The sequence below is a fragment of the Salvelinus namaycush genome, chromosome 4 (assembly GCF_016432855.1).
Source record: "Salvelinus namaycush isolate Seneca chromosome 4, SaNama_1.0, whole genome shotgun sequence".
In the NCBI taxonomy this organism is placed as follows: Eukaryota; Metazoa; Chordata; class Actinopteri; order Salmoniformes; family Salmonidae; genus Salvelinus; species Salvelinus namaycush.
In genome coordinates, this window is record NC_052310.1 from 17227914 (window position 1) to 17345331 (window position 117418).

Below are 117418 nucleotides of genomic sequence, written 5' to 3' on the forward strand. Positions count from 1 at the left end.
TTAGCTGTCCTGAGTCTGCACAACTCTGCCAGGACCTAGGATCAAGAGAGACACTTAAGTGTTTTAGTACTATATCTCTTGACACAATGATGAAAATAATCATGGCCTCTAAACCTTCAAGTTGCATACTGGATCCTATTCCAACTAAACTACTGAAAGAGCTGCTTCATGTGCTTGGCCCTCCTATGTTGAACATAATAAACGGCTCTCTATCCACCGGATGTGTACCAAACTCACTAAAAGTGGCAGTAATAAAGCCTCTCTTGAAAAAGCCAAACCTTGACCCAGAAAATATAAAAAACTATCGGCCTATATCGAATCTTCCATTCCTCTCAAAAATTTTAGAAAAAGCTGTTGCGCAGCAACTCACTGCCTTCCTGAAGACAAACAATGTATACGAAATGCTTCAGTCTGGTTTTAGACCCCATCATAGCACTGAGACTGCACTTGTGAAGGTGGTAAATGACCTTTTAATGGCGTCAGACCGAGGCTTTGCATCTGTCCTCGTGCTACTAGACCTTAGTGCTGCCTTTGATACCATCGATCACCACATTCTTTTGGAGAGACTGGAAACCCAAATTGGTCTACACGGACAAGTTCTGGCCTGGTTTAGATCTTATCTGTCGGAAAGATATCAGTTTGTCTCTGTGAATGGTTTGTCCTCTGACAAATCAACTGTACATTTCGGTGTTCCCCAAGGTTCCGTTTTAGGACCACTATTGTTTTCACTATATATTTTACCTCTTGGGGATGTCATTCGAAAACATAATGTTAACTTTCACTGCTATGCGGATGACACACAGCTGTACATTTCAATGAAACATGGTGAAGCCCCAAAATTGCCCTCGCTAGAAGCCTGTGTTTCAGACATAAGGAAGTGGATGGCTGAAAACGTTCAACTTTTAAACTCGGACAAAACAGAGATGCTTGTTCTAGGTCCCAAGAAACAAAGAGATCTTCTGTTAAATCTGACAATTAATCTTGATGGTTGTAAAGTCGTCTCAAATAAAACTGTGAAGGACCTCGGCGTTACTCTGGACCCTGATTTCTCTTTTGATGAACATATCAAGACTGTTTCAAGGACAGCTTTTTTCCATCTACGTAACATTGCAAAAATCTGAAATTTTCTGTCCAAAAATGATGCAGAAAAATGAATCCATGCTTTTGTTACTTCTAGGTTAGACTACTGCAATGCTCTACTTTCCGGCTTCCCGGATAAAGCACTAAATAAACTTCAGTTAGTGCTAAATACGGCTGCTAGAATCCTGACTAGAACCAAGAAATTTGATCATATTACTCCAGTGCTAGCTTCCCTACACTGGCTTCCTGTTAAGGCAAGGGCTGATTTCAAGGTTTTACTGTTAACCTATAAAGCGTTACATGGGCTTGCTCCTGCCTATCTTTCCGAGTTGGTCCTGCCATACATACCTACACGTACGCTACGGTCACAAGACGCAGGTCTCCTAATTGTCCCTAGAATTTCTAAGCAAACAGCTGGAGGCAGGGCTTTCTCCTATAGATCTCAATTTTTATGGAATGGTCTGCCTACCCATGTGAGAGACGCAGACTCAGTCTCAATCTTTAAGTCTTTACTGAAGACTTATCTCTTCAGTAGGTCATATGATTGAGTGTAGTCTGGCCCAGGAGTGTGAAGGTGAACGGAAAGGCCCTGGAGCAACGAACCGCCCTTGCTGTCTCTGCCTGGCCAGTTCCCCTCTCTCCACTGGGATTCTCTGCCTCTAACCCTATTACAGGGGCTGAGTCACTGGCTTACTGGTGCTCTTTCATGCCGTCCCTAGGAGGGGTGCGTCACTTGAGTGGGTTGAGTTACTGACGTGATCTTCCTGTCTGGGTTGGCGCCCCCCCTTAGTTTGTGCTGTGGTGGAGATCTTTGTGGGCTATACTCGGCCTTGTCTCAGGATTGTAAGTTGGTGGTTGAAGATATCCCTCTAGTGGTGCGGGGGCTGTGCTTTGGCAAAGTGGGTGGGGTTATATCCTTCCTGTTTGGCCCTGTCCGGGGGTATCATCGGATGGGGCCACAGTGTCTCCTGACCCCTCCTGTCTCAGCCTCCAGTATTTATGCTGCTGTAGTTTATGTGTTGGGGGGCTAGGGTCAGTTGGTTATATCTGGAGTACTTCTCCTGTCTTATCCGGTGTCCTGTGTGAATTTAAGTATGCTCTCTCTAATTCTCTCCTTCTCTCTTTCTTTCTCTCTCTCGGAGGACCTGGGCCCTAGGACCATGCATCAGGACTACCGGACATGATGACTCCTTGCTGTCCCCAGTCCACCTGGCCTTGCTGCTGTTCCAGTGTCAACTGTTCTGCCTGCGGCTATGGAACCCTGACCTGTCCACCGGACGTGCTACCTTTCCCAGACCTGCTGTTTTCAACTCTCTAGAGACCGCAGGAGCGGTAGAGATACTCTTAATGATCGGCTATGAAAAGCCAACTGACATTTACTCCTGATTATTATTTGACCATGCTGGTCATTTATGAACATTTGAACATCTTGGCCATATTCTGTTATAATCTCCACCCGGCACAGCCAGAAGAGGACTGGCCACCCTTCATAGCCTGGTTCCTCTCTAGGTTTCTTCCTAGGTTTTGGCCTTTCTAGGGAGTTTTTCCTAGCCACCGTGCTTCTACACCTGCATTGCTTGCTGTTTGGGGTTTTAGGCTGGGTTTCTGTACAGCACTTCGAGATATTAGCTGATGTACGAAGGGCTATATAAAATAAACTTGATTTGATTTGTTAAGGAATAATTAATTGTATTCAGTTAAGAGATAGTAATGACCATTTGAAAAATCGGTCAAATGCTGGAGCTAAAGGTCAGCATACAGGGGATTTGTCTCCGCCAACATTTGTCGATGTCAACAGGATGTAATAGACTTTTGTCTGTCTCACCCAGGGGGTCTCAAAGTGAAGTCCAAGGTACTGCATGCGGTCGGTCAGCAGACAGATCTCAACATTTATTTTTAATAATATATTTTTTTATATATATATTTTTTTTAATGAATATTACTAACAATAGATTAAACACATTTTGGACAAGGGATCTGTGGAATAAGTTTAGGGGCTGTAAAACAATACAATGTATTATTATTAATCTACAATTTATGTTTTTAACCCAGGGCAACATGGGCCTGGGAGGCAAAGCAATTATAGTTCATGATTGCTTCCATGAGCTTTGCAACACCAAAGAGTGGTAGTCATTTTACTAAAAGTGGAACACTTGATATTGTCGTCCATCACAGAAAGGCAATAGATTTTGTCTGATGGTCAACCAGAGAGGCTGAGGAGATGTGTTTTCAATGTGGTGACTAAAATTGACAGTAAATAGCTTTTCGCCTCCTGTAAATTTCTGAGAAGTACAACATCATTTTAAAAATTCATTGTGAAAGTGTAACGGGTGTCCTCCTCCTCTTCGGAAGAAGAGGAGGAGTAGGGATTGAACCAAAGCGCAGCGTGGAATGTGGACATAATGAAGTTTATTAAAGTAAAGACGAAAACCGAAAACACTTCAACAAACTACAAAATAACAAACGAACGTAGACAGACCTGAACTATGAGAACTTACATATAACACGAAGAACGCACGAACAGGTACAGACTACAACAAACGAACGAACAAACCGAAACAGTCCCGTGTGGTGCAACATACACAGACACGGAAGACAATCACCCACAAACAAACAGTGTTAACAGCCTACCTTTATATGGTTCTCAATCAGAGGAAACGTCAAACACCTGTCCCTGATTGAGAACCATATAAGGCTAATTGCACCTGACCTAAACATAGAAACACAAAACATAGAATGCCCACCCCAACTCACGCCCTGACCAACTAAACACATACAAAATTAACAGAAAACGGGTCAGGAACGTGACAGAACCCCCCCCTCAAGGTGCAAACTCCGGACGCACCACCAAAAGTCTAGGGGAGGGTCTGGGTGGGCATCTGTCCACGGTGGCGGCTCAGGCTCTGGGCGTGGTCCCCATCCCACCATAGTCAAACCCCGCTTTTGTAGCCTCCTCCCAATGACCACCCTCCAAATTAAACCCACCGGACTAAGGGGCAGCACCGGACTAAGGGGCAGCACCGGAATGAGGGGCAACACCAGAATGAGGGGCAACACCAGAATGAGGGGCAACACCAGAATGAGGGGCAACACCGGATTGGATGGCGGATCCTGGCTGGCTGGCTCTGGCGGATCCTGGCTGGCTGCCTCTGGCGGATCCTGGCTGGATGACGGCTCTGGCGGATCCTGGCTGGATGACGGCTCTGGCGGATCCTGGCTGGATGACGGCTCTGGCGGATCCTGGCTGGATGACGGCTCTGGCTGGTCATGGCTGGATGACGGCTCTGGCTGGTCATGGCTGGATGACGGCTCTGGCTGGTCATGGCTGGATGACGGCTCTGGCTGGTCATGGCTGGATGACGGCTCTGGCTGGTCATGGCTGGATGACGGCTCTGGCTGGTCATGGCTGGATGACGGCTCTGGCTGGTCATGGCTGGATGACGCTCTGGCTGGTCATGGCTCGCTGACGGCTCTGGCTGGTCATGGCTCGCTGACGGCTCTGGCTGGTCATGGCTCGCTGACGGCTCTGGCTGGTCATGGCTCGCTGACGGCTCTGGCTGGTCATGGCTCGCTGACGGCTCTGGCTGGTCATGGCTCGCTGACGGCTCTGGCTGGTCATGGCTCGCTGACGGCTCTGGCTGATCCTGTCTGGCGGAAGGCTCTGGCTGATCCTGTCTGGCGGAAGGCTCTGGCTGATCCTGTCTGGCGGAAGGCTCTGGCTGATCCTGTCTGGCGGAAGGCTCTGGCTGATCCTGTCTGGCGGAAGGCTCTGGCTGATCCTGTCTGGCGGAAGGCTCTGGCTGATCCTGTCTGGCGGAAGGCTCTGGCTGATCCTGTCTGGCGGAAGGCTTTGGCTGCTCCTGTCTGGCGGAAGGCTCTAGCGGCTCCTGTCTGGCGGAAGGCTCTAGCGGCTCCTGTCTGGCGGACGGCTCTGTAGGCTCATGGCAGACGGGCGGCTTTGCAGGCTCATGGCAGACGGGCGGCTTTGAAGGCTCAATACAGACGGGCAGTTCATGCGGCGCTGGGCAGACGGACAGTTCAGACGGCGTTGGGCAGACGGGCAGTTCAGGCGCCGTTGGGCAGACGGGCAGTTCAGGCGCCGTTGGGCAGACGGGCAGTTCAGGCGCCACTGGGCAGACGGGCAGTTCAGGCGCCACTGGGCAGACGGGCAGTTCAGGCGCCACTGGGCAGACGGCAGACTCTGGCCGGCTGAGACGCACTGTAGGCCTGGTGCGTGGTGCCGGAACTGGAGGTACCGGGCTAAGGACACGCACCTTTGGGAGAGTGCGTGGAGGAGGAACAGGGCTCTGGAGACGCACTGGAAGCCTGGTGCGTGGTGTAGGCACTGGTGGTACTGGGCTGGAGCAAGGAGGTGGCGCCGGAAATACCGGACCGTGCAGGCGTACTGGCTCCCTTGAGCACTGAGCCTGCCCAACCTTACCTGGTTGTATGCTCCCCGTCGCCCGACCAGTGCGGGGAGGTGGAATAACCCGCACCGGGCTATGCACACGTACAGGAGACACCATGCGCTCTACTGCGTAACACGGTGTCTGCCCGTACTCTCGCTCTCCACGGTAAGTACAGGGAGTAGGCGCAGGTCTCCTACCTGACTTCGCCACTCTCCCTCTTAGCCCCCCCCCCCCAAGAAATTTTTGGGGTCTACTCACAGGCTTCCTACCGCGTCGTCGTGCTGCCTCCATTCACCGGTATCCCTCCTCGCACTGCGGCAGAGAATCCCAGGCGGGCTCCGGCACTCGCCCTGGGTTGATCGCCCACCTGTCGATCTCCTCCCACGTAGTGTAGCCCAGATCCTTCTCCTGCTTCCGAGCTAGCTCCTCGAAACGCCGCCTCTCTGCTTTCGCTGCCTCCAGCTCAGCTTTGGGGCGGCGATATTCTCCTGGTTGAGCCCAGGGTCCCTTTCCGTCCAATATTTCCTCCCAAGTCCAAGAGTCCTGGTTCTTTGGCCGCTGCTGCTGGTTCCTCTCACGCTGCTTGCTCCATGGTTGGTGGGTGATTCTGTAACGGGTGTCCTCCTCCTCTTCGGAAGAAGAGGAGGAGTAGGGATTGGACCAAAGCGCAGCGTGGAATGTGGACATAATGAAGTTTATTAAAGTAAAGACGAAAACCGAAAACACTTCAACAAACTACAAAATAACAAACGAACGTAGACAGACCTGAACTATGAGAACTTACATATAACACGAAGAACGCACGAACAGGTACAGACTACAACAAACGAACGAACAAACCGAAACAGTCCCGTGTGGTGCAACATACACAGACACGGAAGACAATCACCCACAAACAAACAGTGTTAACAGCCTACCTTTATATGGTTCTCAATCAGAGGAAACGTCAAACACCTGTCCCTGATTGAGAACCATATAAGGCTAATTACACCTGACCTAAACATAGAAACACAAAACATAGAATGCCCACCCCAACTCACGCCCTGACCAACTAAACACATACAAAATTAACAGAAAACGGGTCAGGAACGTGACAGAAAGTGTGAAGCTGATGTCCTGTAGAGAAATAGCAATGCAGTCTTCTTGAAAGAGGAAACAGTGGCCAAACCTCGAGCTTGACACTAACCTTCAAGGAAATCAAATTAGCATAATAAAAACATCTCCATAAATATCTGTCAGTTTAAGCAAGAGATATCATTTTTTTTGCATTGGATGCAATCTCAATCCACCGCATCCGCCAATTTTGCAAACGATGTTGTTCTCCGTTTTGCTCTACGATCCCCACAAGCGTCTTGGGACTCGTAGGTACAACCGATCTGACAACTTCTGTCTGTAGCGTCCAAGCAGTTTGGGCTTCACCCTAATATGACCCCTCTGTGGAAAGGTGTTTTGCTCAAGGACGCCTACAGGCCTCACAAGACTCGTCTGAAAGTCCCCCGCTACCAGTTACAAAAATAAATGGAAGTATATATGGAGACTGTTTAGTTCCGAAAATAAGGGGTTAAATACATTTTTTTTTAATATGTTTCCTGATCTTTCTTATATATCTCAGATATATGACAGACACTTCAGAACAAACTTCCTTTAGATTTTTGGGGGGGACTGTCTGTTGTTCCATGTAGTGAATCTGTTATTCAGTGTGTCTGTCTGGGCAAATAGCAGTAAGGTCAAATAAAAATGGTCATGACATTTTTTATATATATATTTTTGGGGATACTTCAAGGAGTCTTAAAATTCAAAATCAAATAGCAAATGGTCCTTGGTATGACCTTCTTTAAACATTTCCATATAGCTTAGTAGAACCCCCCCCCCCCCCCCCCCCCCCCCGGCTTAGACAAGGCTTATTCTGTAGAGCAGGGTTCCCAAGCTTTCTAAGCTAAATAAATAAAAATTCAATAAAAAAAGATTGTGAAAACAGATCCAAGTGATTTGAATTCAAGCAATCGGTTCCCAAATATTCTCACACATGATAGTGCGACGTGATCAAATACAAACGAGAGCAAGGTTTAAAATTATTATGTTTTAATCAAACATGATCTTTGTTTGGGCTTCTTGTGGTCAATTTGGAGTCTACAAATTATGTAGACCCCCCCCCCCCCCCCCCCCGATCATCCGCTCAAGATTCCTGCTGTAGAGGGTTTTGACCTTTTTAGCCACTCGTCCTTCAGACAAGTAGGACAGATTTTTTTACTTGTCCAAAAGCTCAAGTCACTTTTTAAATTGAAAATGGTCTGTTAATAACACCATGGGCCAAAAAGGTGACTGAAAATTGTGTTGCATGATGCCAGGAACCACTTCACAAAAGAAATGTCATTCTGATCCCAAACATTATATCTCCTGCCATTGTGACCTTAGAGCAAGGCACTTAAGACGCAACAAAGTCAAATGCTGCACTGATGTGGTCAACCCTCCATCTGGAGAGCTGCTGGGTGTGCGGACAGTTGATCCAACCGTGCTCAAACACAGTCGGCTTTATCAAGCTCCTGTTGAGCAGCTGATTCTTTTTCAAATGTGGTGTGTTTTGATCAGAAATGGAGCAAAAGCCTGCACACCCGGTAGCTCTCCTGGACTGTCCTGGAGGATGGTTAAGCACCCTGCAACATTACAATTACAACCAAATACTTGTTATGTCTTTATAAAATAATTCCCTGATTCAAGGAACCAGGGGTCAAATGGCTAAGGTGGGTGACTTCAAAGCAAGGTAGCTAACTAAGACATGTTTCTCTATTTGTACGGCTAAAATATTCCGTTTTCAGGGGAGATCTTGGCAGCATAGGTGTTACTTGTCAGGTGTCAGAATAATTTCTCAACACCCAATTTTGAGAGCTTGAGAGATGGTTTTACAACCAGAGTATGCAGCATTGGTTTCATCAACTGCGCACCCCTATCAACTGCGTGTTGGCCATTTGAGTCCGTTTGCAGTTATACACGAGTGCCAGTGGAAAGTTTTTTAGGACATTGGACATGACAATGAAATTAACACATGTTAATAGCTAAATACAGTGAGCTCCAAAAGTATTGGGACAGTGACAATTTTGGGGGGGTTTCGGCTACCTCTAGCTTGTGACTCTGCAACTTTGTTGGATGCATTTGTTGTGTGTTTTGATTGTGTTTCAGATTATTTTGTGCCGAAATAGAAATGAATGGTAAATAATGTATTGCCATTTTACTTTTATTGTAAATAAGAATATAATAATTTTCTCAACACTTCTACATGAATGTGAATGCAACCATGATTACAGATAATCCTGAATGAATCATGAATAATGATGAGTGAGTAAGCTACAGACACACAAATATCATACCCCCAAGACATGTTAACCTCTCACCATTACAATAACAAGGGAGGTTAGTATTTCACCTCAGTGTGCGCAACAGATCGCATCCAGAGGACACTTTGATCAAATTCTGATTGAGTAACTTTATTGTTTGATATTGTGATTCTTGCGGTATTATTTTGACTTGCCCATTCGCATTCGGACAACTTAAATCTACAATCTGCTTGTCCAACTATTTGTTTTACTTGCCCCAGGCAAGTGGACAAGCATTAATGTCGAGCTCTAAAACCCTACAGGGGTCAGGCCCTTAGTCCACTTACACTGACAAGTGTTTACCACTGTACTGCAGATATCAGGAATTGAGTGACTTACAGTAAGTGCCTGTAAGCTTTATGACATATTACTCCAGTCTATTTGATCACAGGTAGCTTATCTTCTTTCAATTACTCATAACCGTGACTAGAGTTCACCACTGTGTTTTTCTTCACTAAATAAGTTGAGTACTTAGCCTACATTACATACACCAGATGGCTTTGTGATTTGAGGTCAAAGTTGAGTGTGGAAATTATTAAACTGGACTGATTTATTTTTTTTGCGCTCCTTTGTCACTGCAGAAATGCCATTAAACCGTATGGTAGGAAATTGCTTCCATGGCATTTGCTTGCAATGAATGGATAGATAGTAAGTTATAATATACAAGTGCATTTGGCTTTGTATTCTCCCTGTGTAATGAAAGCATTTTTAAAAACATTTCTTTGCATGAGCTATTCATACAACAGTATATAAGCTCACCCTTCCTTTCATCCTAATCATTAAATCATTTTTCTCCTCTCCCTTTACACACACACACACACACACACACACACACACACACACACACACACACACACACACACACACACACACACACACACCACAGATATCCACACAATCCCTACTCTCTCCTCTGCCTGCCCATGACCCACTTCTTCTCCTTCCCATTGGCATGCGAAGGGTTAGCTCAGAAGGCAAGAGGAAAGCTTGTTTCTCAGAATCAGGACATAGGACAGCAAAACCAGATAGAGAGCCAATGTAGGACTGGAGTGTAGTGTGTTAAATAGAACAGGGACGCCACCTCAGGCTCAGAGAACAGTGAAGCAGAGAGCCCTTATGAGGGCCCTTACCGTATAAGTACTGAAACAGTACTACAGAGGCTGGAGACTGCAGGTTCAGTGGTAGATGTACACCGGAGGGGGGGCGGGCATGCTGTCATGAGAGAATGTGTGTGAGAGGTTTGGAGGCAAGGAGAGAGAATAGCAAGGGACAAGGAGAAGGAGAGTGTGTGAGAGGGAGGTAGAATATTGATGCAGAATGTACAATACAATATAGCTTAATTCACTCCCATGGGGAAATCATAACTGGGCTGCAGCAGATGGGCCACACACACACACGCACACAACACACACAGTAGTTGCGTACATATCTAAAGAAACACATTAGAGTGAAAAACGTAGGATTACTCAAGTCAAACGTCCTATATGCTCTGTTGCTTAAGTGCCGTCAATTAAAGGCCTTGAGAAAGCTATCCTCAGATATATCCTTTTAATGAGCGTTCGATTGTTGTTTACTGTGACTGGCATAACAGCCTGCCAGAGCGATGCTCAATAAGATGGTGCAACACAACAAAATAGCTGCTCCACCTGACTCTGCAATCCTTTCATATTACATAGGACAGTCCCCAGAGCAGGGGTAGGCAACTAGATTCAACCGTGGACAGAAAATAAGAATAATAATTTGTACACTGCAAATTGACCACAACTAAGCCCCAAAATAGATTGTATTGGAAAATAACTATAATGTCATACCTTGATTACATTGAGACATGATCACATATTAAAAAATATATAAAAAATAGTGGGAAAACTTGGGAACAGTTTTCCTAAATTAAACAATTTTTGGGGTGAATTCCTGGTGATTTTAGTATTTTTTTTACCAAACACTGAAAACAATTTTGTGGGACAGTTTTGGCCCACGGGTAGCCTGTTACAAACCCCTGTCCTAGAGTAAAGATGTAGACTAGAAGCCAAGCCAGCAAAGCTGGAGCTGGTCAAATGATTCCACTGTAATAACAGCCTTTAAAAACTAGTCCAACACAGAGCCAGATGAAGAGCAATCATCAGTGGCCTATACTCCATCCTTCAGAAGTGCCTAATTGTCAGTAAGCACAGAAATGTCCGTCTCCAAAAATAATCGCGCTACAGTAATGAGTTACAGAACAAACCTTAACAAGACACGACAGTCACTTCTTCTCACACTTCTAATCTCAGTCATCATCATAGTCCCCCTGTTGTCAGCCATATCTGACAGTGTTTATTAGGATCTTGTATGCTTCTGAAACTCACAAATGAAACCAGAACCCTTTGGAATATATATTACAGGAATACATATTACAGAAATATTACAGGAATACATAGTATTATTTTTCTGCAGTCAAATCACCAAATCACCCTCTTGTGGCCTCATGGGTGGAATTTTATTAATATTTTTCATAATTAATTAACACATGTTTTACACACCAAATAATACAGTGTTTCTATGTCAAATTATTTTGTTATATTTCATTCTTCTGTGATGTATAAAAAGTGTAATATTGGGATGCAAACACAAAATTAAATGCATTTCAACTCTATATCTGACATGATACTGTCACGACTTTCTAAAGTAGAACCCAGAAGCAGACCAGGACATGGAGAGTAGGACGAAGGTGAGTATTTATTTACAAGTTTAACCGTAAAGGTAGAAAGATCCAGGTGGTGGAGCGGGCAGCAGAGGTGAGTTGATGGGAGTGAATAGGCAGATCCAAGGGAGAAACAGAAGCCACCAACGACCAGGCAGGGATGGGGTGAGTGTTCCGGGTGAATGACTGTAGACAGAACAAACGGAGGTAAGTTCAAGGCAAGCAAGACGTACAAAACAACAAAACAAACTCTATCAAACTGGAGGCTGATACGCTGGCATAACATACTGTTCATGGCTAACGATCCGGCAGGGAATGGATGTCAGGTCAGAGCTTATGAAGTGGAGGGGTGATGATCAGGACCAGGTGTGCAGATAGCTGATGGGATACAGGTGCGGGTAATCAGAGATCTCCCAACTAGCTACGTCGCCCGGCAACCAGACAGGGTGCGTTCCAGGACACCGGAAAAACACTCCAGGACAGAACACAGGCAAAAACAGACTCAGGAAGCGGGATTCGTGACAGATACAGGTGTGAGGTGTAAACTTTTTTTTCAAAGTAGATTGGTTTAAAACTACCAAGAAACACTCTGTGTGACCCGGATTTAGCCCACTGCAGTAAAAGATTATTAAGTGAGTCTGTCAGTCAGATTCAGTGGAATATTGGGCCATGATGATCCATAATCAAAATAACCCAGAGAAGGGTTCTTTCCTTTCTCTCAACCTGAGGGAGTTTTTTTATGCTGCTATTGTCCATGGCCTGCTTTTCTAGGGCTTCAGGTCACGGGTCTTTAGTGAAGAGCTCTGAGACAAGATCTGAAAAGCAAAACGTGCCCTTGGAATATGCACGTCATAATGGGTACACAGGGATGAACTGTTGCGTAGACAGATATTTTTCCATTGACAATCTGTGTTTCTTTCTTTTCTCCGTGGATGTGAAACGCGGTAGGATCACCACAGAACCAAAATCTGTGTACTGATGACTAATCGGGCATAGAGAAATAGACAAAATTCAAAGCGAGTTAGGGAAGAATTAATTGTAGTCAGATAACGGGTCGTTCCACCGATTCAGTGCCTTTTGAGAAGTGTAACCTGGTAAAAAAAACAACAACAAAAAACATTTGATTTCACCTAATTTTAACATTCTGTCATAATAAACATGTTCTATTTCATAAAAAAACACATTTTCCCATCTCGAGGTTAAATACGAAAATGACTAGTAAGTGCCTATAAAATTCCAAATAAAGTAACAGGGTTTACAATTTCATTCTTAAATCTGCCATAAATCACCTCGTGACAAGGGGAATGGAAGTTTGTTGTGTGCAACAGGGATTGGCAATTGAATGCAAGCTTCACACCAAAAAATGTAATTGCTACAACATTTCTAGCCTGTCTATCTATGGGTAACAGAGTTGACATGTTATGCTCGACCAGCTCAGTTTTCAAGCACAAAACGCCAGAAAATGGCAGAGTAGAACCAGCTCAAATGCTTCTACACTATGATTTGACTATTAGATGTTCAATGTTTATCTCAATGGGTTTTTTTTTTTTAAAGGAATAGTTTCACCCAATTAGAGTTCAGTTCAGATAACAGAGTTGAACTTAAAATGAGGGACAGATGTACATGTAAATGATTGACTAATTACATTAAATAAATAATCATTTTCAGAAATGACTTTGACAAAGCAACAAAATAACTAGGGCTTTACAATGACGGTGAAACTTAGAGACATTTTTGGATTAAGTGGGTTGAAATCTTGTGATACAGGGTTGATGGAGGGACACATCAAAATGCAGAACTTTGGCACTTTAGCAAGCCTTATATACAAAATCTGATTTATTGAATTCTCCATGTGGTATATATTAAAGGGCACTTCCAGAGGGACAGTGAAGAGCTCTGAGACAAGATCTGAAAAGAAAAATGTGCCCTTGGAATATGCACGTCATAATGGGTACACAGGGATGAACTGTTGCGTAGACAGATATTTTTCCACTGACCCTCTGTGTTTCTTTCTTTTCTCTGTGGATGTGAAACAGTAGGATCACCACAGAACCAAAATTGTGTAGCAAGTTTCAGCTGTTCTGACATGTCATATTATCTGTGAACTGATGACTAATCGTGTATAGAGAAATAGACAAAATTCAAAGCGAGTTAGGGAAGAATTAATTGTAGTCAGATAACCGGGTCATTCCACTGACTCAGTGCCTTTTGAGAAGTGTAACCTGGTAAAAAAACAAAAAAAACATTTCATTTCACCTAATTTGAACATTCTGTCATAAAGAGCACATGTTCTACTTCATTAAAAACATTTTGGGATTAAGTGGGTTGAAAATCTTTCTCGAAGTGACGCAGAGTTGATGGAGGGACACATCAAAATGCTGAATTTTGGCACTACCAGGCCTTTATTCATATCCAAAATATGATTGATTGAATTCTCCATGTGGTCTATATTAAAGGGCACTTAATTTATTGTAACAGGCTTTTAAAATTCAATATTTTGAAAAAACTTGCTACACAATTTCTACTTAAAATATCAAAGGGAGGCAAAGGCACTCTTTTCGTGGAACGACCCAACAATTACCATTTGTACAATCTGCAAAATGCTGGAGCAGAAGAGCAAGAAAGGTCAGCAAACAACAGATGCTTTGTCTCAACATTTATAGAATGTAATAACGTCCCAAAACAGACCATGAAAGAAGAAACAAGACTTCCTGTGACAACAGGGGATTGGGTATACAACCAACAGGTCTAACTTAACTTTTAACTGAAATAATTTTGGGCTAAGGTTGACTTTTTCATCTATTCTTTAATAAATCCATGATTGCGTCTGTGAGCTTTGCAACAACAAAGTCTGATAGACTTTACACTTAAAGAGGAACACTTGTTATGGTCTTCTGTTACAGGCAGGCCATAGATTTTGTTTGATGGCCGACCAGAGAGGCTGAGGAGATGTGGTTTCAATGTGATGATTAAACTTGACAGTAAATAGCTTTTAGCTTCCTGTGAGATTTTGAGTACTGTGTAGAAATAGCTATGCATTCATAATGAAAGAGGAACCAGTGGCCAAACTCTACTGGTGTCAGGCCCGTTGTCCACTTCCACTGAAAAGTGTTAATCACTGTATTGCAGATAACCGGAATTGAGTGACTTACAGTAAGTGCCTGTTAGCAAGAGTTTCTTGTTATGACTTATTACCCCCAGTCTACAAAACATTAGGAACACCTGCTCTTTCTGTGACATAGACTGACCAGGTGAAAGCTATTATCCCTTATTGATGTCTGTCTGCTAAATCCACCTCGATCAGTGTAGATTCATTTCATTTAACCTTTATTTCACTAGGCAAGTCAGTTAAGAACAAATTCTTATTTACAATGACAGCCTACCCCAGCCAAACCCTAACTCGGACGACGCTGGGCCAATTGTGCACCGCCCTATGGGACTCCCAATCACGGCCGGTTGGAATCAAACCAGGGTCTGTAGTGACACCTCTAGCACTGAGATGCAGTGCCTTAGACTGCTGCGTCACTCGGGAGGAGACAGGTTAAAGAAGGATTTTTAAGCCTTGAGACAATTGAGACATGGAGTGTTTCCTAGCCACTGTGCTTCTACATCTGCATTGCTTTCTGTTTGGCGTTTTAGGCTGGTTTTCTGTATAAGCACTTTGTGACATCTGCTGATGTAAAAAGGGCTTTATAATTTATTTGTATTTTTATTTGATTGTGTATGTGTGCCATTCATAGGGTGAATGGGCAAGACAAAATATGTACAGTGGGGCAAAAAAGTATTTAGTCAGCCACCAATTGTGCAAGTTCTCCCACTTAAAAAGATGAGAGAGGCCTGTAATTTTCATCATAGGTACACTTCAACTATGACAGATAAAATTAGAAAAAAAAATCCAGAAAATCACATTGTAGGATTTTTAATGAATTTATTTGCAAATTATGGTGGAAAATAAGTATTTGGTCACCTACAAACAAGCAAGATTTCTGGCTCTCACAGACCTGTAACTTCTTCTTTAAGAGGCTCCTCTGTCCTCCACTCGTTACCTGTATTAATGGCACCTGTTTGAACTTGTTATCAGTATAAAAGACACCTGTCCACAACCTCAAACAGTCACACTCCAAACTCCACTATGGCCAAGACCAAAAAGCTGTCAAAGGACACCAGAAACAAAATTGTAGACCTGCACCAGGCTGGGAAGACTGAATCTGCAATAGGTAAGCAGCTTGGTTTGAAGAAATCAACTGTGGGAGCAATTATTAGGAAATGGAAGACATACAAGACCACTGATAATCTCCCTCGATCTGGGGCTCCACGCAAGATCTCACCCCGTGGGGTCAAAATGATCACAAGAACGGTGAGCAAAAATCCCAGAACCACACGGGGGGACCTAGTGAATGACCTGCAGAGAGCTGGGACCAAAGTAACAAAGCCTACCATCAGTAACACACTACGCCGCCAGGGACTCAAATCCTGCAGTGCCAGACGTGTCCCCCTGCTTAAGCCAGTACATGTCCAGGCCCGTCTGAAGTTTGCTAGAGAGCATTTGGATGATCCAGAAGAAGATTGGGAGAATGTCATATGGTCAGATGAAACCAAAATAGAACTTTTTGGTAAAAACTCAACTCGTCGTGTTTGGAGGACAAAGAATGCTGAGTTGCATCCAAAGAACACCATACCTACTGTGAAGCATGGGGGTGGAAACATCATACTTTGGGGCTGTTTTTCTGCAAAGGGACCAGGACGACTGATCCGTGTAAAGGAAAGAATGAATGGGGCCATGTATCGTGAGATTTTGAGTGAAAACCTCCTTCCATCAGCAAGGGCATTGAAGATGAAACGTGGCTGGGTCTTTCAGCATGACAATGATCGCAAACACACCACCCAGGCAACGAAGGAGTGGCTTCATAAGAAGCATTTCAAGGTCCTGGAGTGGCCTAGCCAGTCTCCAGATCTCAACCCCATAGAAAATCTTTGGTGGGAGTTGAAAGTCTGTGTTGCCCAGCAACAGTCCCAAAACATCACTGCTCTAGAGGAGATCTGCATGGAGGAATGGGCCAAAATACCAGCAACAGTGTGTGAAAACCTTGTGAAGACTTACAGAAAACGTTTGACCTCTGTCATTGCCAACAAAGGGTATATAACAAAGTATTGAGATAAACTTTTGTTATTGACCAAATACTTATTTTCCACCATAATTTGCAAATAAATTCATAAAAAATCCTACAATGTGATTTTCTGGATTTTTTTCTCTCATTTTGTCTGTCATAGTTGAAGTGTACCTATGCTGACAATTACAGGCCTCTCTCATCTTTTTAAGTGGGAGAACTTGCACAATTGGTGGCTGACTAAATACTTTTTTGCCCCACTGTAAGTGCCTTTTATAACAAGGTATGGTAGTAGGTGCTTGGCACACCAGTTTGAGTGTGTCAAGAACTGCAACGCAGAATGGTCCACCACCCAAAGGACATCCAGCCAACTTGACACAACTGTGGGAACCATTGGAGGTCAACATGGGCCAGCATCCCTGTGGAGTTCTTTCGACACCTTGTAGAGTCCATGCCCCGACAAATTGAAGCTGTTCTAAGGGGATGCAACTCAATATTAAAGTGTTCCTAATGTTTTCTACACTCAGTGCAGCATTTACCAAACTCGGTCCTCGGAACCCCAAGAGGCGCACGTTTTGTTGTTTTACCTAACACCATACAGCTGATCAAAGCTTGGTGATTAGTTTATTATTTGAATCAGCTGTGTAGTGCTAGGGGAAAAACCAAAGGACCAAGTTAGGGAAACCCTGATCAGTGTATTGGCCACAGGCAGCTTATCTTCTTTCAGTTACTAATAAACGCCACTAGAGTTCACCACTGTGTTGTTTTTCACTAAATAAATTGTATGCTAAGCCTACATTCTTAGATAAATCAGATGGCTTTGTGATTTGATGTCAAAGTTGAGTGTAACAATGATCTTTCTAGACTGATATCTTTTTTACGCTCCTTAAACCGTATGGTGGCAATTGCTTCCATGACATTTTTTGTGATTTTATATATATTTTCCTTTATTATTTTCCAGTAACCCTACCAGCCCTCCCCTAATTGGAGCAAAATAATGAACAACAACACTTGGGCTTTTACTTCCAGCTTATGCATACTATATACATTTTACGGACACAATCTATTTTACAATAGTTGTATTTTGTTTGTTTTTAATCCTATCCTTCTGCTACACTCAACCACTCCCATCTATTTCTGAAGATTTCTATTTGCCACGTATTTTTAACTGTGCTCTTTCACAGAACTTGCGGACCTATATACATTTTACGGACACTGTATATTTTACATTAGTTATCTTGTTATTAGTCCCACCCTTCCACTCCACTCAACCTCTCCCATCTATCCCTTAACAACATCCGTATTGGATTTCTATTTGCCATATATTTTTCAACTGTGCTGTGATGTTTCACAAAAGTTCTGAAACTTTCTATTCTGATAGTTTCTACAGATTGTAAATGAAATACTTTTTTCCCTAAAAGTATTATTATATTATTGATCGATTGACTCTGACTTTTCATAGCTGCAGGTAAATGTTGCAATTATTCAGCCATTCCTGGACCTGCGACCAAAAACAAGCTACATATGGACAGTACCAAAACAAATAATCTAATGATTGTCTCTTCGCAAGAAAATCAAAGATGGGAGATGGGATTGTTGTATCTCCCATATATATAACTGTGGAAGAACCACCAGAGGGCAGGCTGGGCTCACGGATAGTAGCCCAACCAGGCATGTGAGTCATGTGACCAGAGGCAATTAAGCACAGCTGATGGTACTAATGACATATTCTCTTTTCCCTACAAGAAGGAGGAGGGAACCAGCAGAGAGGGGGGTAAATTAAGATAAACTATCTCTGGAGAATGGCCACCAAGAGAGAGGAGCTATCCCTGAAGAACCATTAAAACGGGGACAAACCTGTGATTTTTGTTATAGTTTAAAGAAAATCATCTTGTGTTCCTGTTTTCATCTGAAGAAGACGTGTGTTTTTCCTTGGGAGATTCTCATTGATTGTGTTGGAGTGTTTGTATTGACAGAAATCCCTCAATAGAGAACTGTGTTCAATCAAGAAAACCTACTCCTGACTTGTTTATTCCACCTTTCCGCTTTAGAGTGACACCAAATTACTTGGTTCGCTCATATAACATTCTATTTTTAATTGTATTTTTATTTAACCTTAATTTACAAGGACGGCCTACTGGTTGCAAGAATTTTGTATAATGATGTAAATTGAAAAATGTGAAGTTTTGAATCCAGTGTTATTTTGTGTATCAGGTAAAGAACAATGTGCCATGGAATCGATACATCGAAAATCTCTTCACAATTCAGTGATTTTTGCTGGTCCTTAAATAAAACAGTTTTTTTTTTTTTTTTTTTTTACAATTTCCTTTAAACAATTTTGGTCTTTAATGCTGGGCCGACAGACATGTTCCTTACTTTTTCCCCATTTTTGCGTTAATGCTGCAATTAGTTGGTTGTAATTTTGTGTAGAGCAGACATTTCCATATATTTTGTTAGCTGCATGTGTGACAACTCCACCAGCCCTAGTTATGATATCATATACAAAGATTATACCTTTTTTAAGCATTTTTTAAAATGTTTTTTTTTTAAATCATTTAGTATATTTGAGTTTAACCACAATATTTGTTGTATTATTTGTTCTGTCTTTTCTGGTGGATTAAACTGAAATTGCAACCAACTTTCTATTGCTTAAAAATAGCGATATTTTTGAGATCATTTTCAAATAACCTAAAGTGAGAGGTAATCTGAATAAAGGTAAAAATGCCATTCTTGAACAGGGGGTCAGACATTCTTAATAATCTGTTAGAGAACCAGTCGGATTTAAGTATAACTTTTGTATGATTGATGCCTTTAGTGAGAGGTCTAATGCTTTAATATTTAATAATTTCTGCTCTCCGAATTCATATTAATTTTGTCTGGCTTGCAGTTCCAAATAAAACGGAATATCTTTCGCTCATATAATTAAAAAAACAGGTCACTAGGTGTCACGCCTGCTCCCGCTCTCCCTCCCTGGTGCCCGAGGGCGCCAGGCTGCCCAGCACTACGGACTCCTGCCACCATCATTACGCACACCTGCTTCCATGGTCACGCGCATCAGCAATTCACTAGACTCACCTGCACTCAATCACCTGTGTTATTACCTCCCCTATGTCTGTTCCCCAGCTCTCTTCTCGGCTACAGCATTAATTGTTGTCATGTCGTTTTGTTCCCCCTGTTCTGACGCTGTTCCTGTTCTGTCATTTGTCCGATCATTAAATGTTCACTCCCTGTACCTGCTTCTCATCTCCAGCGTCGGTTCTTACAGCTAGGTGTAGGGAAGGCCATAAGCAAATAGGTCAACTGGGATATGACTAAAGAGTTAATCAGGGTGATTTTTCCACAAATAGATAGGTATTTTCCTTTCCATGGTAGCAAGATCTTATCTATTTTTGCTAACTTTCTATTAAAATGTATTGTAGTGACATCATTTCTTTATTTTGGGATATGTATACAGAGTATGTCCACATCCCCGTGAGACTATTTTATTGGTAAACTACACAGTAATGTAAAAGTTGTATTCTTTAGTGATCCAACACGTAATATAGTACACATCATAATTTGGTTGTAATCCAGAAAGGTTAGAAAAAGTATCTAGATCCTCTATGAGACTGGGGAGGGATCCAAATTGTGGATTTAAAAGAAAACATGAATCATCAGCGTACAATGACACCTTTGTCTTTAGCCCTGGATTTCTAACCCCTTGATATTATTGTTGGATAAGATTTTAATAGCTAATATTTTGATGGCCATAATAAATAGATATGCCGATAGTGGACAACCTTGTTTTTCTCCTCTTGGCAGTTTAATACTTTCTGAGAAATAGCCATTATTTACTATTTTACACCTAGGGTTACTATACACAACTTTAACCCATTTTATAAGAGATTCTCCAAAATTTAAATATTCTTTATTTCTTCATCAAAAGCCTTTTCAAAGTCAGCTATGAATACCAGGCCTGGTTTCCCAGATTTTCATAATGTTCTATTGTTTCCAGTACTAGTCTTATATTATCTCCAATGTATCAGCCATGTAAAAAAAACTGTCTGATTAAGATGAATAATATCCGACAATACCTTTTCAATTCTTTGCGCTATGCATTTTGCTAGAATTTTAGCATCACACACTGCGATGTAAGGGGCCTCCATTTTTTTTAAATGGACTGGATCTTTATATTTACCACTTGGATCCTTTTTCAGTAATAATGAAATCATATCTTTTTGTTGAGTATCTGATAATCTACATTTTTTATAGGAGTGGTTAAAACATGTTAATAACAGTCCTCTGAGTATATCAAAAAGGTTTGGTATACCTCCACTGGAATGTCATCCCCTGGAGTTTTCCCAGACTTAAAGGCTTTGATTGTATCAAGAAGTTCCTCCTCTGTAATTTGGCCTTTCTATACACCTGTTAATTTGACCTTATTATTAGAAAAAAATACATGCAGTTAAATTTGGCTAGTGGAGATGGAGGAGACTGAAACGAAAACATATGCTTAAAGTACTTTGCTTCCTCTTTCAAAATATAGTTTGGTGAATCAAGGGTGACTCCGTTATTTGTAAAAAGTTATGTTGAAGAGTTCAAATATAATTTTCCCCCATATTCTGTCCAGTTCTTTTTCTTTTCATAATATATTTGTAACGTCTGTTGGTGGAAGAAGGTGAGGACCAAAGCGCAGCGTCGTACGTGTTCATGTTTGTTTATTGACACTGAACACTAAATACAAAAATAACAAAGGGAATAACCGAAACAGTCCTGAAAGGTGAAAAACACTAAACAGAAAACAACTACCCACAAACACCAGGTGGGAAAAGGCTACCAAAGTATGCTTCTCAATCAGAGACAACGATAGACAGCTACCTCTGATTGAGAACCACACCCGGCCAAACACATAGAAAAGGACAACATAGAACAAAACATAGAATGCCCACCCCAACTCACGCCCTGACCAAACCAAAATAGAGACATAACAAAGGAACTAAGGTCAGGGCGTGACAATATTACACATATATTACAGTTCCTCCATTTCTTTTTGTTTTTCCTCTAACATATTCTGTGCCTCTGTGAGTCCTTCCATTTCCTTTGTTAATATGGAGTCTTTGGGCCTAAATTGCTTTTGTTTTAGAGATGAGTACTGAATTGCATGGCATCTAAAGGCACATTTAAAAGAGTCCCATACAATAAGGGGATCTGCTGTACCTACAGTTGAAGTCGGAAGTTTACATACACTTAGGTTGGAGTCATGAAAACTCATTTTTTAACCACTCCACAAATTTCTTGTTAACAAACTATAGTTTTGGCAAGCCGGTTAGGACATCTACTTTGTGCACGACACAAGTCATTTTTCCAACAATTGTTTACAGACAGATTATTTCACTTATAATTCACTGTATCACAATTCCAGTGGGTCAGAAGTTTACATACACTAAGTTGAAGTTGACTGTGCCTTTAAACAGCTTGGAAAATTCCAGAAAATGATGTCATGGCTTTAGAAGCTTCTGATAGGCTAATTGACATAATTTGAGTCAATTGGATGCGTATGCATTTCAAGGCCTACCTTCAAACTCTTTGCCTCTTTGCTTGACATCATGGGAAAATCCAAAGAAATCAGCCAAGACCTTTGTAGACCTCCACAAGTCTGGTTCATCCTTGAGAGCAATTTCCAAATGCCTGAAGGTACCACGTTCATCTGTACAAACAATAGTACGCAAGTATAAACACCATGGGACCATACAGTCGTCATATCCCGCTCAAGAAGGAGACGCGTTCTGGCTCCTAGAGATTAATGTACTTTGGTGTGAAAAGTGCAAATCAATCCCAGAACAACAGCAAAGGACCTTGTGAAGATGCTGGAGGAAATAGGTACAAACATATCTACAGTCGTGGCCAAAAGTTTTGAGAATGTCACAAATATTAATTTTCACAAAGTCTGCTGCCTCAGTGTCTTCAGATATTTTTGTCAGATGTTACTATGGAATACTGAAGTATAATTACAAGTGTCAAAGGCTTTTATTGACAATTACATGAAGTTGATGCAAAGAGTCAATATTTCCAGTGTTGAACCTTCTTTTTCAAGACCTCTGCAATCCGCCCTGGCATGCTGTCAATTAACTTCTGGGCTACATCCTGACTGATGGCAGCCCATTCTTGCATAATCAATGCTTGGAGTTTGTCAGAATTTGTGGGGTTTTGTTTGTCCACCCGCCTCTTGAGGATTGCCTACAAGTTCTCAATGGGATGAAGGTCTGGGGAGTTTCCTGGCCATGGACCCAAAATATCGATGTTTTGTTCCCCGAGCCACTTAGTTATCACTTTTGCCTTATGGTAAGGTGCTCCATCATGCTGGAAAAGGCATTGTTTGTCAACAAACGGTTCCTGGATGGTTGGGAGAAGTTGCTCTCGGAGGATGTGTTGGTAGCATTCTTTATTCATGGCTGTGTTCTTAGGCAAAATTGGCTGAGAAGCAACCCCACACATGAATGGTCTCAGGATGCTTTACTGTTGGCATAGCACAGGACTGATGGTTGCGCTCACCTTGTCTTCTCCGGACAAGCTTTTTTCTGGATGCCCCAAGCAATCGGAAAGAGGATTCATCAGAGATAATGACTTTACCCCAGTCCTCAGCAGTCCAATCCCTGTACCTTTTGCAGAAAATCAGTCTGTCCCTGATGTTTTCCTGGGGAGAAGTGGCTTCTTTGCTGCCCTTCTTGACACCAGGCCATCCTCCAAAAGTCTTTGCCTCACTATGTGTGCAGATGCACTCACACCTGCCTGCTGCCATTCCTGAGCAAGCTCTGTACTGGTGGTGCCCCGATCCCGCAGCTGAATCAACTTTAGGAGACGGTCTTGGCGCTTGCTGGACTTTCTTGGGCACCTGAAGCCTTCTTTACAACAATTGAACCACTCTCCTTGAAGTTCTTGATGATCCGATAAATGGTTGATTTAGGTGCAATCATACTGGCAGCAATATCCTTGCCTGTGAAGCCCTTTTTGTGCAAAGCAATGATGACGGCACGTGTTTCCTTGCAGGTAACCATGGATAACAGAGGAAGAACAATGATTCCAAGCACCACCCTCCTTTTGAAGCTTCCTGTCTGTTTTTCTAACTCAATCAGCATGAGAGTGATCTCCAGCTTTGTCCTCATCAACACTCACACCTGTGTTAACGAGAGAATCACTGACATGATGTCAGCTGGTCCTGTTGTGGCAGGGCTGAAATGCAGTGGAAATGTTTTTGGGCGATTCAGTTCATTTGCATGGCAAAGAGGGACTTTGCAATTAATTGCAATTCATCTGATCACTCTTCATAACATTCTGGAGTATATGCAAATTGCCATCATACAAATTGATGCAGCAGACTTTGTGAAAATTCATATTTGTGTCGTTCTCAAAACTTTTGGCCACGACTGTATATCCACAGTAAAACTAGTTCTATATCGACATAACCTGAAAGGCCACTCAGCAAGGAAGAAGCCACTGCTCCAAAACCGCCATAAAAAGCCAGACTACAGTTTTCAACTGCACATGGGAACAAAGATCGTACTTTTTTGAGAAATGTCCTCTGGTCTGATGAAACAAAAATAGATCTGTTTGGGCATAATGACCGTTGTGATATTTGGAGGAAAAAGGGGGATGCTTGCAAGCCGAAGAACACCATCCCAACCATGAAGCACGGGGGTGGCAGCATATTATTGTGGGGGTGCTTTGCTGCAGGAGGGACTGGTGCACTTCACAAAATAGATGGCATCATGAGGCAGGAAAATTATGTGGATATATTGAAGCAACATCTCAAGACATCAGTCAGGAAGTTAAAGCTTGATCGCAAATGGGTCTTCCAAATGGACAATGACCCCAAGCATACTTCCAAAGTTGTGGCAAAATGGCTTAAGGACAACAAAGTCAAGGTATTGGAGTGGCCATCACAAAGCCCTGACCTCAATCCCATAGAAAATTTGTGGGCAGATCTGGAAAAGCGTGTGCGAGCAAGGGGGCCTACAAACCTGACTCAGTTACATCAGCTCTGTCAGGAGGAATGGGCCAAAATTCACCCAACTTATTGTGGGAAGCTTGTGGAAGGCTGCCCGAAACGTTTGACCCAAGTTAAACAATTTAAAGGCAATGCTACCAAATACTAATTGAGTGTATGTAAACTTCTGACACACTGGGAATGAGATGAAAGAAATAAAAGCTGAAATAAATCATTCTCTCTACTATTATTCTGACATGTCACATTCTTTAAATAAAGTGGTGATCCTAACTGACCTAGGACAGGGAATGTTTACGAGGATTAAATGTCAGGAATTGTGAACAACTGAGTTTAAATGTATTTGGCTAAGGTGTATGTAAACTTCCGACTTCAACTGTAAGTTATGTTGGAAAAAGTCAGTTATAAATTATTCTATCCTAGTTAAAAACAAGTTATCATCTAACAGGCTTTGATTAAATTTCCATTATCCTTGCCCATGTGGATATGCTATAAGGGTAATGTATTTGCCAATTATTCTGTCCCCTCTCAACACTTTTTAAAACTTTTGGTGCAAGTGAGAAAGACATATGAAAGTAGTCAAGACGACTTGCTTGATTTAGCCGCCGCCATGCGTATCTCATTAGGTCATGGTCTTTGTTTGTAATGAATTGATAGATAGCCAAAATTACTTTTATATTAGAACTTACTATGTATTCTCCCTGTGTAATGAAAGCTATTTTTTACATTTCTTTGCATGAGCTATATATACAACAGTATATACCATTTCTTTCATCCTAATCATTAAATCATTTTTCTCCTCTCCCTTTACACACACACACACCACAGATATCCACACAATCCCTGTACTCTCCTCTGCCTGCCCATGACCCACTTCTTCTCCTTCCCATTGGCATGCGAAGGGTTAACTCAGAAGGCAAGAGGAAAGCTTGTTTCTCAGAATCAGGACATAGGACAGCAAAACCAGATAGAGAGCCAATGTAGGACTGGAGTGTAGTGTGTTAAATAGAACAGGGACGCCACCTCAGGCTCAGAGAACAGTGAAGCAGAGAGCCCTTATGAGGGCCCTTACCGTATATGTACTGAAACAGTACTACAGAGGCTGGAGACGGCAGGTTCAGTGGTAGATGTACACCGGAGGGGAGGGGAGGGGAGGGGGGGGAGGGGGGGGGGGGGGGGCATAAAATGAGAGAAGAGAGAATGTATGTGAGAGAAGGTTGGAGGCAGGGAGAGCGAATAGCAAGGGACAAGGAGAAGGAGAGTGTGTGAGGGAGGTAGAATATTGGGGGACAAGAGGGAATATGAAAGTGTGTGTTTGTGAGAGAGAGAGAGCGAGAGGGGTAGGATGAGAGGGAGAGAGAGGGATAGAAAGTCAGAATAGAGAGTAACAAGAGCAGCAAGAGTGAGTGAGTGGAAAATTGAGGTAAAGGGAGAGGGAGGAAAGTGAATGAGTGAGATCCACCTACCAGCTGTAGAGAGAGCGAGAGAGAGAGAGAGAGAGAGAGAGAGAGCAGGGCTGTTTGAATGAGCCACATTGGAGAGGGAGAGTGTGTGAGTGTGTGTGCGAGGGAGAGATGGAGACAGCGCTATAGAGGGGGTAGGGCAGGTGAAAGGGTGTGTGTATGTGTGTGAGAGAGAGGTTGTCAGATCCCCCTCGAAGTAGAGGCTGCTGCTCAGTGCAGTTGCTCTGGGTCCCATTGATACTCATTTATAGAGTGGGAAGAGCTGGAAATGTCATTTTGAATGGAGGGAAAAACATTTGCTATTTTTTTATCTTTCCTTATTTGTCCTTCTGGATCTTTACTCATCTCCACTGGTCCTCCTTGCTTTCTTTGTGGGTGTATAAAGGAGGTCACTGCGGATACAAAGAAACAGAACACAGTCCAGTAAAAGGTATTTATGCTTCAGGTTTCTTTTTAGTTGTATGCTGATGTATTGTCTTAAAGAATAATTAATAGAGTAACATTAGTAGGTAAATCATAAGAGACACAGCAATGTAGAGCAGGTTTTGGTGATTGGGGACCGACCGAGATAGGTGACAGGAGAAGTGTCAGGAAGGCGAAGGCACAGCGAGTAATAGGATAGGATGGATGGTTTGATGACAGAGATCCACTGTGCAAAAAGAGAAAGGTAAGACGCTTAGAAGCAAGCTTGGACATACGCAAGAGGTTTGAGGCATAGTCTCAGCGATGCATGATTTGAACAGAGAGGGTTGTGAGCTGGAAAGGCGCTGTGCTCTTTAGAGAGGGAAGTGAGCGCAGAGCTGGAGTATGTGTTGGAAAAGCAGGGGGGGGGGGGGGGGGGGGGGGGCATGTACTACAGAGTGATGGTGGTGAAGAGGTCTAATATAATGTAGAAAGTTTTATGCATTATACAGAAAGTATTCACACCCCTTGACTGACATTCTGTGTCACTGGCCTACACACAATACCCCATAATGTCAAAGAGGACTTTTTACAACTTAATACAAAATAAAAAGCTGAAATGTCTTGAGTCAATAAGTATTCAACCCCTTTGTTATAGCAAGCCTAAATAAGTTCAGGAGTAAACATTTTCTTAACAAGTCACATAATAAGTTGAATGGACTAATAGTGGTTAACATGATATTTGAATTACCTCATGTCTGTACCCCACACATACAATTATCTGTAAAGGCCCTCAGTCAAGCAGTGAATTTGAAACACGTATTCAACCACCAAGACTAAGGAGGTTTTCCAATGCCTCACACAGAAGGATACCTATTGGTAACTGGGTCAACATTTTTTAAAAAGCAGACAATGCATATCTCTTTGAGCATGGTGAAGTTATTAATCACACTTTGAATGGTCTATCAATCCACCCAGTCACTACAAAGATACAGGAGTCCTTCCTAACTGAGTTGCCGGAGAAGAAGGAAACCGCTCAGGGGTTTCACCATGAGGCCAATGGTGACTTAAAAACAGTTACAGAGTTGAATGGCTGTAACAGGAGAAAACGGAGGAGGGATCAACAACATTGTAGTTACTCCACAATACTAACCTGAATGACAAAGTGAAAAGAAGGAAGCCTGTACAGAATACAAATATTCTAAAACATACATCCTGTTTGCAATAAGACAATAAAGTAAAACTGCGAAAAGTGTGTCCTGTTTGGGGCAGATACAACACATCACTGAGTACAACTCTTCATATTTTCAAGCATGGTGGTGGCTGCATCATGTTATGGGTATGCTTGTCAGTTTTTTGGATAAAAATAAACTGAATAGAGCTAAGCAGAGGCAGAATCCTAGAGGAAAACCTGGTTCAGTCTGCTTTCCTAAAGACACTGGGAGACAAATTAACCTTTCAGCAGGACAATAATCTAAAACACAAAGCCAAATATACACTGGATTTTCTTACCAAGATTACATTGAATGTTTCTGAGTGGCCTAGTTACAGTTTTAAATCAGGGTCACACAGAGTGGTTCTTGGTAGTCATAAACAAGTCAACTTTAAAATAGATATAAAGTTAAATTGTATTACATTTTGAGTTTGCATCCCAATGTGACACTTTATATACAGAAGACTGAAATATAACAAAACATTTTGACATGGAAACACCAGTTAAAAAATTGTTTTTTTATTAATGATGAAATTATAAAGAAATATTAATAACATTCCAACCATGAGGCCACAGAGGGCTCTTTTGGTCATTGACTGCAGGAAAGGGCAACATCAGCTTGAAAATCTATGGCAATCTAGCTATGAACAACAACCAACTTGACAGAGCTTGAAGAATTTTTTAAATAATTATGTAAATATTGTACTATCCAGGTGTGCAAAGCTCTTAGAGACTTACCCAGAAAGACTCACAGCTATAATCACTGCCAAAGGTTATTCTAACATGTATTGACTCAGGGGGTGTGAATACTTATGTAAACTAGATATTTTTGTATTTTATTTTCAATTAATTTGCAAAAATTTCAAAAAACATGTTTTACTTTGTCATGGGTGAGTGAAAACATATATTTAATCAATTTTGAATTCAGGCTGTAACACAACAAAATGTAGAATAAGTCAATGGGTATGAATACAAACGTCAAACATTGTACAATCCTGGTGTGCAAGGTTCTAAGAGATTTACACAGAAACTCTCATAGCTGTAAATGCCAGAGATTCTAACATGTATTGGGGTGTGAATACTTATGGAAATTAGATATTTTTGTTTAAAATGTTCAATATATTTCCAAATATGTTTTCACTTTTTCATTATGGGGTCATTATGGAGTATTGTAGATGGGTAAATATTGTTATATTATTTTATTATCCATTTTGAATTCAGGCTGTAACACAACAAAATGTAGAATAAATCAATGGGTAAGAATACAAAGTGGGACAGTACAGGGATTACATGATCACAGGGGGTTCTTCAAAGCCAACACTCATGTAATCGGGGATATCACTTAAAGGAATACTTCGGGATTTTGGCCCTTTATCTACTTCCCCAGAGTCAGATGAACTCATGAATATAATTTGCATGTATCTGCATTCAGTATGAAGTTAGAGAAAGTTTTGCAAGCCAATGCTAACTAGCATTAGTGCTATGACTAGAAGTCTATGTATCTACTAGCATGCTAGCAGCTACTATAGCCTTCCAGACATTGCGCTAACACTTGTTATAAACTTCCTTCAAACAGCACGCAGAGACATAAAAATGGTATCCATGATTTCATCAGACTCCGAGGAAGTAAATAAAGGGCTTCATTGACAAAATCCTGAAGTAGCAGTTTAAGAGTAGATTAATATAGCTCCATCACTTAATATCACTCAACAGATTTGTCAGGACTTACTTGTTCTTTGTATACCATGTATGCCTGATTTCCATATAATTATTGTACAGTACTATCCAAACGCTTGTGTACAGTTGTTAGGTAAAACAGTTTTACAACTGAAATATTAAATAGTTAACGTTTACGGTGTCTACACCTTATCCATGTAAATTAAGTTTTCTTAGTGTGAATAATTCCTTAATACGTACATTAGTGCCCCACTTGGACCAGGGTTGGGAAATGGTTGAGTATGTACAAACTAGAGCCGAAGAACGAGTAAGGTTGCAAAGCTACCGGTAATTTACCGCAATCTTCTGTAATTTTGGTAATCTATGGTAATTTAGGTAATTTATGCTTGAGTAACTTTTTACAAATGTATTTATAGTATATATTTTTTTACATCTGTGACAATATTGTCCATGAATTTCTAGTGGATAAACCATATGGTTCAAGCGAAAATAGCCTAATTAATGAAAAAAGCATCTGATCAACAATGGCATTATTTTCATTGAACTCTGCAACTCTTCCAAATATTGACTTTTTTTCACAACTGCAACAAGTTTGGCGCCAAAACATTTACAACAAAGACATATGGACATAGTCTAATGAAAAAGGATATTTCATTTCATATTAAACACCAATGGTATTCGCTAAGTTGATGGTTTATATTTAGGATAATGTTTTACAGCTTCGTCATTCTATATATTATTTAAAAATTATTTAAATTGATTATTTTATATATTTTACATGTGATAATGCCACATGTGACAATGCCAGAGATTAGAGATAATTAGACACCTGTGATAATCGGAGGTACCCAAGAATGCCATTAAATGTCATCTGATAAAATTGCCCCCAAGAATTTAAAGTTACCCAGATTCTGGTAGTTTACTGGTAAACCTAGAAAGTTTCCAGTAATATACCCTCCCTTTGCACCCCTACATCCTATGTACTACAATTTTGGAAAGGCAATATTGATCCAATCGGTGCATAAACTATTAGAGTTATAAGATGTGTTGCATCTTGCTGTGGGAGTTCAGAGGGGTAGAATGAGGAAATGGAAAGGTGGGAGAATCATCGCAGAACTCATCAACACCCAATTTCACACACTTCCTCTTCTGATGCTTGTCAACAAAATAGATATCATTACCTGATCTCTCTATTCATGGGTTCAGGCTTTGCCGAGAGCACTAAATAACAGTTTACTTGAAGACAGCCACACACCATTTTAGTTGTATCTCTGGGGTCATGGCCTGGCATAAAAAACAGTCATATTAGCTAGCCAAGTTGTGTGTGGCAGAGGTTGTTATATGATGGGAATGTGCTAAGCGTCAGTGGTGTAAGACATGCACATGAGCTGCAACTCAAGGAGACTTTGATCTTATAGATACAGAAAGTAATTGGCTATGCCTGCCTCTCTCTGGACTTATTGTACATTATACCAGTCTTGCTACAGACAATTTTATTTTCTATGGGAAACTGGGAATTCATTTACAAAAAAAAAATACACAGAACTGTAGTTTAATTCCACAAAGACGGTGAAATTACTATCAAACCGTAATGAGATAAAATTAACCGAAAGAAAATGGGGTTTTATGGAAAGCACAACAATGAAAGAAAGCGTGAATGTAGACCACAATGCTCTTAGTCTCATTGGGCGCTTTTCCACTTGACAGAACTGGGAAATTTCCCTTTGTACCCCTACTATCATTTCTGAATAAAGGAGAGCAATGGACAGGTCACTGTGTAGGAGATTTAACTCTGGTGTTTGCTGCAGTATCTCTCAAGGGTTTATTATGGAGAGTGGGGAAGACAAGAGGGAGACATGTTGACCATGTTTTTGTGGCAGCGAGACTCCTACAAGGAATAAAGAGGGTGAATTCCGAGCTACTGCACAGTAAGATGCAGAATTTACAATACGATATAGCTTAACTCATTCCCATGGGGAAATCCCAACTGGACTGCAGCAGATGGGACAAACACACACACACACACACACACACACACACATACACACACACACACACACACACACACACACACACACACACACACACACACACACACACACACACACACACACACACACACACACACACACACACACACAACTAGATCAACATATTATTAGAGTGGAAAAACGTAGGATTACTCAAGTCAGTCGTCCTATATGCTCTGTTGCTTAAGTGCCATCAATTAAAGGCCTTCAGAAAGCTATCCTCAGATATATCCTTTTAATGAGCGTTCGATTGTTGTTTACTGTAACTGGCATAACAGCCTGCCAGAGCGACGCTCAATAAGATGGTGCAACACAACAAAATAGCTGTTCCACCTGACTCTGCAATCCTTTCATATTACATAGGACAGTCCCTAGAGTAAATATGTAAGCTAGAGGACAAGCCAGCAAAGCTGGAGCTGGTAAACTGCTACATAGCCATCATAATAGAGCACTGTAAAAAAAAAATATGTTCAAAAATCTAATTGTACATTGTCAGTTGCTCTTATATTCCAATAACAAAACCATAATGTAGGTTTAATGACAGAATTATACTATAGTAATTTCATTCCCCTTCTGCTGAAACACCACAATTCCTAGCTAATGATTCCACTGCAATAACAGGCTCTAAGAACTAGTCCAACACAGAGCCAGATGAAGAGCAATCATCAGTGGCCTATACTCCATCCCTCAAATAAGTGCCTAATAGTCAATAAGTACAGTCTCCAAAACGAATTGCACTACAGTAATGAGTTACAGAACAAACCTTAACAAGACCCGACATCATAGTCCCCAGTTGTCAGCCATATCTGACAACGTTTATTAGGATCTTGTATGCTTCTGTTCCTCACAATTGCAACCAAAACCATTTGTACTAACAGGCATACATATTAAGTGAGTCTCACTCAGATTACAGTGGAATATTGGGCCATTGAAATGACCCAGAGACAGGTTCTTCTCTTTCCTTTCTCTCAACCTGATATATATTCCCACTGGCCCTATGTGTTTCTGTCTTTCTGCTGTGGTTGTGAAACAGTAAGATACCTGCAGCAGAGATCCCTTTAATGTTCAGTCGCTCTCTCTGTCAAACCGTGCCAGCCATGAGAGGAGGGAGCTGGGGAGAAAGTGTGCTGCCTCGTGTACATATTACGCTACTGTTTAAGGGTCATTCTACAGAAGTTGTGCAAATTGGGGGTAAGCACTTTTTTTCCAAATGTATAACCTATTTTCCCAGCACACGTCTTACGACATACATTATGTCAGGTGAACAGACGTACAGTGCATTTGGGAAAGTTTTCAAACCCCTTAACTTTTTCCACATTTTGTTACGTTACAGCCTTATTCTAAAATGTATTAAATAGATTTGTTTCCTCATTAATCTACAGACAATACCCCATAATGACAAAGCAAAAACAAGTTTTTCGAATTTTTGCAAATGTATTCAAATTAAAACTGAAATGTCACATGTACATACAGTGGGGCAAAAAAGTATTTAGTCAGCCACCAATTGTGCAAGTTCTCCCACTTAAAAAGATGAGAGAGGCCTGTAATTTTCATCATAGGTACACTTCAACTATGACAGACAAAATGATAATTTTTTTCTCCAGAAAATCACATTGTAGGATTTTTTATGAATTTATTTGCAAATTATGGTGGAAAATAAGTATTTGGTCATTAACAAAAGTTTATCTCAATACTTTGTTATATACCCTTTGTTGGCAATGACAGAGGTCAAACGTTTTCTGTAAGTCTTCACAAGGTTTTCACACACTGTTTCTGGTATTTAGGCCCATTCCTCCATGCAGATCTCCTCTAGAGCAGTGATGTTTTGGGGCTGTTGCTGGGCAACACGGACTTTCAACTCCCTCCAAAGATTTTCTATGGGGTTGAGATCTGGAGACTGGCTAGGCCACTCCAGGACCTTGAAATGCTTCTTACGAAGCCACTCCTTCGTTGCCCGGGCAGTGTGTTTGGGATCATTGTCATGCTGAAAGACCCAGCCACGTTTCATCTTCAATGCCCTTCCTGATGGAAGGAGGATTTCACTCAAAATCTCACGATACATTGCCCCATTCATTCTTTCCTTTACATGGATCAGTCGTCCTGGTCCCTTTGCAGAAAAACAACCCCAAAGCATGATGTTTCCACCCCCATGCTTCACAGTAGGTATGGTGTTCTTTGGATGCAACTCAGCATTCTTTGTCCTCCAAACACGACGAGTTGAGTTTTTACCAAAAAGTTCTGTTTTGGTTTCATCTGACCATATGACATTCTCCCAATCTTCTTCTGGATCATCCAAATGCTCTCTAGCAAACTTCAGACGGGCCTGGACATGTACTGGCTTAAGCAGGGGGACACGTCTGGCACTGCAGGATTTGAGCCCCTGGCGGTGTAGTGTGTTACTGATGGTAGGCTTTGTTACTTTGGTCCCAGCTCTCTGCAGGTCATTCACTAGGTCCCCCCATGTGGTTCTGGGATTTTTGCTCACCGTTCTTGTGATCATTTTGACCCCACGGGGTGAGATCTTGCGTGGAGCCCCAGATCAAGGGAGATTATCAGTGGTCTTGTATGTCTTCCATTTCCTAATAATTGCTCCCACAGTTGATTTCTTCAAACCAAGCTGTTTACCTATTGCAGATTCAGTCTTCCCAGCCTGGTGTAGGTCTACAATTTTGTTTCTGGTGTCCTTTGACAGCTCTTTGGTCTTGGCCATAGTGGAGTTTGGAGTGTGACTGTTTGAGGTTGTGGACAGTTGTCGTTTATACTGATAACAAGTTCAAACAGGTGCCATTAATACAGGTAACGAGTGGAGGACAGAGGAGCCTCTTAAAGAAGGTCTGTGAGAGCCAGAAATCTTGCTTGTTTGTAGGTGACCAAATACTCATTTTCCACCATAATTTGCAAATAAATTCATTAAAAATCCTACAATGTGATTTTCTGGATTTGTTTTCTAATTTTGTCTGTCATAGTGAAGTGTACCTATGATGAAAATTACAGGCCTCTCTCATCTTTTTAAGTGGGAGAACTTGCACAATTGGTGGCTGACTAAATACTTTTTTGCCCCACTGTAAGTATTCAGACCCTATACTCAGTACTTTGTTGAAGGACCTTTGGCAGCGATTACAGACTTGAGTCTTTTTGGGTATAACGCTACAAGCTTGGCACACCTGTATTTGGGGAATTTCTCCCATTCTTCTCTGCAGATCGTCTCAAGCTCTGTCAGGTTGGATGGGGAGCATTGCTGCACAGCTATTTTTAGTCTCTACATAGATGTTTGATTGGGTTCAAGTCCGGGCTCTGGCTGGGCCACTCAAGGACATTCAGACAGTTGTCCCGAAGCCACTCCTGTGTTGTTTTGGCTGTGTGCTTAGGATCGTTGTCCTGTTGGAAGGTGAGCCTTTGCCCAAGTCTGAGGTCCTGAGCGCTATGGAGCAGGTTTTCATCAAGGATCTCTCTGTACTTTGATCTATTCATCTTTCCCTTGATCCTAACTAGTCTCCCAGTCACTGCCACTGAAAAACATCCCCACAGCATGATGCTGCCACCACCATCCTTCAGCGTAGGGATTGGTATTGGTGCCTGGTTTCCTCCAGACGTGACGCTTGGTTTTCAGGCCAAAGACTTCAATCTTGGTTTCATCAGACCAGAGAATCTTGTTTCTCTTGGTCTGAGAGTCCTTTAGCTGCCTTCTGGCAAACTCCAAGCGGGCTGTCATGTGCCTTTTACTGAGGAGTGGCTTCTGTCTGGCCACTCTACCATAAAGGCCTGATTGGTGGAGTGCTGCAGAAAAGGTTGTCTTTCTGGAAGGTTCTCCCATCTACACAGAGGAACTCTGGAGCTCTGTCAGAGTGACCATTGCCCTTCTCCCCCTGCCAGCTCTAGGACGAGTATAGGTGGTTCCAAACTTCTTCCATTTAAGAATGATGGTGGCAACTGTGTTCTTTGAGACTTTCAATGCTGCAGAAATGTTTTGCTACCCTGTGCCTCGACACAATCCTGTCTCGGAGCTCTACGGACAATTGCCACAACTTTGGAAGTATGCTTGGGGTCATTGTCCATTTGGAAGACCCATTTGCGACCGAGCTTTAACTTCCTGACTGATGTCTTGATGTTGCTTCAATATATCCACATAATTTTCCATCCTCATGAAGCCATCTATTTTGTGAAGTGCACCAGTCCCTCCTGCAGCAAAGCACCCCCACAACATGATGCTGCCACCCATGTGCTTCACGGTTGGGATGGTGTTCTTCGGTTTGCAAGCATTCCCCTTTTTCCTCCAAACATAACAATGGTCATTATGGCCAAACAGTTCTATTTTTGTTTCAAGCATGGTGGTGGCTGCATCATGTTATGGGTAGTTTGTCATAAAGGACTAAGGGAGTAAAAAAAAAACAGAATAGACCTAAGCGCATGTAACATCCTAGAGGAAAACAGTCTACTTTCCAACAGACACGAGGAGACAAATTCACTTTTCAGCTGGACAATAACCTAAAACACTAAGCCAAATATATACTGGAGATTCTTACCTAGACGATGTTGAATATTTCTGAATGGCCTAGTTACAGTTTTGACTTAAAATCGGCTTGAAAATCTATGGCAAGACTTGAAAATGGCTGTCTAGCAACGATCAACAACCAACTTTACAGAGCTTGAAGAATTTAAAAAGAATAACATCAAATATTGTACAATCCTGGTATGAAAGGTTCTAAGAGATTTACACAGAAACTCTCACAGCTGTAAATGTCAAAGATGATTCTGACATGTATTGGGGTGTGAATACTTACGGAAATTAGATATTTCTGTTTAAAATGTTCAATACATTTCCAAAGATGTTTTCACTTTTTCATTATGGGCTCATTATGGAGTATTGTAGATGGGTAAACATTGTTATATTATTTTATTATCCATTTTTAATTCAGGTTGTAACACAACAAAATGTGGAATAAGTCAAGGGGTATGAATACTTTCTGAAGGCACTGTAAGTGTATTGACAACGTCGTCCCCACAATGACCGCACATACATATCCCAACCAGAAGCCATGATTTACAACATTAACAATGTCTACACTGTATTTCTGATCAATTTGATGTTATTTTAATGGACAAAAAATTTGCTTTTCTTTCAAAAACAAGGACATTTCTAAGTGACCCCAAACGTTTGAATGGTAGTGTACATCCAAGCAAACATATTTTAGTTCCCAAAACCGCATATTAGATGTTCGGGTTGTGACACTTTTTAAAAATACAGAATTTACTGACTTGCTCACTCATTTTCTCCAAAATGTTTGCAGACAGACTACTCCATTTGGCCATGCCGGGGAGGGGTGCTTAAGGCAGACATTCTACAGTCTTTTAATGTGTGTGATTCGGTAGTGACATCAGAAGGTGGGATCTTTTTAAGATGTTTTAAAATGAACAAAACTACTATTTAGATCAGTACATTTCAATGTTATAAATGAACAACTCAAGATGTTCTATTAAAAATAATACTGTTAAAAAATTACTAAAATAATGAATTGCTTTATTTTCAAACATGAAGTTTAGGAGTCAGGGTTTGGGACAGCCACCTCACATTGGAAATAGGTGTTAAAACGATGAATTTGTACTATATTAATTTAACAGCATGTTTGTTATTGCCTTGAATCCCCATATACTGCCCCCCCCCCCCCCCCCCCCCCCACAATACATTAAGTTCATTGGAAAACATGGATTGTTCCAAATGGAAACCCCCAGAGATTGAGTCATTAATCTAAATTCTTGAGGAAACATTTGATGACGGGATTGTGTTGGTAATAAGATCTGCATAAGTCTAACTCATACAGAGTCTGCAGTCTGCACAATGTTACTATACTGAACAAAAATATAAACGCAATCATGGGTGGGCCTGGGAGGGCATAGGCCCACCCACTTGGAAGCCAGGCCCAGCCAATCAGAATGAGTTTTTCCCCACAAAAGGGCTTTATTACAGACAGAAAAACTCCTCAGTTTCAACAGCTGCCCGGGTGGCTGGTCTCAGACGATCCCGCAGGTGAAGAAGCCGGATGTGGAGGTCCTGGTTACACATGGTCTGCGGTTGTGAAGCTGGTTGGACATACTGCCAAGTTCTCTAAAAGGACTTTGGAGGCGGCTTATGGTTGTGAAATTAGCATTAAATTATCTGGTAACAGCTCTGGTGGACATTCCTGCAGTCAGCATGCCAATTACACGCTCCCTCAAAACTTGAGATATCTATGGCATTGTGTTGTGTGACAAAACTGCACATTTTAGAGTAGACTTTTATTGTCCCCAGCTGAATATGCACCTGTGTAATGATCATGCTGTTTAATCAGCTTCTTGATATGCCACAACTGTCAGGTGGATGGATTATCTTGGCAAATGAGAAAGGTTCACTTACAGGGATGTAAACTAATTTGTGCACAAAATTAGAGAGAAATAAGCTTTTTGTGCATATGGAAAATGTCTGGGATCTTTTATTTCAGCTCATGAAACATGGGACCAACACTTTAGAAAGATTTGTACTATGCGTCTTATTTAAAAGTTAATTGTAAATGTAATACATTTATCAGCTTGAAAACCAAAGAATTACATTCCGGTAGAAAGGGAGCTTTCAAAAATAGCATTGGGGACATTAGAGCTAAAATGTGCTCTGCACAGTAGGCTCCCTACCCTCCCCACCAAGTATAGCCTATCCCAGGCAGGCAAGGCCCTCAACACACATTCCACCTGACCCATTTACACCCAGCCTAGCCTGGATTGAGTGGTCTGTCACCTTAGCTGCTTTCTAGCTAGACTCAGCACAGATGAGTGTGATAGCTGTCTATGAGTGTGATTCCAAGCTGTCTGTTTGAAACCTTGTCAGCCCATCTGTAACCTTGGGGGATGGCTAGATGTTTCCAGAAAAAGGATGACCCTTTGTGAAGTGAAGTTGTTGGATGGGGAGGCTTAAGTGTAGATCAAAGAGTTGGGAATTGTTTACCAAATAGTGTAGGCTCGGGTAATTATTTTAATCAAGCACGTAATTCATTATTAGATATAATGTCTGTTTGAATAACTGTTTGAATTTCACTTCCCCATGAAATTAGGGTAAGAGAATCACTGTTGAGGATGCTGAATTATACTATTATTTGTTCTTATCTGATTTAAAATACATTTTTAAGGCACCAGACATTTAGTTTTGACAGACATTTAATTGTATTTACCTACAAAATCTGAAAATGTATACATTTTAGATAGTTCACTGTCTCACATTGAATTTTTGCATCAAGTGCTGCCTCAGTTTGTTATAAAACAGTCGTCAGAAACGTAGCTAGCATACAACATGGCCTCAAGGAGTGTTTGTGGCCTGTATTGAGCACTGCAGCCGCCCTTCAGAAATGATCCACTGAAGCTTACAGTGCCTAGTGAAAGTCTACACACCCCTTGCACAATCTTTACATTTTGCTGTTTTAAAATTAAATGTAAAACAACTATTGTGGTGGCACATCATGTTACCGGTATGCTTGTCACCTGCAGGGACTGGGGAGTTTGTCAGGATCAAAATACATATGAAAGGAGCAAAGCCCTGGTAAAATGTTAGAGGAAAACACGCCTCAGTCTTCTGAAAACCCTGGGATAGAGTTTTAATTTATCACTGGGACAATTACACAATTTAATGTCAAATGGCTTTTCTAAGAGGTGTTGAGTTTTCCTGAGTGTTCCAGCCACAATCCTGACTTAAATTTGCTTGAAATCTGAGACGGTTAGAATATGGCTGACCATCAATGAACTCCCAACCAAATTTACTGAGCTTGAGCAATTTTGACAAAAACAATGGATAAATATTGCCCTAAGAGTTTTGCAAAGTTGGTAGAATATTATTCCAAATTATTCACAGCTGTAATGGCTGCCAAATTTGCTTCCACCAAGTATTAACTCTGGGGTGTGAAGACATATGTTTTTTGAAGTTTGTTATTAATTTGGAAAATTATCTATAATTTTCTTTAACTTTGAAAATGTTGAGTACTTTGTGTAGATCAGTAGGAAAAAGATCCAATTTATTCCGTTTTGAGATAAAAAAATGTATATAACGCAGCAAAATGTGAGGACTGTGCAAGAGGTGTGTAGACTTTCACCAGCGACTGTAGCTCTTTCTCCTCATCTTCTCTCATGGGAGTAACTATCTACGTCAGACCTCTGATAACTCTGACCACTCCCCACTTCGATGGCCAATGACCCACTCATAGGTACAGTACCTCCCATATAACTTATCAACGCCCCCTGTCTCATTAAAAGTGTTTATTCCGTCAGTCTCTCTATTTTTGTAATAGACCTAGGCTACAGCACATCCCTAACTGTCCCATGTCTAAATAGAGGGGACTAGCAGCGTGAAAGAGGTAGAAGGATGGAGACCCAGTGAAAGAGAGGGATATGGAGGACAGAACTTGGCCGCTCCACTTTCACAGGACGTAAAAGTGGGACAATCTGTTCCTTGGATACTCTCCTATTCTAGTTTCTGGGGACCAATACACTGAAAATATATCTATACTCACGCTCTGTCCTACATAGAGATAGAGAGCGAGAGAGAGGAGAGAGTGAGTGTGAAAGAGAGTGGAATGCTGTGCCTTTAAAGGAAAATTCCACCCCAAAACGATCTTTTGGTATTGGTTTTATTAGTCCATCATTGATATAGTCCCAAAATATTTTGCATGCCACCTATCAAGTTTTCAATACATAGAACTTTCAAAATATAGAAATACAGCTTGTATGATGCATTTTGCATCATATGATGCAGCATTTTGCACAATAGTGTTTGGTGCTGTTTAAGATGAGGGAGGACAATTATTTTTTTCTCTTACAGCATATTGGATAACTGTCATTCATATTCCATTCCCTCAGCTCAATGTAACATCGATAGGTTTAGGCAACAACATGATACTCACATTTTTCCTACACCCATCATGAGGTTGCTACAACCTAACCTATGAATGAGGTCGAGAGAAATTTGAGAAATCAAGGCGACAGACATCGACACATTCAATACAGCCTTGCACAATTTTGCCTGCATCTAGCTGATCTAGGGTGTAATCATTAGTCCAACAGTTGCAAACAAGAGTTCCTATTGGACAAATTCAGTTATGTTTATTTTCGCTTCGTTCCATTTGCTTCCATTTAAGAAACGTTTTTCAACAGAATCGGCGGAATGAATCCACCACTGATCACACACAAACACAGTTAACTTTCATATAGGGGTGTGCCGAATAGTCAGACAAAACAAGTATCGTTACGGATATGGGCAATTTTCTGGATACGATTATGATCCGACTATGTTCTGTAATTATCCGTGAAAAAAAAGTTATTTTCAGGTGCCAGCAAGCTTACAGTATTTCTCTTGTCAGTCAGTCACAGAGTTTCTAAACCATTCTGTATTGTCTTCAAGTCAGTCATGTGCGTGGTCTAAATAACTCAACTGGCTAGTTTGCCTGTCTGTAAAGAGAAGGGCGGGCTGTACGTTGATCCTGCTGCTCTGATTGGATAGAGTGAAGCTGTATTTCTGGGGCAAGGGTAGATTAAACTAATGCACATTCTGACTGAGTGACAGCAGACTTGGCTGCCCGCTGCAAGTTGACGCACAGACACAGACACCCACCCCTCCGTTCGCTGCTCCTAATCTGCAGCTTTTTTGCAGTGAGAACGGTCAGGGATGTATTTTGCCAACATACAGTTGAAGTCGGAAGTTTACATAAACATATGTTGGAGTCATTAAAACTCTTTTTTCAACCACTCCACAAATTTCTTGTTAACAAACTATAGTTTTGGCAAGTCGGTTAGAACATCTACTTTGTGCATGGCACAAGTAATTTTTCCAACAATTGTTTACAGACAGATTATTTCACCTATAATTCACTGTATCACAATTCCAGTGGGTCAGAAGTTTACATACGCTAAGATGACTGTGCCTTTAAACAGCTTGGAAAATTCCAGAAAATGATGTCATGGCTTTAGAAGCTTCTGATAGCCTTATTGACATAATTTGAGTCAATTGGAGGTGTACCTGTGGATGGGAGCAATTTCCAAACGCCTGAAGCCACGTTCATCTGTACAAACAATAGTAAGCAAGTATAAACACCATGGGACCACGCAGCCGTCGTACCGCTCAGGAATGAGACGCGTTCTGTCTCCTAGAGATTAACGTACTTTAGTGCGAAAAGTGCAAATCAATCCCAGAACAACAGCAAAAGACCTTGTGAAGATGCTGGAAGTATCGATATCCACAGTAAAACGAGTCCTATATCGACATAACCTGAAAGGCCACAAGTCAGAAGCCACTGCTCCAAAACCACCATAAAAAAAGCCAGACTACGGTTTGCAACTGCACATGGTGACAAAGATCATACTTTTTGGAGAAATGTCCTCTGGTCTGATGAAACAAAAATATAACTGTTTGGCCATAATGACCATCGTTATGTTTTGGAGGAAAAGGGGGAGGCTTGCAAGCCGAAGAACACCATCCCAACAGTGAATCAGGGGGGAGGCAGCATCATGTTGTGGGGGTGCTTTGCTGCAGGAGGGACTGGTGCACTTCACAAAATAGATGGCATCATGAGGGAGGAAATTATGTGGATATATTGAAGTAACATCTCAAGACATCAGTCGGGAAGTTAAAGCTTGGTCGCAAATGGGTCTTCCAAATGGACAATGACCCCAAGCAAACTTCCAAAGTTATGGCAAAATGGCTTAAGGACAACAAAGTCAAGGTATTGGAGTGGCCATCACAAAGCCCTAACCTCAATCCTATAGAACATTTGTGGGCAGAACTGAAAAGGTGTGTGAGCAAGGGTGCCTACAAACCTGACTCAGTTACACCAGCTCTGTCAGGAGGAATGGGTCAAAATTCACCCAACTTATTGTGGGAAGCTTGTGGAAGGCTACCCAAAACGTTTGACCCAAGTTATGCAATTTAAAGGCAATGCTACCAAATACTAATTTAGTGTATGACCCACTGGGAATGTTATGAAAGAAATATAAGCTGAAATAAATCATTATCTCTACTATTATTCTGACATTTCCCATTCTTAAAATAAAGTGGTGATCCTAACTGACCTAAGACAGTGAATATTTACAAGGATTAAATGTCAGGAATTGTGAAACTGAGTTTAAATGTATTTGGCTAAGTTGTACGTAAACTTCCGACTTCAACTGTATATTTAGGTACACTACCGTTCAAAAGTTTGGGGTCACTTAGAACTGTCTGGCTGGGTTATGTTTCGGAGGATGCAGGGCTCTCGACCTTTGCCTCTCCTGAGTCCGTACAGGAGTTGCAGCGATGGGACAAGACCGTAACTACCAATTGGATATAACAAAAAATGGTGTAAAAAAACAACAACAATTATTTACCTTATTTACATAAGTATTCAAACCCTTTGCTATGAGACTCGAAATTGAGCTCAGGTGCTTGTTGTTTCCATTGATCATCCTTGAGATGTTTCTACAACTTGATTGGAGTCCACCTGTGGTAAATTCAATTGATTGGACATGAATTGGAAAGGCACACACCTGTCTATATATGGTCCCACAGTTGACAGTGCATGTCAGAGTAAAAACCAAGCCATGAGGTCGAAGAAATTCTCCATAGAGCTCTAAGACAGGATTGTGTCCTAGGCACAGATCTGGGGAAGGGTACCAAAAAATGTCTGAAGCATTTAAGGTCCCCAAGAACACAGTGGCCCCTATCATTCTTAAATGGAAGAAGTTTGGAACCACCAAGACTCTTTGGTTGGGCTGGCTGCCCAACCAAACTGAGCAATCTGGTGAGAAGGGCCTTGGTCAGGGAGGTGACCAAAAACCCGATGGTCACACTGACAGAGCTCCAGAGTTCCTCTGTGGCGATGGGAGAACCGTCCAGAAGGACAACCACCTCTGCAGCACTCCACCAATCCACCAATCAGCCACTCCTCAGTAAAAGGCACATGACAACCCGCTTGGAGTTTGCCAAAAGGCACCTAAAGGACTCTCAGACCATGAGAAACAAGATTATCTGGTCTGATGAAACCAAGATTGAACTCTTGGCTTGAATGCCAAGCGTCACGTCTGGAGGAAACCTGGCACCATCTCTATGGTGATGCATGGTTTGTGGCAGCATCATGCTGTGGAGATGTTTTTCAGCGGCAGGTACTGGGAGACTAGTCAGTATCAAAGAAAAGATTAACGGAGCAAAGTACAGAGAGATCCTTGATGAAAACCTGCTCCAGAGAGCTCAGGACCTCGGACTGGGGTGAAGGTTCACCCTCCAACAGGTAAACGACCCTAAGCACACAGCGAAAACAACGCAGGAGTGGCTTCGGGACAAGTCTCTGAATGTCCTTGAGTGGTCCAGCCAGAGTCCGGACTTGAACCTGATCTAACATTTCTGGAGACACCTGGAAATAGCTGTGCAGCGACACTCCCCATCCAACCTGACAGACCTTGAGAGGATTTGCAGAGAAGAATGGGATAAACTCCCCAAATACAGGTGTGCCAAGCTTGTAGAGTTTTATCCAAGATGAATCGAGGCTGTAATCGCTGTCAAAGGTGCTTCAACAAAGTACTGAGTGAAGGGTGTCAACATTTATGTAAATGTATGATTTCAGCTTTTGATTTATAATACATTTGCAAAAATTCTAAAAACCAGTTTTTGCTTTGTCAGTATGGGGTATGGTGTGTAGATTGATGAGGGGAAAAAAATATTTAATCCATTTTAGAAGAAGGCTGTAACGTAACAAAATGTGGAAAAAGTGAAGGGGTCTGAATACTTTCCGAATGCACTGTATACAGCATCATGTCTTGGAGTCTATGATTGTTTACACAGCTACTGAGGGTGGTGAGACATCAATGCCAGCCCAAAGTCATTGTGACTTTGTTGCAAGATGCACAAGTGATGAGCTCTAGATACTATTTTCCAACGTGAAGATGAAAAGAAAGATGGAAGAAAAATATATGATGGAACCTTTCCCCAAATCCAGCCAGCCATCTTTGCTTCCTGGGCCCTGAAGGAGGGCAATTCATCTTATTCCTCGTTATCATGATTAATCCTCCTCTGATCCTCCTCTTATTTTCAACTCCTTCTCCCTCCCCTTGGCTACACACCTCAGTGAACCCATATGTTCTGTTCCCCATATCCCCTGTTAAAGACCCCGTTTGAGCTCCAATCCCTTTCTCCAGGTTTCCACCAGGGTTTATGGTGCTAATCAGAGTTCCGACCTGTGAGCTTAGGCCCTAATTTTCAGATCATTCAATTTTCCCCTTGGCAGCCTCTCTCGCCAACTTCAGCAGCCTTTCAAAAACACAGTCGTCAGATGGTGCTGAGGGCCCTCCATGTACAATTGGTCATGCAGCGCAAGCCAACAAGTGTGATGTATTCAGTTTTTGAAATCATAAGAGTTTTATCCTTTTATTGGGAGGTTCATGAGGCTTCAGTACCTATTGTGATTGTAAATGTTGCTCAAACTTGTGACGTAGGCCTATTTCCAGTACCATCTCTAACACTTCTTGTTTGCCATTGAGTTCTTCCTCTCATCGCTCCTCATCCAGTCACTTTCGCTTATATCCTACTTTTCCTCTCAGCGCTCTCTTCAACTTTCTCTCGTCACCCTTCCAACCGCCCAATTGTTCTCACTCTCTATTTCTCCCTCAATCTGATTACTCTGCTTTATGCAGAATACATCTCACTCTCTCTCTTTCCCTCCCCAATAAGTTGGCTCTTTGGCGCTCCATTGGCCTGTCTACCTTCTGTCTGTCTTTCTCTTCTCTTCTCTCCTCCAGTGCAGACTCCCAAGTTCTTCAATATTTAACGAGACAATGCACATAAATCAGCCTATCTCCGTCCCTCCTTGTTCATTTCATGACGGCGGTAACCTCCTGAAATGCTCTAAGCGCTAACACGCTGCGGTTTAGCAACACGTGAATTATAGACGCCATCACCGTCAATGTGAGGCGTGGTTCGGGAATGTCGAATCTAATGCCGCCAACAACAACTAGAGTGTTGGATGAACGGTAGCTTTGTCCATTTCATAGGTGGTTCCTGCAGTTCCTTTTGCATGTGTTGATGCGTTGTTTCTAAGCGATTGTCATTGAGCCCCCTCTATAATGTATAGAATGTGTGTTTACTGAAGTGGTTAGAGACACATTTCCTTCTTCACCATTCTCCAGCCGGCCGGCTCATCTCTCTGTCCTGCCCGCCTCACTTCCTTTGACAGACAGTTGCTCAGGGTGAAGTGGCCATCCCCGTCACTCACTGGCTCCTTGGGGATCACTTTCCCACCATGCTCAATCCTCGGTTTCACATCCTCTTTACACCGCAGCTATTCAATGGGTATGCTTCCTGTTTGCCTTATGGGTACTGAGACATGAACAGACCCTATTGATCTGCATGCATCAAACATACCTCCAGCATACTGTCATTCAGTGGTACTAACACAAACACTGGTTGAAAACACTAGAACCTATCTATCATGTTTGCCATGTAAACCTATGTGAGTGATGTGTCTGTGCTTTTTTCATGTCTGTAATTCTTAAAGCATCATGAGCTTTCCAGAAGCGGCCCTTCTGTGTCAGTTTGCCTGCTACTAGTCTAAAATGAATGCTGTCCCTGTGGCGTCATGTGATGTTTTATTGAGCTCCGTCTGTCCATTTGAGTCTACAGATTCACATCTACAGTATGTGGGGCTCACCGCCTTCATTTTCAATTCCGACCTCAAAACTGCCAATAGGGCAGTGGGGAATCCCAACTTCATCCACCATCGTTAAGACGCTTTTTGGACAAGATCCAACTCTGCATGATGGCAGGCCCTGTAGCCAGACTACATCTCATAGTGAAACCAGTACAAAGCATATGGAGGGCTTTCCCAGCCAAATGCTCATGAAAGGACAGCATTATTAAACTGGGCAACTTGCTGTTAGTTTCACTAGAGAAAACAAGAAGACTATACCATTAAAAAACGAAGCACAAAGCTCTTGACCATTTTCAATACTAAACTGCCTGTCCTCTCTCTCCTGCAATGAACCTGCAAATATTCATAGAGTTTATATATAGGCCGTCTTTCATCAGCCCTATTCCCCCATGTATTCCCGACAGCAAAATGTAAAATATGGACCAGCACTCATTCACCTAGGCTATGTGAGAAACCAATGTCACCAATGAGTTATTACTTACTTCTATTGCATATGCCTACGCTACTGTTAATACCAAATGCTTTACATTTTATGCGTTCATTTATTTTCTCGCGGTTTGAGAAGTGTGTTGATTTGAGTGTTGTCAGTTAATGTGTTAATTAGCCATTTGTTTAACCCTTTACGTCCCTCTCTCCTCCACAGCATGTTTTTGGGGGTGAAGACAATGTCGCATGGGACAGCCATGTCACGTTGCCACGACAGCAATGTCACCTGGCTCTCTCTGCAGTGACCCTGCACAGCGAAGGATGCTGGGAAATAGCAAACACTATTATCCCGGGGAGGATGACAAATATGGGGAGGATGAGGAAGAGGAAGAGGAGCAGGAACGAGAGAACAGAAAGGGGGAGAGTAGAGAGAAGGAGAATGGAGGGATAGAAGGGCTCGAGGAGATGGAGATAAAGGGAGGCAGACAATCACGCGAAGGTAAATGGGAGGGAGGTAAACCCTCGGCCATTGTGGTTGGAAGACAGAGAGGAGACCGGACACTGAGGCCAGCCAATCCAAGAAATAGAGGCATCCCCTATACATCCAATCAGGCCCCCCAAAAGCAGCAACACCATCTCATCCCAGCCAATCAGCAGCAGTATCACCCGGTCCCGTCCACTCAGACCCAGAAGAGACGCGCTCACATGGAGCGCAGTATGACCACAGTGGCGCCCATAGAGGACACTCACCTGACCATGATGGTGTTCCGCATTGGAATCCCTGACATCAAACAGACAGTAGGTGCATGTTTCATGGTACTGCTAAGTACAATTATGTCAAGCTGTTATTATATTCTTCTCACATTACTATCATTGGATACATACAGTGTAACAGCCAAGCCCAGGCCAGAGATCAATGCTGAGGGGAACCATACTACATTCAGAACAACCGTCTCTCTCACATGGGTTATGAATCTATGCAGAACAGAGACTTGACTCAGGTTAGGCTACATGCAAGTGCTAAACACGGCTCACTTAATAATCCAAAGTAATTGACCGTGTTCTCACTTCTCATTAAAGTTAGCAATGATTTGAAGCGATAGATGCTTTCTCAGTACCGCATAGATAGGTGTGATTGTGGGTGAGAGTTGGCCAACCCCCTTGCTCCATACTGTAGCTGCATTTCAGGTGAGAACGGGTACCCTTTGTTAACCCCTCCCCCGGTATGATTCTTCTCCGTACTCCAATTCCCAGAACATTCCCAACTGTTCTACATGTCAGCTGATCTGCCCTCAATATAACAGTAATTGCTAATTATCTAATAGAGTTTTAATGAGTTTGAGGAGGGCGTGAACACAAAAGAGGGCATTTGGTGTCTTGGTCTTAAAGCACTGTCACTCACGGGGCATCCTAGACTACCCACTACCCACCCCAACAAACAACTTAAAGTACCTTGCACAGGAAATATAATTGTTCCAAGAGAGATAGAGAGATGGACAGAGAAAGAGAAGGAGAGAAGGAGAGAGGAGAGAAGGAGAGAGAAAGAGAAAGAGAAAGAGGAGAGAGGAGAGAGAAAGAGAAGGAGAGAGGAGAGAGAAAGAGAAAGAGAGAGGAGAGAGAAAGAGAAGGAGAGAGGAGAGAGAAAGAGAAGGAGAGAGGAGAGCGAAAGAGAAGGAGAGCGAGAGAGAGAAGCACAGGATGTTAGAAAGGGAGACAAAAAGAGGCATGAATAGGTAAAAAGAGGGGGATCAAGGTCACAAACAACATACTTGGGATGAGAATTCCCAGGGACCTCACGTTACGATATTATCACGATACTTTGGTGCCGATATGACATGTATTGCGATTCTCACGATTCTGTAAGTATTGCAATTCGATACTGCGATTTTATTGCGAGTCGATGTTCCAAACATATTGCTCACCATATGTCTGCTGCAGAGGGACAAGAGTGAGCCCATGAGAACATTTGTTTTGATCAGTCATGGAAATAAAGGTGCTGAAAAACAAATTGGCTCACTACTTAAAAAGAAGATGGAGAACAAGCTATGAACAAAAAATACTGGAGTTTTGGTGCAGGTACAGACGACTAGCGCAAAAATATTATTGCGATATTGTCAACAATAATATTTCGATATATCATCAAAAATAATATCCCAATATGTAACTGTATCAATTTTTCCCCCCTCCAACACTACAACATACATCTCTGTACATTGATACACCTCTCAGCAGTTAATGTCTGAACAATGCTATATTTCATGCAATGAGGATAGCTGCTGAGAGCATCCCAGAAGAGCCCTGTCAGAAACAACAGAATGATAGGGTGGAAGTGTCACACTCATATATGAAGTGCATTCGGAAAGTATTCAGACCCCTTCACTTTTTCCACATTTTGTTACGTTACAGCCTTATTCTAAAATTGATTCAATTGTTTTTTTCCCTCATTAATCTACACACAATACCACAAAAACATTTTTTTAGAAATGTTTGCAAATTTTGAACAAATCTGAAACTTAAATATCACATTTACATAAGTATTCAGACCTTTTACTCAGTACTATGTTGAAGCACCTTTGGCAGCGATTACAGTCTCGATTCTTCTTGGGTATGACGCTACAAGCTTGGCAGACCTGTATTTGGGGAGTTTCTCCCATTCTTCTCTGCAGATCCTCTCAAGCTCTGTCAGATTGGATGGTGAGCGTCGCTGCACAGCTATTTCCAGGTCTCTCCAGAGATGTATGATCGGGTTCAAGTCCGGGCTCTGGCTGGACCACTCAAGGACATTCAGAGACTTGTCCCGAAGCCATTCCTGCGTTGTTTTGGCTGTGTGCTTAGGGTCATTGTCCTGTTGGAAGGTGAATCCTGAGTCCCTAGTCTCCCAGCTGCTGAAAAACATCCCCACAGCATGATGCTGCCTACAGAATCACCCGACCTCAACCCAATTGAGATGGTTTGGGATGAGTTGGAACGCAGAGTGAAGGAAAAGCAGCCAATAAGTGCTCAGCATATGTGGGAACTTCTTCAGGGCTGTTGGAAAAGCATTCCTCATGAAGCTGGTTGAGAGCATGCCAAGAGTGTGCAAAGCTGTCATCAAGGCAAAGGGTGGCTATTTTAGAATCTGAAATATAAAATATATGTTGATTTGTTTAACACTTTTTTGGTTACTACATGATTCCATATGTGTTATTTCATAGTTTTGATGTCTTCACTATTATTGTACAATGTAGAAAATAGTAAAAATAAAGAGAAACCCTTGAGTAGGGTGTGTCCAAACTTTTGACTGGTAGTCTATATCTACTAGACTAGATATAGGACAGACACTTCAAAACCTTATTCCTGGTGATGAATTGTTTGACTGTCTTTTTTTGCCATTAATGAATGTGTTATTCAATGCACATTGTGAATAACAGTAATTCCACTTTGACATTATGTGGTATTGTGTGTAAACCAGTGACAAAAAAATCTCAATTTGATCCATTTTAAATCCAGGCTGTAACACAACAAAATGTGGAAAAAGTCAAGGGGTGTGAATACTTTCTGAAGTTCCGCTCTCTCCCAGGAATCACACACAAACACACACACCATACGTCTTGCATACACACGTCTCTCTCACACACAGACACACAAACACACACACCATACGTCTTGCATACACACGTCTCTCTCACACACAGACACACAGACACACACACCATACGTCTTGCATACACACGTCTCTCTCACACACAAACACACACACCATACGTCTTGCATACACACGTCTCTCTCACACACAAACACGCACACCATACGTCTTGCATACACACGTCTCTCTCACACACAGACACACAAACACACACACCATACGTCTTGCATACACACGTCTCTCTCACACACAGACACACAGACACACACACACTCAGGTATTTCCTCCAAGGGACGGCATTGCTATGGCAACGGGTACATTGCTCCACTAATGATCTCGCCATGTGTTGTTGGCTACAGTATCAAACGGATAGACAGAGGGGGAGAAAACTATAGAAAATGTTGTCCCCCCCCCCCCAAAAAAAAAACAATAATATGGAAATATACTCCATTAACATCAGCGTAAAATCAAATTAATGCAAAGTTACCAGATGCATATAAAAACGTCAAAGACATTGTCCATTGTGACCAGAAAGCCTCTAGTGTATCAAACACAGACATACGTGGGGGGGGGGGGGGGAGCGCTTTATCCTCCAAAGAAGTCTATGAAGGAAATCTCTGTCTTCCATTGATTGCAATGCAGGTCTAAGGTTATGGCTAAGGCAGATAATTGGTTTAGTTGACAGAGTGAGTGTTGTACTCTGGGTAGTAACTATTGAGTCTCATTGTGTGTCTTGAGTCTTGTTAGATAGTTAATAGACATGGCGACTGATTAATAATTTACACACATTTCATTTGTATACAAATGAGTCAGAATGGTGATAGCGAATCAGTAGCTTTGCAGCGAATGAGCACATTTGATGCTCAATGGTTAGTATGCTAGATCAGTTAGATTATTTGTTCATTTCAAGTAGAGTAAACATGATAATTGTCAGTTTTCAATGAGACCAGTAAAAGGCCATTGATAGAAAGGTCAAATCAGTTTCCATAAAGTACTTTCTATGTCTACTTTTAAAACAAACTCTTGTCAATCACAAGCCGTTAATACAACCTTGTTGCTAAAATGTCACCATGTTATAAATAATTAACTGCCATGATGCTTTAGATTTGGATCACAAAATGTATGTCAAGCTAATTATACACATTCCAGCCAAATCAAATGGCATTTAAAATGTAGAACTCACCTTTGCCCCAATCCTTGCTTCCATCCAACACTCACACACGCATGCACGCACACACATGCACACACACACACCACCTTGAAAATAATACACTCATGATTTTCATACCTATTAACTGTCCACTGTGCTTTCTCGTCTCTCATCTCCTCCCTCTGTCAGAGGTGTCTGCAGTTTGACCCTGACTTCACGGTGTGGAGTGCCAAGCAGCAGGTCGTCTGTTCGCTGAGCGAGCCACTGTGGGACATCTACAACTATGGCCTCTTCCAGCCCGCCGGAGAGGGACGAGACGCCATGTTCCTGGAGGAGGAGCGCTGCCTCCGAGACTACCCACAGTCCTTTGAGAAAGGGGTGCCTTACCTGGAGGTATTTTGATGGAAGACCCTGGATGTTAGAGAGTGATGCAATAATAATACACTACCATTCAAAAATTTGTGGTCACTTAGAAATGTACTTGTTTTTGAAAGAAAAACAACTTTTTTTGTCCATTAAAATAACATCAAATTGATCTGAAATACAGTGTAGACATTGTTAATGTTGTAAATGACTATAGTAGCTGGAAACAGCTGATTTGTTTAATGGAATATCTACATAGGCGTACAGAGGCCCATTATCAGCAACCATCACTCCTGTGTTCCAATGGCACGTTGTGTTAGCTAATCCAAGTGTATAATTTTAAAAGGCTAATTTATCATTAGAAAACCCTTTTGCAATTGTGTTGCACAGTTGAAAACTGTTGTTCTGAATTAAAGAAGCAATAAAACTGGCCATCTTTAGACTAATTGAGTATCTGGAGCATCAGCATGTGTGGGTTCGATTACAGGCTCAAAATGGCCAGAAACAAAGAACTTTCTTCTGAAACTCATCAGTCTATTCTTGTTCTGAGAAATGAAGGTTATTCCATGTGAGAAATTGCCAAGAAACTGAAGATCTGGTACGATGCTGTGTACTACTCCTTTCACAGAACAGCTCAAACAGGCTCTAACCAGAATAGAAAGAGGAGTGGGAGGAGTGGGAGGCCCCGGTGCACAACTGAGCAAGAGGACAAGTACATTAGAGTGTCTAGCTTGAGAAACAGACGCCTCACAAGTCCTCAACTGGCAGCTTCACTAAATAGTACCCACAAAACACCAGTCTCAACGTCAACAGTGAAGAGGCGACGCCATGATGCTGGCCTTCTAGGTAGAGTTGCAAAGAAAAAGACATATCTCAGACTGGCCAATAAAAATAAAAGATTAAGATGGGCAAAAGAACATAGACACTGGACAGAAGAACTCTGCCTTGAAGGCCAGCATCCCGGCGTCGCCTCTTCACTGTTGACGTTGAGACTGGTGTTTTGCGGGTGCTATATGTGCTAACTGTGCTAGGAGCTGGCTAACATAATTGCAAAAGGGTTTTCTACTGATCAATTACCCTTTCAAAATAATAAACTTGGATTAGCTAACACAACGTGCCATTGGAACACAGGAGGGATGGTTGCTGATAATGGGCCTCTGTACGCCTATGTACAGTTGAAGTCGGAAGTTTACATACACTTAGGTTGGAGTCATTAAAACTCATTTTTCAAGAGAAAGAGAGAGGAGAGAGAAGGAGAGAGGAGAGAGAAAGAGGAGAGAGAAAGAGAAGGAGAGAGGAGAGAGAAAGAGAGAAAGAGAGAGGAGAGAGGAGAGAGAAAGAGAAGGAGAGAGGAGAGAGAAAGAGAAGGAGAGAGAGAGGGAGAGAAGCACAGGATGTTAGAAAGGGAGACAAAAAGAGTCATGAATAGGTCAAAAGAGGGGGATCAAGGTCACAAACAACATACTTGGGATGAGAATTCCCAGGGACCTCACGTTACGATATTATCACGATACTTTGGTGCCGATATGACATGTATTGCGATTCTCACGATTCTATAAGTATTGCAAGATGGGTAAGATGGACAAAAGAACACAGACACTGGACAGAAGAACTCTGCCTTGAAGGTCAGCATCCCGGCGTCGCCTCTTCACTGTTGACGTTGAGACTGGTGTTTTGCGGGTGCTATATGTGCTAGGAGCTGGCTAACATAATTGCAAAAGGGTTTTCTACTGATCAATTACCCTTTCAAAATAATAAACTTGGATTAGCTAACACAACGTGCCATTGGAACACAGGAGGGATGGTTGCTGATAATGGGCCTCTGTACGCCTATGTACAGTTGAAGTCGGAAGTTTACATACACTTAGGTTGGAATCATTAAAACTCATTTTTCAAGAGAAAGAGAGAGGAGAGAGAAGGAGAGAGAGAGAACAAATTTCTTGTTAACAAACTATAGTTTTGGCAAGTCGGTTAGGACATCTACTTTGTGCATGACACAAGTAATTTTTCCAACAATTGTTTACAGACAGATACAAACCTGCCTCAGTTACATGAGCTCTGTCAGGAAGAATGGGCCAAAATTCACTCAACTTATTGTGGGAAGCTTGTGGAAGGCTACCCAAAACGTTTGACCCAAGTTAAACAATTTAAAGGCAATGCTACCCAATACTAATTGAGTGTATGTCAACTTCTGACCCACTGGGAATGTGATGAAAGAAATAAAAGCTGAAATAAATCATTCTCTCCTATTATTCTGACATTTCACATGCTTAAAATAAAGTGGTAATCCTAACTTTTACTAGGATTAAATGTCAGGAATTATGAAAAACTGAGTTTAAATGTACTTGGCTTCTGACTTCAACTATAGATATTCCATTAAAAATCTGCCGTTTCCAGCTACAATAGTCATTTACAACATTAACAATGTCTACACTGTATTTCTGATCAATTTGATGTTATTTTAATGGACAAAAAAATAAGTGACCCCAAACTTTTGAACGGTAATGTATTTGTATCCTTTTCAGGGAGTGCATTTAAAAACTCACTAAGACTAATGGGCTGCCCCCAAGTCAGATTTTCATTGCATTTTCTTGAACTGACTTGATATGCATGGATTTGACCTCAACCTTAACCACAACAAACTCGTAGGTCAAAACACATTTGGATCGATGTATTTATATAAATGTGTTTTTTTTGTGCGTTTGTAGTGCTTCGACCTTTCACTGCGGAGCTCCACTTATTGTGAAACCAATACACAGTACAGTGATACCCATGCACTGATATTATGATGCCCTCTGGTGGTGTGTCTGTTGCGGGTGTTTATGACCTGGGTGGGGTTCCAAATATGTAAGAGGTCAGGGCTAGAGTTGGTTCCAGAAGGACTACGGTGTTTAGATTAGGCAAGGTCGAAGCCAGGAGTATGAAAATAACGTGTTTCATCCTTCAGAGGATTTTAAAGATTTGATTCTACTGCAAATATTTTCTGTTCCACAGTTTAGGTACAAGACCAGGGTATACAAACAAACAAACCTGGATGAAAAACTACTTACTAAACTGCACACCAAGGTACTTCCTATGTCCCTTTTTGTAGGTGAAACATATTTGTACAGCTTTGGAAATTAAAGTTTATGGCAGACCAATGTTTTTAATGTCCAGTGAACATCTTCCATTGCAGGCGAGTCTGAAAAAGTTCATGGACTACATTGTGAGTGGATCATTAGATAAGATATCAAAGGTCCTGGACAAAGGTCTCGACCCAAACTACCATGACCCTGACAATGGAGGTGAGTTGAAAACTAGCTTGATAGGGTTACCACTGCATGACTCTGACACTGTTTTCAGTCAAATGTCAAATGATCATTACCGATATTAACAACCCCCATAATCTCAAACTCTTTCCCTGCTCCCTCCCTCTCTTCTTGATCCTCCATTTCCCCCTCCCTCCTTTCTCTCGCTCCCTCCTCTTCAGAGTCTCCTCTGTCTGTGGCGGTGCAATCTGGTATGACAGTGGAGGGGATCAGGGCGCTCGTTCAAGGTGGGGCCCATGTCGACTTCAGAACCAGAGATGGACTGACAGCTGTACACAAGACTGTCAGGGCACACAATCATGTTGCGCTGCTGGTAACTAGGACTCCACACACACACACACACACACACACACACACACACACACACACACACACACACACACACACACACACACACACACACACACACACACACACACACACACACACACACACACACACACACACACACACATCATGAGTTTAATACGCATGTATTTTCTCCATCCTTGCCAGGCTCTACTGTCCCTGGGAGCGTCTCCTGATTACAAAGACAGATGTTGCCTGACCCCGCTGTACCACTCAGTGCTGATAGGTGGCGACACCTCCTGCTGCGAGACCCTACTCTACTACAGGGCTAGACTGGGAGTGAGAGATGAAAACGGCTGGGAGGAGTCTCACCAGGTATCCGTCTGGCTGTCTAAAGCGGATCAATTTCCCTAAAAAATAAAAAAAAAGAATCATCTCCATCCGTATGATCGTCACAAACAATGTCTCAGACAGCACTGGCCCTATTTTGACTAAAATTGGCTGAGGGATGTGTCTTGCCATAGAGATCTGATATCTACAAAAGTACACTGACTGGACCAAGGCGGTAGCTATAGTAATGAACTGAAATGTGTTAGTCACACGCAATAACTGGATCATTTGTGGAAGGTGACATGTATACTGTTGTTTTTATGTCTATTCATATTTTTGTCTTCTGTGAATTATCATACGTTGGTATAGTACATTAGGTTTTTACTTTACTTTCAGTCTCCTGTCCTGTCCCATGTCCTAAACATTTCATCCCTCTTTCTCTACTCTCCTTTCTCCTCCATTGAGAAACACTCTCACTCATCTCTTTCCATTCATTCCCTTTCCTCCGCTCTTCCTTTCTCTCCACAGCTCAGGGATGAAGAGGAATTTGGAATGCAAGAAATACACAAGGTACTCATCATGTAATCCATTAATACTTCGATTTTAAGTCATGAAGTTGGGGGAAGAGTAACACTTAGGGTCATGACCTTCCATGGTCTCAAAGTGGTCCAGAAAAAAAAAGAAAAAAAGAAAGAAAGGGAGGATTGGTCATTCCTTCCTGAAACAGTGATCCTTCCCAAGTGCCAAATCCATACATTCATCTCATATAACTGTTGAGTCCAATGCGAATAGACATTAGATACCATCTCGTGCTGACATCTTCTATCTCTGCATCATTTCCTCTCTTTTTCTGTGCTGTGCTGTTCACCAGTGTGAGTGTCCTGTGGTACTTCTTTAATTTGGTTTCTTGTGTTATTTCAAGTTCAAAAAAGAAAGAGGAAACCTTTAAGCAGAAGGGGAAGTCAAAAGCGTGTTTATATCATTTTTATTTTGCAATGGTTCAGGTATTCATCAACTCTATGTCTTTCTATTCTGTTTATCTTTCACGTTGTCACAAATGTTGCTACATACAGTATATTTCATTTATTTGAAATTGATTGCGACGTGATGATCCTTCTACAACCCCTGAGATTTTCTATTGCTAATAATTGTCATATTTAGATACTTTCTTTACACACCCTCCCCCAAGGCCTGCCAGAATGGTTTTGCCCAGCACCTGGAGCACCTTCTGTTCTATGGGGCAGATACCACTTCTCAGAATGCCTCAGGGAACACCGCACTTCACATTTGTGCCCTGTATAATAAGGTAAGTACCGTTTAAAATACGCAATAAAGAGTGTGTGTGTCCATTCAAAGTTGAACTTAAAGAAACTGGTATGTGAGTTCCAAAACTACTGTATGATATTTTAGTCCTGAATCAAGTTAATAAGGTCCAATGCAGCCATTTTTATCTAAATACCAAATCATGTCTGGTTAGCAATGAAGTACCTTTACAATTAAAATGGTTAAAAAAAATAAACAAATAGTTTCTTAGCAAAGAGCAATTTCTCAAGCAAGTATGTTGCTAGGACTGCCTGTGAGTGGTTTGAGTGGGGTGGGGAAAACATTACATTTGCTGTTATTGTCAGAGAGGCTTGTAAATCTCTTTCTTATTGGTCTATTAACTAATTTGCCAAAACTCCCTCCCACCAAAAACAGGCTGAAATTTAAGGTGACCTTTAAAAACATCTCTTAAACTAAAAGGGCATTATCATAATTTTCACAATTTCACAGAATTATTCCAACCTCAAAGTGTGGAAATAGAAATAAAACACAGGAAATTACATTTTTGACTGCACTGGGCCTTAAAACAGCGACTTTCTTTCTGGCCTATCAGGAAAGCTGTGTCCGTGTTCTGCTCTACAGAGGTGCCAATAAGGAAATGAAGAACAAGCATGGACAAACCCCCTTTCAGGTATCAATAACAACTTCATGTTTTCAGTTTTTTTTTAAATATATATATATATATGTATATATGTATATATATGTATATATATATACTGCTGACTACGCCAAATGTAATCAGTGTTGTTATAGGTACTAGACGTTACTAGAAGACCAGTTTTGATAGCCTTTAGCCGTACCCTCATCCTACTCCTCCTCTGTTCCTTGGGTGATGTAGAGGTTAACCCAGGCCCTGTGTGTCCCCAGGCGCTCTCATTTGTTGACTTCTGTAAGCCTAAAAGCCTTGGTTTCATGCATGTTAACATCAGAAGCCTCCTCCCTAAGTTCGTTTTACTCACTGCTTTAGCACACTCTGCCAACCCTGATGTCCTTTCCGTGTCTGAATCCTGGTTTAGGAAGGCCACCAAAAATTCTGAGATTTCCATCCCCAACTACAACATTTTCCGTCAGGATAGAACTGCCAAAGGGAGAGGAGTTGCAATCTACTGCAGAGATAGCCTGCAAAGTTCTGTCATACCTTCCAGGTCTATGCCCAAACATTTCGAGTTCTAATTTTAAAAATGAATCTCTCCAGAATTAAGTCTCTCACTGTTGCCCCCTGTTATAGACCCCCCTCAGCTCCCAGCTGTGCCCTGGACACCATATGTGAATTGATTGCCCCCCATCTATCTTCAGAGTTCGTTCTGTTAGGTGACCTAAACTGGGATATGCTTAACACCCCGGCAGTCCTACAGTCTAAGCTAGATGCCCTCAATCTCCCACAAATTATCAAGGAACCCACCAGGTACAACCCTAAATCTGTAAACATGGGCACCCTCATAGATATTATCCTGAACAACTTGCCCTCCAAATACACCTCTGCTCTTTCGATCAGGATCTCAACAATCACTGCCTCATTGCCTGCATCCGCTATGGGTCCGCGGTCAAACAACCACCCCTCATCACTGTCAAACGCTCCCTAAAACACTTCTGCGAGAAAGCCTTTCTAATCGACCTGGCCCGGGTATCCTGGAAGGATATTGACCTCATCCCGTCAGTAGAGGATGCCTGGTCGTTCTGTAAAAGTAATTTCCTCACCATCTAAATAAGCATGCCCCTTTCAATAAATGTAGAACTAAGAACAGATATAGCCCTTGGTTCTCTCCAGACCTGACTGCCCTCGACCAGCACAAAAACATCCTGTGGCGGACTGCACTAGCATCGAATAGTCCCCGTGATATGCAACTTTTCAGGGAAGTCAGGACAGAACAGAAATTTGCATCCTGTAGCTCTAACTCCAAAAAGTTTTGGGACACAGTAAAGTCCATAGAGAATAAGAGCACCTCCTCCCAGCTGCCCACTGCACCGAGGCTAGGAAACACTGTCACCACCGATAAATCCATGATAATTGAGAATTTCAATAAGCATTTCTCTACGGCTGGCCATGCTTTCCTCCTGGCTACCCCAACCCCGGCCAACCGCTCTGCACCCCCCGCAGCTACTTGCCCAAGCCTTCCCAAGTTCTCCTTCACCCAAATCCAGATAGCAGATGTTCTGAAAGAGCTGCAAAACCTGGACCCATACAAATCAGCTGGGCTAGACAATCTGGACCCTCTCTTTCTAAAATTATCCGCCGCCATTGTTGCAACCCCTATTACCAGTCTGTTCAACCTCTCTTTCGTATCGTCTGAGATTCCTAAAGATTGGAAAGCTGCCGCTGTCATCCCCCTCTTCTAAGGGGGTGACACTCTAGACCCAAACTGTTACAGACCTATATCCATCCTGCCCTGCCTTTCTAAAGTCTTTGAAAGCCAAGTTAACAAACAGATCACTGACCATTTAGAATCCCACCGTATCTTCTCCGCTGTGCAATCCGGTTTCCGAGCTGGTCACGGGTGCACCTCAGCCACGCTCAAGGTACTAAACGATATCATAACTGCCATCGCTAAAAGACAGTACTGTGCAACCGTCTTCATCGACCTTGCCAAGGCTTTCGACTCTGTCAATCACTGTATTCTTATCGGCAGACTCAACAGCCTTAGTTTCTCAAATGACTGCCTCGCCTGGTTCACCAACTACTTCTCAGATAGAGTTCAGTGTGTCAAATCGGAGGGCCTGTTGTCCGGACCTCTGGCAGTCTCTATGGGGGTACCACAGGGTTCAATTCTTGGGCGGACTCTTTTCTCTGTATATATCAACGATGTCGCTCTTGCTGCGGGTGATTCCTTGATCCACCTCTACGCAGACGACACCATTCTGTATACGTCTGGCCCTTCTTTGGACACTGTTTTAACAAACCTCCAAACGAGCTTCAATGCCATACAACACTCCTTCCGTGGCCTCCAACTGCTCTTAAACGCTAGTAAAACTAAATGCATGCTTTTCAACCGATCGCTGCCCGCACCCTCCCGCCCGACTAGCATCACTACTCTGGACGGTTCTGACTTAGAATATGTGGACAACTACAAATACCTAGGTGTCTGGCTAGACTGTAAACTCTCCTTCCAGACTCATATTAAACATCTCCAATCCAAAATTACATCTAGAATCGGCTTCCTATTTCGCAACAAAGCCTACTTCACTCACGCTGCCAAACATACCCTCGTAAAACTGACTATCCTACCGATCCTCGACTTCGGCGTGTCATTTACAAAATAGCCTCCAACACTCTACTCAGCAAACTGAATGCAGTCTATCACAGTGCCATCTGTTTTGTCACCAAAGCCCCAAATACCACTCACCACTGTGACCTGTATGCTCTCGTCGGCTGGCCCTCGCTACATATTCGTTGCCAGACCCACTGGCTCCAGGTCATCTATAAGTCTTTGCTAGGTAAAGCTCCGCCTTATCTCAGCTCACTGGTCACCATTACAACACCCACCCGTAGCATGAACTCCAGCAGGTATATCTCACTGGTCATCCCCAAAGCCAACACCTGCTTTGGCCGCCTTTCCTTCCAGTTCTCTGCTGCCAATAACTGGAACGAATTGCAAAAATTGCTGAAGTTGGAGACATATCTCCCTCACTAACTTTAAGCATCAGCTATGTGAGCAGCTTACCGATCGCTGCAGCTGTACGCAGCCCATCTGTAAATAGCCCATCCAACTATCTACCTCATCCCCATATTGTTTAAAAAAAAAACGTTTTTGCTCTTTTAACCACAAGTATTTCTACTTGCCCATCATCATCTGCACATCTATCACTCCAGTGTTAATTTGCTAAATTGTAATTACTTCGCTACTATGGCCTATTTATTGCCTTACTTCCTTACGCCATTTGCACACACTGTATATAGACTTTTTCTATTGTGTTATTGACTGTATGTTTGTTTATTCCATGTGTAACTCTGTGTTGTTGTTTGTGTCGCACTGCTTTGCTTTATCTCTACCTGGTTAAATAAAGGTGAAATTAAAAAATAAAATAAATAGGTAAATAAACCATTGAGTCAAAAATCAGTTACTTCTTTTAAATGTATTATTTGCAAAGCATTTATTAAAATCTGTGTTTTTGTAGAATTATTCCTGTACCTGGTGCATGTATTAGGGGGAGTGTTGCATAGTTGCATTTAATTGTGTGTCTACATGTGTTTGTGTTTTGAAGGTAGCAGTAATGTCAGGCCATTTTGAAATCGGGGAAATCATCAAAAATCACAGAGATGCAGATGTAGGTAAGTTTTGGTCCTCCACTTGGGTTATCTTCAGATTCGGGAGTGATTGATAGTGTGTTTTGATGCATGAGTGTCTATTATATTTATTTTGTTCTGTCTGCTATAAAACACCTTTCAGTGCATCATTTGGTATGAATGTTCTGCTTCATCAATCAACCTTTGACTCACAATATATGTTGTCTTTTGTCATCGTATTAAGTTGTTTTATCACACTGATAGATAGTATTTGATGTGGTGCATTGGATCAGAATAGAGGCTAATCCCTAGATATTTGGCAAACTATTTTGTTTCTGAAAGCACTGTGTTGGTTCAGAGGTGGCCTGAACTTGTGGATACCATTTATGTGCAGTTTCCAAGGAAGTTGCTAACTGGCGTTAGCTGAATGACTGGGAGTCTATGGTAACAGCTTTTTATTTTTTTAAAACTTGGCAAGTCAGTTAAGAACACATTTTTATTTACGATGACGGTCTACCAGGGAACAGTGGGTTAACTGCCTTGTTCAGAGGCAGAACGTCAGATTTTTAACTTGTCAGCTCGGGGATTAGATCTAGCAGCCTTTCGATTACTGGCCCAACACTCTAACCACTAGGCTACCTGCCGCCCCAATAGCTAGCTGTTACCATAGACTATAGACCTCCAGTTATTGTGCTAGTTAGCATTGGCCCGCAAAACTACCTCTAACTTCTTTCATACTGGATGCAGAGACATAAAAATGATATCCATGAGTTCACCTGACTCTGAGGAAGTACATAAAGGGCTTCATTGCCCAAATCCCGAAGTATCCCCTTTTACCTTGTGATCCTTTTGATGATTGCTTGCCCAGTTTCAGGGTTGTGTGGGTGGTGTTCAAGTCCATCCGTGTTGCTTATGTATTGTCTTTCCATCCGAATCACTTGGGTCTGGTTGGTAATCGTTCCCACTCTCACAATATTCCCTCCCTCTTTCTCTACCCCTCTTGCACTAACCTCACTGCTCTCCCACCTACCTGTCACTCTCTTTCCCCAGTGCCCTTTCTGGAATTCCCAAAGTATGCTCCCAAAAGAGGAGAGAGTGCACGCACAATCCCTCTCCTCGTGGCTCACCCTCACCCCCACCCCCTCCTGCGTGCTAACAGTGATAACAGCATGACCCTGCCTGATACCATGGCCCTGCCCAACAAGGCTGCTAGATCCAATCCCATCCCTGGACAGGTACTGAGAGGCACAGTATGGAGATGCAGTGGGAAACTGTTTATTGGGGGGCTATGCTTTAAGTTACTTTTAGTTAACGATTTGTGAGTTTTGGTTTGTGTAAGTGTCAACACAATTATATAATTCAGCCTATGTATTTATATGTGTGTGTTTGTGTACTTGTTTGTTCCCCTCTCTCTCTAGGGTCGCAGGGCCTCTGTAGGTGTGAGGAGATCCAGCAGTCCCAGGGCCCGTACCCGCTCCCCATCACGAGGAAGAGGAGGAGGACAGAGTGACACAGAAGAGAGGCATCACAGCAAACCACAGCGCGGCAGACAGGGGTGAGGACATAGTGACCGTACATACAGTTGAAGTCGGAAGTTAACATACACTTAGATTGGAGTCATTAAAACTTATTTTTCAACCACTCCACAAATTTCTTGTTAACAAACTATAGTTTTGGCAAGTCGGTTAGGACATCTACTTTGTGCATGGCACAAGCAATTTTACAACAATTGTTTACAGACAGATTATTTAATTTATAATTCACTGTATCACAATTCCAGTGGGTCATACGTTTACATACAGTAAGTTGACTGTGCCTTTAAACAGCTTGGAAAATTCCAGAAAATTATGTCATAGCTTTGAAGCTTCTGATAGGCTAATTGACATCATTTGAGTCAATTGGAGGTTTACCTGTGGATGTATTTTAAGGCCTACCTTCAAACTCAGTGCCTCTTTGCTTGACATCATGGGAAAATCTAAAGAAAGCAGCCAAGACCTCAAAATAATTGTACACCTCCACAAGTCTGGTTCATCCTTGGGAGCAATTTCCAAATGCCTGAAGGTACCACATTCATCTGTACAAACAATAGTACGCAAGTATAAACACCATGGGACCACGCAGCCATCATACCACTTAGGAAGGAGACGCGTTCTGTCTCCTAGAGATGAACGTACTTTGGTGCGAAAAGTGCAAATCAATCCCAGAACAACAGCAAAGGACCTTGTGAAGATGCTGGAGGAAACAGGTGCAAAAGTATCTATATCCACAGTAAGATGAGTCCTATATCGACATAACCTGAAAGGCCGGTCAGCAAGGAAGAAGCCACTGCTCCAAAACCGCGATAAAAAAAAGCCAAACTAGGGTTTGCAACTGCACATGGGGACAAAGATCATACTTTTTGGAGAAATGTCCTCTGGTCTGATGAAACAAAAATAGAACTGTTTGGCCATAATGACCATCGTTATGTTTGGAGGAAAAAGGGGGATGCTTGCAAGTCGAAGAACACCATCCCAACCGTTAAGCACATGGGTGGCAGCATCATGTTGTGGGGGTGCTTTGCTGCAGGAGGGACTGGTGCACTTCACAAAATAAATGGCATCATGAGGAAGGAAAATTATGTGGATATATTGAAGCAACATCTCAAGACATCAGTCAGGAATTTAAAGCTTGGTTGCAAATGGGTCTTCCAAATGGACAATGACCCCAAGCATACTTCTAAAGTTGTGGCAAAACGGCTTAAGGACAACAAAGTCAAGGTATTGGAGTGGCCATCACAAAGCCCTGACCTCAAACCTATAGAACATTTGTGGGCAGAACTGAAAAAGCTTGTGCGAGCAAGGAGGCCTACAAACCTGACTCAGTTACATCAGCTCTGTCAGGAGGAATGGGCCAAAATTCACCCAACTTATTGTGGGAAGCTTGTGGAAGGCTACCCAAAACGTTTGACCCAAGTTAAACAATTTAAAGGCAATGCTATCAAGTACTAATTGAGTGTATGTCAACTTCTGACCCACTGGGAATGTGATGAAAGAAATAAAAGCTGAAATAAATTATTCTCTCTACTATTATTCTGACTTTTCACATTCTTAAAATTAAGTGGTGATAAAATAACTGACCTAAGACAGGCAATTTACTAGGATTAAATGTCAGGAATTGTGAAAAACTGAGTTTAAATGCATTTGGCTAAGGTATATATAAGCTTCCGACTTCAACTATATGTAAATCAATTTATAAAATAATGTGAAAATGCAAAATATTGTGTTTTTACATCCTTCTCGGTTGTCTACAGAAAATAGGCTTTTACCAACTTTGAAGCTTCAAAACGCTTTATTTTAATAGTGTAAACCACTGGCATGACTCTTAAGACATTTCATTTCCCTCTCAGCTACTGGTATCACCAGGTGTTGTTCCGCTACACACTAACACAAATTCTTACTCTGTCCCGCTCTGTCTTTCCTCTTGCAGTGCGACCTCAACAACAGGTGGTGGTGGGGGGTCAGCTGGGGGTCAGATGAGGCGTATGTACAGTGCGGTCCCAGGGCGAGTGTACGTGGCCACGAGGGCCTACACTGCCCACGGAGACAAAGAGCTTAGCATCAGCAAAGGAGACAAAGTCAAAGGTAAGAGAGATTCAGAGAGGAGTGTTTTTTTTTGGAATGCATCGTGTTGGTTATAAAGGTTTGATTCACCCTTCTTCTCTTTTCTCCCTCTCCCTCTCCCTCTCCCTCAGTGTTGAGTGTGGGAGAGGGGGGGTTTTGGGAGGGCACAGTGAAGGGTCGTACAGGCTGGTTCCCCTCAGACTATGTGGAGGAGGTGGGTCCTCCCATTAAGGACAATCGATCCGGTGAGACAACATTACCAACCTTTATAGAAATAAATAATATGTGTGTTCAGACAAAGTCACTATCTCCACTCGCGTTACATCAGCTCAGACAAACAACAATCAAAATCCATCTACAGATGCTAGCCCCGCATTTACTGAATTACTCATTTTACCGTCATTCAGTTCCCAGCGTTCTATTGACTGCAGGACGTCCTCACAATGTTACAAGCAGTAGGCCATGTATCACACCCACCCAGTAACAGTAATGACACCACCACAACCAACTTGGTCATAGTGTGTTTCAGAGATGTACTTGAATACAAAGTATACAAAGACACCCGGAATAAACAAATAGTGGAACACAAAGACACACAAAACACACATCAATATAATTGTGACACATGAACTTTTTGTGTTCCAGAGACGCGCAGTGAGAAAGCCAAGAGGAAGCTGTTTCGTAATGTTACCGTGGGAGCATATGATGGTGTGGATGGCCCCAGGTAAGACTGGAATTGATAAAAGCTTGTCATGTGTTGCTCCTCAAAGACTAGATGTAGGGATGAATGACCTCATTTTGACCCCTGGGAAACATGGTCACCATGGTCACCAAGTTACAGTTCCTTCAGAAAGTATTCATACCCCTTAACTTATTCCACATTTTGTTGTGTTACAGCCTACATTTAAAATGGATAAAAACAATTATATATCTCACCCATCTACGTATGACATACATTATGACAAAGTGAAAACATGATTTTTGACATTTTTGCTAATTTATTGAAAATTAAATACAGAAATATCTCCTTAACATAAGTATTCACACCCCTGAGCCAATACATGTTAGAATCACCTTTGGCAGGGATTACGGCTGTAAAATTCTTCAAGCTCTATCAAGTTGGTTGTTGATCATTGCTACACAGCCATTTTCAAGTCTTGCCATAGATTTTCAACCCGATTTAAGTCAAAAGTGTAACTAGGCCACTCAGGAACATTCAATGTTGTCTTGGTAAGCAACTCCAGTGTATATGTGGCCTTGTATTTTAGATTATTGTCCTGCTGAAAGGTACATTTGTCTCCCAGTGTCTGATTGTAAGCAGAATGAACCAGGTTTTCCTCTAGGATTTTGCCTGCACTTAGCTCTATTCCATTTATTTTTAACTCCAAAAAACTCCATACTCCTTGCCGATGACAAGCATACCCATAACATGATGCAGCCACCACCATGCTTGAAAATATGAAGTGGTACTCAGTGATAACGCTTTGTATTCAGGACATAAAGTTCCTTTCTTTGCCACATTTTTTTGCAGTTTTACTTTAGTGCCTTATTGCAAACAGAATACATGCTTTGGAAAAGTTTTATTCTGTCCAGGCGTACATCTTTTCACTCTGTCATTTAGGTTAGTATTGTGGAGTAACTACAACTACATCCTCAGTTTTCTCCTATCACAGGCATTAAACTCTTGTAACTGTTAAAGTCACAGTTGGCCTCATGGTGAAATCCCTGATGCCTTTATCTTTGAAGTGACTGGGTGTATTGATACACGATCCATTCTTTGCGAGGCATTGGAAAACCTCCCTGGTTGAATCTGTTTGAAATGTACTGCTCGACTGAGGAACCTTACAGATAATTGTATATGTTGGGTAAAGAGATGAGGTAGTCATTCAAAAATCATGTTAAACACTATTATTGCACACATAGTGAGTCTATGCAACTTATTATGTGACTTGTTAAACAAATTGTTACTCCTGAACTTATTTAGGCTTGCAATAACAAATGAGTTGAATACTTATTGACTCAAGACATTTCAGCTTTATATTTTCTATAACACATTTCTATAAACATAATTCCACTTTGACATTATTGGGTATTGTGTGTAGGCCAGTGGTTAAGATGGTGCTATGACTCTCTATACAATGACTGCTTGTTTTGTCACATAAACTGAAATTAGGCGAACTATTAGAATTTTAGAAACCAGGAAATGGCGGAGCAATTTTTGCATATTACACCTTTAAATTCAGACTGCAACTCATCAAAATTTGGAGAAAGTTAATGTGTGTGAATACTTTCTGAAGGCAGGAGTAGAGACGTAGTGAAGAAACAGAAGCCAAGGGGCTAGGGGTAATCACTAGCTAACTATGCTAACATTGAATGCCCTGCACTAATCGTGCTCTATAGCCCATTTAATTCTCAGTAGAAAAGATACAGTAAAATTAGACATGATTTACTTTGTAAACCCATGCTAATGTTTTAGCGCTGTCTTGCCCTGAGCGGTTTCCGCTAGATGGGCCAGCTGCAAAGTCAAAATTGACAATTTCGTAAAAATTCATAAAAACAATAATTTGCTTTTTGGTCTTAATTTAAGGTTTAGGCATTAGGGTTAGCAGTGTGGTTAAGGTTAGGGTTAAGGTTAGGGTTAGGTTTAAGACTTTGTGGATGTGCCAGCTAGTGACCACTCTGCAGAGCTACCTCCAGTTCATGAGTCATTTCAATAAATGCCAACCTGCGGTTTTAGCTGTGTCTTGTGTCTGTTGACAGCTGGAATCAGCTAATTTGTTCGTGTTTCTGAGGTGTGTGTTTCTGGGTTGAGAATTGGACGAGGATGTGTGTGTCTCTGTGTGTGTGTGTGCGTGTGTGTATCAGCTGTATTTAGACCATGCTAGTGCTAAAGCCACTGAACTTGACACGTCGGGTCAATTCTATTTCTTCAAATCAAATTTTATTGGTCCCTCGGCTCTTCCTTGGTTCTTCCTTGGCTCCCCCTCGACTCTTCCTTGGCTCCCCCTCGACTCTTCCTTGGCTCTCCCTCGGCTCTTCCTTGGTTCTTCCTTGGCTCTTCCTTGGCTCTCCCTCGACTCTTCCTTGGTTCTTCCTTGGCTCTCCCTCGACTCTTCCTTGGCTCTCCCTCGACTCTTCCTTGGCTCTCCCTCGACTCTTCCTTGGCTCTCCCTCGACTCTTCCTTGGTTCTTCCTTGGCTCTCCCTCGACTCTTCCTTGGCTCTCCCTCGACTCTTCCTTGGCTCTCCCTCGACTCTTCCTTGGCTCTCCCTCGACCCTTCCTTGGCTCTTCCTTGAAACTTCCTTGATCATCTTTGCCAAGAGGAGCCCAACTTGTGTTGTCCTCGCTCACATGACTCATCACCCCTCCGAATTTGCCCTTCCAGTCCCCTGTTTATTTTTCCTGTTAAAAATAATGGCGAAATGTGGACAATGGTTTCCCTTCTCCCCCATAAACGGGTTAGTTGTTTAGCAACAAATTAGTCAAAACAGACGAGGTTGGCTTAGACTGTTAACAATATGTAAACTAAATTTTGTCTCCAAATGTCCTTTAAAACTTGATTAAATTTGCACAATGAGCACTTGTTGTCGCTCAAATACATACATTGTTACAGTTATTGGTTAGTTAACTAGCAAATGTTTGCCATATTAGCATAGACATGACATCAGTCAAAACACCTCAAAAGAAGATACAACGAGCTGAGAAGAACCAACTACGATTCCCCACAAGGCAGCTTGTTGCTAGCAATTTGACCGTTCAGAATTGTAACAACGCACGCCTTCTGGCCACATTGATGCGCGCGCATCATTTCCGTGACGTTGTCAGCCAACCCTTCTATTGCATCTGTCTAATCCGCTAGCGTCAAACTGCAGCCCAGCCCTAGGAAGCTGCAGTTGTGCTGTGCATCATGAGGGCTAACAGTGCTCTGTGTGTATGTGTGTTTGTCTGTGTGCTTCTACACGTGTGAGCGTGCGGCACAACGTCCTGATGATGAGTCATGGGGATTTGGAGGTGATGAGCGTTCGTTCGGTCCATCGACAAGTGTGAGGAGGGACTCCATGCCCCCGGCGCTTTTGGGTTTACAGTGTGTAGCTGACATTAGCCGTGCGCTACGAAGCTCTCATTATCAGTCACAAAGTCAATCAGCTTAATAAAGGTTCACTGGTATTTGGCAATGTGAACAATGGCCAGTGACTCAGACGGTGAATGACGTCTGTGTGAAGAGGGAGACGGAGAGTGCATGTAGGATGTGTGTAGTACAGTGGTAGTGATTATGTGGCCTATTGTAATACAGTGGCATTTTGAGCCGGATCCAGCTGTATATGTATGGCCGTTGCTACCCACTGCATTTTCTGTGCTTGGGATAATGTCAATGAGAATTTTGAGTGGGTTTGGTTTGAATGTGAATGTTGTGAGTGCTGTTCTGTTCATGGGGTAGTGTGTATTTTGGCCGATGAGGAAATCTCTCTGGAGCGGAAATCAGCTGTTTGTGAATCTGCCAGAAGCAAGTCAGTGGACGTTCAAATAAACACACCATCCCTGCTTCCTGTTACCCCATCTCCCCTCACATTATATCCACCCCCCACTTCCCCCAACCGCAAAATCACCTCTTTTCTCTCTCTTTCATGCTAAACCACCACTCTCAAATCCACCGTTCACTCCCTCCACTCTCTTGCGCTGTCTCTCCCTGTCGCGGAGAACCATCTCTGTCGCTCTCCCTTTCACTCTCCCTCCCTCTTTCCCACCCTCTCTCTCTCTCCCCCTCTTTCGCTCTGTCTCAAGCAGGCAGGGTGTAGACATGCTAGGCCAGCGCTCACTCGCTCTCTCTCTCTCTCTCCTCTCGCTCTTCCCATCTCTCTCTCCTCCTCTCCTCCACTCTCGCGGGTCTCTCTGGCTGTGCTCTCGCTGGAAGACCGGGAGGCGGAGGGAGAGGAGGGGGTGGAGGAGAGAAGAGAGGGGGGGGGGGGGGGGGGGGGTGGCAATGGGGGGATGCAGAGAGAGAGATCTGTCTCGCTCTCTCTCCCTCTCTTCTTCGTGGCCGTCACTGGGCCCCAGAAACAGAAGCGTGTGGTTCATTTACAGGTAGAGGCTGTTTCCTCATTCATTGCCTGGCTATGGATGTGAGGAGAGGACAATGGAGAGAGGGGAGAGGTAGATGCAACAGAAAGGCTGTGGATTTGAAAGGCAGATTAATGAGCTATGTATTGCGTTTGTGCATGTGTGTTTGTGTATATATGTGCGTGTGTGTGTGTGTTGAATCATCTTTTTCCTGTGTGTGCGAACGTTTGTGTGTGATGGAAGTGGCTATTGAATGTACTGTAGGCTCTGACTGCAGCGTGTGTATCTCTGTCTCTCCTCTCATGTATTTCTGAATGTAATCTGAGAGCATTTTGTAAATGCATTTCTAGTAATGTCAGCCGGTGTGTGTTTCGTTCATTTTGTATCACCATTTCAAATGATTTATTTCTCTCATTCATGGTATCATTGATTCCTGTTAGATAGGTGGATTTTTATAGCTACAGTATATATTGCCATATCTCATGAATTGTGTGTGACATTCATTCTGTGTTTCATAAATGTGCATCTGTGTTGGTACCACTGACATATAGGATGAAAGTCTTGTATAGAAAGGGACAGAGGACACAGTGGTTTGTTCGTGGTTTCCTTCATTTGACTGTGTAAACTGGTGTGAGCGTAGTCACAGTGTGGTTGAGGGTCGTCTTGGGACTAGTTCATCTGTGTCTCTGTCCCTGGGTTGTGGCTGCATGTATGTGTCATTGTCTCATGGTTTCATTGTATGTATGGAAATGTCAGTGGAGGCTGATGAGGGGAGGACGGCTCATAATAATGGCTGGAATGGAGTGAATGGAATGGCTTGAAACACCTGAAAACCATGTGTTTGCTGTTTTTGATACAGTTCCACTAATTTCGCTCCAGCCGTTACCATGAGCCCGTCCTCCCCAATTAAGGTGCCACCGACCTCCTGTGGTAAAGGTAGAAGATGAGTGTGTATGACTAACATGCTGCTTCGTCTGTATAATTGTGGAGGCTACAGAGGATGAGTCAGGAGGGAGGGTACATGATAACACTTTAGGCTACTGTAATACTGTAGACTCCTGTAATAATGTAGGCTACTGTAATACTGTAGGCTACTGTAATAATGTAGGCTACTGTAATACTGTAGACTCCTGTAATAATGTAGGCTACTGTAATAATGTAGGCTACTGTAATACTGTAGGCTACTGTAATAATGTAGGCTACTGTAATACTGTAGACTACTGTAATAATGTAGGCTACTGTAATACTGTAGACTCCTGTAATAATGTAGGCTACTGGAATACTGTAGACTCCTGTAATACTGTAGACTCCTGTAATAATGTAGACTCCTGTAATAATGTAGACTACTGTAATAATGTAGGCTACAGGAATACTGTAGGCTACTGTAATACTGTAGACTCCTGTAATAATGTAGGCTACTGTAATAATGTAGCCTACTGTAATACTGTAGGCTACTGGAATACTGTAGACTCCTGTAATAATGTAGACTACTGTAATAATGTAGGCTACAGGAATACTGTAGGCTACTGTAATACTGTAGACTCCTGTAATAATGTAGGCTACTGTAATAATGTAGGCTACTGTAATACTGTAGGCTACTGTAATATGTGAGTGTCATACTGTGAGCACTGAGTGTCACACTGGCCAATGGGGAATTCATGTTACATAAAAACACTCATGCACATTTAAGGTCCTTTCCTGAACAGTAGGGACAGAGCGAACAGGAGCGAGAGGGTTAAATGGTGGACTATTTCAAAGATCCACAGCATCATAGCTACACCTCTATTGCCTCGGGGATAGAACGATACCGTTCTCAGACAGTAGTGGATTGCAACCAGACGTTTGAACACACTGCTGCATGTAGAGTTGATCCTTTGAGAGGGAACGCGCGAAGGAGTCAGGGTGAGAGAAAAGGAACGAGGCGTGAACAGCAGATGGATGGAAGGCGGCTTTTTTTTTTTGCGTTGGCGAAACACTAACGTTGACAGTATGACAGAGCACAAGCGACGGATGAAAAGGGACGGTGCAAACTGTAGACCTCTTGCACGAGAAGTTAAAAGTTGAATCTTCAGCTTTGCAATGGCTTCCGGGCACTGCCTGCTCACACCAAGTTCAGCAACTCCCAATAAAGCAAAGACTCTCGTCCCCAGTCATGTGGTACCTGGGTGGATTTGCACAGTCAGCAGTCGGTCGGCAGGGCCGCCGTCAGTTTGAGTTTATTCGAGCAGCTAATGCAGAAAAAAGCAGAACCCGGAATTAGCTGCTGGGATTTCAAACCAATGGATTCAACCACAGGTCATACAGCGACCAAAGAGCCAGACATCCTAATGGAGCTACAAAACAGCATGAATTGAGGCCGGCTGCGTAGAATTGAGACCTTAAATGAACGGAGATGGAGACCCTGTTGTTGTATATGGCTGTGGAGCCGGAGTCTACAGTATGAGCTGAGCTCGGAAAACAGTGCGAATTGAGACCCGGCCGGGCTGTCTGGGATGGAGACCTCAAATGAATTGGAGACACTGTTGTTATAGTACCGTACATTATATGGGTACTGTGGAGTGTGAGGCTACAGTATACATTGAGCTTTCTACATGAGGCAAAACTGCTGTAATGCATCCGTAAATCTGACAATGAATAGGAGTTCCAGACATGGTAATGGAGCAATGAAACAGCAAGGACAACTCTGGCTGCCGCTCTATACCACTACTCCTACCATCTCATAACAAGACGGCCATGTCAATCATCAATTGAGGGGGGAAAAACATCCTTGTGTGGCGATGAGTGGTAGCCAAGATAGCTAGTGCAGTGAACGCTTGATGAAAGCTAGTGCAGCATTACAGGTGCATTTACAAGTTGTAATTACTAACAGTGAAGAGTCTAGGCAGCCTTTTTCATGTACATTCCCACGTGCTTCCTGGTGGTAGTCAGCATTATGCTGGATTATGTAGAGGTCTCTCCAGTGCACTCATCCTTGCCCGTCATGACATCAACTCTACCCTGGATGTCGGGTGTCTTTGTACGGTGGTGGTCTTGGTATGACATGCCTCAACCCCCCCCCCCCCATCTTTTGGTGCAGTGTGATTTCATAATGCGATGCAGTATAGCTGTCTCCCAGATTCAGAAATGCTTTATTTGCATGACAATTAGACTTTCTGCTGCTAAAGAAGTCATGTAGCTTACGCTCTCTCACCCCCCCCCCCCCCCTATTATCTCTCAGTGACTACATCATTAAGGAGAAGACAGTGCTCCTGCAGAAGAAAGACAATGAGGGCTTTGGCTTTGTGCTTCGGGGAGCCAAAGGTGAGTGCGAGCCTCTCCCCCCCCCCGAAATACCCCTGGATGTCTACAATCTCCGGCTTCCGCAGTCCTCTACTCTTCTGTTATTTCACTTTCACTCCTTGCACTTCCTCTCTCACCCAATTCTTCCGTCGCATCTCTCGGCCTCCCTTCTCCCCCTACTTTGACACTATATTATTACTTCTCTCAAATCTCCCTCATCCTCTTGTTCTTGACATCCTCTTGTTCTTGACTTGTTCTCTCCGCAGCCCAGACTCCTATAGAGGAGTTCACTCCGACCCCAGCATTCCCCGCGCTGCAGTACCTGGAGTCTGTGGATGAGGGGGGTGTGGCCTGGAGGGCTGGTTTAAGGATGGGGGACTTCCTTATTGAGGTATGGATCCCTGGAAAAGCTTGTCACCCTGACAGTTTATGCAGGCCTGGTAATCAACGTGGGTCCAACTTTTGTAATCACTATCAAATTGTACATTTGTTAATTTGTTAAGAGTTTGAACTTGTATCGTGTTGAGTGCAGTGTGACCGTTTAGTGTTGTTGACAGCCAGTGTTATCTCTCTGTGTGTGTGTGTGTGTGTGTGTGTGTGTGTGTGTGTGTGTGTGTGTGTGTGTGTGTGTGCGTGCGTAGGTTAATGGTCAGAATGTAGTGAAGGTGGGCCACAGGCAGGTAGTCAACATGATCAGACAAGGTGGCAACGCTCTGATGGTCAAGGTTGTCATGGTGACCCGCAACCCAGAGATGGAGGAGACCAACCTCAGGAAGAAAGGTATACGTTTGAGTTTGTTCTGTGTAATGTATACAATTCATGTTTATAACTTAGTAATAGTAATGCTTGTCCGCAATACCGTAACAGCTACTGTGTGTATGTTTATAATACAGCAGTAAGCAGTAAGTTTGTTTGGTCCTTGTCCCTTGGCAGTCCCCCAGCAGGCTAAGAGGCTGACTCCTCCTGCCATTGCCCTGCGCTCTAAATCAATGACATCAGAGCTGGAAGACATGGGTAAGACAATAGAAGAAGAAGGGGCTGGGAAGCATAAAAAGCAGGGAGAAAAAGGAGAAGAAAAGGATTGTTCACATTAGAATTCTGACCCATAGAAAACGACGTTAATTGAAAAAGTCCATTAAATATTAAGTGAGTTGATGCAGGGAAGCTTGGATGTTTCGGGGTATAGGTAAGATTTCATGTTTTAATTACCAATGGCTTAATGAGGATGACTGTGGGGATACATGTTCTCTTTCAAGTGAATGTATAAACACTAGGTAAGATGTAGATACAGTGAAGTCATTCACGTTGTGGAAGTTCTACATTATGCACATAACCTCTGCTCAATGTCTTCTTTTTCTGCTCAATTAAATGGACGACTAACAGTGGAGAAAGGTGGGAAAAGGTTGAGTTGTATGACGTCATTGTCATGGTCGTTGTCTTCCTCCTCACCATCATTATCACCATCACGTCATCAGAGTCATCATCAGTGTTAATGTACAAAATGTACTGTATTCATTCATGTTATTTTGTGGTACTACAGAGATGCCTATAATAGCAGTCTCAGTATACTGTTATAGCATAATATGATAACCTTCTTTTCTCTAATTATGCTGCAGCTGCCTCTCCATGGAAAAATAAAGCAGGTGAATATCTCTCTTATCATTACCTTAATCAGCCCTTAAGCCTCCATTCAAAATCAGTCTGCTCGGTTCCTAAGAATATATCACCTCTGTTTTTCAGAGTACGAGTCCTCCCAGGTGCCTGATAAGAAGAGGACAGTCTATCAAATGGCACTGAGTAAGATCTGACCCCTGTCCTCCCCGTTTGTGTTTCCAAAAGGGCCATCTTTGAACTGGGTGACAATAATGTGCCGCCGCTTTCTATCGTCTTACGCTTTTGATCTCTCTCTTCCCTCTCTTCTATATTTTATTTCTCTCCCTCTCCTCGCTCTGTCGCTCTATCACCCTCCGTCTTTCAGATAAACTGGATGAGATCCTGGCGGCGGCTCAGCACACAATCACATCAGACGGACAGGGACAGCGGGGTCACGGAGGGAAGAGAGACCGAACCAAGAGCATCGCCCCCAATGAGGTAGTGCATCATTCTTGACATTACCTTACCATGACTGTACCTGCAGGTCCTACTGGCCCTGGGGATCCTACCCTCAATTCAGTGCTTGTGTCTGTAACGATGGATGTGAAAGAAGCCTCACAGAACAGGATATGAACTTATTGCTTCTTCCATATTGCACTATATATCCCTTTTACTGCCAATGCACTTTTAATGTGGCATCACTTCCTCCCGTTCTCGGGCATCTCTCCCTGTGCATCTTTCTCCATTGTGTGTCTTGCGACACCTAAAGCCAAGTCATGACCAGTTGGTTGGTGTGATGCCGCCTGGGTTTGGTTACAACCAGGGTCAATACCCCCCCGGCCAGCCTCATGGAGTAATGCTGCGACAGAAATCTATTGGTAAGTCTTACAGATATTATTGCTATGACTGTCAAAAAGCTTAACTGTTTTCCAACCAGATAGTCTGTTTATCTCTGTGTGTCCCTGTTTCAGGTGTGATGGAGGAGGAGAGGCAGTACCTCCACAACCCGGCCATGAAACTGGCCCGTAGTCTGTCAGAGGACATCCCCCCTCCCCCCAACACGTCCGCCCCGGAACCCCCCTTATCTGCTGACCCCCATACTGTTTGGAGGGGGGAGCAGTCTGCCCCCCAGCCCCCATCCTCCCAGGCCCAGGCCCAGGCCCTCCTCACCCAGCAGCAGGCAGTCCACGCCACCCAGGCAGGCTGGGACAGGGGAGGCCCTGTCAATCAACAGCACGGCATGGCCCCGACCCTCCGGAGAGGAGGAGGACAATACACAGGGGAGCCCCCAGAGGGGACGAAGAGAGGAGGGGGCAAAATGGGGGCGTTGAGGAGGGGCTACAGTAGTGCTACTCCACCCACGAGCGCCGCTCCCAAAACTCAACAGCAACCCCAGCAGCAGCAGCCCCAGCAGCAGCAGCCCCAGCAGCAAGTGGCGACCCGGGAGAGGGGCGGAGAGGCAGGCAGGGGTGGGGGAGGCAGGAAGGGAGGGAGGGGCCCTCTAGTAAAGCAAACCACAGTGGAAGGTGGGCTCAGCAGGCACCACCGAGGGGGGCAAGGCCAGGTGGGTAAGCGCTCAGGGGCCAAAGAGAAGAGCTCCATCCCCATCCCCACCATCATCGTCAAGGCCCCCTCCACCAGCAGCGGCAGTGGCCGCAGCAGCCAGGGCAGCAGCGTAGATGCCGAGCATCCGCCTCCCGACATAGACGACCCTACCTCCCCATCCGCCTCCGCCGACACCCCCACCACTCCCGGCCTGCCTTCCCCTGTGTCCCCCTTACCACCCCAGCCCCGTGTCTCTTCCGCCATGCCCCCTTCAACTGTCGCCCCCCAGCTGCCCCCTAACCTGGAGAATCTGGACTTCACCAACCAGTTCAGGGGGGCCTTCGTCGGGGCAGCGCGCCAGGACCGGGAACGTTTCCGTGACATGAGGAGGAAGAGTGCTTCCTTCTTCCTCTCCTCCGAAGAGGACATCCAAGGGGAGGCGGGGGGAGGTGGAGGGGTATGGACTCAGCCCCTACAGGGGATGGGGATGGATGTCCCCACCCCCCGCCTCCGCCCCTCCAAGTCCATCGACGAGGGCATGTTCTCTGGGGACAATTACGTCCACTACGCCAGCAGCATGCCCCCTGCCTTCGGGCTGCCTGAGTACCACTCCCCTGTGATGGGCCAGGACGGCCAGCCCAAGTCCGCTCCCTCCAACTACGGCCCAGGCTCTCCAGCCACCACCTTCATCCACCCTCTGACTGGGAAGGTCCTTGACCCCTCGTCCCCCCTGGGCCTGGCGCTGGCTGCACGGGAAAGGGCCCTCAAGGACGACCGGAGGACCCGGCGGGAGGAGCGGCACTTTGGCCGGCAGATGTCCAGCGTGGGGGCATTTCCTACCTCTCTCCCATCCCCCACGCCGTCCCTGTTCCCCGCCACTACCTCCCCCGCCTCCCTGAGCCGCCCGCTGTCACCCAGGATATTACGCTTGGGAGGTGAAGGGGGAGGGGAGAGAGTGGAGAGGGACCAGGCGGCCGGAGCCAGAGAGGGCCTCAGAGTTCGCTTTTCAGAGGATAGAACCAACCAGTACCAGACCCAGTATTATCAACAGAGTCCTAGAGACAGGGAGCCACCTGGCCCGCCCATGCAGCCGCCCGGCCCGCCGCCTCAGCCTGCACACCGCAGACCCTCGTTCCTACAGATGGAAAGCAGTGCAAACTCTAGCTACATCCCCCAATACCGCCTACCCGCAGCCCCACCCCACCCACATGAAGATGGGGGAGAGGGAGGAGGAGGAGTGGGACTGGGGCTCATGGTGCTTCCACCGCCCACCCCCTCCATAGACATAGATGATGAGTTTGTCTTTGTTGATCCCCTACCCCCTCCCTTGCAGTTCGCCAACGGCCAAGGCCAGAGAGAACTGCAGAGGGGATACTCTCAACAGCATCAACACTCAGCTCAACACGCCCCTCTCGCCTTGCCACCTCCGCCACCCCCCCTCCCCTCCCCTAAAGTACCTCCACCAGGAGGCTTCGCCTCCAACGCCCCCCTCCCTTCCCCCCAGACTGGGGATTCTGCTGCCTCCAGCCTCACGTCCTACGACAGCGAGGTGGCCAACCTCACCCAGTCAGCTCTGTCTCCCTCCCTCACCTCGCCCCAAATATTCCCCCGTTCCTCCACCGCCACAGTCGCCTCCGTTTTACCCGCCGCCTCACTCCACAGACCCCAGCCCATGTCCCATGCACACCCGTTCTCCAGTGACTCCAGCGTACCGGTTAACCCCGCTAATATGGGGGCCCCTGTTTCGCCGATGACCTTAGCGCAGGACCGAGGCGCGGCCACCCTCACTACGACTGTGACCTACGCCACCACGATGACCGTGACCGCCGCCGCCACCAGTACCACCGCCTCTGCGCCGTCTTCAGACTACAATGTAGCTGGGACCGCCCCCAGAACTGCCGCCAGTGCTGCTGGCAAGGCAGGCGACCACCAACCCTCCAGGATGAAGACTGGAGACTGGCAGACAGAGACGGTGGTGGACTCTGGGATTGAGGAGCTGGACAGTAGCAGCGACCACCATCTGGAAACACTGGGAGTGAGCAGACTGAAGGGAGAGAGAGGAGGAGGAGGAGGAGGAGGAGGAGGAGGAGGAGGAGGAGGAGGAGGAGGAGGAGCGGAAGGGGAGAGAGTGGTCGGCGAGCACCCAGATCCTTACTTGACTTACTCAGGTGGGCAAACGTTTGAAGCGCACCATGCCAAACACACGGCCAACCCCCCTGTGTATCCAAAGACGATGCAGTACAAAGAGGGGGGCATCAAGGACACAAGGGAAGCGTTGCGTCGACAGGCAAGCACCAATCCGCCCTGCCAGAGCGTCCCACCACACCCCCAGAGACAGGCCAACCCAGAGGAGGAGGCCAGGAGAGGAGAGGGAGGAGCAGCGGACGAGAGGAAACAACGCAGACAGAGTCGACCCAAGATGGAGGACAGCTTCGGTTCCACCTTGGCTGCCTGTCTTGAGCGGCCCAACACCCTGGAACCAAGACCCTTGTCCTGGAGCGAGGGGGTCGACCCGGGGCAGGGCCTGGAGCGAGGCGGGGGTGGGATGTCTGTGGAGGGGCGCAGGCTGCACTCACCCTTATCGGGAGTAAAGGCCAGCATCATCAACGAGCTGAGCTCCAAGCTGCAACAGATGAGCAATAAGAGCACGGAGGACTGGAGTCAGTCTGAGATGCGAGGTCCGAGTCCCATTAATCCGAGGTCGCCCACAATGCAAAGGTGAGGCTGTTGTTGTTTAAGGGTTTCACTCAGTGACTCCACGGCACTGCACCTACTGAGTACAGTAATCCATTTTTTCTTCTCTTTCAGATATTCAGGGGATTTCTCTGCCTCGTTTCAGAGCCCCCCCACAGGCCACTCCACTTCCCCCTTACCCACCTCCTCCCCACAGCATCGCCCGTCAATCTTCACCCCCAATCTCACTGCCACCCCCTCCGGCTCGCCATCCCACCAGCCCCCACTCCAGCCTAACTGGATCCACTCCCCCTCTCCCCAGATGCCCACCTCCCCCTCTCACTCCTCCCACCCTCCTCTCTCCCCCACTTACTCCCCCTCTCAATCCCACCCTCCTCTCTCCCCCACGTACTCACCCTATCCCACATCCCCCAAACATCGCACTAAGTACCGTGGAGCCAAGATTTTTGACTTCCAGTGTACCCCTGGTCCAGAGCTGAGGTCGTCTATGTCCCGCCGGCGCGCCCCCAGCCCCCTCATCTACTCCACAAACCGCCCCAACCCCGCCCCTCCCAGACCCTCCTCCCTCCCCATCCTCCCCAGCACCCCTGTCTACAACACCCCCTTTGAGTTCCCCGTTCCCCTAACTCCCTCATCCCCAGGTCACACCATAGGAGACCCCTACAACCCTTCCACCTCTCCTCTCTTTCCCACATCCCCACAACCTCCCAGCGCCCTCCTGGTCTCCCGCTCCCTCTCCCCCACCCAGTTCCTCTCCGGCGCATCCTCACCCTCCATGCACCTGCCCCCCTCTCCATCCTGCCTCAACTACCCCCACCTCACCCCTCCTCCCCCTGCCAAGCCCTTCGCCATCAAGCCCCTGTCCTACTGGACCAAGTGGGACGTGGCCGACTGGCTTTCCTACCTGAACCTGGGGGAGCACAGGGAACGTTTCATGGATAACGAGATCGACGGCTCCCACTTGCCTTCCCTCACCAAGGACGACTTCCTGGACCTGGGGGTGACGCGCGTCGGCCACCGCATGAACATCGAGAGAGCGCTGAAGAAACTGACTGACAGGTGAGGGAAGAACGGCAGAGTCAATGCACATACAGAGGCAACATGTCAGCCAGGGGGCAAGTGGAAATAAAGAGGGAGAAAAAAGCACCGGATGGAGAAGGAAAGACAAGTGCCTCTTTCCTTCCCTGCGAGCCAGATGAGTCCATCCCCCTTCCCTTTTTAGTCATGAAGCATTTATCCTTAGAGTTAATTTGCTAAGTTATTCCATCTCTCTCTCTCTCTCTCTCTCTCTCTCTCTCTCTCTCTCTCTCTCTCTCTCTCTCTCTCTCTCTCTCTCTCTCTCTCTCTCTCTCTCTCTCTCTCTCTCTCTCTCTCTCTCTCTCTCGCTACATGTATTTCTCTCTATTATTTAATTGACTACCTTCACTACTTTTCATTTTCTATTTATTCTTATTTCTTGATTTACCCCCCTCCCTCTTTCCTCAGGCTGTTCTCTCCCATGCATGACCCTAGCCCCTCCCCTGAGCCACAGGCAGAGAGTGAAAGATGAGGTGACTCAGGGCTCAGAGAATGACAGAGAAACACACGGACCGAGTTGAGTTCTGTAGAAGACCGTTGGACACAGAGTGTGAGCTGGACAAATGGCGTAAAGGATCACGACGGAAAAGGCTTAAATCACACCAGGAGAGATTTGTTATGAGTGGAGGACAATTGTCTATTTACACCCACTGTACAACTACTGATAAATAGGCTTTTAATTAACACATGGACACACACAGACAGACACACACACACACACGCACACACACAGACACACAGACATTTGACTGGTGATTCTCACACTCCATCTGCTGCCTGGCGGTTACAGTACTGGGAGAAATGCTAACAAGAATCTTGAGATTGTAATGCTGCTACCCATACAGAGATGGTAAGCCCATGGATATACTAAAGATGGTGGTTGGGTACCTCTAATACACAATACAGGCCATATTCTTATCCTGACATTCATGCGCAAACTCTGACGCGCATTAGAGCATGGGATTGGAAGCTATTGTTGGAATGTCTAAAATTCCGAATATGGTCCTAAAATGGAAAAGTACATGACATTTTAAGTTAAAGTAAACAGTAAAAAAAAAAAAAAATTGTGGACTTTTTATACTGAGGTCAGTTTATGCCCTAATTCCCTAGTGATTTCCCAACAAGCTTTCTACGTATTTTACTAACTCTGAGTAACAATATAGCTTACATGTAAAAATGGATTCACAGATCCAAATCATTAATTTGTTTCGTACCAAGTGCTGATTGCAATCATTCATTTCAAACGTGTCAGAATATTATTGATATTTAATCATCCAGATTTGTGTGTAACGACAAACACTCTAAAAATATTCAAAACATATAGTCGTAATATGTCATTTTTACTATGATAGTTATTATCTTTAGAAAGGCCGTCCGGAGTATGTCGGAGAGGGGCAGAGGAGATTCAAATGTTGGTTTGTTTTTCCCTGAGACATGACTGTATTGGAGTCCACAGCCATGACTCGGGGTTTGCTATGAACTCATGTCATTTTACACTACAAAAGCTGTTTGTCATTCATTCATGATGATGATGTTTACGACTATACCAGGGATGTGAGCGTCTTTTATCCCATGTCGACTTTCTCACACACACACACAGGTGCAGCGATCAAAAAAAAGGGCTTTTACTGTCAGTCTATACGGTATGTCTGGTTCCCTAGGACTTCTCCCTCTGTGAGTGTGTGTCTGTTTGTGTCGATCTGTTTGTCAGCCTGCCTGGTTACCCATGATCCTTTCCCCACCCTCTGTCCCTCTCTCATATGCCTTCTCCACAACTCAACGCCAGTTTTCTAACGGTTCCGAAAATGTAGAGATGTATATTTTGCACCAGTTGACAATCCTAACGTTGCCCTATTTCATAAACTCCTCTCCAATATCTCAAGAGAAACCTTTTTCAGATCCACATATTTCAGAAAAACACATTCAAACACACACAGAGAAACACACACAGGCACTTTTAGGTTCCTTTTTGCTATTGCCTTCAGTGAAATGCACTGAAAGGTGAGGAATACACTCAAACTCTGTACACATCCTTTATAGGCCTATATAATATAGTGATAATGACGAGTATGATAACGACGACAATAATAACATAAATTATAGTATAATTTTAAAACAATTATTATATTAATCATTAGGTATATGTAAAAAAGAAATAACACTACAGAATCTCTGTCTTCCAAATAGTGTGAGAAATGATTTGAAGCTACTTGTTTTGTTTTCTCTTTATTTATTGTTTCCGGTAAATGCTTTCTATACTGCTGGACTTGTTCTACCATTACCTACTTCATGCTCCCAGTGAAACTCCTACACATCGACACACACCCTTTACTTCTTTAGGGTTGTTGCCTTTCAACAACCTTCTGACGGAAATTACTGAGCGGTAGTGTAGGAAGCATTGCGTTCTATGATTTAAAGAGTATTTTAGGACTAGTAATATAAACATATGACGACTATTTACAGTATGAGCAAATGTATGCAGCGATAAGAGGTATTTATGAAGTTATGTTCAAAATGAAATACAGAAATATACTGATATGATAGAGTTATAACTAAGGTGTTGAAATAAATGCTGAATAAACTATTGAACTCTATTGATATTTTTTCCCCTCTCTGAATCCAAGGTTTCTAGGTTCATATAAAGATCCAATCTAGACTGTCCTGTTATGATTGACTCATTTAGCAGCGTCTCCTTCTCCCAGTCAACCAGGGGCCTTACGCCATATTGTTCTCATGTTCAGGATTAATTCAGATCTGGCGGAATGAGGAAAAGCGGCCACATTAAGTACTTGGATTCATCTGTTGTGGTCATACAGTGTAGGAGGAAGGGTGGGTCTTTAAGAAGTGGGTAGTCAGAGGTGAAAACTCGATAGGGGTAAACGAGAAGTCGTTCCCTGACACACTTGGACGGGTTCTTCTGCAGTGGGTTGCAAGGACCCACTGCATCAGGGAAACTCCAACTCCCACTTTCCACCCAAGTAGTGTGGCAGCGTGTGCACTATGTGGCCTGAGAGCATGGCGGCATAGTCTCTTAAAACAGACAAATCCCAAGTCTCATCAGAGAATGGAGTGTTGCAAAAGTGCACAGGGTGAACGTGACAGTTCACGGGCCACCCCTCACTCACACACTAATAAGCTCCCATGACGCAGTGCCACATTGACACAACGCTGTGACCAGTAGAGGGTCAAAATGAACTTCTACAATTCATTAGCACCATATTGAGAGAGGCGAGGGAAGGAGAGTAAGGGAGGGAGGGAGGGAAGGAGAGGAGGAGGAGGATGAAGTTTCTTCCAGCTGTTTTTATAATAGACTAAGAGTTGTAAGAGTTGTGGAGAGAGAGGGAAACAGTGAGCGAGCAAGAAGGGGTAGGCGAAACGAATCATCTTACACACTGAGTATTAAGGAAACTACGAGGAGAGAAAAGGAGGGATGGGGAGACTTGGATAGCAACAGCAGTAAAGAGCAAGAGAAATTTGACCAACAGTGGAATGAGCATTAGGATGGAACAGCCTTGCTAACAGAAGAGGAGAGAAAGGTAAGAACGTTCTTTTCCTCTTGCCCATCAATCATTGTGTGATTTTCATGCAAATTCACTGTCTCTGTCTTACTTTCGTTGGATCTGCCTTGGTGACTCAGTCTTTCAGATCACACTGGTGTGTGTAACTTTAAGTGCCAGGGAAAATTGGGTCAGTGAGTGAGGAGTGAGGAACATGTGTTGTGGGAGAGGCATTCGGAGAGAAAAGAGAGACGGAGAGAAAGGGAGAGAAAGTCGGAACGGCCCTAGAACTAGCAAGTGGCCACTTGAGTAGTCACTGGTGATTCAGAGGGAGACATGTAAGTGATGGATTCTCCCCGGCATGGTTTTTATTTTGTCATGTTTGAATGAGGACTTGATCCTTGTAATGATTGAATGCAACTTGAATTTATTTTTATTTGAATTATAGTCTATGATACTGTTCAGTGTTGTGAAACTGAGCCAAGACAAACTAGCCAATTGATACTTAAAAACCCCAGTCCCCTACCCACATTACCTCGGCATGCTGAGGAAGAGATGGGTAGAGACAGACATGTAAATAAAACAAAGTTGCTATAGTGGGACTATATTTAAAACCGAACAACAATCCTGTGACATTTATCAACAGTAGGCCTTCTGTACTGTTATATCATGGCATAGAAGACCAGCTGAGGGAGGGAGATGGTAGATAAGCACAGCAGCAAGGGGGAGAACTTTTCGGGGACAAAACCTTGGTTCTTCTCTTCCCTCTGCGTTAGTCTTGTGATGAGGTGCGGTTAGTCAGTTTCACACAGAGGAAATTATCACTCAGCCAACAAAGTGCCAATGTGTTAGAGAGATAAATAAGCCTGTAAGTGTCTGAGTGCTTGTGTGTTTGTGCAGGAATCTGTTTTTATCTTGTACTGTTCAAAGTACCTCCTATACTGACGTAGCCTCATATCTTTTCCTCAGTTGGGTTGTAACAAAGCTGTGTTAATTATTTCAAACCAAGCTTTGACTTAGAACTACAGTAGGCATATTATCTGATTTGCTAAACCCAAACTCTCTCCCCTCGCACTTTGTTGTCATGTTTTCCATGAGCGTGGAAGGGACGTGTGAGAGTAGGAGATGGCTCGGCTAATAGTGAGGGAGGCCGTTAGTCAGAGCCAGGGAAATATGACCTTTCCCTCCCTGTTTATTTTGGGACAGCAGCAGGAAGAATGTCGGAGCGGGTGTTCTATTCCTGCTGTTAGATTCCAGTCTATAAATTCCAGTCTCGGAATTACACTCCCCTTACTCACGATGGGTTCAGAGCAGAGGAGGCTGATGTGAGGCACTATAGAAGGATGGGGTCATTGTAAAGGCTGGAATGGAATTCATGGAACGGAGTCAAACATGTGGTTTCTACGCGTTTGATGTGTTTGATACCATTCCATTTATGCCATCCCAGCCATTACAATGAGCCCGTCCTCCTACAACTCCCCCCACCAGCCTCCTCTGGTTCAGCTAGTATATCATAGATGTAAGCAATGTAATGTATAAATAATGTTGCAGCTGGTCCCAGTTCCGAAGGCTCAGTGTAGGAGTTGTTTGTAGTTGTTTGTTGCATTATCGATTTCAATGAGATTCTGTATATTCCAAATCATATTATATTTCATATTTAATTTGAGTAGATTCTGTACAAATCTGTACTAATTATGTCATCAAGCCATTAGGTTTGATCACTGGCATGTACATTTCAGATTCAAGAGCCAAATGCTTATATTTAAAAGACAGATGTATATCTGTTGATATTGTAATGAATGGCGGGGCAGGGAAACGAACCCGGGTTGCTGGCGTAAAAGGTAAACACCCTACGCATCGAGCCAATAGGTATAACCCACTTGGTAAGAATTGTAATGTGGCTCATATAGCTGCACTGCCCCTTCCTAACAGGGAGGCAAATCCCCGTGCTTCGACTGCTCAGCCCCCTTACATGTCCCGGGCCGTGCGTTCCGATGGCCCCACGGCTAGTGGCGTAAAAAGTACCCAATTGTCATACATGAGTAAAAGTAAAGATACCTTAATAGAAAATGTCTCAAGTGAAAGTCACCCAGTAAAATACTACTTGAGTAAAAGTCTAAAAACATTTGGTTTTATACTTAAGTATAAAAAGTAAATGGACTTGCTAAAATATGCTGAAGTATCAAAGTAAAAGTATTAATCATTTCAAATTCCATATATTATGCAAACCAGACAGCACAATTTGTATATATATTTTTTATTTACAGATTGCCAGGGGCACACTCAAACACTCAGACATTAATTTACAAATTAAGTATTTCTGTTTAGGTAGTCCGCCAGATCAGAGGCAGTAGGGAGGACCAGGGGTGTTCTCTTGATAAGTGCGTGAATTTGACTATTTTCCTGTCAAAATGTAACGAGCACTTTTGGGTGTCAGGGAAAATGTATGGAGTAAAAAGTACATTATTTTCTTTAGGAATGTAGTGAAGTAAAAGTAAAAGTTGTCAAAATATAAATAATAAGGTAAAGTACAGATGACCCAAAAATCACTTAAGTAGTACTTTAAAGTACCTTTACACCACTGCCCACGGCCGCCATCCCACTTCTGACAACAATGTATAGAACTACAGTGCAGGGATGCAAACCCGGGTTGCTGGTATGAAAGGCAAACACCCTACACATCGAGCCAATAGGGTTAACCCACTTGGTTGAAATTGTAACACGGCACAGTACTTCATATAATAATGAAATCTCTGTGAAAGTACTGAAGGTTGTTTATGATCTTTTCCTCTGCTCTTCAAAGACATACCCAAAAATGTCGACGCTCCCTAGAGAACCCCATGAGGACTCCAGGATGCAGAGCTTCTGGATGGTGAGCAGGAAGTTACAGATATGAATATAAACATGAACCTTTTACAACAGTTCATGACTACCATTAACTGATTTTCTATGTGTTCTTATAATAGGAGAGTCGATTCTATAGCAATACCTCTTTCTGCAGTTCCTCCTGATCCTGATCAACTCTTCTCTCCGCCATCCCTCTCTACCCCTCTTCCTCCCCAGCCAGGGAACTATGAGCGAACCGTCCGACGCACTGACCAGTCCTTCCATGCATGTAAAGATATCATGGCCTGTTTCAATGAGAGGGCCAAAGTAGAAAAGCAGTATGCCCAGCAGCTCAGTGAGTGGGGCAGCAAGTGGAAGGCCATAGTAGACGCCCGTAAGTGAAGGAGAACCAAGGAGGACTTCAGGACTGGACTTCTATCCTATAGCACTCATTATAAACTGTCAAAATTATGAACAAATACACTATGCCAAATCCTCCTACCTGGTCTTTGTATTATCAATCAGGCTGTTCTCATAGACTAGACGTAACATATTAAACGGAAATCCGGGACACTCAAATTAGTATGATACAGTATGGTACATTTGGTATGGATACATAAGACAGAAGTTTACAAAATAACACAAATGTCTAGCAACCCAAAGGATGCGTGTTCGAATTTCATCACAGACAACTTTTGCATTTGAGATAATTAGCAACTTTGCAACTACTTAGCATGCTAGCTAACCCTAACCTTAACCCTTTAACCTAACTCCTAACCCTAACCCTAAACCTAACATTAACCTTACCCCTAGCCTAGCTAACATTACCGTCAGCAACCTAGCAACCTAGTTAATGTTAGTCACAACAAATTGAAATTCATAACATATCATACGTATAGAAAATTCATGACATATTGTACAAATTGCAATTTGTAACACATCATACGAATTGTAATTCGTAACATATCATAAGAAATGGTTGATGGACATCCACAAATGAATGCATACCATACCAAACGTAAAATATCACAGTAAATTGAGTGTCTCTGGATTTTTGTTTACTATGTTACGTTTACCCCTGTGTCCAGGTTGCATCAATCTAATTAGTTATCATTCCCTAATCAGTTAAAAGTCTTTTCTCTTTTTATCTTTCCCTTTCTCTTCTCTATCACCCTAGGGCCGCTCTATGGCTCCCTCATGAGAGCGTGGCAGTGTTTCTTCTCCTCCGCTGAGCGTCTATCCATTCTCCATTCCTCTATCTCTCAGTCCCTCGTTACAGAGGAGGGGGACAGAGTAAAGAGCTGGCAGAAGGATACCTTCCCTAAGAAGATATTCTGTGGATTCCGTGAGACCCACGAAAACGAGACAGGGTTTGCACGCGCTCAGAAACCCTGGGCCAAGAGGCTGGGAAAGGTTACAAAACCCATATGTTAGGTGTACATTACATCTTCATGAACTGACCAAATGGGCCCGCATTTGTGTGCGTTGGGGATTGTACTTCACATCCCTATTGCTTGACTACAAGGAAGTCAACTTTATGCCTAACTGTTTCTCTACAGTAGTTTAGTTTTACTGTAGTCTACGTTTGGGCAGCATTACATTTACATCTCCAAGGCTAGTAGCATGCAAGGCTTACCCGTTGCTGGTAAGATTAGAAGCTAGGTGATAAATTCCTGAACCCTCAAAATATATTTTATGTATCCTACTGTATGCGGCACACCCTATTATAGTGATTGAATTACTCCCAAGGGAGGTGTTATTTTAGCCTATGAGTAGTAGGACATGAGTAGTAGAACTGGGTTCAAATACATTTTTTTATTTTATTATTTACTTTAGCTGTGCTTGATTGAGAAGTCTTTTGCATTGAAACCAATTAAAAACTCCCAAATGTGCAAACCCCACCCACTACTTGGCACTCCAAGGCAGGCTAAAGCAAACACTCAAAGTATTTGAAAGGGTCAAAGTAGTATTTGAACCCAGATCTGATGAGTAGTGAGTGGCATGTTCATGGAAGAAGGGCATACAATGTTTTAACTTTGTTTTGCATATTTTTACCCGTATGTCGTAGCTGGAGAAAGCCCGTGGTGCATACCATAAGGCTTGCCATAAGGAACAGATAGCCATAGACAGAGAGACGCAGGCCAAGGAGAACACAGAGCTGAGTCCTGAGAAACTGAAAAAGATTCAAGACGCTCGAGAGAAGGCCAGTGAGGAGAAAGACAAAGTGAGAAAAACTGAAAGGCTACTAACTCACAACTGCTAAATTTATGTTCATTCATCTGAGAGTGTGGGATGCTCAACTTGCCAGATATGGAAATGTTGCACTTCCCTAGCCCATGCCCCCATCTGGTAGACTGTTTTACGGAATTTTTCCAACATACAGTTTCCTTTTATGGCAGGGGCAAAAATGTGTTATTGTAACCACCATAGTAACCACCTTCCATGTTATTGTTAGGCACCATCTTTGTTTATCCAGTAGTAAATTATTGTAACTTACACTATATATACAAAAGTATGTGGACACCCCTTCAAATGAGTGGATTCGGCTATTTCAGCCACACACGTTACTGACAGGTGTATAAAATACAGCACACAGCCATGCAATCTCCATAGACAAACATTGGCAGTAGAATGGCCGGTACTGAAGAGCTCAGTGACTTTCAACATGGCACAGTCATAGGATGCCACCTTTCCAAGTCAGTTTGTCAAATTTCTGCCCTGCTAGAGCTGCCCCAGTTAACTGTAAGTGCTGTTATTGTGAAGTGGAAACATCTAGGAGCAACAACGGCTCAGCTGCGAAGTGTTAGGCCACACAAGCTCACAGAACAGGACTGCTGAGAGCTGAAGCGATTAGCGCGTAAAAATGTCCTCGGTTGAAACACTCACTACCGAGTTCAAACTGCCTCTGGAAGCAACATAAGCACAATAACCATTCTTCGGGAGCTTCATGAAATGGGTTTGCATGGCCGAGCAGCCACACACAAGTCTAAGATCACAATGCCAAGCGTTGACTGGAGTGGTGTAAAGCTCGCCGCCATTGGACTCTGGAGCAGTGGAAACGCATTCTCTGGAGTGATGAATCACACTTCACCATCTATCATCCATCCACCAGCTACCTGCCCCAATGCATAGTGCCAACTGTAAAGTTTGATGGAGGTGGTATAATGGCCTGGGGCTGTTTTTCATAGTTCGGGCTAGGCCCCTAGTTCCAGGGAAGATAAATCTTAACAGCACAGCATACAATAACATTCTAGACGATTCTGTGCTTCCAACTTTGTGGCAACAGTTTGGGGAAGGCCCTTTCTTGTTTTCGGAATGACAATGCCCCAGTCCACAAAACAATGTCCATAAAGAACTGGTTTGTCAAGAACTTGACTTGCCTGCACAGAGCCCTGACCTCAACCTCATCAAACACCTTTGGGATGAATTGGGACGCTGACTGTGAGCCAGGCCTAATCGCCCAACATTTAGTTTAAAGCCTTCCCAGAAGAGTGGAGGCTGTTATTGCAGCAAAGGTGGGACCAAGTCCATGTTAATGCCCATGGTTTTGGAATGGGATATTCAACGAGCAGGTGTCCACATATTTTTTTCATGTAGTGTACAGTATATAGGGACACTGGCAAAACCAGAAAGGTCCATTCATATACATTCATATACAGCACCAGTCAAAAGTTTGGACACACCTACTCATTCAAGAGTTTTTCTTAATTTTTCTATTTTCTACATTGCAAGATAATAGTGAAGGCATCAAAACTATGAAATAGCACATATGGAATCATATAATAACCCAAAAAGTGTTAAAGAAATTAAAATATATTTTATATTTGAGATTCTTCAAAGTAGCCACCCTTTACCTTTGTTGACAGCTTTGCACACTCTTGGCATTCTCTCAACCAGCTTCACCTGGAATGCTTTTCCAACAGTCTTGAAGGAGTTCCCACATATGCTGAGCACTTGTTGGCTGCTTTTCCTTCGCTCTGCAGTCCAACTCATCCCAAACCATCTCAATTGGGTTGAGGTTGGGTGATTGTGGAGGCCAGGTCATCTGATGCAGCACTCCATCACCCCCCTTCTTGGTCAAATAGCCCTTACACAGCCTGGAGGTGTGTTTTGGGTCATTATAGTCCTACCAAGCCCAAACCAGATGGGATGGTGTATCGCTGCAGAATGCTGTGGTAGCCATGCTGGTTAAGTGTGCCTTGAATTCTAAATAAATCACTGACAGTGTTACCAGCAAAGCACCACCACACCATCACACCTCCTCCATGCTTCATGGTGGGAACCACACATGCAGAGATAATCCACTCACCTACTCTGCATCTTACAAAGACATGGTGGTTGGAACCAAAAATCTCAGATTTGGACTCATCAGACTAAAGGACAGATTTCCACCGCACTAATGTCCATTGCTTGTGTTTCTTGGCCCAAGCAAGTCTCTTCTTCTTATTGGTGTCCTTTAGTAGTGGTTTCTTTGCAGCAATTCGACCATGAAAGCCTGATTCACGCAGTCTCCTCTGAACAGTTGATGTTGAGATGTGTCTGTTACTTGAACTCTGTGAAGCATTTATTTGGGCTGCAATCTGAAGTGCAGTTAACTCTAATGAACTTATCGTCTGCAGCAGAGGTAACTTTGGGTCTTCCATTCCTGTGGCGGTCCTCATGAGAGTCAGTTTCATCATAGCGCTTGATGGTTTTTGCGACTGCACTTGAAGAAACTTTCAAAGTTCTTGAAATGTTGACTGACCTTCACGTCTTAAAGTAATGATGGACTGTTGTTTCTCTTTGCTTATTTGAGCTGTTCTTGCCATAATATGGCCTTGGTATTTTACCAAATAGGGATATCTGAATACCACCCCTACCTTGTCACAACACAACTGATTGGCTCAAATGCATTAAGAAGGAAAGAAATTCCACAAATGAACTTTTTACAAGGCACACCTATTCATTGAAATGCATTCCAGTTGACTACCTCATGAAGCTGGTTGAGAGAGTGCCAAGATTGTACAAAGCTGTCATTCAGGCAAAGGGTGGCTACTTTGAAGAATCTCAAATATAAAATATATTTTGATTTGTTTAACACATTTTTGGTTACTACATGATTCCATATGTGTTATTTCATAGTTTGTATGTCTTCACTATTGTTCTACAATGTAGAAAATAGTAACATTATAGAAAAACCCTGAGTAGGTGTGTCCAAACGTTTGACTGGTACTGTGCATAAATTACACATCCAATTGGGCACACCACAACATTTCAACTTGGATAATTGGATAATATTGGGTTGAGACATAGATCAATGAGATGACAACCTATATTCCCTCACTTAAAAACACAGGCAAAAGTTTTTGAATTTCCAAAGTGTGATCACTGTGCTTTCAACCATTTAGAAGCACTGCAACGTTAAAATGGGAATACAATTTCAGTTTATTTATACAGCTGTTTAATGTCTTATCACTGTGCTTCATCTAATAGCGGAACTAAATGACCTGGACTGCAGTTGAGATTAGATTAAAAGTACAGAGTGCATGTGATCAATGCCATTTAAGATTCTGCGCAGATTGTCACAGCAATTGTGAAGATCTCCACAAACCTGCGATGACCTGTGCATTCTATCTTGAACATGCACGCTTTATATATGATTACATAAGAAGAAATGTATAGTTTCAGTAACCTCGAAATGTGGCCACGGATGTGTTACTCATTTTAAAGTTGAATGTTTACTGTATTACATAGTAATATTGAATTGTGCTTGGTTGACAATATCAACATTTAAAGGAGATGTTTCTACAGCCTGGATAGTTCCATCTGAGCCACTGGCTTAATCCCATTCTTTAACTTTTATTTTTGGTTGAGTTGGAGACGTGAATCCAACATATAATTTCTTATCTTGTCGACAAGTTAACAAGCTCTTTATTGTATGATAAAAGTGATATTGAAGAGTGTTTGGTTGTCAACGCAACCAAATATCAACATTTGAAGGAGATGTATCTTCTGATTGGATAGTTTCATCTGCCACTGACATCTGCCACTGACTTAGTCTGGCTTTAATTCCAGTTTGTCTACAAATGAATAATTTATATGTTGGATTGATGTATCCATCTCAACCGAAAATCTAATTTAAAGAATAGGACTAAATCAAATCCAACTTGAAATGCACTTTAAACTATTCTTTAACTTTAACTTTTGGTTGAGATGGAGACATGAATACAACGTATTAATGATTTATTAAATTATGAATTTGTAGACAAACTGGAATTAAAGCTAGACTAAGTCATTGGCACAGATGTAACTATACAAACAGAAGATTTATATCCTTCAAATACTGATATTTGGTTGTGTTGATATCCAAACACAATTCAAAATCACAAAATATCCTTCAATTTGAAATCAACCAGGGCTTGAAAACCTAGGCCTATTGTATTGTCTATTTAGTTCAATTCTGGGGTGAATTGAAACAATAGCTGTTGATGACTTTGCAAATGCTATATAGGCCTAAATAGCAGCATTGATGATATATGAGTGACAAAGTATGGTCACATTTCAATTGCTCTGTTAAACCTACCCTTTGGAATGACGTCAATAGCAACAGTGAGTATATTTAGTTTTTAAGTGGAGATCTCTCAACAATCGTTCTCATGATAGCACTTTGGAAATAGTCAGTGACAAATATCATAGCTAAGGAGGGCTGGGCTTGGCTTGGTTAAAACCTTGGATGGGAGACCAAAGGGTAGCTGTAGATAGATCAATTATCCAGTAGAAGATGCTGCCCGGCCTGTTGTTATTTTCTTCTGATAGTGGATATAACCTTGAAGATCTGTTTTAAATGTACAAATTCAACATATTTCATACAAGGTTTTTCTGTATTGTAATTTGATATCCATGATGAAATGTCACCCTCAAAACAACAGTTGATTGCTTTTTTCAAATCCAATTTCAAATTTCCACATAGATTCCACGTCACAATACATTGACAAATTACGTTAAAACAATGGGACTGTGTGTGGCAAGCTTACAGTATTCGTTGGCAAACTTACACAGACTTTGTTGGCAAGCTTACACAATCTTTGTTGGCAAGCTTACACAGTCTTTGTTGGCAAGCTTACACAATCTTTGGTGGCAAGCTTACACAGTCTTTGTTGGCAAGCTTACACAATCTTTGGTGGCAAGCTTACACAGTCTTTGTTGGCAAGCTTACACAGTCTTTGTTGGCAAGCTTACACAGTCTTTGTTGGCAAGCTTACACAGTCTTTGTTGGCAAGCTTACACAGTCTTTGTTGGCAAGCTTACACAGTCTTTGTTGACAAGCTTACAAAGTCTTTGTTGGAAAGCTTACACAGTCTTTGGTGGCAAGCTTACACAGTCTTTGTTGGCAAGCTTACAAAGTCTTTGGTGGCAAGCTTACACAGTCTTTGTTGGTAAGCTTACACAGTCTTTGTTGGCAAGCTTACAAAGTCTTTGTTGGCAAGCTTACAAAGTCTTTGGTGGCAAGCTTACACAGTCTTTGTTGGAAAGCTAACACAGTCTTTGTTGGCAAGCTTACAAAGTCTTTGTTGGCAAGCTTACAAAGTCTTTGGTGGCAAGCTTACACAGTCTTTGTTGGAAAGCTTACACAGTCTTTGGTGGCAAGCTTACACAGTCTTTGGTGGCAAGATGTGTTTTGATGGTATGACATCACTACTCTGATGTTGTGACAGGTCCGCGAGAAATATGAGAAGGTGTTGGAGGATGTAACGTCCTACGCGCCTCGCTACATGGAGGAAATGGAGGCCATTTTTGACCAATCTCAGGAGGAGGAGAGGAAGAGGATCAGCTTCCTCAAACAGGCCTTCCTGTCCATCCACAGACACCTGGACATCACCAACAATGAAAGGTACAGGAGCCTCCTCCTTCTGTCTCTCTCCTCACTCATGTGGGTGCGTGCGTGTTTCAAGTTTTATTGTCACATGCACAAGTACAGTGAAATGCTTTTCTTGCAAGCTCTTTCCCAGCAATGCAGTAATCGATATCAGTAGTACTATTAAAAAAATGTTAGTAAAAAAAACACAAGAAAGTAAGTAACCTATATACAGAGTCAGTTTCAGAGTCAGTACCAATACCATATTTACAATGTTCAGGGACACTGGAGTGGTAGGGGTAGATATGCATAGGGGTAAGGTGACTATGCATCAGGATATATATGATAAACAGAGTAGCAGCAGCGTAAATAATGATTATATGTGAGTGTGTGTGCGTGCGTGCGTGTGTATAGAGTCAGCATGAATGTGCGTGTGAGCAAATTAAGTGTGTGAGTTTGTGGGTGTGTGTTGGAGTGTCAGTGTGAGTGTGCATAGAGTCGTGTGTGTGTGTGTTTGTGAAACGTCTGTGATGATCTATGTGTACAGTGTATTAATATCCTCTCCCATTCTGGCTGTCTCTGTCTGTCAGTGTGAAGACCGTGTACAGTGAGCTCCACCACACTCTCACGTCCATCAGTGAGGCGGACGATCTAAAGTGGTGGAAGAACAACCACGGCCCAGGCATGCCCACTGACTGGCCAACGATTGAGGTATACAACTGTTACTCATTATATTGACCTTTGACCTTTGCTAGTGTTGATAGGCGTATTCCCACCAGCCATATAGAGAGAGAGCTCTGATTACTACTGTATACATACCATGTGTTGTGAGAAATCAAATGATATGGAGAGAGTTTAATGAGAAGGAAGAACTAACGCTTATCTGTATCATCAGGAATGGATCCCACCTGTAAAGAAGCCGAAAAATAAAAAAAGAGACAAGAAAGGCCAGAAGGATAAACCGTAAGCTGTGTGTGTGTGTGTGTGTGTGTGTGTGTGTGTGTGTGTGTGTGTGTGTGTGTGTGTGTGTGTGTGTGTGTGTGTGTGTGTGTGTGTGTGTGTGTGTGTGTGTGTGTGTGTGTGTGTGTGTGTGTATCCAACATATTACCATGTCCACTACAATTGATTACTGTAAAACGTCAATTAAACGTTGAGTCTCAAATACATTTCAACAAATAAAGGCTGGGTCTAAATGAATTGTTTACAAAGTTACCATGAATTACCGTGAATTGTTTACAAGGTTTAATGTTTGATTTGTTACATAAAATAATTCAGTAATGACTAGAAAAAATTATGGCAAGCATCCATTTTCATCCCCAGTAAGAAACTGCTAGCCATTGGCTGCTAACAGAACTTCTAGCGAGTGGTGTAAAGTACTTAAGTAAAAATACTTTAAAGTACTAATTAAGTCGTTTTTGGGGGGTATCTGTACTTTACCTTACTATTTATCTTTTTGACAACTTTTACTTTTACTTCACTACAATCCTAAAGAATATAATGTACTCTTTAATCCAAATTTTTCCCTGACACCCAAAAGTACTTGTTACATTTTGAATGCTTAGCACAGGGGTGTCAAACTCATTCCACGGAGGGCCTAGTGTCTGCAGGTTTTTGGTTTTTCCTTTCAATAAAGCCCTAGACAACCAGGTGTGGGGAGTTCCTAACTAATTAGTGATGTTAATTCATCAATCAAGTACAAGGGAGGAGCGAAAACCCGCAGACACTCGGCCCCCCGTGGAATGAGTTTGACACCTGTGGCTTAGCAGGACAGGAAATGGTCCAATTCACGCACTTATCCAGAGAACATCCCTGGTCATCCCTACTGCCTCTGATCTGGCGGACTCACTAAACACAAATGCTAAATTTGTAAATGATGTCTGTGTGTAAATAAGATGTCTATCCGTAAATAAGTAAAAAACAAGAATAGTGCCATCTGGTTTTCTTAATATAAGGAATTTGAAATGATTAATACTTGTACTTTTAATACTTAAGTATGTTTTAATAATTACATTTACATTTGATACTTAAGTATATTTAAAACCAAATACTTTTAGACTTTTACTCAAGTAGTATTTTACTGGGTGACTTTCACGTTTACTTGAGGTCACGCCCTGACCTGAGAGAGCCTTTTTATTTCTCTATTTGGTTAGGTCACGGTGTGATTTGGGTGGGCATTCTAGTTTTTTATTTCTTTGTTGGCCGGGTATGGTTCCCAATCAGAGGCAGCTGTCTATCGTTGTCTCTGATTGGGAATCATACTTAGGCAGCCTGCTTTCCACCCTAGTTTGTGTGATCTTGTTTTTGCATAGTTGCTGTCTAGCCCTGCAGAACTTTACGTTCGGTTTTGTATTTTGTTGTTTTGTCGGAGTTCATTATTAAATATCATGAACACTTTCCACGCTGCGCTTTGGTCTCATTCATTTGACGACGGACGTAACACTTGAGTAATTTTCTATTAAGTTATCTTTACTTTTATTCAAGTATGACAATTGGGTACTTTTTTCTACTTCAGTAGAAGTCTACAAATATTTGGTTATAAATATACTTACGTATCAAAAGTATATGTAATTGCTAAAATATACTTAAGTATAAAAAATAAAAGCTAAAGTGTAAATAATTTCAAATTCCTTACATTATTAAACCCAGATGGCACAATCTTCTTGTTTTTTATATTTCTGGATAGCCAGGGGCACACGCCAACACTCAGATATAATTTACAAATTACGTATTTGTGTTTAGTAAGTCCGCCAGATGAGAGGCAGTAGGGATGACCAAGGATGTTCTCTTCATAAGCGCGTGAATTAGACAATTTTCCTGTCCTGCTAAGTATTCAGTGAAAATGTATGGAGTAAAAAGTACATGATTTTCTTTAGGAATGTAGTGAAGTAAAAGTAAAACAAATATATGAATAGTAAAGTACAAATACCCCCCCCCCCAAAAAAAATACATAAGTAGTACTTTAAGGTATTTTTACTTGCATACTTTACACCACTGCGAAATAGACGCCTAGCTCAAACAGACGCCTTGGTTCTAATAAGAGCCTATTGTGTTTATTGATTTAAGGAAATAAATTCCTGAGCAATTAATTGAAGTTTTATGGTAATACATTTCTAGATAAACTCCCTTATTCATTCTATCATTCCTCCATCCTCTAGTGTGATGATTGGAGGAGTGAAGGTGCGAGCTCTGTATAATTATGTGGGAGAGGAAAGTGATGAGCTGTCCTTTAAAGCAGGTGACATGACCGTTTAAAACACAGTTAAATTCAGCATTATGTCTAAAGCATTGAAAGACTACAGTTCCTTTTGCCAGTCCAATGTCTCAAGTGTGTCATCCAGAATCATGTCTGTTTCCATACCTGTATTATTCCAGGTGAGGTGTTCCTGAAGGTTGAGGAGGAGGACGACCAGGGGTGGTGCAGGGGGATGCTGGACGGAGGGAAGGACGGCTTCTACCCTGCCAATTATGTGGAAGTTGTTGTGCAGTGATGTCATCCTACCACTCTCAAAACTCTCAAGCATTATGTCAGCAACTTTTTTAATGAAATGTGCATGTCTTCATGGGAAAACCCACTTTGGTGCAAAATTACTTTGAATTTTGATTTGACTCTGAAATTAGAAGGGGGAAAAAATTATTAACATAAAAGGTTGACGCTCACAATGTTATAATCATCAAGCTGAAATGTGTAATGTTACCAATACCTTAAAGAGAGACATACAATTCCCTTAATTATTTTACAATCTAACCTAAATGGTTTGAGCTCAATATAAATTAACTTCTATCACATGCTATTTCTACTTTTGCAGGTGGTTGTGGGCAGGGACACATTTGGCTGCCTCTGTCACTACTTTAAAATGATTTAATTAGCAGTATTAGTATTTCCCCTTGACCAGGAAAGACCACAGGTTTACAGTGATTTGTGTATGCTGATATTAAAATCTGAAAGCTGTATGATAATGCACATTATAGATTGAAGGACATACATAATTCTTAGTAAATTAAGTTCTACAACTGGCATCGGGTTGTATTAGAAAAATAAAAGTCCTAATTCTTTACTAAGCTCAACGTTTGTGTCTTTTTTATACTGACACCAAAGTGTTGCTATACAGTGCATTCGGAAAGTATTCAGACCCCTTGACTTTTTCTACATTTTGTTACGATACAGCCTTATTCTAAAATTGATCAAACAGATTTTTTTCTCTCATCAAACTACACACAATACCCCACAATGACAAAGCAAAACCTGTTTTTTTTTTATTTTAGCAACACCAAAAAAAAATGAAATATGACATTTCCATAAGTATTCAGAGCTTTTACTCAGTACTTTGTTGAAGAACCTTTGGCAGTGATTACAGCCTCGAGTCTTCTTGGGTATGACACAACAAGCTGTATTTGGGGAGTTTCTCCCATTCTTCTCTGCAGATCCTCTCAAGCTCTGTCAGGTTGGATGGGGCTATGTTGCTGCACAGCTATTTTCAGGTCTCTCCAGAGATGTTCAATCAGGTTCAAGTCCAGGCTCTGGGTGTGCCACTCAAGGACATTCAGAGACTTGAGACACTCCTGCGTTGTTTTGGCTGTGTGCTTAGGGTCGTTGTCCTGTTGGAAGGTGAACCTTCGCCCCAGACTGAGGACCTGAGCACTCTGGAGCAGGTTTTCATCAAGAATCTCTCTGTACTTTGCACCGTTCATCTTTCCTTTGATCCTGACTAGTCTCCCTGTCCCTGCCGCTGAAAAACATCCCCACATCATGATGCTGCCACCACCATGCTTCACCGTAGGGATGGTGCCAGGTTTCCTCCAGACATAACGCTTGGCATTCAGGCCAAAGAGTTCAATCTTGGTTTCATCAGAACAGATAATCTTGTTTCTCATGGTCTGAGAGTCTTTAGGTGCCTTTTGACAAACTCCAAGCGGCCTGTCATGTGCATTTTACTGAGTGGCTTCTGTCTGGCCACTCTACCATAAAGGCCTGATTGGTGGAGTTCTGCAGAGATGGTTGTCCTTCTGGAAGGTTCTCCCATCACCACAGATGAACTCTGGAGCTCTGTCAGAGTGACCATCAGGTTCTTAGTCACCTCCCTGACCAAGGCCCTTCTCCCCCGATTGCTCAGTTTGGCTGGGCGACCAGCTTTAGGAAGAGTCTTGGTGGTTCTAAACTTCTTCCATTTAAGAATGATGGAGGCCACTGTGTTTTTGGGAACCTTCAATGCTGCAGAAATGTTTTGGTACCCTTCCCCAGATCTGTGCCTCGACACAATCCTGTCTCAGAGATCTACGGCAATTCCTTCGCCTCATGGCTTGGTTTTTGCTCTAACATGCACTGTAAACACTCGGATCTTCTATAGACAGGTCTCTACCTTTCCAAATCATGTCCAATCAATTGAATTTACCACAGGTGAACTCCAATCAAATTGTAGAAACATCTCAAGGATGATCAATGGAAACAGGATGCGCATGAGCTCAAGTTCGAGTCTCATAGCCAAGGGTCTGAATACTTATGGAAATAAAGTATTGCGTGTAGATATTTAAATGTTTTCAATATTAGAATAAGACTGTAACGTAACATGTGGAAAAAGTCAAGGGGTCTGAATACTTTCCGAATGAACTGTATGTTTGAAAATTAAAGATCAAGCCATCTTCTATGCACACATTTAGTTCAAATCAAATTGTATTAGTCACGTGCGCCGAATACAACAGGTGTAGACCTTACAGTGAAATGCTTACTTACGAGCCCCTAAGAGGACTGGACACCCCTCAGAGCCGGGTTCGTCTCTAGGTTTCTTCCGAGATAATGAGTAATCTTTTATTTATATATACTACATGACCAAAAGTATGTGGACACCTGCTCGTCGAACATCTCATTCCAAAATCATGGGCATTAATATGGAGTTGGTCCCCTCTTTGTTGCTATAACAGCCTCCACTCTTTTGGGAAGTCTTTCCACTAGATGTTGGTACATTACTGTGGTGACTTGCTTCCATTCAACCACAAGAGCATTAGTGAGGTTGGGCGCAGACCCTATTATGGGGGCTGAGTCACTGGCTTACTCGTGCTCTTCCATGCCGTCCCTAGGAGGGGTGCGTCACTTGAGTGGGTTGAGTCACAGACGTGATCTTTCTGTCCGGTTTTACGCCCCCTCGGGCTCGGGCGGTGGAGGAGATCTTCGTGGGCTATGTCTCAGGGTAGTAAGTTGGTGGTCTGTTGATGTCCCTCGAGTGGTGTAGGGGCTGTGCTTTGGCAAAGTGATTGGGGTTATGTTCTGCCTGGTTGGCCCTATTCCGGGGGTATCGTCGGATGGGGCCACAGCGTCCCCAGACCCACTCCTGTCTCAGTCTCCAGTATCTATGCTGCAATGGCTGCGTCTAGGGAACCCTGACCTGTTCACCGGACGTGCTACCTTGTCCCGGACCTGCTGTTTTCGACTCTCTCTCTCTCTCTACCGCACCTGCTGTCTCAACCTCTGAATGCTCGGCTATGAAAATCCAACTGACATTTACTCCTGAGGTACTGACCTGTTGCACCCTCTACAACCACTGTGATTATTATTTGACCCTGCTGGTCATCTATGAACATTTGAACATCTTGAAGAAAAATCTGACCTTAAATGGCCGTGTACTCTTATAATCTCCACCCGGCACAGCCAGAAGAGGACAGGCCACCACTCAGAGCCTTGTTCCTCTCTAGGTTTCTTCCTAGGTTCTTGCCTTTTTAGGGAGTTTTTCCTAGTCACCGTGCTTCTACATCTGTATTGCTTGCTGTTTTGGGTTTTAGGCTGAATTTCTGTATAGCACTTTGTGACATCTGCTGATGTAAAAAGGGATTTATAAATACATTTGATTGATTGATTGATGTCGGGCAATTAAGCCTGGCTCGCAATTCGGCGTTCCAATTCATCCCAAAGGTGTTCGATGGGGTTGAGGTCAGGGGTCTGTGCAGACCAGTCAAGTTATTCCACACCGATCTCGACAAACCATTTCTGTATGGACCTCACTTTCTGCAAAGGGGCATTGTCATGCTGAAACAGGAAAGGGCCTTTCCCAAAGTGTTGCCACAAAGTTGGAAGCACAGAATCATCTAGAATGTCATTGTAGCATTAAGATTTCCCTTCACTGGAACTAAGGGGCCTAGCCCGAACCATGAAAAACAGCCCCAGCCCATTATTTCTCCTCCACCAAACGTTACAGTTGGCACTATGCATTGGGGCAGGTTTTTATTCATTTATTTTTTATGTAAACTTTATTTAACTAGGCAAGTCAGTTAAGAACAAATTCTCATTTACAATGACGGCCTACCAAAAGGCAAAAGGCCTCCAGCGGGGACGGGGCCTGGGATAAAAAATAAAATAAAAAATACAATATAAATATAGGACAAAACACACATCACCACAAGAGAGACAACACAACACTATATAAAGAGAGACCTAAGACAACAACATAGCAAGGCAGCAACACATAACAACACAACATGGTAGCAACACAACATAACAACAACATGGTAGCAACACAACATGGTAGCCGCACAAAACATGGTATAAGCATTATTGGGCACAGACAACAGCACAAAGGGCAAGAAGGTAGAGACAACAATACAACACACATGCAGCCACAACTGTCAGTAAGAGTGTCCATGATTGAGTCTTTGAATGAAGAGTTTGAGATAAAACTGTCCAGTTTGAGTGTTTGTTGCAGCTTGTTCCAGTCGCTAGCTGCAGCGAACTGAAAAGAGGAGCGATCCAGGGATGTTTGTGCTTTGGGGACTTTTAACAGAATGTGACTGGCAGAACGGGTGTTATTATGTGGAGGATGAAGGCTGCAGTAGATATCTCAGATAGGGGGGAGTGAGGCCTAAGAGGGTTTTATAAATAAGCATCAACCAGTGGGTCTTGCGACGGGTATACAGAGATGACCAGTTTACAGAGGAGTATAGAGTACAGTGATGTGTCCTATAAGGAGCATTGGTGGCAAATCTGATGGCCGAATGGTAAAGAACTTCTAGCCGCTCGAGAGCACCCTTACCTGCCGATCTATAAATCATGTCTCCGTAATGTAGCCTGGGTAGGATAGTCATCTGAATCATGTTGAGTTTGGCAGCTGGGGTGAAAGAGGAACGATTACGATAGAGGAAACCAAGTTTAGATTTAACTTTAGCCTGCAGCTTTGATATGTGCTGAGAGAAGGACAGTGCACCGTCTAGCCATATTCCCAAGTACTTGTATGAGGTTACTACCTCAAGCTCTAAACCCTCAGAGATAGTAATAACATCTGTGGGAGGAGGGGCATTCTTCTTACCAAACCACATGACCTTTGTTTTGGAAGTGTTCAGAACAAGGTTAAGGGTAGAGAAAGCTTGTTGGACACTAAGAAATCTTTGTTGTAGAGCATTTAACACAAAATCCAGGGAGGTGCCAGCTGAGTATAAGACTGTATCATCAGCATATAAATGGATGAGAGAGCTTCCTACTGCCTGAGCTATGTTGTTAATGTAAATTGAGAAGAGTGTGGGGTCTAGTATCGAGCCTTGGGGTACTCCCTTGGTGACAGGCAGTGGCTGAGACAGCAGATTTTCTGACTTTATACACTGCACTCTTTGAGAGAGGTCGTTAGCAAACCAGCCCAAAGACCCCTCAGAGACACCAATACTCCTTAGCCGGCCCACAAGAATGGAATGATCTACCGTATCAAAGCTTTGGCCAAGTCAACAAAAATAGCAGCACAATATTGCTTAGAATCAAGGGCAATGGTGACATCATTGAGGACCTTTAAGGTTGCAGTGACACATCCATAACCTGAGCGGAAACCAGATTGCATACCCGAGAGAATACTATACACATCAAGAAAGCCAGTCAGTTGATTATTGACAAGTTTTTCCAACACCTTTGATAAAAGGGGCAAAATAAAAATAGGCCTATAACAGTTAGAATCAGCTTGATCTCCCCCTTTAAATAAAGGACGAACCGTCGCTGCCTTCCAAGCAATGGGAACCTACCCAGAAAGGAGAGACAGGTTAAAAAGGTTGGAGATAGGCTTGGCGATGATAGGGGCAGCAACCTTAAAGAAGAAAGGGTCTAAACCGTCTGACCCAGATGGTTTTTAAGGAGCTCCTTTAGCACCTTGGACTCAGTGACTGCCTGCAGGGACAAACTTTGTAGCGGGGCAGGGGAAAAAGAGGGAGAAGCATCGGGGATAGTGGCATTAGAAGGAGTGGGAGATGAGGAAATGTTGGATGGGCAAGGAGGCATGGCTAAGTCAAATAGGAATCCTGACTTAATGAAGTGGTGATTAAAGAGCTCAGCCATGTGCTTCTTGTCAGTAACAACCACATCATCAACATTAAGGGACATGGGCAGCTGTGAGGAGGAGGGTTTATTCTCCAGGTCTTTAACCGATTTCCAGAACTTCTTGGGGTTAGACCCACAGAGAGAGAACTGCTCCTTAAAGTAACTAACTTTGGCCTTCCGGATAGCCTGAGTGCACTTATTTCTCATTTGCCTGAACGAAAGCCAGTCAGCCTGAGTATGCGTGTGCCGAGCCTTTCGCCAAATGCAATTCTTGAGGTGGAGTAACTCTGCAAGATCACGGTCGAACCAGGGGCTGAACCTGTTTAAAATTCTCATTTTCTTTATGGGGGCGTTTTTGTTAACAATACCACTGAAAATATCAAAAAAAGAAGGTCCAAGTGTCTTCGACAGAGGGGATCAAGCTGATTCTATACCATTTTACAGAGGCCAGTTCATGAAGGAAGGCTTGCTCATTAAAGTTTTTAGCAAGCGTCTATGACAAATCAGTACAGGTCGTTTCACTGAGCAACCATTACAACACAGGCTGTAAAACAGTGATCACTAAGGTCATTACAGAAAACACCAGACTGATACCTGTCAAGATTATTTGTGAGGATAACATCGAGGAGAGTAGCCTTTTCTGGGTGTTTGGAGTCATACCTTGTGGGATTGGTAATAATCTGAGAAGGAGTTAGGGAGTCCCATTGCTTTAGGACTTGGCCAGGTGGTTTAAGCATGTCCCAGTTTTGGTCACCAAGCAGGACAAATTCAGACTTAGTGTAAGGGACCAGGAGAGAGCTTAGGGCAGGTAGGGTACAGGCCGGTGCTGATGGAGGACGATAGTACCCAGCAACTATCAACAAAGAGCTATTTGAAAGTTTAATGCTTAAAACCAGCGAATCAAATTGTTTGGGGACAGACTTGATGGAGACAACCAAGCACTGAAGGTGATCCTTGGTAAAGATTGCCACTCCCCCACCTTTGGAAGATCTGTCTTGCCGAAAAAGGTTATAACCAGAAAGGTTAACATCAGCATTCAAAGCACTCTTCCTTAATCACGTCTCAGTAATGACCAACACATCTGGATTGGAGTTGTGAACCCACACTTTCAAATGATCCATTTTAGGTAATAAGCTTCTAGTGATAACGTGCAGAAACCCCAGGCTTTTACGAGAGCAGAAATCAGTGAAGCAGATATCAGAGCACAAGTCAGAATTGGGGCTAGCACAGTAGATGGGCCAATGGTGTACATGCATATTTCCAGATATCATCAACAGTAATACAATCAAGGCATGGCATAGGACAGGGAGAGCTCTGCAGTGCTGATTTATGACATCAGGTAACATGAATACAAAAAAAGTCTGTGTAACCAATAAAGAGTCAGCGAGTGTGGGAACAAACATAGTCTGTCCCACGGTTGGGTAAAGAAAGTTTGTAGTCAACAAAGTATGCAGGAGTCATGAGGCAAATAACAACATAGCAAAATGCACAAGAAAAAAATAAGTGTTCTCCTGGCATCCGCCAAACTCAGATTTGTCTGTCGGACTGCCAGATGGTGAAGCGTGATTCATCATTCTAGAGAACGAGTTTCCTCTGCTCCAGAGTCCAATGGAGGCGAGCTTTACACCACTCCAGCCAACGCTTGGCATTGCGCATGGTGATCTTAGGCTTGTGTGCAGCTGCTCGGCCATGGAAACCCATTTCATGAAGCTCCCGACGAACAGTTATGGTACTGACGTTGCTTCCAGAGGCAGTTTGGAACTTGGTAGTGAGCAGTGCTTAATTTGAGCCGAATCCTGCCGGAACAGGATCCGGCACCTCTCCGTTTTGGACTGTTTTGTTCCGGAACCTATTTGGCGGGATCCGTTACCTCTCGTTGCATGCAAAATAATTGTCACTTTTTGCTATGTAAAAATTATAACAAAAGCGATCAAAGTTCATTCGAGTTGCCTTTTCGTTAATTATCCTGCCCCCACAAAAAAAGCGTATTGTGAAAAAGTTGATGTTATTGGTGTTTCTTTGCAGCAATTCGACCACGAAGGCCGGATTCACGCAGTCTCCTCTGACCAGTTGATGTTGAGATGTGTCTGTTACTTGAACTCTGTGAAGCATTTATTTGGGCTGCAATTTCTGAGGCTGGTAACTCTAATGAACTTATCTTCTGCAGCAGAGATAACTCTGGGTCTTCCTTTCCTGTGGCGGTCCTCATGAGAGCTAGTTTCATCATAGCGCTTGATGGTTTTTGCGACTGCACTTGAAGAAACTTTCAAAAATTCTTGACATGTTCCGTATTGACTGACCTTCATGTCTTAAAGTAATGATGGACTGTTGTTTCTCTTTGCTTATTTGAGCTGTTCTTGCCATAATATGGACTTGGTCTTTTACCAAATAGGGCTATCTTCTGTATACAACCCCTACCCTGTCACAGCACAACTGATTGGCTCAAACGCATTAAGAAGGAAAGAAATTCCACAAATGAACTTTTAACAAGGCACACCTGTTCATTGAAATGCATTCCAGGTGACTAACTCGTGAAGCTGGTTGAGTGAATGCCAAGATTGTGCAAAGCTGTAATCAATGCAAAGGGTGGCTACTTTAAAGAAGCTCAAATATATAATATATTTTGATTTGTTTAACTCTTTTTTGGTTACTACATGATTCCATATGTGTTATTTCATAGTTTTGATGTCGTCACTATTATTCTACAATGGAGAAAATACTAAAAATTAAGAAAAACCCTGGAATGAGTTGTTGTGTCCAAACTTTTGACTGGTGCTGTATGTGTTACGGGTCAATGTTCAAACCTGTCTGATCTGTGCTGATTCCCTCCCTGAACATAAACTTTTACAAACATGAATATTCACAAGGTGGAACAGCGCAATGTCCACTGCAATCTCTACACTGACTTTACTACAATGCTGTGTGTGTGTGTTTTGTTTCCATTCCATGTTACATTATGTATACACTCCATTGGACAAACTTGTTAAACAGGTTTTTCTTTTACATTATAGCACAGAGAATGAGTGATGTCATCACTCACTCACTCCTAACACTTCAGACTGGGAGTAACTCAAGTTTGAACCGTCACTGTTCACAAGGCTTTGCATACGTAAGTAAGACTCATTTGTATGACTCATTGAATGCAATGTCAATGTATCTTATCCCGTACTTGACCATTCTTTCCACAGAGCTGTGTTAACATTAGTTACTGTGTTACCAATATATCTTCTGGAGCTTGACTGGTAATACTACATGGTAATAGTATTAGTAGTATTGACTAGTATTGACTGGTAATACTACATCCTATGGGTGTGTTTGCATCAGTGTTGTAATCTAATTGTAAATAGCTTGCATCGGATGCCATAAATTAAGATTTATTCAAGATCACAATGACATACAAAGGCTTAGAAATAAGAGTTTGACAACGTGATAGAAGTGTCTACATCCTGGTGACTGGTTTGATGTGTTTTAATGTCCATGTCCTTACCTTAGGTTAGGGTACACCAACTGGCGGCCCGGTAGCCAAATTTGGCCTGCTATGATTTTATTTGGCACACCAAGTTTTCTATATATATAGTACCTTCAGAAAGTATTAACACCTTATCACTTTTACCACATTTTGTTGTTACAGCCGGAATTTAAAATTGATTAAATTGAGATATTTCGTCACTAGCCTACACACAATACACCATAATGTTAAAGCGGAATTATGTTTTTCAAAAGTTTTACAAATGAATAAAAAATGAAAAGCTGAAAGATCTTGAGTCAATAAGTATTCAAACGCTTTGTTATGGCAAGCCTAAATAAGTTCAGGAGTAAAAAATAGATTAACAAGTCACATAATAAGTTGCATGGACTCATTCTGTGTGCAATAAGAGTAAAAACTTTTGTTTTTTTACTTTTACCCCTTTTTCTCCCCAATTTCGTAATATACAATTGGTAGTTACAGTCTTTTCCCATCGCTTCGACTCCCCTACGGACTCGGGAGAGATGAAGGTCAAGAGCCATGCGTCCTCCGAAACACGACCCTGCCAAGCCGCACTGCTTCTTGACACACTGCTCACTTAACCTGGTAGCCAGCCGCACCAATGTGTCAGAGGAAACACCATCCAGCTGGCGACCGGATTCAGCTTGCAGGTGCCCGGCCCGCCACAAGGACTTGCTAGAGCGCAATGGAACAACGAAAACCCGGCCGTCCAAACCCTCTACTAACCCGGACGACGCTGGGCCAATTGTGCGACACTTCATGGGTCTCCCGGTTATGGCCGGCTGTGACATAGCCTGGGATCGAACCTGGATCTGTAGTGACACCTCAAGCACTGTAAAGCAGTGCCTTAGACCGCTGCGTCACTCCGGAGGCAATAATAGAGTTTAACATGATTTTTTAATGACAACCTCATCCCTGTACCCCACACATACAATTATCTGTAAGGTCCGTCAGTCGAGCATTGAATTTCAAACACAGATTCAACAACAAAAACCAAGGCATGGTAAAGTTATTAATTACACTTTGGATGGTGTATCAATAAAACCAGTCGCAATAAAGATACAGGCGTCCTTCCTAACTCAGTTGCTGGAGAGGAAGAAAACCGCTCAGGGATTTCACCATGAGGCCAATGGTGACTTTAAAACAGTTACACATGTCTGTGACAGGAGAAATCTGAGGATGGATCAACATTGTAGTTACTCCACAATAGTAATCTAACTGACAGAGTGAAAAAAGGAAGCCTGTACTGAATAAAAATATTCCAAAATATGCATCATGTTTGCAATTAGGCTCTAAAGTAAAACTACAAGAAATGTGGCAAAGAAATGAACTTTATGTCCTGAATACAAAGCATTATGTTTGGGACAAATCCAACACAACACATCACTGAGTAGCACTCTTCATATTTTCTAGCATGGCCGTGGCTGCATCATTTTATTGGTATGCTTGTCATTGGCAAGGACTAGGTCGTTTTTTTAGGATAAAAATAAACGGAATAGAGCTAAGCACAGGAAAAATCCTAGAGGAAAACCTGGTTCAGTCTGCTTTCCAACAGACACTGGGAGACAAATTCACCTTTCAGCAGAACAATAACCTAAAACACAAGGCCAAATATATACTGGAGTTTCATACCAAGATGACATTGAATGTTCTTGAGTGGCCGTGTTATAGTTTTGACTTAAATCGGCTCAAAATCTTTGGCAAGACTTGAAAAGGGTTGTCTAGCAACGATCGACAATCAACTTGACAGAACATGAAGAATTTTTTAAAGAATAATGTGCAAATATTGTGCAATCCAGGTGTGCAGAGCTCTTAGAGACTTGCCCAGACATACTTACAGCTGTAATTGCTGCCAAATACATCAAAATGATGAAATAACTTATATGGAATCATGTTATAACCAAAAAAGTGTTAAACAAATCAAAATGTATTTCATATTTGAGATGATTCAAAATAGCCACCCTTTGCCTTGATGACAGCTTTGCACACTCTTGGCATTCTCTCAACCAGCTTCATAAGGAATGCTTTTCCAACAGTCTTCAAGGAGTTCCCACATATGCTGAGCACTTGCTGGCTGCTTTTCCTTCGCTCTGTGGTCCAACTCATCTGAATTCAGTTGATGTCAGTTGATTGTGCAGGCCAGGTCATCTGATGCAGTGCTCCATCACTTTCCTTCTTTGTCAAATAGCCCTTACACAGCCTGGAGGTGTGTTTTGGGTCATTGTCCTGTTGAAAAACAAGTTATAGTCCCACTAATCGCAAACCAGATGGGATGGTGTATCGCTACAGAATGATGTGGTAGCCATGCTGGTTAAGTGTGCCTTAAATTCTAAATAAATCCTGACATTGTCACCAGAAAAGCACCCTCACACCATCACACCTCCTCCTCCATGCTTCACGGTGGGAACCACACATGCCCAGATCATCCGTTCACCTAGTTAACTCTAATGAACGTATCCTCTGCAGCAGAGGTAACTCTGGGTCTTCCTTTCCTGTGGCAGTCCTCATGAGAGCCAGTTTCATCATAGTGCTTGATAGTTTTTGCGACTGCACTTGAAGAAATTGACTGACCTTCATGTCTTGAAGTAATGACGGACTGTCGTTTCTCTTTGCTTATTTAAGCTGTTCTTGCCATAATATGGACTTAACAAATAGTGCTGTATACAACCCCTACCTTGTCACAACACAACTGATTGGCTCAAATGCATTAAGAAGGAAAGAAATTACACAAATGAACTTTTAACAAGGCACACCTGTTAATTGAAATGCATTCCAGGTGACTACCTCATGAAGCTGGTTGAGAGAATGCCAAGAGTGTGTGTGCAAAGCTGGCATCAAGGCAATAGTAGGGGGTGAAAGTGAAGTGAAGGTGTTTTTTGTGTGTTTTTGTTTGTTTTTTATTGATGGCTATATTTTGATTTGTTTTAGACTTTTTTGGTTACTACATGATTCCATATGTGTAATTTTATAGTTTTGATGTCTTCACTATTATTCTACAATATATAAAAACCCTTGAATGAGTAGGTGTGTCCAAACTTTTGACTGGTACTGTATATATATATATATATATATATCTCAGTGAAGGCTGCTGAGGGGATTTTTTAAAAATTGTTGGACATAAAAGACTGTAAAAACACCATCAAATCAGCTCCAAGTTCCAAAGTTTTCACACGCATAATAGAGAGATGTATGTGATCATATACAAATGTAAGTAAGGTTTGAAATTATTATGTTTTAGTCAAATATATCTGTTTGGTCTTCTTGCGGTCAATTTGCAGTGTACAAATTATTTGTAATTATGTTCCTGCGTCCTGACCATTGGCCTGCGGCTGAATCTAGTGGATTATCCCTGCTTATGTGGTAGGACCACCAATGGAGTTTGCCTGTGGGTTTGTTTATGTCCCTCCATCAACCTATCAGAGGGAAGTCCAAACGAAACCACAAATTGCAGTTAAACGTTCAGGTGAGTTATAATTTTTCAGACACACTTCAAATGAAATCTTGCTAACATTGTCCGAATGCCCGTTGCTGCCCTAACACTGTCCTGTCAGTGAATGTCCTGTCAGTGAATGTCCTGTCAGTGAATGTCCTGTCAGTGAATGTCCTGTCAGTGAATCCCCGTCCTGTCCGAATGCCCGTTGCTGCCCAAACACTGTCCTGCCAGTTCATTAATGAATCCTGTCTAGTAGACATTAACATTAACAATGCCCTGTCTCTCATCTCTCCCAGCTCTCCTTCCTCCCCCAAACAGAATCCGTCCCCGCAGTCCTCCCCCTCCTCCTCCAGCACCCTCCCCAGAACTACAAAAACAACAACACCACTCTCCAGAACAGAGAATCACTGAGAAATCTTTTAAAAATGGTGAGGTGAAGACAGCTCCCAACCCCTTGCCATTGTATGAGAATTCAGCCTTCCATATTAGAAGAGGAGGGGATGTTCCAGGCTAGCCCCAACAGCTCACATCTCAAACAACTCAATGGGCAGGTTTGCCTAGCATCACTGTACTGGGGAATTCTATGAATAATGTCATTTTTAGGATATACAGTTCAATTTCAGTGTCTCAAAAGTCATGAGTGAACTCTTGAGATTGTGGCTAACATTGTGTCCATTTCACCTTCCCCAGCTCTGCTCCCCCCATTCATGCGATCTCAATCGCCTGCTTGCGTCCAGCCAATCCCAGCCCCACCTTCCCTTCTCCCTTCCAATAGCCAGAGTCTGACCTATGACCTTCCAAAGAAGGAACCAGACATTGGGAGTCATCCATGGGATCCAGACTACTCATACAATATCCCAGAAGGCAGTGGGGAAGAGATGAAGCATCCAAACACCACCGGCAGCAGTGGATCTGCACAGAAGTCAGGTGACTGGTTAATGTCCTGTCAAGAGACATTCATTGTTAGGCTCAAAGCTAGTATTGTCAGACCATACCACCATTCATGCAATTCACATCTTAAGATGCCAACAAAACAAACAGTCTTGTATGTGATGATAAAGATGTGATGAAGATTATGACTACAACCAGAGTTGAAAAACATGATTCTCTCTACTTCTAGCTCCAGCCTTGCCACCAAGACCTTCCTTTATGAGGTCCTGTCCAGAATACCTAGTTCTGTTGCCAGATTCTTTCTCCTCCTCAAAGTCTTCCTCTTCATCCTCCAGTAAATCCTGTTTCATTATGGACATCCATTAGTATACAGTATCTTCACAGGTCATTAGATAATTCCTCATTGAAAAGACAAAATTTAGGCGCTCATAAATAAAGATACAAAGCACAATTGCAACTACTAATGGCCATTTACTACACAGGATCAAGGGAACCATTGGTGGGGAATCCAAATGTGATCCTAGTCAGTTTGGGGGAGCTGATATCAGAGGAAAACGGTCAGTGGACTATTCCTGCTATCATTCTGAGATAATGTTTGGTATATGATAGTCAATGCCTTTGACCTGATTTTTCACTGTCTCTCTGTGTGATACTCCTGACTTTTATACTGTCCTCTCGGTATGTCACAGTCTAACTTGCTCGTCTGTGTTGACCAACGTGTGTCCAATCACAGTGTTCACCATAGAGGGAGAGCCCACCTGCTGCTCCCAGTGTGGCTCTGTGCTGGACTCCTTCTATGACAATGTGGTAGTTTGACCTTTCACACTCTCTTGAACATGAATCCTACGCAATATGATAAAATAATCACAGTGGTCAAGCGGTAATCACTATTATGATTCTAACTTCATGCCTTCCAAATTATTCAACAATAATGGTAGACCTACAATCAATCTCAATTAAGTTATACCTACTACTTATTGTAATTCATGACTACTGAAGGTACAATTTCTCTCAAACAACTGCCTTTCCATCATCCCTCTGTTGCTCTACAGGTGAATGTCTGTTATTTTTGCCAGTCATCATTGGAACCACCTACCTCCTCATCTGCAATCTGTCTCGGTTGCCAGGACAGTGTCTTTCTGTTGACCCCCGGTGACAAGGCCCTGACCCTTACAGACACACTGCTCCTGTTCTGTATCGACATCTCAGCGTCCATGAGTATCACCTCCCAGGTATGAACACAAGACCATTAGTGTTATTTGTTAGTGTTTTCCCCGGGCTCTGTAAGGTTAGATTAGAATACATGTGATAGGGATACCTCTATAATCAATTTTGTTCTGTAAAATCCATATTTTTCTGTTTTAAGTAGCTTCACATTCAGTGCTGGTTGAAGCTGTATTTCTGACCATTTATACTGGCCACAGTATATACTGACTACAACCCTCTTTGGGAGATTGAGATGAGCAGTGAAATTCTCTCTTTTTCTTGTGCCAGGTGTTGGAAGGAAAACAGCCAATCCACAGGTCACGTCTTCAGGTCAACCATCTTTGATTATTTAAATGGGCATAAGTGGATACATTTGGGGAGATATTGTGATGATCGTAGTAACTACCAGTAAAGTAAATATGCAGTGGCAGATTCACAATCATTTGCTTTGCTAGAATTGATAATGGTCTGTGGTTGTGTACATGCTGGTAATGATAACACCAATGCGGATTTTAAACCAGTTTGTTCAGGAAGCAGTGTTACAGAGTGTTCGGAAGCTGAGTGAAACACAACCACACATGCGAGTAGGACTCATCACGTTCAACAATCAGGTTCAATATTACTGATTTGGATTCAATATTTGGATGCATTCATCCAATAGTTGGGTGTAAATCTGAAGTTGTTTTCATCTGTATCTTAAGGTCATCCACTGATGTTTGTCTTGACAGGTGACTCTGCATGGATATGACGAGTTCACCTCACGTTTTTTGCGGGGTGCGGAGTTGATTGACAGTGAATACCTTAAGGAAGCAGCGTTCAGCTTCCCCAGCCCACCCCCCCTCTCCAAGACCAGGGACTGTCTACAGAGAGAGATTCTGGGGTAATGTTGAAAGGGGCAATAAAAACAAACTCTACATTTTAATTCAAGGGCCCATGTGGTCCAAGAGCAAATAAGCCATGGACTCATTCAAACTGGTCCAATGAAGTAATAATTAAATTAAATAATGGTATGTTGTCACTTCCTCTTTTCATTAAAAGATTGTCTGAGAGTGGTGCCACGGCTTTAGGTCCGGCTTCTCTTGTAGCCATAGCGATGGCTTCTCGGCAACCAGGGTCAAAGGTCAGTCAGTCCCATAGTTCCAGTGCTCTGAATACATACTGCATCTGTTTTGTTTATGATGTAGTACCAATATAATGTATTGCCCTCTTCCAAGGTGATCATCTGCACAGATGGAAAGGCCAACACAGACCTGGGGAATCTGGAGGTGGAGGGCATTGATGCTCGACCTTGCCTCTCCTCCACTATCTTCTACCATGACCTGGGGGAGTACGCTGCTAGCCAGGGGTCGGTGCAACTCTGTATTGTCTTCACTAGCTACATTTTCACTTCTATTTGAGCATCACAGTGGAGAACCTATTTTACCTTGAAATAGCTCATTTTCCTACAGACTATGTTGATAGCCTTTTAGGTGTTAACATAAGTGATTTTCAGTTATTGAATATTATAAGCAAGCGCTTACAGTATGTAACCCTTTCTCTCCTAGGGTGACAGTATCAGTGTTGGCTATCGAGGGGACAGACTGCAGACTTGATGAGCTGGGGAGACTAGCAGACCGCACAAGCGGAAAGGTATGAGATACAATAAATAATCTTGTATTACTCTCCTTTGTGCTGTGTATGTCATTGAGCTACAATCCTATTTGGCCCGTATGTGATCAGAGTCCATTGTTCAATATGTGTCTTTTAATATGGTACTGTACGTGTCATCCTTTCCCCCTAGGTGGTGATAGCAAGTCCACATGAACTATACACTGAATTTGAGGAGATTATAGAGAACAGGACGATAGCGACACACTGTAGTGTGACTTTGCTGCTTCCCACAACTCTGTAAGTGTTGAATTAAACATCTGTATATTCATGTGTATTTTCAAATATAGTATGTGTGTGGGTAGATGTTTGTATATGTATAATGCATTCGTAATGTGTACGTCACCATCAGTATTTAAAATGAAGTGGTTTAAATGCTTAGGAACACCAGTTGCATGCTCATCCTCAATCATTTCTTTGGGGTGAATTGACAATCATAAATTGTAAATGGCAAATCTAGCACTGTCACACCAGCGACACATTTGAACAGATCCCTGATTTGACTGGAAAAGGCCTTCATCTCTCGCCCTCATTCGCTCTTCCGCCAGGTGTGTGAAAGGAGAGAGAGAGGCTGGGAACAGGGTGACCAGAGAGGTGGGCAATGTGGCATCAGACACAGAAATCACCTTTCAATTTGGAGCGAGGGAACACGGCTCACAGGGAGAGGGTGAGAACAGAGGGATGAGGAGGCGGACCAGTCAAAGATTTAAGGATTGGGGACCAAGTTCACAGAGGAATACATTTGTAATATTTTTTTTCTTTCTCTGACGTTTAGTGTCAGCCCCAGTGGCAGGTGGCCGTGTGTCTGTTCAGCTGCAGCTGAGATACAGACAGAAGGATGGACACAGTATGCTCAGAGTGCTGACTGCTGATAAAGAGGTGACGGATGACAGGTAATGGGACACGTCCAGAACTCACTCAGCATTCATGACATGTGAATTCAGAAATGCCTTTTGTTGCCAGTTTATCTACCAGAAAGACTAGTTAAAGTCAAAGAATTATAGAAATGTGTTTACACATCACAATCCACTCCATTTGCTAAACAATGTGATAGGATAATAATGATGATGACAACCATGTTAGGAGTCGTGGTAGTAACCGAACACTGTAACCCTCTCTCCTCTCCCTCTCAGCTCAGTGGTCCTCTCCTCTCTGTTTCTAGCCATCATTCAGCTCAACTCATCCCAGGCGAGCGCCGCTTTAGCTGTCAGGGGCCGCTTCCAAGACGCAAAGAGTGAGGGGGAGACACAGAGGGAACTGATGGAGAGAGCCCTGTGAGTGAATGATTTAGTGAGAAGGTTCACGGACAGCAAAACGTGTGTGTGTGTGTGTGTGTGTGTGTGTGTGTGTGTGTGTGTGTGTGTGTGTGTGTGTGTGTGTGTGTGTGTGTGTGTGTGTGTGTGTGTGTGTGTGTGTGTGTGTGTGTGTGTGTGTGTGTGTGTGTGTGTGTGTGTGTTTGTGTGTGTGTGTGTGTGCGTGTGTGCGTGTGTGTGCGCGCGTGCCTGGGTGTGTGTGTGGAGGCAGAGCCTCAGAATGGGCGCTAATTAGTGAGTGAGACTGACAGCCGGATTCACATGAGTGAACAAGGCCTGTTTTTGTGTGTGTGGGTGAGCGAGAGTGCGAATATGTGTATGAGCATGCACACGTTTGTGCTTGTGTGTTGGCTGGTCAATTCTGCTGTACATAGGCATTTGTCAACTTGTATTCGTGTATACGTGACAACATGCTTGTCTTTTACCTTTTCAGAGAGTATGATAGAAGTGCAGAAGACAAACTGATTTATTCAAAATGGCTTAAAACCATGGACCCTATACACAACTGCCTACAAAACTACACAAGGGTAGGTCTGTGTGTGCAGTATTGAGACGATTGTGAAACTGTGTAAGATGATCGTGCATTCTTTAATACATTCTGTTCAGTAATTGAAGACAAATTGTCATTGGTTTTTTTCCATCTTAGAGACAATCCATACGTTCGGATACACTGCAGGTAATGTATAACATATCCATCGATTTAGGACCCTGATATGAACATTACAACATATTTTCACCCAGACTACAATTGCCTCTATGGTAATATCTAACGTACTATTCAGATACACAAATCATGCTATTTTACCTTCGCAATCTCAAGCTCCTATCCAAATATTACCCCCTAACTTCCTCTAGTCTACCCTGCTAATCTCCCTCCTTCATATCGCTCTCCGCTTCAGTCTCTAACAGACATGGGTGCTGCACTGCTGTACAGCATGAAGAACAGCAACAGGAGGCCTATTTCACTGAAGGAAAAGCACCAACACTGATTGGTGGCTACTGACTATGCCTGATATCCTTGGAAGTTATTCAAGTCCTGCCGACTTCTGGGGAGGCCTATTTATGCACAAATCTGACTAATTCATGTATCTAACAAAAATTCTACATCTGGAAATATATTATTTAAAATAGCATTAACTGTCTATATTGTACTTGTTCATTCTATTTGTAAAAACAACTTTTCCAAAGAAATAATAAAACTTGCCTCTGTTCTTATCTATGCACACTATCAGAACGTCATGTCAGAACTGCGATGGCACATAGAAAGTGAAATGGGTTTGTACCTACGGTGCCTTCAGAAAGTATTCATACCCCTTGACTTATTCCACAATTTGTTGTGTTACAGCCTGCACTCAAAATGTATTCAATCGATATTACCCATCTACACACAATACCGCATAATGACAAACTGAAAACATGTTCTTAGAAAATGTTGCAGATGTCTTGAAAATGAAATAAATAAATATCTAATTTTCATAAGTATTCACAACCCTGAGTCAATACTTTGTAGAAGCCCCTTTGGCAGCAATTACAGCTGTGAATCTTTCTGGGTAAGTCTCTTAAGAGCTTTCCATACCTGGATTGCACAACATTTGCCCACTATTCTTTTCAAAATTCTTCAAGCTCTGTCAAATTGGTTGTTGATAATTGCTAGACAACCATTTTCAGGTCTTGTCGTAGATTTTCAAGTAGATTTAAGTCAACTGTCACTCGGCCACTCAGGAACATTCACTTTCTTCTTGGTAAACAACTCCAGTGTAGATTTGGTATTGTGTTTCAGGTTATTGTCCTTCAGGTCATTCATCTCCCAGTGTCTGGTGGAAAGCAGACCCTTTACTTAGTACTTTGTTGAAGCACCTTTGGCAGCGATTACAGCCTTGAGTCTTCTTGGGTAGGACGCTACAAGCTTGGCACACCTGTATTTGGGGAGTTTCTCCTATTCTTCTCTACAGATCCTCTCAATCTGTCAGGGTGGATGGGGAGCATTGCTGCACAGCTATTTTCAGATCTCTCCAGAGATGTTCGATC

General features: G+C 42.9%; 2 protein-coding genes across 4 annotated transcripts; both read left to right on the plus strand.

The window, feature by feature from the left end:
- Positions 1-47268: 47268 nt before the first annotated feature.
- LOC120045391 (SH3 and multiple ankyrin repeat domains protein 1-like) lies at positions 47269-79965 on the plus strand. The gene is made up of 27 exons (XM_038990265.1): positions 47269-47322; positions 51489-51692; positions 54657-54728; positions 54838-54946; positions 55132-55283; positions 55466-55633; positions 56778-56894; positions 57465-57542; positions 61112-61178; positions 62184-62368; positions 62552-62688; positions 64599-64753; positions 64864-64977; positions 65378-65456; positions 73009-73091; positions 73337-73461; positions 73712-73850; positions 74004-74084; positions 74687-74713; positions 74811-74867; positions 75049-75161; positions 75433-75541; positions 75635-78243; positions 78439-78926; positions 79017-79144; positions 79376-79660; positions 79730-79965. The coding sequence occupies exons 1-27, from the start codon at positions 47281-47283 to the stop codon at positions 79963-79965; spliced, it is 6159 nt and encodes a 2052-aa protein (XP_038846193.1). The 5' UTR covers positions 47269-47280.
- A 3304-nt stretch (positions 79966-83269) lies between these two features.
- LOC120045488 (protein kinase C and casein kinase substrate in neurons protein 2-like) lies at positions 83270-98195 on the plus strand. 3 transcript variants are annotated; one of them, XM_038990378.1, is made up of 10 exons: positions 83270-83515; positions 86280-86348; positions 86540-86696; positions 87480-87715; positions 88371-88526; positions 93997-94172; positions 94727-94847; positions 95032-95099; positions 97292-97371; positions 97509-98195. In XM_038990378.1, exons 2-10 carry the CDS (start codon positions 86292-86294, stop codon positions 97622-97624), a joined length of 1167 nt encoding a protein of 388 aa, XP_038846306.1. In that variant the 5' UTR covers positions 83270-83515; positions 86280-86291; the 3' UTR covers positions 97625-98195. The 3 variants fall into 3 exon arrangements, with proteins under 3 accessions (XP_038846306.1, XP_038846309.1, XP_038846307.1); XM_038990379.1 differs by lacking the exon at positions 83270-83515 and adding an exon at positions 83706-83814; XM_038990381.1 differs by lacking the exon at positions 97292-97371 and having other exon boundaries at positions 97509-97618.
- Positions 98196-117418: the final 19223 nt, after the last annotated feature.

Coding starts and splice junctions, on each gene's coding strand:
- LOC120045391 (XM_038990265.1), top strand. CDS start 47,281: ATGATGGTGTTCCGCATTGGAATCCCTGACATCAAACAGACA. Junction 65,457..73,008: donor GATGGTGTGGATGGCCCCAG/GTAAGACTGGAA, acceptor ATTATCTCTCAG/TGACTACATCATTAAGGAGA. Junction 75,162..75,432: donor AGAGCATCGCCCCCAATGAG/GTAGTGCATCAT, acceptor CGACACCTAAAG/CCAAGTCATGACCAGTTGGT.
- LOC120045488 (XM_038990378.1), top strand. CDS start 86,292: ATGTCGACGCTCCCTAGAGAACCCCATGAGGACTCCAGGATGCAGAGC. Junction 86,349..86,539: donor GGATGCAGAGCTTCTGGATG/GTGAGCAGGAAG, acceptor CTTCCTCCCCAG/CCAGGGAACTATGAGCGAAC. Junction 94,173..94,726: donor GACATCACCAACAATGAAAG/GTACAGGAGCCT, acceptor TCTGTCTGTCAG/TGTGAAGACCGTGTACAGTG.